The sequence below is a fragment of the Tyto alba genome, unplaced genomic scaffold (genome assembly GCF_018691265.1).
Source record: "Tyto alba isolate M040663 unplaced genomic scaffold, T.alba_DEE_v4.0 Super-Scaffold_9, whole genome shotgun sequence".
In the NCBI taxonomy this organism is placed as follows: Eukaryota; Metazoa; Chordata; class Aves; order Strigiformes; family Tytonidae; genus Tyto; species Tyto alba.
Window position 1 is genome coordinate 41488601 of NW_024881330.1, and position 144179 is coordinate 41632779.

At 42.3% G+C, this 144179-nt stretch overlaps 1 protein-coding gene and 1 long non-coding RNA gene across 2 annotated transcripts; one reads left to right on the plus strand and one right to left on the minus strand.

The window, feature by feature from the left end:
• Positions 1-57644: 57644 nt before the first annotated feature.
• Positions 57645-87502, minus strand: LOC116961936. Its single transcript, XR_004407252.2, has 5 exons — positions 87371-87502; positions 86120-86352; positions 77620-77715; positions 63174-63346; positions 57645-62421 (listed from the first exon to the last, which is right to left on the minus strand). It is a non-coding gene; the product is annotated as an uncharacterized LOC116961936 (long non-coding RNA).
• A 1235-nt stretch (positions 87503-88737) lies between these two features.
• On the plus strand, positions 88738-118395 carry BPNT2 (3'(2'), 5'-bisphosphate nucleotidase 2). Its single transcript, XM_042785962.1, has 5 exons — positions 88738-89286; positions 107748-107907; positions 108883-108978; positions 110828-110989; positions 112470-118395. Exons 1-5 carry the CDS (start codon positions 88900-88902, stop codon positions 112739-112741), a joined length of 1077 nt encoding a protein of 358 aa, XP_042641896.1. The 5' UTR covers positions 88738-88899; the 3' UTR covers positions 112742-118395.
• The last annotated feature ends 25784 nt before the right edge of the window (positions 118396-144179 follow it).

Below are 144179 nucleotides of genomic sequence, written 5' to 3' on the forward strand. Positions count from 1 at the left end.
TATGACTGTAAACACAGGAGTCTGTTTTTCACACTTTGCACAGAACAAATCATTGAAAGGCAATGAAAACAAACACTTCTAAATAACATTCTTGTTCTATATGAAAACATCTCTGTTGCAGCTATTTTGATAAATAAAACCTGCAGGAATATATTTATACTTTTTTTTTTTTTTTTTTTTTTTTTTTTTTCCAAAGAAGACAGGTTAATGTGATTTTGTCTCCAAACTCAGAAAAAGGAGACAGAGACCTCCTGTTACTTTTCACCAGCACGGTATTCAGTGTTTATTAATAAATCAAAATTAGTTACCCCATGATTTTGCCATTTCCATTATTAGAACCTCAGATGAAAGAACCCCTTGGCTCTTTCTGTAGCACCTTGTTTTCCTACAGCATTGATTAATCAAACAGCAGTGATGAAGACTGGACAAAGGATAAACCAGAATGTATGTCCTTGTCTGGGTCCATTGTTTGACCACGACATTCACATAAAAGCAGTGGCCTGCCTCATCCATGTCATACCGTTATGCTCTTCTGGGTTTTGCATCTGCTGCCCCATTTGCTCCGCCAACTATGAATAAAATTCATTTTCCATTGCAAAGTCTGAGGAGCAGACAGGGACAGTAGAGCTTTGCAATGGAAAAAGAATCTTATTCATAGCTGGTCAAGCTGTTCAAGTAAATGCCAAGTTAGCACTTGTTGATCTAACTGAAATCATCCAGCCAAAACAATTCCTGGTGTCAGCCTATATGAAACACAGGCTCTGAGAGGGCATCAGAAGACTGTCAGTCTAGGGAAGCAACAATCCTCTGATACCTGATGCATGACATCTTTTGACACAGAGGAATAATACCCACTCTGGGAAGTGACTTTATTAGAAAGTTAATAGTTTATCTCGACTTGCCTGTATAAAGAAGAGGCATTGCTGGAATGGAAAGCACTCTTCAACTTCTGTTGACTCCTCTGGAAATTTGCCCCGGTAACAACATCCAGACAACCAGATGCTTGCCATGAGCTTCCCTTTTGTAGCACAATTTCTCCTTAACAGTGCAAGTTATTGACACCCATGGAAACGATAACACACTGGTTTCAGAACTCCTCCAGGCCTATTAGTTCTCTAAAGAAGAGTGCAGGATACTAAAAGAGAGTCTCAACACTAGAATTTGGAAGTCCTGATCGAGCCTGTTTAAAGTCAATTGGAAAAAACCCAGAGACTGAAGAGGAAATGACTGGGCTATTTAATACTCTATTGTCACTGTCTAGAGTCAAGAATTTCTGTCCATCATGTGTTACCAAAATGTAAATTGCACAGCTGGAAAAATAAATGAAATCTCAAATATGTAAGCTGCCAAAAGATGCCATGAGAAAATTTAAGAAAATCTATTAACTACAGAAGTCTCAAAATCCAAAACTCTCCTCCATCTAATGAAAAAACAGTAGCAGCTCTTTCATTCCTTTTATACCGTGTGGCTTTAATAAACTCCAGGAAGCTGATAGGGAGGGGGAACTATCCACATGCACATGCATGCACACACATGCACACACAGCTTCAAGGTTATCTTGCTGTAAAATAATGAATTTCTTTAAATCCATCCCCTACAGCACGACCCAGCTACCCAGTAACAAGGCAGGGGGAGTGAATGGGTTTCCAGTACTTGACTGACTCTTAATCATATTCTGTGCACAAAATACCTTCAGAAATCTATTTACCTTGTATTATGTTCTCTGTTCAGAATGAAAAATTCATTCAGCACCAAATTAGTACCTGAGTAAATAAGAGTTACAAAAACCACTGAATACATCAGTGCAGGCATGTAAAGAGAAAACTAATCAACATATTTGAATGTTAAGACCCTTATAGGAATCTGGAACAGAAGAGCATTCATTATGTTGTTTCAGAAACACAAGTAGAACTTTACCTGTTCAGGTTACTAATGCTGAAAAAAAAAGAAAAAAAAAAAAAAAAAGCAAAAGCAAATACATTAGCTCATATCTAAGCTCTGTTTGTATGATTACAGTCTTAGTTCTTAATATGTGGCTTTTCCAGTTATATTTCAAGAACAAAAATGAACCTTCAAGCATCTGGTGGTTAACTATGGAAATCTTTCCCAAATTAAACACTAATGCTAAGATATATATATATCCCATCCGTGTAATTGTACACAGCACACCAGGTGATTTAGGAGTGCTACTTTTCTTAATATGTCTTTTCAAACTGTATTTCTTAGATATTAATGGGTAACACTACATTCCATAAAAACTCAACTTTCCTCAAGATCATCATAAATAACATCATCTTTGTTGCAAAAAGCATAACAGACCATTAATAGTGTTTTCTAATTCCTTGCTAACTGAAGTAAAATAACTGGTGTTCTACATTTATTTTACTTTTGCTCCCATTTAATTCTTTATTTTTTTTCCAAATTTTCAGTCAGATTCACATTACTTCATTTAAGATGCTAATAATAGCTCATAGACTGGAAGAAATTGGCAGTGAAGATAAAATGAAGATGTCCCATGTCAGGCATGTAAACTCATTTCTAAACAGAATACAGGTCATCTCAGACCAAGTGATAGCATATGGGTTATATCACTACCCCATCTTCACTTTTACAGAAAAATAGAAAGATATGAGCCCTACTGCCCTAACTGGAATCATTAAAAGTTACTGTGAGAATTGCACATGAATATATCCTTTAATACTGATTTTGGCCAAAAGGTATACACCGGAGCAAGCGACTCACCAAAGCCTGAACAGTGAGTAGAGTCCTGAGAGTTTGCTCTGTAAAGCCACTTCATCCCATTGTTTTTCCCAGCAGGAGCTGAGCAGAAGCAAGAGAAGACAGGTCACCTCTCGCCCCAGGGCTGCTGTTATCCCTTTTGTATATCTATCACCTGAAGGCCCCCGGGTAACCATCCTGACAGGGGCAATACTTTAAAAAGTAGTCACCACTCTGCTTAAGGGAGCTCAAAAGATCAACAGAGTCTAAGATTTGGAGGACAGAAGGGAGGACAAGGTTTTCAGGAGGGGAAGTACCTGGTGGGGCGGGGAGGAGGGCAAGGGAGCAGCTGCTGGCACAGTCCTGCGTGATGCTGGGTTGGAGGATGCTCACGGGCCAGGGAGGGATGCACATGGCACACATGCTTTACATGTTTGTATTTCCTTTCCTTTAAAGCCAGAACTCATGCAATTGGTGAGTGTCCCCCATGTTCACAGTTTATTTTCTTTAGTTTCTCTTTTTCCCCTGAGACTATAAACAGCTTATAGAAGTTTCAAAGTGAGTCAAGCAGGACTTAGATGTAGAGAATGTATCAAATTATCCAGAGTAAGAAAGAAATTACACTTTAGCTGGAGGATAAAAGTGTCATAAACAGTATGTCTGTATGTGTGTGCATGTCATTCGACTATGTGTATCTCTATTTATGTATACATGCACAACTATGTTCATTTTATAAGCCCTTCAGTAAGTCTGGGAGGTTAACAACATTTTGAACACATCACAAAAAGCTGTCCAGGAGTTGTGCATGTCATTTGTCCATCCTATTTAATGTACACTCAGTGATGCTTTCTGTGCTTATCAACGTAAAACAGTAGCATGTAAGATTGAAAAAATTGAGATTAAAGAAAAAAAAAAAAAAAAAAAAAAAGAAACAAAAAAAAAAGAAACAACCTAAACCACTGCATGATTATTTTCTGGAAGGAAGGGAGGAAAACACTGCAGGTAGTTCTTGTCTTCATGAGGGTTTGTTCAATGTCTTCAAACTGGCAGGTGGGTTAGCCTTGCTGCTGCACAGTGCAGCATGTTGCATCCCCAGACAGAAGCCACCCGAGGAAAATGTGCTGCCTTCAAGGGTCCTGGCCTCATTGCACTGCTTTGCTGCAGGACACTTGCATTATTGGTCAAGAGACATTATGGTTGTGGGTTTATGGGAGGAGGACTGTTTAGGTGGGTAGTTTAAACTGGAGTAAGGCCCTGAGAAACCTACTGCATGGGTCAATATAATCAAAGCACTTGCCTTGTTTCCCCATGGACTTGATTTTATCTTCTGCAGCCTCTAATTTCTCATGCCAAGTTCCTTACTATTCTAAGGAATTCCTGTACATAACTGATCCATCTCAAGATGTTGCTTTGTGTCACCTTCAGAAATAAAGTGCCTATACCAAGAAGGTTCACTATATAGATTTCATATTAAATCGATCATATTTAACAACCTGGGATAATCATGGCAGGTGATCTGAGATCTGTGTACAAACACTGTGTACAAGCCCAGAGTGTAGCAGCATGAGGGTGGTGGCAACAAAGTCAAAGTAAACATACAAGGTCTTGTTATTGCTCTTATCTGTGGCCACCTGCTTCTGCCCAAATGCTGCAGTTTGTTGTCCGTTATATGGTTACAGTCCAGCTCCTCAAATAGTCACTTAACACAATAGATAATGTAGGACTTCATGGAAGTGGGAAAGAAATGAGTAATTGCAGATGGGAAGGAGGTAATCTTTGACATCAAAGGCAGTATATATATACTTATACATATATATATAACTGAATCCTCTCCGTTACCATAGAAAATGCATGTTAAAGCATGTCAATTATTAGCTAAAGAAATGCAACACTTGTGCTGAAACTTTCCCTCTCCACACCATGCTTTAAAAATAAATATAACTGCACACAATACAAAGTGTTTGAAGTCATGTACAGACCACTCATTCCTAGCAAGATGAGAAATTTGACAGTCCAGGATGGCCAAGGAATCTGAAGGTTTTAAACCTTCTTACATGTTAAACATAGACATTTTTGTTAAGTTGCTGAGTGAGCTAGAAACTATTCTTGGGTTTCCTGCTTGCTGTCCTCTCTCTATGCCAAGGGGTGAGGTGGGCACTCTTCTCAGGAGGTTTTCTGCCTAGAGTCACCTCTTCCACTGCAAATTCCCACTGGAGCCTGGAGGGCTTCTTCCTCCCTGCCTTCTCTGCTGCACATCTGCCTTAAAAACCCTACGGTGGAAAAGGCAAAGTTATTCACAAAGTAAGGGTGTGTGGAGGGGTTGGTGGTGGAAGCTGGGATTTCACCCAGCCAGCTGGGTACCCTGCTGTACCCTGACAGCTCTAACTCCTTTTGGGGGAGTATTGTAAGGATGACTTCACAACACCTGCTGCTCAGTTGTGTGAGAAAGCCATAATGCGATTGTGTTGGATTCTAAAAGCCTGGTTATTTCCATAGAGTTTACATACTCCCAATGAATACATCCACTAATGGTGTTGCATCATTATTTCATACCATAATACAAAGCACAGAAGATGAAAAATTTTATTAGACAATACATCCTTTACTTCTGAATTACCTAAAAAATATAAGGAGGCTCTGGAATGTTCAGTTTTAATGAGATAATAAAAAATATTCAGGCTGTATTAGCCATTCCAATATTACAGCAATGAAAGCCTAACAACCAACACTAACTTTTATATAATGAGTCATTTAATATGCAGCCAAAATGTCTGCAGAAGACTACTTTTTAAACAGTGCAAATTTGTAGTGAACCCTTGGTGAACATTTTAACAGAACGTCAGCGCCACTCAGAAGAAACCAAAAGAATAGCGCTAATACTCACATAAAGCTCCACACCATGTTTCTGCAAATCTGTGTTTGTTATAGAAACCCTTCCACAGTTAAATATACTAACAGGCCCTTTAAATTACTGTCAACTCTACTGAAATCATAATGGGATCCTTTCTTATGAACCTCTGCTGATGAAGTAGAACAGTATAGGAGTCTCTGGACATCATGGTAATGGCATCAGCCTGTTCTGCGGGACACCTGGCTGTGTGCTTAAGTTAACAGACAACTGAACTTAAAGTAAGTACTCATGTATGTACAGCAGTGGCTTTGTGTAAATACTTGAGGCCCGGACCAGCCGTGTAACTGTGCCTGGCACAAAGGAAATCTTACGGTCCTCTTGAAGCAACCACCCATTTACAAACTGCCTCCGAGCAGTACGAGCTTGATGACCAACACTTCGGCTCTGTGGGTGCCTCTAAGAGGTGGAGAAAATGTAGTGGTTTAAGCCTTGTTTTTCTATCCCTCCATGATCTGAAACAATGGACTTTCAAAACTGTAAAATATTGCTCTGCGGAGAAAGGCTTTTGGGATCCAGGACTGAGTATAACCTGCTGTGGTCCTTGCAGTGGTATATTCTGGGGCACAGGAGGAGACGAAGATTTTTCTGTATTTGGAGGGGAAAACCTGCATCTTGTCATCTGCATCTGCACCTGCTCACAAAACTAGATTACACGACAGTAAGATAAACTCATGGACTGGGCTGCTGAGAGAAAAAGCAGTGCTGGAAAATCAAAGATAAAAGCATGGTGTTATAAGGAAATTGCTTTGAATGGCATGGCTCTGACATCTGCTGCATTTGGAGGATGAGTCTTCTTGTAGCATGGCCATACCTTGTGCGTAGGAACTGGTGTCTGCCCTTTCAAAGCTCCACAACTAGGAGCAAGGTGAGGAGGCCTGGGCTTGGTGACTGGACCTAGATTTAAAAATCTGGGGAGAGAGAGAGTCCGTAAAACAAGCTGGAGTATACAGGCTCCAGTCAGGCAGCAGTAAACCTTTTGTACTCTTAAATCCTATGTAAAACATTATTCTTTAAGGGACCTAAACACCACAGCAATCTCTGTCATGCTTTGGCATGCTCACGTGTTAACAGTGAGAACTACATTATTCCGCTCAACTACCCTTTTCACTGAAGTGCTATATAATATATTAAAAATTATAAAAAGCCTGCATCACTGTGAAGGTGGAGGAAGAGCAGATCCGTCAGTAAATGGTAAGTGTCCCAAAGAAACTCTTTTTAGTGTCTCAAGGCAGGAAAGTTTACGAGCAGGTATAGTAAAAGCTGGCAGGAGGCACTTTATTTCACGTTTCCATCTGCCAGTTGTATTTTGTGAAATGGAAGATTGTCCTTTCACCCAATAAATTCACCTTTTTTTACTGAAGAAATTTCACATTAAATACTAATAACATTGTTTCAGGGGATCAACTAAAGGACATAACAGGCAATTAAAGATCTCCAATTATATAATATTTTTCTGTGCCGACTTATTTCAACAGATTACTGAGTTTCTATTGAAATGGTATTCCAAAGGGGCTTAGCAATGTTTTAACCATATGTTCCAGGGCTACAGTCCCAGCATTGAATGCTAATAACACAGTTTGAGATGCATGCTCTCAAGTGACACAGATATCATAGTTTCAGTTTATTTTCCATGAGTTATTGAAATGAAGAATTATTTCCTGCTTTATTTTTTGAATTGACACAACCAGCAGCACTGTAATGAGTAAAATCCAGGAAATGTGCTACAGTAGATAAGAATTGAAAACAGTGTGTTGGGGATGTTACCTGCATTTACATATTTGTATCTTATTAAGTAATCAAAAGAGCCTGTCCAAGTTGTATAACTGATGCATTATAAATAAATACAAACCAAATAACTGGAAGCAAAGGCTTACATAGTAGCAACAATTCAGACCATCCCGAGAGCAATTGCCTGGGCAATTCTCCACCTTGTCTTGCAAGATTCTCACTACCCAGCTCTCTTAAGGATTATTCCAGCTCCCTAAGAAATGGTGTACAAGATCTCCTTAGGGTCAAGAAGTAAAAACAAGACGTATGAGAGCATGCACAAATTAAAAGATTAAATTTAGTCTTAGGAATCTGATTTATATACTATATGGATTTCTGAAAAGCAGGAACATGAGGAAAAACTGGTGAATAATGCCTGTTTAATAGCCAGTGTAAATTAGATCATACACAGATCTAGAGGCATTATGTAGCTATTTTAAGGTGTTCATGGTTTGAAATCACCTGTCTGTGACTTAAAAAGGGGTTCCAAAGCTAAGCATCTAAAGCAATATGTAACCATGTAAATCAGTGCCTTTTCTAGCTTAAAGCGTGTGAAGAATATGGATATATCTGTGTACACTGTACATATAGATATGCAGAGTATAAAGAGGCCAGAACAAAACCTTCCATTTTGCATTCTGATCTTCTAGGGAGGAGTGTGGAAGATGCCAAGAGGGAACATTTGTTAACCAAGTTGTCCAGTACTTGCTTGGGACTCCTATCCAACATGATGAGTGCAGCATGGAGTTTTGGATGGAGCTGGATTTGTATCAGTCTGGAGTACTCCACAGTTCTCTCCAATATGCACCACAGCTTCTGAGCTCTCTGTACTGTTAATACCTAGGCAGAATATATTAAAATATGCTTTCAGTTAAAGAAAAAAAAAAATGAAAGCAATTTTTCCTTTAAAATGGATCTAATACAAATGAATTTTGATATTACACCTGTGAACACCCTGAGCTGTCTATAGAAGTTTACACATACTTAGAGGAATATTATATTCAAGATGTCCAAATCTGCAGTCAAATTTCAAAAGACATCAAACCAGTGAAGAACCAAGTGATCAGCTTAGAACCTGAAAACAAACATGTTAAGGCAATACAGTCTTTTTCAGCAACGGCTTATTTTGTGCAACTCTTGACCAACAGTTATCTTTATTTCAGTTATTTAGTTTAGGCCAGTGCTATAGCTACACCATACAACATCCAGAAAACAAGGACAAAGGAAGTTGGTTTTTCTCTCCCGACCTATCAATGAAAACAAGATACTAGAAGTTGACATACACTGCCTCTAAAATCCTGAAAGACATGGCAACAGGGAATACAGGATTCAATTCACTAAACAGTAGTAAAATTTACTTATTAAACAAAAATAATTGACTGTAAAACACAGACTTATATACAGAAAAATGGATTTATCCAATATATATATAGTAGTTATGTTTAATTAAAAAAATAACAGTGTAGTTTTCTATATATTTAATTCCCAATACTATTAAAACCTTAATAGAAGTTGATGAATGTAATCAATAACAATTACAACTTTATCATGTCACATAAAAATTAAGCATATGAAAAGTGACTCTGTAACAGGTTAACTGTGCATAAGGTATTCTCCTCTTTGGCAAAGTTATACCATTTTTTAATATATAAGCTGTTCTTAATTCCAGATCAATGTATTTCAATGGGTGTTCCCCCCCCCCAAGAATCAGTATCTGTTACAGAAATTAACCAGTAAATATAACTACATAACAAAGTTATTTAACATACCTAACACAAGTGGCTAATAACATATTTATTTCGATGCTAATATAAATTATCATTAGAATGTGTGATGTTAGCATATGAATTAAATCACTATGCCCTGAAATGAAAGACAGAGTCAACTATTTAGGTGTAGTTTTAGGAATTTTACTTATATCTGTACTTCTCTGATAGCTTTATGGTCTTTTAGTGTATCACAATTTTTAACTGTGCCACTCATTTTCAAATTACAAAACTAAATAAGACTTTTTTTTTTTTTTTTAATGAGTATGGATACCTAAGCATCTCAAATCACAGTCTTACCCAGCTGAAATTATTTTTAACATCTGTTCCAGTCTGCAATTAAATTATGAATGTTGGTAAAACAAATCAATTCCTTAACACTCTCTGGATGTAAGTTTTCAACAGTTCTTGTAGGCCTGAAATGCAGAACCTTTTTTCTACAGCCAGTATTTTTGAAAGCAGGTTTGCTTTAAATGCTTTCTGTGTCTCAGTTTGTTTTCCTCTTTTTCTAAAAATACAATTCCCATTTTTCTCACCCCTCATTTACAAAATCTGACTCACCATCTTTGCACCAGCATGACAAAGAACTGCCAGCAGAAAACAAGGATTAAGAGCTTGGCTTTCCTCAAGTGAGCTAAAAGTGAATATTTCATTCGCTCACCCCCAAAAAACCCCAAACATTTACTATATATTTTCCAAGGACACCAGAACACTTCATCAGGTATTTTAGACAGTTATAAATATCTTGTACTTTCCAAAACCATTTATTCTCCTAAAGCCATTCTGGGCTCTTGGTTAACTTTATATTCAGATATTGTTCAAAGAACTCTTTTGATTTATTTTTGTCAAAAAAGAATAACTTATTATTAAGAATAAATGTTTGCCACAGTATCTATATTTAAGTGGAAACTGGGTTTGAGTACAAGAATCTATCCTAATACAACTCAGTGATCTGGGTTTCAGAGGATATTTTCTGAAAGTTTCTTTTGTGTTTGCATAAAGAAGCTGGGCCAAATCTACGGACCTTAGGGCTTAGAAAGGCAAAAATAAATGTGACCGGTCAAGGCAGAAAATGCCTTTCTCTGAAAATCTAGAGAACGTCTGAAGTTTGACTCATAGACCTCATAATAATGAGGTGTGTAGAAGAAATCCCAATTAAACCTCACCCTCTTTAGCACAAGGGTGACAGTACAGTTAATATTGCACACGGTCTGGTACTACTGGCAAAGACAGATGCTATGTGCAGACTGGTTAACTGGGTGAAGTCCAGATGATAGCAGTCAACCACAGCGGCTTTCCTGTAGACTGGGAAGCATCACATTATCTCACACAGTAAAACAGCCAAATTAAATGATTGTTCAGTCTCAATACACTCAAGCACTTTGCTGTTTCTTTTCAACAAGAACAAAGGAGGCCAGATTTTGGTAGATATAAAGCCAGTGATAAAAGAATGAAACTTTAAGATTTTCTCACAAAGTTCCACTTACCTGAGAGCTTTCTGTGTAAAAATAGCTATTAATATTCTACTGCAGAGAATTAGGGGTATTTGCAATCTTTGCAAATGAACTCACTTATTTTTCACAGAATAAAGAGGAATCTGAACAAATTCTCCAGTGACTTCACTGGACTTGGCTGGGAATACAGAACTTATTTTAGTGAGTATCTTTCTGGAATAGAACTAAAGATGGCCTTTGAAATTAAACTGGTGTCAAAAAGCCAATTTCAGATAGCCTGTAAGTCTTTCCTTGCAAAGTCTAGTAATTCTCCCATCACTTTTTAAAATGGCTTTTGTATGTAGATTCATTCAAACTGTCTCCTGAGCATAAGGAGAAATGTTCAATTCGTAGTACCTGGATATCCATTTCTCCATAACCCAAACTTCTGTACAACTTGAATCTGAATTACTTCTTTAAAGGGATCCCCCACGCTAGAAGAGAGATGTGCCTTGGCAGAGTTTGTAGGACAAATGAGAACTTGAACACATTGCACCAACACTATTAAGATCTTGACTTCCTAAGTGCTGAGTTTACACAAAATGATAACACTGCCACTTTATCACTTAGCAGCATCTGCAAATTTAATGTTCCACAATGCCATAAATTATGATATCTGCTACCAAAAATAATATTCACACAACCAGCCATGTGGAAGAAACATTCCTACACCACACTTCTGATAATCCAATTGTGGTTTTGAATATTTCCCAGCCTAGGAATCAAGTTTTGCTGCACAACCCTCCTTCTGTTTGGCATTATCAGCCAGTGTTATGCCAGAAGGCATTGCTGATCTACTGCGCTATTTGATTGGTGACATGTGGTGCTTCTGAGCAATCCCTTAAATTGGGCTATTGCAGGCTACCAGGGTTCTCGGAGATCTTTAATATGTGAAATTACTCCATTTCCTGACCTGTCATGGGCAGATGAACACCCAGGCTGCTGCTGCCAAGCCAGGTGAAATGTTCTCTGGATCCGCAGCTTCCCTGAGTTCCAAGATTGATAACAGAGAGACATCTCAGCAGCACAGAAAACCTGGACTTGCAGCTCAACAGCATTTTTTTTTTCATTCTCTAGGGTCAAGTTTCAACCTCAGCTGGCTCCAACTCCCAGATCTAACCCACAGTATTAGGAAACCAGCACGCTTGAAAACAGTATCAGAATAGGAACCTTGAATTTTTAACTCCTTTCCTAGCTCTCACAGATGGACACACTCCATTTGCTTACTCAGTGGGGCTTCTTAATCCAGGAAGCACTCAGTCATTTCTGCTTCACCTTCAAGATGTAGAAGCTTGGCTCAATTTGTTTGGTCTAGTTCCTTTTTTTATTTACTCTATGAGGTAACAAAGTCTCCAAGTGAGCTTCACAGCATCCCATTATTAGAGGTACATAAAAGTAATACACGCATAAACACAAATTTTTATATATCATTGAACCACAGGCAGCTTTGTAATAAGTCTTTTATTTTTTTTCAAACTAATATTACATTGTTAATGAGAAAGAAAATCACTTTCCCTCTTCCAACTTTTCTCTTTTTGCGGAATTCATATGTTAGGATGAAGTAAGAGAAACACTCCTCTAAGTAGCTAGTAGGTTGTGAGACAATAAAAAAACCTTATGAAAACATTAGCCTAAACAAATAATATTTAGAACACAATATGAAAAGATGTTTTAATTTCTTACATCCAGTGATAATATTGCCAGTCCTCATTTTTGGACAGAAAAAAAGAAACACATGACTGTTCAGGATAGAAGGAAAACAGGACTCTTCCAAAGTCAATATGCATTTCGGCCCTAGCCATATCAAATAATAGTTAGTGATTTACTGTCAGTTTGATTTATGGCATGAGCAAAGTCCTGCCAAATTACCAGTTCCTCGAACTGTAGCTTCCATTCCGCTCCTCCACGATTCAAAGGGACGTATAGCTCAAAAGAAGTGATACGGTGCCTAAAGGGACTTGGTGTAAAAGAAACCAGGAGATAGAAGAGAGCAATCTGCTGAGAAAGAAAAAAATGTAGCTTGGCAGGAAATGCCCGGAAAATGTGAAGCAAGGGAAGACTGAATCAGAGTAGAAGCCAAGGTTGTATTTATAAAATCAAGCCTAAATTACGGTATAATGTTGTGTCTTCCAAACCAAAGGAACAGCACACACAAGTAAACTTGCTCAAAATAACCCTGCTGCTCTTTTAGTGACTTCCTCTCCTGAACCACCTACTATCCTGAGCTAGCAGGTAACCTGAGGTATTAAACATACACCCATGCATTGTAATTTAGAGCTATAGTTACATTCCTTTGAAGATTTATCACTGTTTGCTGTGAAAAGGATCTTCAATTAAAATCTGTGTCAATAAGCAGAAGTCAAATGCAAGGATAAGGTCACATAGGTTGAGGAAAACATCTGTTCTATACACTTTAAAGAGCACAATGACACAATGTCTTGGAGAGGCAATTGTTCCACTTTAATTTTAGAAAATCAAAGAAGAAGTGGCAGTGACTGGAAAGACGTAGCACGATTTATAACATGGAGGCAGGAAAGAAGAAATTGTGTCTAAGGCAGCACTTAGGACAATACTTTGCCTGAAGCACATGCTTCAATTTCACAAGATTAACTGATGTGAGAAGAAGGTATTTAAAAGTAAATAAAAGTTTATGTGGTGTTCTGACTCTGAGCAGATCCAAGATGATAAACAAGGACCATATTATCAAGATTTAAATCTTGATAAATCTTGTAATCAAGATGCTGGGGGTCCTAATTATAAGTAAATGGTAGGGTCCTAATTATAAGTAATTTTAGTTCATCCTGTTGTAGCAGCCAGAAATGGATTGCAGGCAAGTCTGGTTTCTAATTGCACTAACACCTTTTTTTCATGTGAGGTGTGAGGGGCCATGTTCCTGCAAGAGTGAAGAAAGATGGTAGAAGTCATTCAGCAGAAGCAGCAAACCCTGCGGTGAAACTGCAGCAATAGCAGCCGATCAGGAACCTAAAGTCAGGAACAAAACCAAATACAGCTCTCTGTGAAAAGCTAATAGCTCAATATAGACTCACCCATGGTTTGGCTGAAGTTGAAAAGAGCTTCCCTGGTAGACAACATAAACTGGCAAAGGACCTGAGAGAAAGTGCAGCAGTATCTTCTGTCTTTCCTTGAACTCTGCATATGGGTTTCCCATTTTCTCACTGAACATATCATTTACAACCCCAACAGCTTTGTCCCTCTTACCCTACTTTTTTTTTTTTTTTTTTTGGCTAGTGAGTTGCCTGTCTCCTCTTTCAGTTTTTGTTCACTCATACCCTTCTTCCCTTCTTGCAACATAATCTGGCAATGATTTATTGCATGATCCTATTCCAAACAGGTGTCTGTTTTCTGGCTCTCCCTGCAAACTCAATTCCAGAGACCAGATGGTAATAGTTAGCTGCCTTCTGCACCTGCATGGATGAGAGCAGATCTGAAGAACCTCTTCTGTATGTTGAGTAGCTCAGAGCAATATTTAGATGACCTTGTGGTTAACACATAAATATCCAACTGTATCCAGCTTGGCAATGACACTGCAGTGATCATTAGTGGAGCTAAATTTAAGACAGAAGATGGTTTTGGGAAGCTAACATAAGGCAAGACAATTTGTTGCATCATCAGCCAAAAAAGCACCTCAGGAGCACTAGCATGAATGGACAATACCCGCCCAGGTCTTTCCTGCCACATTTCAGCAATTCTTGCAGCAATCACACAAATAAACTCATTTACTGTATTTCAGCTCACGTACAGCTGTCAGGATACAGCTAAGGGTTTGGGGAATTTTTAATTAAATAAAATAAAGCAGAGTTAGTTTTCTAAACATGCATCAGGTTCAGCTGGTTACTGGACCAACCTCATCTATAACACTCTGACAGAGGAGAAGGAAGGTGTGGGAGAGATGGTTTTGAAGCCTGAGTTTTTTGAAGGTGATAAACAGCCTGAGAACTACTGAGCTAAAAAGAGAGGGAGTGAGAGAAAAGGGAGATGAGCGTTAAAAAAAAGAGTTAAGGAACGTTTTGCAAATCCATGTAGCATAAAAGTGAGAGATAAAGTTATTGAAAGAAACAAATGATCAGCGAAGAGTAAGAAAAATGTGGAAATAATCATTAGAAAATCCAGTCCAGGGAAAAGCTGTATAATTGAGAAAAGGTTCATGTACTCAATAGCTGTTTCTAGGCATGCTTTGAGATACAAATTGAGGTAGAACTTGTGGCTCTGACTCTGGTGCAGATCAATAGCATCTTTGGACATCATGTCAGGAATTCGCCTGCAGGGCAGAAGAGTCAGCCTCATGGGTTTGGGTAAGTTCCATCTCTTACGCCAGATCAACAAGGCTCACAGAAAAAGCTCTTGCCTTCACAGGGAGACACTTTTTTCTCTATCAAGGTCTGTGCCAGCTCTTCTGTGCTGAACACAAGGTCTACAAACCCATTTAGGGGGTTAAGTTCTCAGTGGGATTCCTGCTCCTGGGTGTTTTTCACCACACTGTACAGCTTGTTGGGGGCCAGCAGCACTTTTGGGTACCTCACTGGGTCCTTGAGGTCAATGACTAGAGGCTTCAGGTACTTGTCCTGGAGGAATAATAAGACCACAGCAACATCAGCATGTCAGCAGTTCCCTGAACAGCATGAAGGACAGCTCTCCCTCTCTGGGACATTTTTTAATTAACAAGAAGAATCTAGCAGAAAAACTGTCAGATAAATAGAAATACATGATAATTCAGGTTTCTAAAACACTACAAAACACCCGTAGCTATACACTGGTAAACGTGTGCCCAGATCCATTAATACAGGGTTGAACTTTATATCTCAAAGGGCAATTCCATAAAAGCAGGCACTTTCTCTTGACCATTACACTTTAGAAATTCACTGTGAAAAGAATCACTTTTCAGATGTGTGAGACTCACATTATTCAGTAGGAGAAAATAAATCTCTTTAAGAGACCTGCTAGAGGAGAGGAATTATAACTCTTTAGAGGTATTAGTGATTTCAATATTAATAACACTATTCTGCAAATCTATTTTTCTAATCAGTTTCTGAATCTGTGATCAAAATTTTAAGTCGGGCATTTTCTTTTCACACCTCATAGTTTTCTAATTCCAGGGAGAGAAGACTGTAATAACCTTTCTTCAAACCCCTGTTAAGAATCACCTCACACACAGAAAAAAAATAAGTGTCTTGTAAAGACTGATAGGCTTAAAGAGTTTTTCCTTTATTAAAGTTGAATAATATTTAAGATTTAATTATTGACATTATTCTATATCATAGAAAAACTGAAAATGCATCACTGTAATACCATTTGGGTGGAAACAAGTAATTTAATTCAGAGTTTTCTTACACACTCTAAAGCATATGCATCTTTCCCCTTTTGTTATATGTAAAACTAAGTTATTTTTAACCTGCCTTTCACTTCATCGGCACGTCTACATTATAAGACTCCTGTGTTGTTTTTTTTTAATGCTATTTTGATGTCAGTAAGCATGGCTTAAGAGTTGATACTGCCAAAGTGTGATTTGATCTTCATGGAATGTATAAAAAATGATATTGGAAAGGGCTGGATACTAATACAAAGAGTGGGATATAAGAATCTGTACAGACTAGAAATAGAACTGGTGAATATGTTAAGTCCCAGAATCTTGGGAAAGGACTAAAGGTAAAACCATTTATTCCTTTAATGATTAAGGAATTTAAATATTTTTTCTCCTCTGCCTTGTGCTTGTGCCATCAAGAAGACTTGTGTTGTTACGCAATAAGATGGATCTGAGGATTTTTGGTTTCATGGGAAATACACAGCTATGAGAAAGATCACACATTTGGTCACAGGTTAAACCAAAAGCCTATTTTGCCAAATGCCACTTGGAAACTGTCAGCTGAAGCTTTGGGAAGGACTGGGAGGGTGAGGGAAATAGCCTCTGTCATGTGTCTTCAATACCTCAAATCAACAAGAATCTGGAAATGTCTCTGTATTTAAAAGCCACTCCCATTAATTTATCTAATTTCATGAACCTCTGAATAAATTGATATCCAGTGGACAGTTTCTTTTTGTCATGCACTGTGGGAAATATTAAATAACAGCATCATACAAGATAATACTTGCTACATATCTGAGATAGCTCCCCTTGTCTCTAGCTGTGTATTGATACGCCTTCTCTGTGTGTGACCCTTACATATAATGGCCAGTGGTAATTTTTAGCTTTGCAACATTTGTTTCAATTTTAGATTAACTCACAATATAAAGGTGTGTGTGATTGTCCCTCTTTTACAGGGTCATTCATGCAGGAGGAGAACAAACAGATCATCAATAATTAATAAAAAAACCACGTAGGGTAGAGGGGATCAAATTATAATGGAGCTTGGAAGAGTCCTTACCTTTCAGCCAGGAGCTCTTCAGAGGATTATTTCCTTCCCCTCCCTCAGCTTTATTCACTGTCTTTCCCCTCTTTCACATCATACTTGTGAAGATCCAGGACCAAGGATTCAGCATCCACAAGAAGAAGGGATAAAGCAGAAGGAGCTGTTTATTCCTCTTTGCTGGGTTTGTGTGTGTGGCAGGTTCTTTGGTAATGGGGGAGAAGGCTACAATGGTGGCCCCTGTGAGAAGCTTCTTGAATCTTCCCCAGTTCCAAGTTGAATCCACCTCTGCAGCAAGGCCCAGCCCATCAGCAACGGTGACCAGGCCTCTGTGATAAGGTATTTAAGATGGGGAACCTGGGAGGAGGACACCTTTGAAAACACTGAGGTTAGTGGAAGAAGTGAGGGGGGAAGGGGGGGCCAGAGCAGAGGCTCCCCTGCAACCCACGTTGAAAGGGCAAGCCACCATCGATGGAGGTCACTAGTAGAGCAGATGTGAAACAGCAGCCCGTGGAGGACCCCACACTGGAGCAGGTGGCTGTGCCTGAAGAAGGCCAGGAGTCTGTGAGAAGATGGCCCCGCTGTTGTAGTTTGCTGCTAGGAGGATTGCAACACATAGGAGGGACCCACACCAGAGCACCTCCAGAAGAGCTGCAGCCCATGGGAGGGACTCATGTTAGAGAAAGTTTGTGGAGGACTGTCTTCCGTGAGAGGGAGCCCACGCTGGAGCAGGGGAAGAGTGTGAGGAGCCTTCCCCCTGAAGAGGAAGGAGTGCCAAAATGACCATAATCCCATACCCTGCGCTACTAGAGGGGAGGAGGTGGAGATGCTGGGAGCAAAGCTGAGCCCAGGAAGAAGGGAGGGGTGAGGGGAAGGTGGTAATGCTTTTCACTGTCCTACTCTATTTGTTAGGTGTTGCTGTTGTTAGCATTTGATTAGATGGATGTTTCTTTCTTCTCCTAAAAAGTCTGTCCTCTATCTGTGACCTAATGGGTGAGTCATCCCTCCCTGTCCTTATCTCAGCTCAGTTGCTCTCTGGTTTCAAACCATGACATCCACCTATTTCAAACTACAGAAGAGAGGTTGGACCACAAGCCAGAGTCACATCTGCCAGAGCTATCTTTAGGCCAATACTCTGAGGAGCCAATGGATGTCAGAGTTGGTGGCACATGCCCCTCCTCCTCTCAGGCTTCTCCTGGCCACTTCACCACCCATCCCAGGTTGGATCTTACTAGCCATCCATTGCTTTTTTCACCCCACTGCTACATCCCCCTTTCTCAGCCAACAGGGTCTGTCTGTCCCTGCTTCGGGCCCCAGATATCACTGTGTTTTGGCTATGAGGAGGAAAACCATTCCTCTGAAAAAATGAGGCACTAAGGGTGGGAGAGAGCACCTACAATGCTACAGAGTGTTTGGATACAACATAGACCAAAATGTACTTTTCCCACAGTGATTTGGGGCCAGAGCTTGCTTTTGGCTGAACCAATATTGAATGAGACTAATTCAGCTTGTATCAGCGGAGCTGTTCCAGACTGACACTGGTAGGACCAGAAGCAAAATTCAAGGCCATAATGTTTACTTTTCTGGATGAAATTATTAATTATTCAGAAACAAGTCTATCATAGGCAGAGCATTTCCTTCAATTAATTCAAATTAACATTTTGTTTATAGCACAGAGTAAGCCTTTTCCTTTTCATAGTTCAAAGTGAACCCTGGGGACTCTAAATATGCCTCCTGGTGATTTAATTAAAAGATAAATATGCAATTTTTTTAAAAAGAAAAAGTAAAGAAAGAAGGAAAAGCCACAATTAAAAAGCAGTAGCTCTGAGGAAAAGGAATTCACTATATAAGAAATGAAAATAGAAATGACTAACAAAAAGCTTATGAATTAAGACACAAAAGAAATTAAAGGAAACAGCTTCTGGATGCAAGGAAGCATAAACGAGTAAAGAATGCATGGTGAATATATTGTGTTGAACACAAAGGTTACATGACCAAGTGCAGGCCAGATCCACCAGAGCTCACAGTTGGCTTTGTAGGGCAGGGAAGCAGAGCTGTAGTTGGTTATCCTGTTACCCCAAAATATGGTGGGACCTGTTGTATGTTGAAGTCCTACATCCTGGGGAACAGCAACATTTTCACAGCTTCCCGATGACACAATCCCCTCATGTCTTGTTGTTTTTTCCCCAGTCTTCAGGTCCTAAAGAATCTTTTCAGCTTTACACTGGAAGAATGATACTGGTCCAAAACGGACAGTTTTCACACCAGTGGTAGTAACAACTATAGACTCCGTCTGAGTTCAAGAGGCTATGACAGAAATACATTTTGTCTTCCTGCACATTATTTTATACTGGCTGAACTAAATAATGATTTGCAATGTAAAACTACAAATGGAAGAGAATGGATATACTGTCAGTATTAAATTGCAGTGGTGAACCTGGCATTTAAGCCCCTCTCATTGGATTAATCTCTTTAATACATTCACTAATTCTTAAGGATGGTGGGCTTCCATTCATCCTCATGTTTATTGATTAAATTCACTAGATCTAGTGCATGATATTGAGCTCTGCTGGGCATGTTCTTTTTTGAAATTAGCTTCCTTAAATACAACATGTGAGTAAAACGAAGGGATCCTATGGTTTTAGAAAGCTGAGGTATTTCTGCTCCTGTTAACTATCCACTGACAATACAGTCTGTAACAGGTTTTGAATTAGGTCATTAAGAAAGCTGATTTTCTGATCCTTTTCCACAGTAAGAAATATTTTTTATAGAAATGCAATAAAATGTATTAACAGGGAAAGCCCACCCAGCTGAACAATTCCTTCTCTAAAACATTCTTCCACAAGAGCGCTCATAGCTTCCATTAACGTCAGGGGAAGTTAAACACAAATGGAGACATACAACTGTATGGCCTGAAGAACTATAATGTGCATCTGCACCTACACATACACTTACACAAAAATATACACTGTTCACACCTCCGCCCAGGAAATGGAAATTTAGCAGAACAAGGATATTAAATTTATAACCGATCTCGTCAGGAACTCCAGACAATATATAACTCTCCAGCTCTTGAAAGAAAGGATTAGGAAACAGTTTTATAACTTGGGTGGGGAGAAACTGGTGTACTGAAATAAAGATTCTGGGCTGATGAAACAGCTCAGCATTTCTGAGTTCCTGTCTCACTGGTTATGGTGTGGTTCTTCTCATGAGTATCCCAGCTGAAGCTCAGGAAGGCATCAATAAGTCTCAAAGCCTTCCTTGGGGTTATTGCCAAGAGAAGTGGAGCGTTCTTAGATTAAAAATGAGAGAATGTGGCTGTCTCTAGTGTTCACGTCTTCAGTCTCGCTGCTGTGACTGCAGGAGCTGGGGATATGTATGGCTGTAGCTGAGAAAGTCAAAGGCTGGGGTCCATTTGGAAAAGATTGGTTTGGGCATAAGGGACCACTACAAATGCAAGTTTCAGATTTATCTGACAGAAAATTACTCCCTGAACAGCCTATAACCAAGTTTTCAAGAAAACAAAGAGATTTTTTTTTTTTTTTGAAAAAAACTATCAATTTTTTCACTGGAAATGTCACTTGGTCATCCAACAAACAAACTCTTAAAACCTGAATGTTCCAATAGAAAATGAACTCTAGTTCAAGAAAATAGCAGTTCCAGTGGTTCGAGCTCTCATTTGCCTAAATGAGTCCAAATGTTTGGCTGAAATACATTTCTCAGACATCCTTTGAGATTCTCTTGAAACATATGCTCCTTTTTCCTAAAACCAAGACAGTACTACATCAAAGAATTGTTTTTTTCTAAAACTTTGACCTATGGGAGGTAGAATAGGGTTTTAGGTACCTGAAAGAGAACTCTAATAAACCCCATCAAAATATTTTAGCTTTCCACCAGAAGGTCGGATGAACACAGCACCTTAGAACTGCTCAAAGGCTTTTGCTAACTGATAATATAAAAATCAAGAACCAGTTTGCCTACAATCATATTCAAAGGAGAAGATACACGTCAAATCCAGATAGCTGGAAAAATTCTCTAGGCTGTATAAGTGGAAGCCACAAAGCCTGAAGCAGCTTTTGATATCTTTCACCTCTATAAAATTTTCTTGTCTTCAAAATTCATAGATGCTGCAGCCTCATGGAAATATCTATTTTCAAATACATATTTACATATCTAGCCTGCCAAGGGTAATGTTAGGACTCAAAAAGAAAGCGAAAATCATCCAAGTTTGAATTCATTGCCAGTCTGTTGCAGGCGTGAAGAAGTAGATTTCTGGTTTTCGCCATTGAATGTGTGGATCTTTATCAAAAAAATGGTATTTCTCCTGAAGAATCAAGGTCTCACTAAATACCATGCTTGACTTTCTTTCACCTTCCCTCCACAGAAAAAGCTATGGGATTGGAGATAAGAAAAAGTACAAGGAATCTTCACAATATGTCAATCATTTAAACCACTTATGGTGTACTTTTGATAATAGAAATTAATGCTGCTAAAAATTGCATACACATGATGTGTGGGGATACTGTTAAGTTTTTGTTCTTGTCTGTGAAGGCAATGCAAAGTATTCAAAACGCCTGACTCCTCTCAAAATGATTCATTCTATTTAACCAAATCTGAAAGAAATTGTGTGGCAATACATGCATAACAGGTATTTGTGCATTCAGCAAAATTACATACATATACATTACCTAAACTGCAACCATGCATCAGCCAAGCAAGACTAACAATGATTAGTCATATTCTAATTTTCATCTATCTTTCCACTTAATATGGTGGAGACTTTGCTATTATCTGAAATGGAGCTAAGTCCACAACACTGCCTGCTGTGATTATTGATGGGCTGTGGCTTGACAAATTTTGAAACTGTTGGTAAGGCCCAGCGCTGCCTGAATTTTAATAACGCTCAGCTTTTCTCAGATCTTCATTAAAAAAGTATCCTTGTATGGACAGGCAACAGCAGTTCACAAGACTCTGCAAAGTCTGATTCCTGAGTCAGACACAGCCGAAGCAGTGCAGGGCAGAAATCTGCTCGGTGGAAATACCTCACTCTCCTCCAGAGAGAATGTAATTGATATCACCTCGAAGAAGACTACTTATGATTACTCTGTGAAAATCTTCATTTCAGTGCTCTGAAAACATTTTAATGCTTTCCACTACCTTCCCAGCACCCGGATGGAAAGAGAGAGAATGAAACTTTCTGCCACTTAACTGGCAACTACGTTTGCGTCCCAGCACGGTGAGACCAAGTTTCCTTGGTCTGAATAGCTGTAACATTGTCCTGATCTTTTACCCGCTTGGTGAGCTCTCTGGTAGCTTTCTGCAGAAATCCAGTTTCTCAGCCCAGGACCACCAGATTCCCAGCACCAGCGCTGACCTCCTGGACCACTCAGTAGCTTGAGCAAATCCCTTGCTGGAGCTCCCCTTCCAGTCATCTCTGCAGAGAGATATGGGGGTGAAAGCAAACTTGCTGAGTAGCTCTGCGGAAGTTTGGAAACATGTTTATTCACAGTTTCGGCAGATACTGCCGAGTAGCTCTCCTTTTGGACTCCCACAGCTCTTGAGCAACATGTTTTGTGCTGACCACATAACATGCCGCAGGCGTCTCCTTCCCCTGTGAGTTCCCCTGCAAATTCCCTTGCAAATTTCAGAATTAACTTCTTTATTTCCTGTCTCTGCGAGCAATGTCAGAGGCCACATAAACAACTTGCCGTAGGTTGGGGGGCCACAGCTTGACACAGTAAGTGCGTAGACAGCCTGCATACCTAGGTAAAAAAATAACAGATGCCTATATATGTGCCCGAACTGCATCAGCACACGGCAGATTTTCAGAGGGGAGAATTGCCCCGAGGCAATTCAGGTTACTTCTGTGCCTCAAAGTATTGTGGGAAAGTATTATTAAATCCTTCCCATGGATTTGCATTTTTTCTGAGGCCTTTCTAAGGGATGGAATATCAGACGAGTCTGGCCTGATGCAACTGTTCTTCATCCACCGCTGTCCTGCGGGCGGGGGGCATGTGGTCTCCTCTGGCTCTCCTATGGGAAAGGGCCAGATGATCATTGTAGGTCCCTTCCAACTGAAAGAGTCTAGTCTAGTCTAGTCAAAAAAATGTGCCTGGGCTGCAGACTGATGCTTCTCCCTGCCTGCGATCCCCACAGCTGATTTCCTCGCACCTCCTGACCCCCCAAACTGTCACCACACAGCGGGACACCATTAATGCCTCTTCATTTTGCTGGACAGGGAACCCATTCTCCAAGTTCACGTGTTTTCAGAACAAATTCCCTCAGTTTCAGACATCAGGTTACCTCCATCAAAAATAAAAATGTGGAGATGCAATGATCCTACATGGCATGCAGTCCCAAAATCAGATGGCAGCTTTGAGCACCCACTCGTGGCACATCAATTTCATAATATTAACCAGAACTCATAAGAATCTTTCTAAATTGTCATAATTCTCTTTTTTTTTTTTTTTTTTTTTCCCAAGGGAGTTTGAGTTACACCCCACTATAAAGCTTAGCATGTAATACTTCAAAGTATTTTATCTCCCCCGCCTTATAGGAACAAATAGAGTATGCTACATTTCCCAGCAATATAAGCTAACTCCAGCCAGCGCAATGAAGTATGTCTTTAGTAATAATAGTAATTTTCCTTTGCTCTTCATTAACAATTTGAATCCTAACCAAACCTCCAAAGAATCCAGTGGTTTGCGTAAATGGGGTAGTGATTGTGATTTGAACTCTCCTTCTACACAGCTGGAGAATATCTTCTTCTCTTTTCCTCATCCAAAAAAAGAAAAGAAAAAATCAGAAATGTCATCTCTGTTCTCCCGCTGTTTGTTTCATCAGTCATTTGCATTTGTGATAACACTAGCTGCCTTCTTCAGCAGGGTTCAAACAACACAGTGATCAGCTGATTTCATTATTTACAATAAAGTTATAAACTGCACTTTGCTCAGATGACAGGATTAGGTTGTTACAAAGCATTTATTTAGCCTTCTAACATCTATAATGCCATGATGGCATCAGACCAGCATGGATAAATCTATGTGACCCCAGTTCCTGGCACAAGAGTAAAAACTGTCAGGGAATGGAAAAAAGTGTTGCCAGAATGCTCTCCTCTCCAATAAAGAGAGCTAGTCAGCATTTTTTTTTTTTTTTTTTTTTTTGGCAAAAATGTCTGAAGAGAAAATATTCTTTTGAAAATGACTGGAGAGGAGAGGTAAGATTAATTTTTCTATAACATTTTGATCTACCACTGTTTACAAGAAAGCATTTAGTTCCTAAGTTTTCATTTGTGGTCAGCATTCTGGTTCAGAACAGTTCAAAATTAACTTGTATCTGCATAAGCTGCTGTGGTACATAATGAGGATGGTAGTCCACATCCCCTTTTTTCTCAAAAGCGCTATGCCTAGTGGAGGATACAGTCCAGATTGCTTGGTCCACAGGGGAAGGAAAGCCAAGCCAAAGCTCAAGTGCAAGTATTTAAAAAAATGAACCTAACTCAAAACAAGTGTTTAAATACAATTTTTAAATATTGTGTTGTGATCATTGCCTTTTTTGATTTTTTTTTCCTTCCAGAATTTATCATTCCACTAACATTTTTACAGAGTATTTTTGCATTTTTCACAATCTAGCATTAATAGATATGTTAAGGTATGAAGGCTTTTTGTTGTTTTATAGAAATTCTGATTTTCAGGTATACTGGAAAACCTCAGCTCCCTTACAACCACTAAAGAGGGTTATGTTTTGCTTAGGTCACAAATTGTATTCCTTCAGCAGCTGTTGAAATTAGGAGAATATCGAAGTGAGTTAAAGATATCCTCCTAAAGTAACTTTTCTGTACCGAGCAGCACTGAACAGAGTTTTAATGTTGAGTGTAATATAAAATGAAAAAAAAAAAAATTAATTCTAATGAATTTTTTTCCCAAATGAAAATATGTGCATATGATAGTGGTACATTTCTCCCAGTCTAGATGTTTTCCGAAAATAGGCAAACTATTTCTCACAGAACCTGCTTTGAATTTCAAAGACAGTGATGGAGAAGAGAGGAGAGGACTAGATACCATATGGTATTGCATAGAGCTGGTTGAACACTCTCTAAGAAAAAGAAATCTGTGTTCCAGACAATTCCTAGCCTTAACAGGTTGATTTTGCTGGTCAGGGGTTTTTCCTGAATGTGTTTTAACAATGTCACTCAGTATCCTGGTAGGTAAATAAAGCTCTAGAAACAAAATCTTAGAGTAAGATAAAGCAACATATCCAGTATCACTTGTTTGTCCCCTTAATGACAGTTTTGTACCTGAGCAAATATTTCCTCACAGCCAAATCATTTAACCCATCAGAGTTCAAATTTCCCTTGTGTCCAGAACACTTCAATTTGGCTTCAGAATAACTTGAGATAGTTACATGTGAGCTTCCAAAAATGACTATTTATTACTGTAAAACAATATTTGCATGGCATGAGGCAATTGCCTTGAATTGAACTGGATACAATTATCATATAAGGTCATTAGGAAACACAACTGCAAGTAATGATGGCAATATGAACTGAGACGATAAACTCTATGTTTGACAGCCACTGTGTTATTTTAAACATTTTCTTTTCTGCAAGATAGCAATGCCACAAGAGGATGTAAGGTCTTTTCACTGTGGTGACATTAGTGCAATATGGGAGTTCAGATTCCAGACTTCTCATCACAACCTTCCCAGAGTTATTCACAATCACGGGAAAATTCAGGACCTCTGGAGGTCATCTAGTCCAGTTTCCTCCTCAAGTAGTGTCAGTTATGAATTAAATCAGACGAGGTCACTCAGGGGTTTATCATGTTTTGTTCTACATTGATTAAATACAGTATGTGTAAACTTAAAGAAAAAAGAAACTAACCTAATTGAAAAATCAGAATCTAACAAACTAAAAAATCCCCCAAACCAGCCAATCATGCCAAAACTTTACAAGCATCAATTCATATGAAAAAGGAATATCCTTTCATGGCTGATGCCCCTGAAATAATTTTGTGGTGATGCCAGTTGTTGTTACCTTACTAGCAGCAATGGCAGGTCCATCGCTGTCTGGGGCCTGAGGTGAAAATTTTAGCTATTTTTTCTAGGCTGTCCAGGATCAACTGCAGATAAGATGCAGCTGGGTCACGTGTTTCTTGGGAAAACAGCTTGAATGAAGCTTATGAAAAGAGAATGAAAGGAGAAAATTACATCAGAAATGCAGCATTTTGAAAGCTTCTAGTAGCATCAATTTGGTGTATGGCAGTCCTGATACTATTCAAGTCCATGCTGATTAGGGATGGACCAGATTTGAAACACAGAATCCCCACCATGCCTATTTTGCAGATCATGGGGATCTGAAATATGAACCTGTGCTGATTTGGGGCTGGGGCAGTTTCTAGGAGGTACCCTTTTTCCTACTTTGGCCAGAACTGACCAGGATCTTGCAAAGTCAACAGCAGACATGTTCAATTTCTAGCACTATGATCTGAGAACTTAGGAGGCTTAGTTATGGGATATCAACAACCTAATTTAAAACCTGAGTTTCCCGTTTTAGCTCTCATTTGCCCTCATCCTTAAAGCCAAATGCCTGATCAACTCTAATCTAGATGAAAATTGTAGCTCTCTTCTAAACCTTTCAGTATCTTACCCTCGCCTGAAATACAAGCTGTAGCTTCCTAAACTTGCAACAATGCCACTGGTTAAAATGTGTGTTAGCTATTTGCCCTTCAGTCCTTCAGGATAAGCAGATCCTACAGCATTCACCCCGGGGTTTACAAACACAGCTTCCGTTTGTCTGCCCTTACTGCAGTCCTGCAGCTTTGAGCTGCTCCAGCGAGGATGCAGCGTGTGCCAGCTAACGGTTTCCCCTTTCCTCCGTTTCACTGCATGTGGTAAATATGTAAGTCTCCTTATTGAGAGTGTTGCGCTCTGTATGGTAACGGGGCACAGGAGTAAGTCACACTTCAGCCTAAAGCATTTCTTTCAGACACAATAAGGCATCTAGAAGTCAGGCTTTCAGAGCCTGGAAAAAAACATCTCTGTGGTTATCACAGTTCTCTCGCAGTAGCTACAGATGCGCAGTTAGACTTGATTGCCCACACGGCAGGCATTAAAATGCTAACCCGTGAGCAGATGCTCGCCTTGGGGAAACGGTGTGCACCACCTGACCTGGATTCCGATGGTCAGTCTGACCAGTGAGAACCACCCAGATCCTCACTGAGCCAACAGATGATGTCCCCCACACTGTCCCGCTTTCCCTTGTCCCTGGGGCAGGGGCCACCCAGACACGGGGAGCTCAGCAAAAGCTTTCGGCAGAGGTGGTAAGGTTAGCAGAGAGTGGCTCTCGGGCCATCCAGCTATGCACTTTCTGAAGCAAGCACTCCCCTGGTGAGAGGGGGGGAGAACAAGTGCCATATTTTTCTCCTCAACACATTTGTATAATAGAGGAAGAGATTTTCCTGTTAGCTCTCACTTCGTTTTCTTGACAGGCTGCAGCTGTGGTAATGAGTGGATTTCGAGGTGAAAGAGGTGCCTAAGAGCTTTTGAAAATCTCAGCGAGTGCTTATCTGCACACCCTTAAATATGTGGCCCAAGGTCATGGGGCCACCAAGCCAGCAGACTTCCTCTGGACGTCACCTCTGAACCACACTCATCAAGTGCCTTTTCGGGGGGGGGGGGGGGGGGGGGGAGGAGGTGCTACATGGATGAGTGCTATGCACTGTTAGGTTGAAACCATGGTGATCCTGGTAAAAGCTCTCTCCTACAGCAACCACCAGCTCCTCAGTTCATTTTATGTTAGAAAACACATATTCTTCTAGCTGGAGAAAATAGTTAGAAAGTAGTGTGGTAGTAGAAATGAGTAATAAATTGTGTGCGTTTGTCAAAATTGCAGCCTTCTGTTTCCTTGGAAACTGAACATTTTGCGGGTTTATAGTATTGTACCCAGCAGAGACTGGCTGAGACCTGTGTGTGCATGTACACAGCCACAAAGTCCAGGCTCTCTTGGCTGAAGGTTTCAGTGTCTATCACGTTTGATAAAACACAGCTAAAAGGATTTCTCTGACTGGGAAATTCAGTGACCATAATAGTGGGAAATCTTTTTTCAGCAAAAATAAGTGCAGCTAAGGGAAGAGAAAGGTATTTGAAATCCTGTCCACTTAGTCACCTATGAACTTTGTCTTTTATTTTATTGCAGAACGGAACTATGGTCAGAATCCAGGTTTGGTAGTTTTGTGATCCTCCTCTAACCTGCTAAAATACCAGTCAAACCTTTTCCTTTAATTTCTGGACAGAAACAAAAACTAAGACTTTGTATTTATAGCATAACCATACCGCACATAAGCAAGACAAAAAGTTATTCTAATTAAAATAATATTAAGAAACTAGCAAATCATAAAATCCTCAAAGTCAGGGACAGGACCCCAAAGGGTCACAGAAATAACATCCTGCCACCCTTTGGCTCCTCTGGGCCTTTAGACTCATAGCATTTTCCTTATAAATCCTCTTCACTTCCAGTTATCAGACAAGATGGATCTAGCCTAAGGATTAAGCATTTGCTCGGAACTACTTCTCCCTCTAAGGCCATAACACCTAAAAGCTGTCAGCAACACTTGTCACCAAATATTCACTACACTCAGAGCTAGGAATACATTCAGCTTTAACAGGGGCCAGCAGCAGTTTGGGAACATTTCTCTTGGCACAAGAGGACTTTCCCCAGCAGCTGTGCAGCCCATAGTGTCAAATAGTTTTTCCAGGCGCCATGTTAAAGTCTGAAAAATACAATTTTGTTTACCATTTTGGTCCATCACTCCACCATGCAGTGTTTCGGCCTGGTCTGCAGGAAAATTGCGAGATGGAGGTTTCAGTAAGATTAAGATTTAAAGCCTGAGGGGCAAAGCATATAGTTAGAGGATGCGACAAGGAAATCATACTCAGTAAAGAAGAAAAAGGCCAAAACAAAATTAATTTCTGTTCTCCTTTTCACTAAGATATGGACGTCCCAATCCTTAGTACATCATTTCTGGCCAAGTGGTTTGTCACTGCTCTCCCGGGGGCAGAATGGATGTCTGTTCATGATAGTCACAACAATCCGGGTGTAAAGATTTTAGGGGAAAAATAATGACAATTCTCTCAGACCCAATCCAAACATAACTGACACCTTTTACACTACATGTAGGAAACAGAAAGACTCCAGTTTCCAGCTGCAAAATTGGAGAACAGATGTTTCAGTTGCAGTGTGGACACAGGTGTGAGGACATAAAACTGGAAAACAATAAAGTTTAAAGGGAATATTTGTCCAAGTAATATCGGTGGGGGAGTGGCGGGGAGAGGGAGTTCAGTAGACAGCAGCAGATTTCTGACATCCTGGAAAATTCTTGCAAACAACACCGTGTCTATCAGGGTTTTAAAATTATTTACTATATTTTCACAACCAGCTTAACCACCATTTTGAGGGACTTCTATTATTGCTAGCTGATGCTAACTAACCCAGAAGGACTCCATGGTGTACCGAAAGCTGGGGCCAGCGGCAGCACTCTGGGGTCCCTGCACAGCTCTGCCCGTTCGGCCAGACCGGCTGATGCTCCACAAAGTCACGTTCCCCCTCCTTCTGGCCAGATGTCACCTGGGTGGCTTGTCAGGAGCTACGCGACAGGGATGGCTGGGTGACAGCTCTAACGCCTGAGAATAAGAAATCTATGAAGCTTTTCACACCCTCTCCCCTTCCACCGAAAAGCAGCCAGACCACAGCTAGGAAGAACTGTGATTTTATTTAAGGGAAAATCAATGACTTTCAGATGGGTTTCATTTCTAAGGCTGCCCTCTCAACAGAGTTAACTAGAAACATGCTTGGAAATCAAAGTGAAGAGTCTGCGTAGGTCCCTGTAATGACAGAGAAGGCGGTTGTCACCAAGCCCCAGAGGTGAAAAGTGCTCGGAGGTGCTCCTCACACAGAAGGAGAAATGATGACACTAACAGCACCCACTCAAAACCATGTACGCTGCTTTTCTAGTTCTTCTCTCACCAGCAAGCGTTGCCAGAGCAAGAGGCATTCTACCACTCACCACCGCAGCAGAGGAAGAGACTTCCCTGGGCATTTGATAGTTTCCCAAACTGGAAAAGACATGGAAAAAAACCCAAAATTCCTACAAAGTATATTTTAACCAGAGAAAGTAAATTAATCGATCAGCATCTAATGACAAGATAGATTTGCTTTTTTTCCTCCAGGACGGCATTCAAATGACTCACTGGGCCAAGTAACAAAGTTGCAGCATTGAATTTCATGATATAAAGCTTCACATTCTTCCTTCTTGTGGCTAACTAACTCTGTATGGTATTAAACTGGTTAACAGTCTCTGACAGCAATCCCTGCATTGCAAGTGGCACAGAAATGTCAATTTTAATTTAGCATTGTATATGCAATAAAAATTCAAAGCTCATGTATGGGAGAAAATTTTAGAAGAACTTTCCTGAGCAAAGATTCAGCAAAACTTGTATGTGAAGGGATAGTTTCAAGGTGTGTAATATTACCCTGAAAATCACTCTCTACTGTACATGTTTATTATATATGTATATTACATACGTTTATACATGCACACACACATATTTATTTCCAACATTAAGGTCACTATGTTACAGACATTTACACTTCCAAGGCTGATTTAATTCTCTTTCTGCTGTTTTTGTCAAGCCTCACAATATTTTTCAGAAGTTGCCAGTGCCAGCTGAACTATGCTGTTGAACCAGTTTCCAAGACAAATTCAAATGTTCATGCAGGAGAGGAAAACTGAGATTCAAAGTCAGTTCCTAAATTTCAAGATGACAGGTATTTCTTCTCATAAATAGTCTGAACATTATTGCCAGAGGAGAAAACAGAAGGGGACCTGGTAACCTATGCTAACATTTTGGACCTTCCCCTGATGGCACATTTGGCTGAGGACAATTGTCAAAATTGTCAGGTGTATTAGACAGATTTCCACTATGTAGGCAGTCTTTGTTCTAAAGCGCTGCAGGTCAAAACTCTCTTTAGTAGCTGGTTTTAAGCCAACTCAGAGTTGTACGGCAGAGCACGATTAGAAAATCTGTCTCGGCTCTCGATCTCAGGAATCCCAACCTGGGTGATCCTCAGCACCTCCAGGTGCTGGTGCTACTGTGAAATGAATCACAGAGACACTGTTCATTAATTCTTTGATGCACAGAACAGCACTTTCCCATCTGTTTAAGTGGTTTATTCATGTGCATTAGACATTTTGTCAACCAATGCAGTGAAAAACAATAATAATGAAGAGTAGGGCCTGTTGTGTGAGATGATGTGGTTTGAGACCTGTCTGCCACCACATGTTTACCTAAACTCTGGGCTGCCAGGAGCATCTTTTTCAATCACACATTTTCTACTCCTAGCATTTTATTTTCTTTTATCAGTTCTTCTAGAACAGCAAATGGGTTTTCTTCCTCTTTGTGCTGCTCCTTCTTACCTGTCGTCTCCTCCTTTCCTGGTTCACGGTCCTTCCGTGAGTGCTGACAGTAGTTCCCTTCCAATAGGGATTTTTGTCCCAACCCTTCAGCCTCCTTAGTCTTCATGGGTGCAGCAGGCAGGCTGCGCAGGATGAGGCTGAGTAGGTGCTGTAGACACTACACCCACAGCACTGGGTGGAGATCTCTTGAGATGCACGTCTTCCTTCTTTCTGTGGGCAAACAGGCAGCATCTCCAGCCCTGCTTTTAGCTTCACGAGACTGGATATCACAACTGATGTGAAGGCTTTTGTCAGTCTTGCAGATTTCTTCCCTCTCTCCTTCCAGCCATAAATCCAAGATGTCACAGTTTGGAGTATCTTTCTTTTCAGCAGTGAATTTACAAAAGCTCTTTTCTTTTTCCTGACAGCAACTCAGCCCTAAGGAAATAAAATAGTGCAAGTAGACTTTGAAAACTTATTTTCAGAGGTCCCTAAAATCATGATGTGCAGCAGATTTTTGGCATTTTTAAATTGTTCTTTGCATGCACCTGTGGTTTGCAAGTAAGATACATGTCTGCAAACTTAGCATGCACAGGTGGGAAACTCCCAAATATGAGTCTTGGGGCTACTCCAGAAGGTCCCTTTCTGAATATCCTGCTCAGCTTGGAGAGCTTCATAGCATGCCAGTAACATTAAGTAATGAAGAGCTCATTTATGCCTTGCTGAAGGCTTCTCTGCTTTACAATCTGGAGAGTGAGGCTGGCAGAATTTATTGAGTCTTTGTGTAAGTGTATTAGCCTCCTGTTTCGGCTTTTCTGTTTCGTTGCTTCTGAATGGGTACAAAAAGTCAGACTAGGAAAGTGGAAAAATAATACATCACGCACCCTCTTGCAATTTAAGTGGAGGCAGCATCTGATAATAAAGATTAGAGCTTAACGAATTGCATCTAACATGCACTCATATCTGTGCATGTCTCAGGTTAGGGCTGAGTATCAAACCAGTGACTCAAAATCATGCAAACAAACAGACCATATTTATAAATATGGTTTATAATCCCACTGTGCAAAGTGATTACTACATTACACAGATGACCAGATGCATTCATGACTGAGCATCCCAGTCTGGACAATTCACTTTGCCCACAGTGCAAACTGACAGCCTAATTCTGACCTCATGTTGGTTTATATGGATTTTTTCAGTGCATATCCTGATTCACATCAGTGACAGCAGAGCGAACCTCTAGATACACTATTTTCTTTCTAATGCTTTTAAAAGATTTGTGTAAAGTGCTTGTAGAGCAAGCAGGCAAGATTCTGCTTTGGGAATCATTAAAAACCTGCACCCCAGTTTTGTGTCTCCAGGGAGACTGTGCATGGCTCACCAAATTTACCGGGTTTTGTAACTGACCGTGGAACAGGATGAGTACAGAGTGGTCACAGGAAGAAATAACCAGCTCCCACACTTGGGTTCACTTTATCTAAAAAGGGCAGCAAGACCTAGAAGTCCTGCTTGTCAAAAGCCAAACCAGGACGTCCATTTTCCAACAGGTACTTTTCAAAATTGAGACACTTCACCGCCAAATGAATGAACCCTGCAGCAGCCTGAACTCTTTAAAATACATTAGTGGGTGCCTGGGGAGAAACATTCGTTCCCTGCCGGTATAAGCTGGTCTAACCCTAGCAAAGCAGCAAACATGAAAAATGCAAAACTTTTTTCTATTTGAAATCCCAGCCTAAGCACCAAACAAAAGCCTACTTGGAGGCAAAGCTCTGAGGGAAATGGGCTTTACCTGGACTTTAACAAAAACTCTTCCCGCCTGCAACAAAACGAACATCACAAAAATAGCAGTAATAATTTCTTTAAAGATTTTACCCTACTTGCAGACCAAGAAAGTCAGCTGGTAAAACTGATGTGCCTGAGGAGGACTCCTGCCATCATTTATATAACATTGTGCCTAAGATAACTATTAACAAAAGCAGCCATAGAGCGATTCAGGTAGTTGCATGTGGCATAATTTGGAAAGCAAAAAATGCAGCTGTCATGGCACTGCCTTTATTATTTACGCTCTATATGCTTGATTTTATTTTAGCATTGGTTTATGTTTTACAAAGCACAACTTTTATTTCACTGCTTCACGCAGGGGGAACCGTTTGCAGCAGCACAGGCCTGCCTGCCTGATATGCTTTCTCAAGGGCGTGTTTGAAACCTGACTTAAATGGGTACAAATGCGATGCTTCAACGAGACGCTGAAAAAACAACAAAAAAAAATGAAACATCTCAGGGACATTTCTCCTGAGTCCGGTCTCTCGGAGGCGAATGGCGATGAGAAACAAGTTTCTCGGTGCAGAAGCTGCTATAGAAAGGCTCAGAGGGACGATGCTTATCTGACCCCACCCCCCACCCCCCAGGCCCCATGGCCACGCAGGACCGAGCGTGGGGCCCAACGTTCCTCGGGCTCCTCCTGCCTGGTGCTACCACCCTGCAGCCCCCCCAGTCCCCCCAGCCCTGGGGGCTGCCCCCGCTCCCAGTCCTCCCCCAGCAAATACATGCACCGCACTGTATGGGGGGGGGGGGGGGGGGGGGGCAGCTCTCCTAATTAACACCAACACCCCGTGGCGGGGGGAGTTTTCTCCTGTACTGAACTCCCATCTTTTGCCCATGCTTTGTGCTTAGAGCTTTAGTAAAGGGTTAGGTAGCGAGCAAACCTGTATTTGTCACAGATTTGCACCGCGGCTGTGCTGACAAGGACTCGGGTCACCCGGCTGCTTTACAGCTGTGGAACAGCTGTATGGGCACCAACAAGGAGGGAGTGAGAAGGTGGGTAGGTGCAGGCATGGCAGGGTGTCCCCAGAGGGGCTGCGCTGGGGTGCAGGCAGAGTGGGGTGTCTGTCGTGGGTGGCGGGGCACTGACCTGCCACCCCAGGGGCTGCGGTTATTCACGGGCAGCACTTTCCTCACACAGGCACCCTCTGCTTTGTGGCCTGTGGTCTCACCAAAGCAGTTTTCTTCCTGTGCTCCTCAAGCCAAAAGGGCCTCATCCCCCCTCTCCTCCAGCAGCCTTTAAAGGTCTCCCAGTGACTTTAATGTTCTTCAAGTAGATACTTAAACGCCCTGATGAATAAGTCTGTGGTGGGTGCTGAGATGATTTGCCTGCAGAGGTGGCACACACCACAGAAAAGAGCTGTAGAACCTCTCTTTGCAAATTGCTGTTTCAATTGCATACCTCTAGTCCAACAAGATAAAATCAGGCTAAATACAATACATCTGCAAGGATAGCAAGCTTTGTCTGGGATTTTTAGGTCAGGCCAGGTTGGTTGAGTGGTGACCAGAAAAGAAGTGAAAGATTTCCAAAAGTACAGGCACAGTTATTTACAACTTAATGTCACCTTTAATTCTTTTTGACAAAGTTCTCGGAAGATTTGAATAAGGAGGTGAGGTTGAGCACCAGAAATATGAGATACATTGAATTCATCGGAGGTGAAAGATTCAAAGACAGACTTCAGGGAGGCTCACTGTCAACTCTGGGGCTTTTCTTCTCCCCACACTGCACATTTATGAAGAATAAGTAGGTAATCTGTGCAACCAGAATGAACCCTGTCCACACACTATTGAATGTACAAACCCTGGTCCTGTATTTGACAGGGGACTTGTCCTTTTAATGGTAGCTGTTGGTGAAACAGAATATTCCTCCTCCCCTCTGCAATTCTTGCCTTGTTTATATCTCTGGGCTAACTTAGCTATCAGAACACCAATACTATGTAAATAATATAAAGTTACCAGTCTGCCTGATGACACTGGGTCCACAAAGGCTAATGCTTTGACAGATCTTTATGCCTCTGGCTAATTAATCACTTGAATTCAGTGGCAGTACTCAGAGTATATGATGCCAAGCTTAAGCATAAGACTTTATTAGAGCAGGACCTTGGATGGCCAGGCATGTTATATAAATGTACTAAATAACCTTTTAGCCCCCTAAGAAAGCAGTTAATACCACTGTTTCACTGAACACGTCCTGAGTGCTTTGCAATAGAAAGATGGCAATAATATACTGGTGAAAAGGAGGAAGGCATTGACCTTAAGTGTCTGCGAGAATCTGCAGATAAGTCCATGACCTGCAGCTTCTGAAGAAAATAGTATTGCAAACACAGGGCAAAATAAGCTGAACTCTGGCATCAGCAAAACAGAGATTAAATGCTTCAAAAGACAAAAAGCCTGTGCTGGCAGCGCAAAGGGAAAAAGCTGGACAATAATCAAAATTCAGCCTGGCCAAATACAGAAAAGCATTACTGCAGTCTGCTACAACCTGTGAGAGACAAGTTTTCCAACCCCCTTTTTTAATAATTAGAGGCATTCAGGAGTCACATAACAGTTGATCAGATTTTTTTGGGGTGAGGCCAACAGAAAAATATTAACATTCACATTGTTTGCAGCTTTATTGCTAAGTGAATAGTTAATGAAATAGTAAACTTCATCTGCACATTCAAGCTGTTGTAAACCATCATGGTAACTAGGTAATACTTTCCAAATTGCTTGAACTGTGTGAGTGACTCCAAAGCAAGCTTGTGTTAAAGAGAATCACCTGGAATAATTTTTCTTCCATAGGCCTTAAATAAGTGCTAGACATTCACATCAATTCATTTGGTGACGCTCATTTAATATCTCATTCCTCCTTCATGAGCAGGGCTCCTGGCCCAAACTGTGTGCGTACCCTCCGTAAGACCAGACTTACATAACTGCAGACAAAACCCCTTCCTCATCAAAGTCATCATGGACTAAAATAAAGTTGCACACCATCAGCATAAAGTGATAAGTACTAAGAAGTGAAAGGAGACAGCTCAGAAGAGGAATAGTATTTAAAAAGGGGAGAAGACAAAAGTCATCAAATAGATGATCATGGAAAACCAGATTGAATCAGTGAGGCAAGGGACATCTTCACCGTTACGGACCGCATGGCGTCTACTGAGATGAGAGAAGAAATCACACAAGGCATCCCCTGATGGCTTTAGGCCAAGGTGCTCATGGTCCATTTTACAACGCAACACAGTTATGATGATGAAATAGATACAAATATTTCTGATCTGTTAAGTGAATTTACAATTCTAAAGATCTTTCTGTCCCTCAAATAGACATCCCTCACTCTCTCCTTCACAGTGGCTGGTTTCTTTCTCTGGACAGAACAGTTAGGAAGACAGTGTTTCTAGATATGATTTTAAGGATTACAGTAGTCTTGTTATTGTAACTACTCAAATTTAATCTCAGATATGTTTCCGTTTCATGTGATTAACAATAGCTGTTCAAACAGTACATGCTAGTATAATAACGTAATCTATGACAACAAGAAGAAAACATATTTCCAACAGAAAGAGTGAGAACTCTCTAGATGGGTCCCTAAAGCTACAGCCAGCTGAAAGCTTCCCCTGAGGGAATGTAAATAGAAATAAAATGGAGATATATTCAAGTGTCATGCTTAGCTGATGAAGTAAGCCTTGCTTTGTAGCATGATGAAGAGGTAAGTATCACATGTGAGTTACCTGGTCTGTGATTTCATATGACAAACACAGGCAATTTTCACTGGAATATACATTACCTGCCTTCTACAATGTTCCCCATAATGGGAACAGTCTTACTGGCTGTTGAAAAGAAACAGGCATTTAATACTATTTATAACTATATCTATAGGTTATTTATAACCTGCTAGGACCGTACCAGGTGTAGACTAATGCTTTCCACATCTATCTGCAGAATGCCACTCTGCTGAGTGCCACTGCGTGAGTCATTGGTCAGGCTTTTTGAAGCCAGAAGAGAGATTATCAGAAACCGACTATTCGGTGAGGATTTACTAAAAGCATAACAGTGATGAATAAATATTATTTAATGACTGTCTCATTCCTTGGCACTTTCATTCAAGTCTAGAGCTGGTCAAATAAATGTGTTAGCCCAATTGGATTGGCAGGGGGAGTGGGAGGGAAGATAAAGATCAGAACTGAATGAAGGAAAAATACAGCAGAATATCTTCTTTCCTTTTTAATTTTCTCACGGCAAAAGAACAACAACAAAACCCAATCCCAGATAAACTTTTTTTAAGTCAGCCTTCAAGGATTTTCCCAGGCAAAAGAAAAATCAAAGTTTCAGTTGTGTTACTCTCTTGTTACTCTTTCTTTTAGACATAGATCAATTTTAAATGAATACAGTGGTCTCTTGAAATGAAAATGAGAAACATTTTATCTAGAAAATGCCAGGCTAAATAGGCTGATATTTTTCATTATTAAAATGTCTAAATGAATTCTTCTGCTTTTTGGTATCTTCCCCCATTTTTTTTTTTCAACTAAAATTATTAACCCAAGTTCATAAAGAACTGATGCCTCTGATATGCACACTAGGTTTCTCCAGGACAGAAGGGGCACATGCCAGAGCCTGAGGGCCATAAATGCCCCATACCAAGGTGCTGATGCCACCCCCAGTTCATGGGGGGCTGCCCATGAGCAGCCTTGTCTGTGCACAACAAGACACTGTGACCCTCAGGCTTAGTGAGGAAAAAGACCATGAAAAGGGGAGACACAACACGGCTGCTTTTGAACTCTTTCTCTTTGCAAAGCTATCAGCAAGTGGAAGGAACATAAAATTCCCTACCTTAACTCTGACTCCAGAGTTGCCAAAATAACTTTGCTTTGGCTCATAAGCCATTGTTAGGGTCAGAATTAACAGCTCATAATTTTTTTTTTTTTTTTCGGTGTCTCCCACCCATGCCTAACCCTTCAATTCAGCTTCCACAATAGCCACAGTAGTATTTTCTCTCAGTGTTCGACCAGCAGTGCCCCTTCTCCTCACACGCTGAGGAGCCCGTAGCAGCTTGTACAGATCACACCACCTGCACTGGAGCAGATCACCCAGCCCTTCTGGGGCAACGGAATTGCCACCCACCCTCCATCTCCCACAGGATATGGAGATTCCCAGTCTGTCTTACAGAGGCAACAAAGAAAAAACCTGGGGAGAAGGGAGAGAACGCTTGCCAGAACAGACCTCTGCTACTTCTGCAGGGAACTTGAGGGACAGCACTTGCCTGATCTTTGTTAACGCACATTGGCACTAAACTCCTGAAGCTTCTTTCCCACTCTCCTCACTGCCTGAATGCAGTGTCTCAAACCCTTTCTCTTCCCATTGACTTCAGTAGGAATGGCTCCGTTTTTCAGCAGTAAAGGATGATTTCTCTGGATCTCCATGTTGTCTCATGGACCATGCACAACACTTGTGAATCTCTGCAACTCTACTTCTTCACTTTGGAAAAAAGAAGATTCAAATCATGGACTTGCACACTGACTGAGCACTGCAACTGCCTTTAATTCTGACGTCCAGTTAACACTGACAAATTAGTTGAGTTCTTGCAATTTACATGAGGCTTCATTAGAATATAGTCCAATATTCAATTAGGAACCTTTTTTAGGGGGAGGTACCATGCAAAACATTGAACACTGTGATCAATATATTAAAGACCAGGGAGCCTTTGAAGCAGAGCTGCTCTAATTAATCTACTTTATTCTGTATTTTGCTTGTCTCATAAAAATATTCTTTCCCTTCCCGTCTGTTTCCAGTATTGACAACTGATCCTGCCCCAGCACGGAGTGACTGGATAAGCTGCTCTCCTGAGACGGCACTCGGTCCTCCATTTCTGAGATACTCTAATGAATGAGCTAACTTTTGATCAGCAGCCTGCAAACAGAACCAGAACATATTTGCCTCTTTTGCAAATGCATCCTGATTATCCCAGGCTTATAGCCGTAAGCAATCCTTAGACTCATCTGTTTTCCTTAAAGCACTTATTGATGTTGTACCAGACAAGCCTTGGCCTACAGCAACATGCCAGACTGGGAATCCATTACAACACAACCACTAAATATATGCTAGAAGGAGTAGAAAATGTGCCCAGTGGCTTGGGAAAAGTAGATGTTATGTTTAATTATGTGACATAGTTGAAAAGGAAGTAGAAACAAAATCACATATGCAATTAATGAAGGGCAGGAAACTTTAATTAGATTTAAGTACATAATATTAAGAAAGTATTTTGCTCAGATGAGACAATTTGCTGAATTCAAATAACTGCTAAACCCAATCAGTCTGTCTAAATCTCACGCTTCATAATACTTAGTATCAGAGTTTAGATCATCAGAGTCAGGGTGTCTGAAGTCAGATTCAGATATCTCCAGAGTGGAGTACAAATAAATGGTTTAAACTTGCAGTCATCTGTGGTGAGGGTTATTATCCCTTGACTCTGAAGAGAAAGCAATTACCAGAAGCCCCTGGCAACTATGAAACACAGGATGGAGTTACTTTACCATTGTAGGTTTTGGGTACAATTAATATACCTACACAGCGCTACAGTAATGGGATCCCTAAGTCATGTCCTATGCTGTACTTGCAGCCCTCAAACTCTTCCTCTGCAGCCTGCAAAAGGATGCGAGTGTACGAGGGACGGAAGGAAGGGAGCACACACATCCCCAGCCCCAGAACTCTCCCAGAGCTCACATTCCCCCTCTGTTTTGGGTCCGGGAACACCACCAGCGCTCGGGTGGGTTAGGAGGCTGAGGACATGAAATGGTGGCCTGTCCAGAAATAGATCTGGGTTGTCAGTGGCTTCTGTGTATGAGGCTTAAGGGATGCTTCTCCAGGGCGTCAGTAAGCTCAGACAGTTACACTGGAATGTGGAGTAAGTGAAACTGGTACATCAGCATTTCTGCCCCACCATCACCCCAGACAGTAGCTTGTCCCAGTCGAAACACTGCAGGGGCGTATTGTGCTCAGTGTGGGCCCTAGCACACAAATGAAATGGTACTCCCCACTGAACTCCCTCGCTATTTTCCCCAAATTACCCTGTTTTCCCCTGGTCTGCACGTGCTTGAGAGCTGTGCAACTGGACACTGAGCAAAGGGGGTAAAAATGACTGTTGGATATTGCTTTGGTCACTGAATACAACCAGATTTGTCCTTCTCAGTATGAATAGGTACTCTGAGAGAAAACCAGCATGTGATTATACCATTATTTGAAGGACCATAGTCCACCCTCCCAAATGCAAGTGCAAAGCTTTGACTGTACCCAGGCAAAGTTACCTTTGACACCACATACTATCAAGTGCTTTACCTTGTAGCCCTGCCACTCATTCAATGGAGGTTTTAATGGCATCTTGTCAAACATGAAAAATTATTGGCACCTGAGGACAGATAGCTCAACAAATGTTGATGACAATAAGCAAATAAGGAGAGATGTTACTAAGAATAATACTCTGCCCTTCTCCTGTCTGGGATTTAGGGGGTCATTACGTATGTTTGCAGCCATGTACTTAATTGCATGATTTTGCTATTAATTGACAATAGTCAGTACAAGAAAAAATTAATCTGATGGATCTGTAAGATTTATGGAGACTGTAAAGCTTTAAACATGACAGAAGTCATCTTGAACTGATGCAAAATTCCCAGGACAAGAGAGCAAGACATGGTTATAGCAGAATTTTAGCTAGCTCTCGCTGTATTTTTAAAACATACACAGAAGTGAATACTGTATATTCTATGATAATAATTTACTTTTAGAGATAATTAACACTAACCAATTGGCCAGGAGCGTTGCAATGTACCAATAATGAATTATCCTTAAGCAGCACTTTACATCTAAATTATGCCAATGTGCTTTATAGGTTAAACACTTAACTGTTGTAATGTCATTGCAGTTGGAGTGATTTCAGAGGATCTACACTTGTATACATGAGTGAAGGATGCAATGATACTTTTGTTTCATGCATATTGATATTCAGCCATTGATGAACAGTTGTCTATCTAAGAACACTGTTTCATGTGACTTCAGATAATACTTGTCTGATTGAAACCTGGAGGGGAATGAGATAGGCTTGAATCATGAACTGAGAGGTTTGAGTCTGCCTGGCACCAATTAGTAGCACTATTATTCACAATCTGGAGCACATAAGACAATTATTTACCTCTTGATTTTTCCCCTATAAATCTGTCCAAGAACAGACATTTTTTTGTGTACGGACTTGTTGTTGTGTCCTTTTGACCCTTAATCATTACCGGTCCCATCACCAAACACTTCACGGTGGCAGTGAGATTGCCCTCATGTAGTTTCTTTTCATATCACTGCTCTGATATTCCTCCCACGTGTGGCAGAAATCTCAGAAGAGGGTAGGTAAGAAAAAAAAAAAAAAAAAAAAACAGCAAAAAGCCCCAGTGACTCAACCTTGTGATTAATCTTCAAGCATTTTATCTAGGCTGGGGCAGCTAGCTGGAATCAAATATTAATCACTGACATCTGTTTCTGTGATAGGTGGGCCTGCCAGAGCTCTCCAACGCTTGGATCCAGAAGGAAACTTTTCCATGTTCATGGGTGCTTGGCTCCGGTGTTTTGGTTGGGTTTATGCCACCTCTCTTTGCTCTGACACAATATTGTTGTATTTAAAATTACAAAACTCCATCTGCTGTACGGGAAACCAAATTGCAGCAAATGTCAATGTATTTCTCTTGTCCGTGCTCAGGGAGGGGACCGCCATTCAGAAAGCACTGTCAGAGACCTATAAAGATACTGACAGGCTATTTGTTTCTCTTTGGCTCCTTTCCACTAAAATGTAGTCCCAGCAGAAGGAAAGCAGTTGGTCCTGGCCCGAGCTCCATGAAGGTGAAGTTCCACACAAGTGACGCACTGGGACCGGTGTCGCCCCAGGGGCGCGTGGCCCGGCGGGTCCGTGGAGTGACTCCCGTTGCCTTTGAGAAGCTCTAGATCAGGCCCAACGGCCCTGCACAACTTTTCCAGTGACCCTGGTTTTCCACAGCACCCGGCACGGCCCCCGTGCTCCCACAGACCCACAGGTGGGCTCACAGCCTGCAGCGGGCTCCCGCAGAGCCTCGGGCAGAGCCTGGGCCACCCGCTGAAGGAAGGCATGGGACCCCCAAATGGTGGCCAGAGGAGACCAGCAGACCACTGGCAGAAAAACATAAGGCTGTTTAAGGGACGGCATCGCAAAAGGATTTGCACCTCAAGTAGCCAGTTCCTTGGCGGAATACAGATCCTACCCTGTGGTAGCGTGCATGTTTTGCTAACTCACTTCTAGTGACTGCTCGTTAATTTGCCTAAAAATTTTTCATTTTATGCACCCTCTGACTCCTCTCACTTATATACATGAGCTCCCAGGCCCCTTCTTGCAGAGACAGGCGTGACGCTGCTGCGAGCTGGGGAGGCTGGTGGCCAGGAGGAAGGTGGCCGTGACCATGGGGCAGAGCAGGACAGCCTCTCCCTGCCCCAGGCGGGCAGCGGCGCCTGGCCCAGGGGGCCGAGGGCCTGGGAGGAGGTGACACACTGGGATTACCTGGAATGTCAGCAGCATGTTGGGGCATCGGGGGAAAAAAAAATGCCTGATGTTGCAGGGGTAATATCCCCTCAACAAATCTGGTTAAAAAAAAAAAAAAAAAAAAAAAAAAACCAAAAACCTAAAAGGTTTGTTATTATAATACAGAACTACAGAAAGACCCCACAGGAGTAATTCCATCTGAAACTAAAGAAACTGTTAACTATGGCTGAGATCAGCTGGGAAAAAGACCTTAAGCAAATGTATAATGAAGAGGGAATCTGAAGCTCACAGTTTATTCTTTTGCTTTGGGGTTTCAGAAACCTACCTGACATTTGGAACATGCAAAACTTAAGAGATTTCAGATAAAACAGCAAAATACAGTCAGTGAACTTTATCCATTTGTCAAAATGTCACAGTTGATTTTTAATATAGTCCCAACACTGTATCATTTGTCTGGACCTTCCAGTGGCTTGATACCTACTCCTGATGTCTTTCTGGTGCGTATCAGGGAAGGGATGAGGAAAACTGTACTTGTGTTTCTGGGCTCACAGAGCTTTGAGTGTTGTGATCCCAAGTTAAAAATGCATTAATTGTCATCACACGACTTATCTTACTGATTTCATATAGGCTGTTCTCATATCTCACCTGTGCCTGAATGCTCTGATTTCATGTCAGAGCATGCAGCCCTTAACCTGATCAAACTCATGATAGGCGTCACCATATGAGACTCTCAGAGCCATCCTGGCAACCCAGTGGGTCACTACTTTCAAAAGTCTGCCTAAGTACCCAGCTACAAGACTATGAGATACATCTATAAAGCACTTTTTATTTTTCTAGGGCAGTAGCTTGCAAATGCCACTCAATCTGTATTGCTTTTCGTTGGTCACTGTTCCAGAATTCATTGTCAGGAGACAGTATTTGAGGGGATTCAGAGTTTTCAAAGATCTATTAAGTAACCTGGAAAAAAAAACAACAGAGCTAACTAATAAAATCATTTAAAGTAGATTCCAGAAAAAAACAAAAAAACAAAACAAAACAAAACAAAACAAAACAACAAAAACCCAACAAACTGCTCTGTTAGAAGAATAGCATCTCCAAACTGTTTTTAGACGCAGGATCCATCCTCTCTAATTAGACTGTTTGATAATTCAGAGAATAAAATTGTTTTGTGACCCTTTAAGATTAATATCTTATACACAGACAAATGAGCTATACTCTCATGTCTGCTCTCATGTCAAGCTGTCAGATAAGGTGCTAAAGTAGAAATAAAACAAATACCAGATTTCCTTTTTTGTCTGGCTTGGAGAAAAGTATACTGAGCACCCCAAATAAATCCTCATTATGTTACTTTTCTTAAAATAAGATTAGAGGGAAAATAGTTTAACACATGAAAAATTCCTCTTCCACCATAGATTAGTTGGCAGGCCCTGACAGAGAGACTGGAGACATTCCTTTTATCTGATGGAAAAAATCTTTCTTCTTGGACTGAGTTATGGCAGTTTTATTTATTAGTATTTTTGTTTTCTTTTGAAAAATACTGGTGGGTGAAGGAAGCAGGCTATCTTTGGTAGGACATTATTAACCTAGACTTTGGGAAGCTGCAATTTGCTGCTTCCCACAGGCTGGGAAAATCACTGAAATCCACACTTCCACTGAACTGATTTCCCTGAAGGAGATGAGGCATCATCTCTCCATGCCACAGTTCATGATCTGGAAAATAAGGGTCAAATATTTTGTCACTTTAAAGGAGGCATGAAAGAATGACACTAATTGACATACCCAGGTAAAATACAGATATCCATTAATGAATTATAAAAAGGATTTATGTCTCTGAATTGCATCTCTTCAGCCAAACAAGAGCGTAGCTTGTAGTAAGTAGAACATTTACCATCTTGTACTGAAAGACACTTTATCAGGTGCATGGTGAGAAACAAGGAGACAGAAACCCATGCTTGGAGGCTTAGCTTCCTTGGGACGAAAGGAGCTTGGTGCCTTTTTGTGATTTACCGGGTTAGGAGTCACTGGTCACCCTTCTGTTTGGTGTTTGCACAGTTGTCAGTGCAAGAGCTGTCCTGATCCATGTCAGGCACTCTTAGGCTTCACAGTGCCACAAACGACAGTGAACAGGCTCACAAACAATTTGGACAACCACTTACCTTCTGCAGATTCAGAGAGATCTAATTTTCAGGAATGCACACATAATATATTGCAGGGTTTAGATTTTTTTTCAAAGTGCAAGGCTAGGGAATAGCAATCCCCAGGACTTCAAAGGTGTAAGTCAAAATAAGCAAACACAGAGCAGAGGAAAGCAGCACATTTGTCAAGTGAAGTGGGATATCATGATGTAGCTGGGAAGGCATTTCTGTCAGTTGTGGCAGTTTCCTCAACACCGGTGGTGCAATTTAATTAGAAATGTCACCAGATGTAGGAGAAAACAATACTTAACATCAGTGTAAAAAATTATGAACTGAACAAAACTCTTTTGGAAAATAATGCCATCTAAAATCCAAGCAGCACAGACAGATTTTTCCATTGCCTAGCAAAGATGATTCACAGATCAAGACATAAAAATTCTCTAGTATTATAGCACAATGTCAGTTCTGACTACTATGTTGAGAAACTCTGGATAAAGAGTTTTCTTTGACCAGGCAAATCAATGTATACTTTCAGTTACAGCCTACCTTATTGGTAGATGATAGATGTTAGCACCTTCTTCCTTTGGTTTCTGCACTAACGATAAGCAATATCCCACATTATGTAGTTCTCACTACCGACACCTTCCTACCAAGAGCAAAACTGTGGTAGATCTTTCCAAAAGTTATGCCTTGTACCATCTTCATACCTTTGTCAATAGCTTTTAATCAAAACAGCCTGAGACATCCAAAAACTCAGGACACAGGGCACGTTGTCAATGCATACATACCTCGAGCAGTAACTGTGGCATTGCTCTGTCACTGCTGAGCTGACTATTAAGCATCCAGCCTGGGTGAAATCTCCAGATGTATAACGTAGTGCTCTGATGAGCTTCATGACACGAACTGTTAAATTAACACCCTATTAATGATTTAGACTGGCACTTGCACACCAAACTGAAATTGCATAGCTTATGAGGAAAACTAGATCAAGACTGATGTCTCAGATTTCTTATTTAAGGAAACCTTCCAAAAGTTTCCAGAGGATAGGTTGAAATTTTCCCTGTTTTTTCATATGAGGAAAGGCTGCAAGAGCTGGGACTCCTCAGCTCAGAGAAAAGAAGACTCAAGGGCATTTTATCAATGTGTATAAATACCCGATGGGAGCAAATGAGGATGAGGGAGCCAGACTATTCTCATTAGTGACAACTGACAGGAAAAGAGGTAATGGACACAAAATAGAACACATGATATTCCAACTGCACACAAGAAACAAATTTTTACCATAAGGATGGTCAAACACTGGCATAGGTTGCCCAAAGAAGTTGTTGAGTGTCCATCCTTGGAGGTATTCAAACCCTGATTGGACATGGTCCTGGGCAGCCTGCTCTAGGTGACCCTGCCTGAACTGGGGAGTTGAATTAGATGACCTCCAGAAGTCCCTTCCAACCCTAACCGTTCTCTGATTCTATGATTCTCTGATTCTGTTTTATTCATAAAGCATCTTAACTCAGCCCTGGTGCATACTGGAAAGGTTTCTGGGACAATGGATGATCCCAAAAACCAAAATCTATGTACTCCAGAATATCATATGGCAGCCACAGCCAGGCATCTACTAAACCTCTGAAATTTAAGAGACAAAATATAGTGCTATTGTGGACATGAAATACAAATGGTGGATTATGCAAACTGGTACTTATTGCAGGTGTTGATGGAAAGATTTTAAATTTATTCCACGGTTATGGCAGTTGATCATGGAACTCTAACTCTCGTTGGAATCTCACAGCGTATCAGGAAATTACTCTGCTTCTCAGGCCCAGAAAGAATTGTGATTGCCCATTAGAAATTATCTGACTTTCTGAAAGAGGATGTAATAGAACACTGAATGGTCAGAAGCATGACTAGGCTGCAGGTATTCTGATGGATCACCCTTCATATGCCATTCATGCTATAAGCTAAAAATTGAGACCGAAAAAAAAAAGAAAACAAGGAATTTCCTGATACCCTATTTCATCCTTCATTGCTGAAAATAACTCCATGTTTTCAGTTAAAAATTAATGAAGAAGGCTGAATATTCAACACAATTGAGGTAGCAAAGTAACATAGCCAAGGATGTGGGGCTCTGTTCCTGCAATCACTACACCTGGTAATTAGTTTTCTTCTAATAGTTTCAGTATCGCTGGTCATACTAATTATTTGCATGACTGGAAACATAAGTCAAGATACAGTCTATTAGTAAGGTGACCCTGAAGGCCCAGACTCACCAAACAGGGATGGGGACCAAGATGGAATTTGGTAAATGTGATTTGAATCTTCATTATATAATTCAATAAAATGAATCATGAATATATCTTCATGATACAGTTCACATTAAAATGTGAAACTACAGCCAATAAATGTAGGTAATTTGAAAATTTATGTCCTATCAGTCCTGATTCTAGAGTGGATAAGTCAACATCTTCTTAACATCCCTTCCACCACACCTCAAAGTCTGGATATCCCTTTTTTTCTTGTTAAAAAAAAACCATGGGTCACATCCTTGGCTGACTTCAGTAATACGATGTAGATTTACAACCACCAATTCTCTGACCCAAAAGTGCAGCTCTGGAACAGAATATACACATTTTATGAGGAAAATTAAATGGAAACAGGTTAAATTACCAAAAAAAAAAAAATTCCCACAAACAGTACTTTTTCACTTGTACTAATTCATTTATGTCAGCTGCATAAAAGATTTGCAAATGGTAAGTGCAATGTGGCATCTGGGTGGGAGCTAAACAGTGTTTTTAATAGATCTCAGAAACACATCTCTTAGAAAGCAAGACATTCAGCTCTCTTATCTTACACTGAATAATTAGCCTCAGTAGTGATGAACTGCTTCCAAATAAATATGCTTTTGATAGGAAACTATCAAATTTCAGTGGAAATCTGATCATGAGAAAATTGCTCATCGAAAGGAATGGCTCAGCGCTTGATGATTCCCTTAAAAAACAAGGATTCAAAGGATCTCATTTAATAAAGATGTTGCAACTAATGAAAGCCCCAGATATTACTTCTGCTAAGCAGTTTTGATTACTTGTGGTTTTCATCTGATTAAAATGTATTTAAATTGGCATACAGGTATTTCAATTTATCTAGAGTTAGAACTGTATTTCAGTTTATGTTTTTTGTATTTCAGTGTGGTTTTGTACTTCAGATTTGTATTTCAATTTATGCTAGACAGTAAATGACATGCCTAGGAAAAACTGAAAAATAATAATTTTTTAGTTTTGTTTTGCATGAAACATCCCTCTTTTTAACTTTTTCCCGATTAGGGAATCTATTTTCTCTCCCATCTTAATCATGGGTAGTAATGACCTTCTATGGTGGTCATAGGAAATAACGATTTTCTATTCAGGCAACTAGCAGAGGTTTCATCATTTCGCAATACACAGCAGCTACCATTGCTTTTAATAAGTAAGACTTAGGGTTAAGCACTTTTGCAGCTCTCATCATTTCCTTTAGTTGCCTAGCTGTCAAAAGAACTCTTTGGAAAGGCATGCACTTCTCAGACTGAGTGGAAAAGGAATTATTGATGAAATGTTAGGAGTATTGATGGGATGCATGAAGGCAGCTGAAAAGGAAATGTCTTTTAATGAAATAGCTGGTTTAGGATTTGAAAATGTAGGTTGTCTTAGATAGGCCATTGATCTGAGAAGATTGTTCCTACAGTGTACCACGTACTGCAGGAAAGAAATCATTTATCCATTAAGAATTTCAAATCGTCTTCTTTGGTGCCCATCTCCCTCTGCACCCCCCCCACCCCACCCCCCCCCTCAAAAAAAACCCAAACAAACAAACCACAAAACTTCCCATATCAAATAACGAGTTTAATAGGTCAAAATCCCCTGAACATTAAAAAAATAAATAAATAAATAAAAATAGGAAAAACTCCCATATATATTTCACACTTATTCTGAAAGGGAGGAGGTCACTCTTGTTGACCTCCTTCCCTTCTCACCTCCAAAAGACATCTCGTGGCACTATAAGAAACCCTGAGGCTCTTGGCCCAGGCTGCCAGGCTCTTGGTTCTGCAGCTGCCTTTTACACAGGCTGAAGGGGAGCACGTCAGACAGGAAGGAAAACAGAGAAGATTTCCCTGGAAAAATTGACTTTTTTCTGCTGAACTGATCCACAAACTGACACGATTCTACAAGATGTTTTGATTTCTTCTACTGGCTTTTCCTGACAGGAAAAAAAAAACAAAAACAAAACAAAACAAAAAAAAAAAAAAAAAAAAAAAACCAAACAAACAAAAAAAAAAACAAAAAAAACCCCAAGGAATGTTTCTTCTGAAAATTTCGATGTGACTATATTCCAGATCTTACACAACAGCATGTTTCTTGTCAAATCCTAAGAGTGAAAGAGATCTAAACAGCCTAGCAATCAATGGTTTATGTTTGGCTGATGCTAAAGTGGGTTCTGGAGATCTCTTGACAGTTTTGCTCAAAGCGTACAGTGAATTGCTATAAATATCCCGACAGAAGGCAATGCTGTTCCAGTGTGGGGACTCAAAGTAAACCCTCTGTCCTTAGAAAGCTCGCCTGTTGACCACAAGCTCCAGGGGGAACTGCCACATCACCAGCCTCTCTGCATGTGTTCTTTCTGTAGGAGGGCAGGCACTGGCCTGCAAGCACAGGTTACCTACAGATGGCATTTATCTGGAGCTGAGCAGACGAAAAGAGGTTTTATCCAGGATCTGCCACATTCACTAAATATTTCAACAAACTAGTTTTTCTTCAGGCTGCTGCCTGAAGGTACATGTATGTTGAGTTTGAGCACAGCACTGTTTGTTTGGATTCATTAAGTTCCTATTGCTCAGCTGACATTGCTATGGTTTCTTAGGTTTTTTGTTGTGGTGTTTTTTTTTTTTTTTTCTTTTGACAGAAGCAGCATGAGGAATTGCTTTTTTTTTCCCCAACTAATATACAGAAAGTCTCAAATGTTTAAATACAGGCGTGCTCCATCAAGGCTGCTTTGAGGAAATAAGCTGCTGTTTGATTTCCTGGTGGGATTAGTTCTTGTCAAATACATTTTTAATGCACTTCTGGTAACTAATGAATTATGTAGCATGACTCTTTTTTGTCTGTCAAATGAGGTTTGGAAGAAATCAGGTCAAGTCCAATGGCAAAAAATGACATAGTATTCTGAAATAAGTCCTAGTCCGAGTGAACAAATCAGTCGGATGGAAACTAATTTCTGATGAAATAAAGAAAACATTGCAAACAAGCCAGGCCTTCCTATTTTTGTGGCCACCACCAAAATATCTTCCAATAGGGCAGAGGCCAAGTACAATCTTTACAGGCCTTAAAGGAAGCTAGTGAAAGCCAGGTCTGAGGCTATCAAAAGGAGGTTATTTGTCCCTCAGTGCGTAGCAGAACTCTGGGACCCCTAGACAGGAGATGCTGAGGAGGTGAGAAGCTTATGTGAGTATAAGTTGAGCACGGACACAAACTTTGAAGAGAGACCCACTGCCAGTTACTAAATAGAAAAATCATGGGATGTTCAGGAATTTCCCTGAGCTCAAAATGCTCAGATGCTTGAAGAGTAGTAGGAGAAAAGTCATACGATTGTGTTTTGTTCCTCCTCCTCCCTGAGCACTCATTGTCATCACTGTCGGATGCAAAAAGTAACTTCGATGGCTCCCTGGTCTAAACTGTTATGGTTATTCTTGCATTCTCATCATTATTAACTGGTAAAATCCTAGAATAAAAGAAAAATTCCCAAAGTTACTTTTGTTGTTTGGTCATGTGTCCAAACCCCAAACCAACTCTTTTTTTTTTTTTAAGAAAGGGTTGATTAATATTTCTGTGGAGTAGCACCGTTAATGCAGAGGGGTACACGTTGTTCAACATGAGCTGTGGTGGTGATTTCTAACATCTCCCTCCCCTTAGGTTCTGCTTCTGTGGTGCTGACACACCAATTCGCTCCAGGATGAGTGACAGGTGCTCTGGCTAGAACTGAGATTAAATATGTGTAGTCAGGAAAGCCATTCTACTTATGTCAATTTTTCTGAGGCTTATCAGTTCCTTCTTTTCTTTTACCCTACTATAACATTTTGGCTATTGCCATTAAAAATGGAGCAGGTACATAATTTCTAATTAAATTTTGACCACCACTACATTCGTTCCATTTTAAATAATTGCTCATTTGTAATTTTTCTGATAAGAATCAAATTAACAGTTTTGAATTACCTTGAGCTAATATAATTCGCAAAGTCCTGTATACCTACATGTTCTATTTTGATTGGTATAACTAGCTTTTCTAGATCAGACTTGGAAGATTATTCATCACGTGGGTTTTACATTTAATTAAATATCAGGTTCATTGCTTTTTGACTGAAGCAATTTGAGCTCGAATATTCCCTAGGGCATTCTGAAGAATAAGGTTGTTCTCCTACCTTCCACTTCCAATATATTGATTTTTTCCAAAATTTCAGCTCCTAAGATAGCCAGAGAAGTCACACACACCTTAAAGGAAGAAAAAAGGACAAATTCTTTCAAACACAGGACTTTTTTCTTCTTCCACCAATACTACTGCTGTTCAGTTTTATTTTTACGTTTCCTGCAGAGTTGTCATTAGTCACCGACTAATGAGGAAAGCTTTAGTTAATCAAAACCTGCCTTGGCACAATGTCTGACATTTACCTGTTAATATATTATCTCCTACAGTTACTTTGCTCTTCTTCCAGTCCAGTCACGCTCATCTATTCAAACCCTCTCTCCTGACTCAGAACTGGAACATGAACTTGGTTTATCTACCTCTCAGGAAAGGGGCCTTGTCTGCAGTTTAGACCATCTAGAAGCAGGTTTCTCTTAATTTCTTCTTTTGAGGCTCTCCCCTTGGATACACTCAATTACATACTAATTGTCCCTAGAGAAAAAAATGGGGACAGGGTGACTTCTACTGGGTGAATGTGGAAAAGTCATGTTCCAGTACCTGCTCTGATGAGTATATAACTAGACATGCAAACCAGAGAAGGTTTGGTTTGTTGTTTTTTTCTTTTTTTTTTTTTTTTTGTTGTTGTTGTTGGTGTTTTTTTTTGTTGTTGTTGTTGTTTTTTTTTTTTTTTACAGGGGAAAAAGACCCTTCTGTGGCACCCCTAGGTGCAACAATTCAGCTTTTTACCTGTTTGCGTCTTACTGGAAATGTTTTTCATAACAAAAGAACTGGAAGGTACAGACACAGAATTAATAGTGTGCCTCCCAGGGCTTTTTCCAGGACGAAGTATGTTCTGAGATTGTTTATCTTTAGACAAGCCTTGTACACAAAATGTAGGGGCAGAGGTGTGGGCTAAGCCACAAGCTATCAAAGCTGGAATAGTTTACTACATGTACAGAATTTGTGAGCAGCCCATTCAGGGTCCCAGGCACATAAAGCTTTATCACCAGGCGTGAGCAGCAGCCCTTCACCACCACCAAGGACACTCACTGCCAGCACACTGTGCACGTGGAAATTGGACGGGGAACTTCATCCGTGATAAATGAGATGGGGTTTCCTCACCAGCACTACAAGCAAAGCCGTAGATGTCTTTATCAGATCTGACCTTAGTCTCTCAGAAGAGGGAATGACAATCACAAGGCATCTGGACAACAGATGTGAAATGCAATCCACCCTCGCTTACCGCGTTTGTACTGTTATAAACCAAGCAAAGCTCAGGGGCATATATCATCATTGTAAATGACTACAGAGAGTGAAGGGTAACCAGGGCTCAGGCAATCTGCCTCCAGATGGGCAAGGAGACATACACGATCACAATAATCAGATGGACGAGAAGAGGGAGGAGTGAATCTGAAAATTAATGTACAAGAAGGAAAAAATTGTTACTGTAATAAGCAGTAAATTAGTACTGTCTATTTTAGCACCTTTGGACAAACCTTGCAAAAGTGGTAATTATCTGCAGTTTGTACTCATGTGTGTTTCCTGGCTTCTTGCTTCCCCTGGTGGCATAGGAGCAAAACTCCTGTGACATGAGATTTCTTTGGGGATGCTTGGAAATTCATGCAGTGACATGGGTGGGAGGAAGAACTGCTGCCTCTCGCATGAGGGTGGTCAGGACTGAGGAGAATTTCAGCAACGCAGCATGGGGAATTGTAGCAATTTAGCAAGCTAAACTGAGCACAGAGTAAAAATTAGGACTTGAAATAGGCAGGCATTTATAACGTCACTGTGTTGGAAATCCCAGCCCTTTGTTTCTTTTGGGTAGGCACACAAGCCACAGTAAGAGAACAATACCCCATCCTTCCAGCTGCTGTCGAACCATGTATAGAGGGCTCTGCTTCAAAGAGATAACAATGGAAACAGGAGATAAATGATGGATAACAGAAAACACATCAACAAACTCCAGCTGACTCAAATTTTCCATAGAGCATTTTTTTCACACTGAAAAGTATATGGATAGACGGATTTGGAACACTGTTATTTTGAATTTTTATCAGATTGTCTTGGCCTCCCAAGAACTGAAGCAGAACTTCAAAACAAGTTAAAATGTTTCAGTTCGACATTTTTGATTTCTCTTACTTTTTTAATTCTGAAATATTTTGTTTAAAATTTCTTTTTCTGAGACATCAAGATAATTTCAGAAAACACAAGCCCCTGTTATCCCTGTCCTCCTAAAATGACCTGAAAAGCCTTTTTCAGACAGAAACTGATTTTTGTTTTGGCTTTGGTGAGAACACTTAAAAAGCCTTGGTTTCAGTTAAAAATAAATAATAAAAAAGGTAAAGTTAACTTTAAGTTAAACTATGAAACTGAAAATTCCATTGCTCATAGAGCTACAAATTAAGATTACCGTGCTTTAGTACCCCACAAATCAGCAGTAGCAGGCCATCAGTGTTGACTGCTTCGCAGGCATCACAGAAGAAATTAGCTTTCAAGAGAGCTTAGAAGCAGAGCAGAGCAGTGACTACCACGATTTTGGCATGAGAAAGCATGAAAGAACTGGATGGGCGTTTGGGCAGGATCATCAGGAAAGCAGAGAAAAGGCTGATTGTTTTCACTCCGGAGAAAGGGATTGCATCGAGCTGAACTGCCATGGACTTGCCGAATCACCCAGTGGGTAGGTACCCCAGAGTGTCCTTTTTTGCTCTGGCTCACTCATGCACAGATGAAATCTGTCGGAAAGAGCAGCAGGTCCATGGATGCTTCTCCTTGACTCGCCTCCCTTCACCTCCACCAAGAAGATGCCAGAGCTGCATCACACCCCTGAGAGCACAGGACACCCACTGTTAAAAATAATCAGCATCTACAACAGTCAAGTCAGACAGCACTGAGATAGGCGACCGCACACGTATTTTATCTTAGCATATGCTACTAGCATTTGGCAGGGGTTTCTGGGTACCACTGAACCTGGCTTTTTCAGCTCCTTCTTCCCATCCATCCTTTGGCATATTTTGTGCCTCGAAACAAAGCCCCAACAAATTCTGTTGTAAGAGGAAGGCAACATCATGGTCGGTATCCAGACACAAACGTGCACCTTCTTGTCAGGTGACAGTTGAGCACAGGGTAATGGGAAGTTACAGGAGATAAATAGATTATTGGGGCTTGTCTCTATACAGTGTCTCTGCTCCCTGTGTGTGCTGCCATTGATACTTGCCCTTCTAAGGAAGACAAGACTTTGAAAGGATTTGAAATGAATAAGTCCACAGATACTATTTAAGAAGATGAAATACACTTCTGGTAACTCTTATAATAATGTAATGTAGGTATATTTGGGAAAATACAGTCCAAGTATGACCACAGCTTTTGCATCTGTGTGATCAAGTGTGGTCACTCACAGTGGAAAAGCAGTCAAGACCTGTTGTATGACACCAGTCAGTGAAAGTCAAGCTTCATTCTTTGTACACAGTTTACTTCACAGGGCCGTGGGTGAACATCCTAGCAAATTTACCTTCTCCAGCTTCTCTGGAGACCTTCCAACTGAGGTAGGAAGGGCTGCTCTAACTTACAAAAATTGGTTTTCCTGCTGCCTGGCAGTTTATTTTGAAGCCTTTCCTAAGGAGAGCTGGGATGGGTCCATCACAAACAGCTGCTGCAGCGGAAGAGGACAGACTTAGCTCCTCTTGCTACTGTGTTCACTGCTGCCACAAGCGCAGGGGCTGATCTGGCTGCAGCCAGCGGGGTCATCTTCTCTTCAGAAGGAACAAACCACGAGGCAGAAATCAGAGAAAACAGAAGTAATGACTGAGCAATTTGTTGTGCCAGAAGAACCTGGAGCTGAGCTCCGTCACCATTGATGCTTTCACCAAATATCCTTGGAGCCTCCGACTGAAGATGTGTAAACATAGATCTTGTGAAATGTAGCATTTTTATGTTCTTCAGGAAGAGATAGTGTTGAAATTAAGAAATAGGAATTAGTGAAAGAAGGATAATTTAATCTGCCCATCATCTGGAAATGCACCATCAGTTAAATATTACTAATATTTCAGATTGTTGTCTGGGTTGAAAGACTATCATTTATGGGTTGTCATTTGTATGCTAAAAGAGTGTTTGAAGAAAATAAGACTACATATGGTAAAATAATAAGGAGGAAGGCTGGTCTTACAGGCTCTATCCTTACCTAATAGTGTTTAGGTCTGAAAAATACTGAAAATAGTATTAAAAAAAAACCCGAATCCCACCCTTTTTCTGAATTCTGTGGTCTGTGATCCTGGATCCTCAGGTGATGCAAAGGACACCGTGGAACTGGACACAGGTGTTCCTAGGATGTGGTAAGGTCCTAAAATCCTATCTGTACTGCCTGAAATTAATGCTCCCTGAGAGGGAGAGATTGTACAGCATCACACAGCTTTGTCCCAGTTAGGATCAAAAGCACTTTCATTATGGATACTTCTTCCCTTAGATAGGTAGCAGGGCATGACATACTGCCTGGAACAAATATTCTGCCCTGGACAGTCACAGTAAATGCATAGTCTATGTATTTTTAACCAACTGAAAGATGCTGAAGAATGGCCTAAGGATGGTGTTGCATTCAAGGTAATGAATTATTTTGGTTAGAGATGAATCCCCTTGTCTTCTAGCCAGTCCTCAAGGATTTGAGGGGCTAGGGGCAGCTGAACTTATCTCTTAATAGGTAGGCCAATTATTGCCAGAGAGGCCCATCCTGGACACCCCACTCTGATATTCGAGATACCCTTTGGCTAAATTAAGACGACTTAACACCAAACAATCGATTGAAAAATTTATTAACGACAGAAGCCAATTAAAACTTCTTAAAGCTAATTAAATCCTGTTAAAGCTCTGTAAACAGTTTCCAACAGTGGCTATTGAGCTCTATTATTTTAAAAAGGGCTGAACGGCCTGTAACGTAAAAGAAAAGGGGAGAAAGGTAGAAAAATAGAAGTAGAGGCGCGATGCGGGCGGGCGCCCCGGGTTTTGGCGAGGCCTCTGGTCCCGGCCCCGCTCTGCCGGCGGTGCTGGGGGGTGCGCATCGGGGTTCGGCCCGCGGGCCCCCCCACACACTGACCCACCTCCCTGCGAGGTGAGAGGGGGCAGAGCCTCCCGTGCTCGCTCACCCGCCAGGCGAGGGATAGGGCGGGTGTTCCCGGGCCCCTTGGGGGGCGTTTGGGGGCCGCTCCCCGCCTCTCCACCGCGCCGGCCGCGCCCGGGGAGCACTCACGTCTGGAGTCACCAGATTTACACACCTCTGTTTACTTCTGTGAGGCTGGGTTTTTGTTAGAGCTGTTTTAAGCCAGGTCCATGTGGTTGGTACAGCTCTGACTCCAGTGGAGACCACGACACGCTCCTGCCTATCAGTTGCTGCTCACTTTCTGCAGGGTAGAGAGGAGCCTGAAAGTTCCTGTTTTGTCATATAGTTGAATTTTTGTTGATATCCTGAAATATTATTATGAATCTCTACAAATAGGAGAGTCACTTACCGAAACCATTTCACCTGTAGTTGATACCCTGTTAATAGGCCTCTTAATCCTCTCCTGTATGAGTGTATTACAGGTACAAGCATGTGGCAGGCAAAATGTAGTTCCTGGGGTGGGGACACAGATTATGGGGAGAACAGTGTGCATGAGTGTGTGTGGGGCAAAGTGGGCAAAAGAGCTGCACTGCAGCTCAAGGAGGTGTGTACTGAAGTTAAATTCAGCTGGTAACTGAAAGGCTTGTTTGACAAGGCAGCTCGGGACGCGTTCCTTGCTTCGGGACTAATCACTGCAGAGAGTTTAGCAACGTTTGTGGCCATATCCTATGAGGTACCTATTTACAAAACTGTATAAACAGAGAATGTATGGGGCAGGATTACAGGGACCATCGCTCCTTCATTAGCACTAACACAGCACGTGTTCCCCATCCATTTGGGAAGGAGTGGCCATGATCCTCTGTGGCCTTGTTCATCCCCACTTTGTGGTCACACACCCAGTCCTGACCCCCTGGCAGAGCTTTGGGACAAATAGTCTCACAGAGCAACTGCTGGGAGAATCCAGGACCAACACCATAATCTGGATTTAGATCAGATCCTGGTCTAGTGATGTCCATGCAGTTACTTCGGACTTAATTCTGAAGGAGGAGAATTTCCAGGAGATGTGTGGTTGTGCTGCTAGCTTCAAACTGGAGGACACACAGAGCAATCTCTCGGACAGAGGTATCTCGTGTAAACACGTGGGAACCTGGAAAGGGTGTATGGAGGGTAGAGAGACGAGGAAAAGAGACAGAAGTGGCAACAAATACTGATTTATTAACAGCTGATTTACTAACCTCATTGTGCTTTTCAGTTTGCCAAGCAGGAACACATTTCTATCTTTATGCTTTCACATACAAATCTATTATTGAACAATTAATAGTTTAAAAGAGTGCCATATTAAAAATATTACACTTGTATAAAGTCTTCAAGATAACAAATCTGTTGTGTTTTGGATGTCAGAGTATGGTAGTCAGCAACTCTGCAACTGCTGCAGCTATGAATGTATGCAGTTGAAAAAATTACTGTTTTTTATTACTGTAACAGAAGAGTAGACTTATTTTAGCAGGCATACTTTTGTTTCTAATTTTCATTAGCCTGGAAAAATTATCATCAGTGTAGTAGGATTTCATGCTGTTTATTAAATGTAAATAAATTATCATGGATACAGAAAAAATCTTTTCCTCCTCCCAAACAATGCTAAAATGATGAGCAAATCTGAAATGTAAGGTAAATAAGGCCTTAACATGCAAAAACACAAACAAGGCTTCAACGTTCTGCTTCTCAGAGAATTATATTAAGGGCATTTTCTCCTCCTTGTCACAGGCAGTCCTCTATTTCTGTTGTCTTTAACCAGTGAGTCAGATTATTGAAGCCCTTCCATATGCAAGCAAATGTTTACACTTGTTGTTAATTTAAAAAGCACTTCAAACTGCTCCAAGATCCCACAGAAAAGATGAGGTTTCAAGATCCACATGTCTTCAGAGTTCAATGCATTGGAAATAAATCCTCTACCTGATGGGTGCATATCCCCTGAAACAGCTGTATGTATTTAGTTTACAGAAAAAACTTTGATTGACCCAAGTTATGGACACAATTACAAGGTAGGTAGGAGGGACCAATTCAGATAAACTACCAAATATATCATCCTCTTTGATGACCTGGTCAAGAAATGGTGTTTCAACTCTTTCAACAGCTACAGAATCAACAATACCATGACTAGAATCAATGCCAAAATGGAAAATATGTCCAGGTCCTAATCGATTTAGCTCTTGCTTTGAAGAAGGCTAACAAATAATTTTGAAAATGTGATCCAGTGCTGAAGAACTGAGGCCGCATCACACCCCGGGTAGCCCAAAATTCACAGCTCTGCTGCCCACTGGTTAAAACAGATCCGCACCTACAACGACAGTCAGAAAGAATTGGCAGGATCCTAAGGCAGGGACAGGCATGATTTTGTTCCCCTTTCTTTGGGAAATACAATGTAAAAGGAGTTGTTCATAGCACAGAAAATAGAACTCTTGGAAGTGACTACGGGATTTAAACACCTGTGATAGCCTCAGAGGACTGCAGGTTTACACAGATTTACAGAGTCCCTTTGTAGGGCTGGAGACGCAGCCCTGGGGTAGCTATCACATAGTCATTTCCAAAACCTGAGCAGCAGCATCCCCCACTGTCCCTTTCTGGTAACCCAGATTTAGAGGCAAAACATGCTCCCTCGGGCAGAGCTGCTGAGCTGCCCAGGACATGCATCCCTCTTTTTGCAAAACACCACACTGAGCGGTCTCATTGGATCCCTTTGCACTGAGCCAGCCTGGACTGCTTTGCTCTCTAGCAGGCAGTGCAGAGAAAAAATACAAAGGCACCAGGCTAGACCCCTTCTGCACAGCACCTAGATGGTTTTGTCTTTTTTTTTTTTTTTTTTTTTTAATCTTTTATTTTTCCTTCTCTCTCTCAATTATCTCAGGGGAAATATAACCCTTTCTAAGAAGTGCCAATATCTCCATGTCTAAAGCTACTTGGAAGAAATCATTGCTGTGTATTTGGGATTCAGATAATACAAGCCAGCATAAGGAGCGCCAACTGACACGAACAAAAAAAGGGGGCTTTGCCTCTTTGGTAAGGGAGCAGGTCAAAGAGCTAAAAAATGTGATTCTTGCAACCTTGTCAGGGTGCCCACTTACCTTTGTGCAAGCAGAGCTTCAACGAGTGCAGCATTAAGTCTGCAAAATTTGGAGTGGTATTTTTCTCCCGACACACATTTTCTCCCAAATGCAGGTGCATGTTTCCTATCTGGGGCCATTCTTGTGCATCACAGAAACATTCATATACTTAGTGTTCAGTGTGTTGAAAGGTGAGGAGCAGAGTTTGCTACAGACCTGGGCTTCTTGTTTTCAGCTTTCTTGGATCTGTTCAGTTGCAGACCCCTTAAAACTCTTTTTTTTTTTTTTCCCTCTTTCTCCTTTTATTGTCTGTTTGGCTTTCACTCCTCTCTTCACAGGTCTGTTTTCTCTTTCTGTTTGTTTTATGTTTCCCTGGGGAGTGCCTGCAAGCCTCTCCATGCAATAGAAATATTAGTTAGGTAAAGCCCTGATAAACTTGAATCAATTCTTCTTTTAATCAAAGCTAACTCATACTCCCTTCTTCCCTCTAACAAGCTCTCCAGTTGTTCAAAGCATAGAAGCAAATCTACCATGCTTTCTGGAGTGACTGCAGCCAAAGCTACAGGCACCTAAAATGAAAATGTAAAAGTTTACAGGTGGCAAGGGACCACCTGGAGTAGTAAGCTAATGTTTGCTAAATTTCTACCTTGGTCTTAAAAGCAAAGCACATGTATTGGTTCACATCATCCATTTTTCACACAGTCACCGGCTGCAAAATAGACTCTGTGAAGCTCCGATGCACTAGGATCTCAGCTAAATTTTTCTGAAGGAGACAGCTACTGACACAACAGCTCAGCTGAGCAATTTCTAAGGGCATCATTGCACAAAGTGCAATGGCAAACCTGCACCAGGCTTACTCTGAACTTTTGGAGAGCTGCAGACTGATGGGTGACCTTGCTTGCCCTTTCAGAGGATTTTAGTCCTCAGACAGAATGAAGTCCTTTCTTAAAAGACCTTCTCTGAAGAGAATCACCTGTTTCTCGCTTCTGAACACAATTTTCACAAGGCAGTGCAACACTCAGTTAATTGGAGGAGTCTATTCAGCCTGGAGCATGAGCTCTGATTAATGCTGGGAAAGGAGAGCAAGGAAAGGCTTGCTAACTTCTTTCTGCCAGGATTTCTTCTGCTCTCCTGAGAAATATTTCTGTGGATATCCCTTTGGCAGTGGTACCATCTTCTGGGCTGGGAGGCTCTTCTTTTGAAAGCTGTCTTTTCCTGTGTGATATCTCGTAGGTATTTCATCTGATTCAGAACACGCCTAATGCACTTGAAAAACAATCTTTCCATTTTACCTTATGATATATCATTCTGGGGGAAAAAAAAAAAAAGCCTAAAACACACAAGAGACCTCATGCCAGGAAGAGGCATTTTTGGACCCTGTTTCTGCTGGATCCTGTGACCACAGTGGAGAGAGTAATGTCTCAGCATAGGAATTTCTAGCTGAGAAAAGAAAATCCATTGCTTATGCAGAAGCGAGCACTGGCCTGATTTTCGCAGACACAGTAGTCACTGGGGCATATTTCTTTTCTATTATTGGTGAGGAGAAGACCCTATACGTTTCAGCCCCAGCTTTACATCAGAAACTACACTCACACATGAGACAGGTTGTTACACTGTTTGTGGACCTGACATACCTCTGCTGTTCCCTTTTCCACCACCGTATCTCCTCCTGCTCCATGAAGAAGTGAGAGTGGTACAACCTGAAGTGCTTCAGCTCGATGCTCCCTATTTGCTTCTCCTGCATGGCCACCTTGCTCTTTCAAATGCAGCTCCAGAAAGCAAAGCCGGTGCAGCAAAGTGACTTCTTGGAAGTGAAAAACAACTGAAGCAAAACACATCCGAAGTCCTAAATCTGTTTTCTTCACAGCCCTCGGATGTCACATCGTCTGCTATGTCTGCTGCGCTGAATGGAGAGGATCTGCAAAAGGACATCTCAGCCAGCAAGCTTCAGAAGCCAGAGCCAAGGCCCTCAGGCTCCAGCTCATCCTGAGGAGTAAACTGTTGCTGCCCTCGGAGGCAGTGGCCAAACTGAGACCACGGGACAAGCAGGGCTGAAGGAATAACACTCTATGTCCAGCCTCATCAGGAATTGTGTTAAGGTAAGAGCATTGCTCTCAAAGCATCTGTTTGATGTGAAGGGCAGATGCAGAACAAAGGTCATGATGTTAGCTTCGTGAATCCTGTCACTCTGAACGTGTGAGAAGGCTCCCACTAGAAAAACACCTCTGTCAAGTCTCGAGCCCTCAGCAACTCTCTCTATTTGCACTGGTGCCCACCAAGAACACACTAAGAAATAGGACCAGAAGCCCCAGACTGCGACAGTCCTCAGTCCATTCTCATACCTGTGGAGCTGGTGATGGGTGCTGGTGACTCCTTGACTGAGAGGACCATCTGCCTTCTCCCCAAAGATTTCCCTGCATCTCTCAATTAAAAACTCCACCAGCCCCTTCACCTGCACACATCAAACCATCGGCTTTAACTCAGGTGGCTGAAAAGAGACCAAACAGCCTTTCCCTTTCCTGACCCTTGCTTTTGTGCAGAAAGCTGCAGCTGTGGGGCTGCTCTTCCAGGAAGCTACTCCACAGTCATTCTCTCAAGAGAGGAGACAGTAAGGTATCTCTGAACAGAAAAGCTCTAATGGGCCTAGAAGGATGTAATCGGCTGGTAAATACAGCACACATTCTCAGGCACCTCCACCAGCATTTCCAAAGGGAGCAGGCTGTCCTTGTCTGGGCTCGGCAGATTTGGCCCAGTGCAGATGGCAGCACTGCTGGTAGTCATCCTGCTGGTTGCAGAATTTTGGCTGGCGTTGTGGAGCAGGGAGAGCAACTGCTTGAGAAGATGTTGGCTCCAGGCAACTCGTCGTCCACCCTGAGGGAATAGGAACATGACGTTAATAAATTAGATGTTGTCAACACATACTGCCCGAGCTCTCCTAAGGCAGGTGGAAGCCAGAAGCAGTGTTGTGTAGCTTTCCAGGTGTCCTCATTCAGCTTTCCATGCTCCTGCACTTCAGGAAGGCAGCACAGCATTGTGCAGTATACCACACCAGGTATACAGCAGAGGGATGGCCTTCGCTGAGGTACTGCCACCTCCCCTTCTGGTAAGAGTCATTTCGTGGAGCAATCTGCAGTGCTCCACGAAGCGCTCCAACTAGAGAAATGCTTCCTTGTGCCACTCTCCCCAGAATTCACCTCCAGGATGGCAGCCAGCAGGCGCGCAGGTTGGCTTCCCAGGTGGACAACCCCACTGCTGTCAAAGCCCACCCTCAGCTCCTGACAGGCTCTCCTTCTGGCCATAAGCCTGAATACCCCCTTGGTGTACGGTCCATGCTCCTGCAGGATAGCCAGCAGGTCCTGCAGGGGACACGGGAGGACAGCTGCTTGGCTGAAGATAGGCCCTGAAGCAGATGAACCTTCCTCGGTCACAAGAGCATGTGTGGACCACTCTGCTTTCACTGGGGCAGGATCGAGGGGTGGCTGCAGTTAGGTGACAGGAGATGTGAGGAGGAGCCCGCTTTGGCCCTGACTAGTGTTGGACTGGTGAACCCATGGTCCCTCTGCTGGGGACACCACCTCTCAGGAGAGGCCAGGGGATGGGACCCCCCCACCAGGTTTTCTTACCTGGAGGGGCTGGGGCAGAGTGCTCTCCTTCCTGCAGAGACCTTCCAGGGGCTGACCAAAGAGAGCCCCTCTGCAGCTGGACCCCAACTGCCCAGGCACTTCTGAGGCATCCAGGGTCCTCAACAGCACAAAGGGACAGGACAGTTGTCTTCTCCTCCTCCTGGTTCCACCTTCTGCAAAGGAAAACAGAGTAAAAATCCATGGATGACAACCACCAGGCGAGCCCTCTCAGACCCTCTCAGTGCTGTCCCTCCACTGCTGAGTGCAAAGGAGAGACATCGGTCCCCTGAGGATTCTGCTCTCTCCTGCTGAAGAGCGATGAAGACATGTGCCCAGGGGGAAGGGCAGCAGCAACCCCAGTGCAGCAGAAGTGCCTGCCTGCAAGAGGGGGAAAGGCCCTTCCTACCTGTCTTCTCAAAACTCACCTGTTGAGTGGCCAACTCTACCATCATTGCCAGATGGGACCAGTGGAGGCTTGGGACCAGCCTGCAAGAAACATGCTGAGCTAACTGAGCAGCCCTGCAGCAGAAAGGGCTACCAGCAAGCTGCATCAGCCATCTGGCAAGCTGTGAGAGGTAGGGATGACTGAGACTGGCAACCACAATGTGCCTGGAAACTTGGGATGTGCCAAGCGGGACACGACTCCCCAGCATGTCCATGTCTCTCTTGTACTGAGGCTTAACTATTGCCTAGCTTGATCCTGTTGTACCTGATCTAACTTGATCCTCTATCACTAAGAACACATCTTCTTTGCTCCAGACTTCCCTCTGGTCTCCAGGGAGTGGGACGTCTGAAGGCTGGTCTTGTGAGGATCATCGTTCCCCAAGATGACTGGCAGCATCTCGATCAGCCTGAAGTACTGGCATAGCCTCGTGAAAGCCAAGAGAGTTCTAAGTCAGAGCAAAGTAAGTTCACAAATATACGATGCGTTCTTGTGGCAATGAGGAACTGGGCATTGCAGCTGTTTGATGACATTGAATGTCATGGAAGTTTTAGAAATATAGGGGAAAAATCCTTTTTTTTTTTTTTTTTTTTTTTTTTTTTATTGTATACACAGCCCTTCCCTACAAGCTAATAAAAGGCATTCAGTCTAATTTTTCATTTGATTGTCACACCTCTCCATACTGCTGATGTTATATGTAACATCAGATCAGATGTTATGGTCACATAGATTATTAGATAGTAGATAGCACAGATTATCAGAGAGTATATAGCAGTTTATCTCCATTAATTTTGCTAATATCAGTGAAAGGAGTTTACATTTAGCACCTCAGCCAAAGGATAAAGATCAAATCTATCTATTGAACTCAGTGGGCTATTCATCAGCAGATTTAATTTACCGTGTTAAAAAAAGAAGTTACATGAGAAAGGCATATTCTATCTTGTCTACTACAATGCACGATTTAGGAGCTGAAAAAAGTAAATAACTCAACCCCTCCCCCACCCCCAAAAAATTAGAGAAAAAAAAATTCTAGAGCAATGGGGCTTTTATTTGCCAAATAAATTGCACTATATTATTCCCATTCAATAAGCCACTTTTTCTGACATTCTGCCTCTAGCCAGTACCAATATGGGGCTCTTCCAGGAAAAAATTAAACAAACCAAAAACTTGTTGTACAGCCAGTTTCCCATGCTGTGCTATGGAAGATGTAGAAATCCTCCCTAATCCAGATTTTTTCACTTACATCCAAAAACATCCAATGTTTTTTTACCTGACAATCTACAGGAGCTTATCTTCTGCACAGAAAAACCTGTGACAGCAGACTTAGTGGCTGGCAACTCTGCTTCAAAGTCAAGAAAGGCTGTGATTAATATTCCCTGTGCAGCCTTCATGAAGCTTCTTTTTGTGCACTTTTTATGGCATTCTCTCTCATTATATGCTCATATACAGCTCTTTTCACAGGGCACGAGTACACTCTGTGCCTCAGATGATCAGTGATCACTGACAGAGGAATTACTTCATGTTCTGTGCTTTCTTCATTGCTCAGCGTGCATCACACATTTATTGCATCACACCAAACCAGAAAGCATCTTCACTGCCTATCCTAGTCTGCTCTCCTCTGCACCAGATTTCTTATCTCATCCATCCTTGGACCCACCATTTAGCCTTCTCATCCTAGTCTCAGTTTTCTCAGCCAGGCTCAGCCTTATCTGGTCTCCAACTCCCATATGCCCATTCCAGGTTGATAGACATTGCTGCTGCTTCTGCAGATGGAACCTTTGTTAATGTAGCCACGCTAGCTTTAAACTAAATAACATAGGTAGCATTAAGAGTGAAACCAGCACTGACAACCTGCTAAGGCACTGAGTAAACCCTTAGTAGCCACCTTGGGCTAAACCCCATGTCACCACAGGGTTCAATGCTGATATGGCACTGCACTGTCTGCAGGCTGCTTCTCCCATTTCCAGTGCCAACTGCTCCAGTCTCACTCTCCACATTTATTTTCTCTTTCAGGGATCAAATCAGCTTCAGTCTCCTCTGCATACAGATCTGGGATTTCTTTTTCCTCAGTGTTGTCTGGATGGAAGATCCTGAGACATCCTTTTCTAGACAGCAGCAGAAATGGTAATAATATTGCTTTTCATCTCTCTGTCTCCAAAACAGCTCTGATTCCCCTTTATAGCAGGGTTTCCATTTTGACCCAAGAGCAGAAATGTTGACCTGTTCAGTCTAGGTAATATTCACACATGCTGAGCCCCAGGCTCTAGCTAAAAGTCAAAACCCAAGCTGTTGTATGACTTTGCCTTGGCAATGTGTAAGACGCCAATGCAGAAAGCAGATGCTTGCAAGAGCCCACCCATCAGAGGAGAAGACCTCTATCTCAGACTGATTCCAAACCCACAGCTCTGAGTGTTGCCCAGCTAATAAACATGTGCAGGGGCCTTCTGCAAAAATGCAGTGCAAGTGGAAAAGCCTGGTGCAAATGAACACACAATAATCAACATCACTGCAGTAAATGCTTATATTAAGGATGACATAAGCTCATTTTACGTTTGCTTGCCCAGGATTTAATGTCAAAAAAAAACCCAAAAGCAAAATGCAACATTTTCTTCAGCTTTTTCAGAAAGTTTAATTTCAGTCTCCAGCTTTTATTACTTTGCAATTAGTCATGCGTGTTGCTTTCATAAAACTATAGGGAGAAAAACTCCCTAACTAATCCCTAATTTAGTCCCTGAGAAGGAATTTGGCAACCACCTCAGATGATTAAACTGTGATTAAGTAGCTGCCTAAAACTGAGAAGCAAAATGATGCTCTGCAGCCTCTGAAGTTTTCTGGTAAAGAGCTGAGACTTGTGTTATCCCTGGTACCCAGGGAGAAAATCAATCTGCTGTGGTGGTGCACAGTGGAAATAAGACTCCGCACTTCCCTTATCTTCCTATCTTGCAAATGCGAAGTATGTCTGGCTCCTTGTTTTATTGCTTTCACTCTCACCCTGGTAAAGAGCCCTCAGGCCTTATGCCTCCTCCCTGCCATGTGTAACTGCGCAGCTGGGGCCAACACAGTTCAGGGGAAGCTCCCTCCCTGGCGGCTGCCCCAGCCTAGTCTCAGCAGAAGACTTGAAAAGTTTCCATCAATCTGTTTATCAGATTTGGGATTCAATTAGCACTTTCATTTGAAGTATCTGCTTCACTCAAAACTAGGGTTTGTTTGTTTACGTTTTTTCTTGTGGTTAGAAAAGTTTTTTGGCAGGTTTCAGCCAAGCTTTGGGGGGAAATTTTTCAGAAGCTTCTAGCCAGATATACATACATATGTCTAAACCTGCTGTCTGGATGTTTTTTTCAGGAGGAAACCAATAATGATTTCTGCATTCAGCAAGACACTGTGTGGGTTAAGAGTATGGGGCTTTCCCATCAATTTTTATTCCCACAAAATGTATTTTTCTCCACCTCTAATATGCAAGTCGATATGTTGTTAACTGTACTGAGACTGCTGTTGTTCGCTCTGATTTGTGCTTGACCTGATTTAGGCAGCTGGGCCTCCTGGTTTTCCCCTGTCAAACCCACCAGGACTCCATCAGAGACTGTTGGCTCGGGTTCCAGCTGCACGGATGAGGCGATGAGTGAGATAAGAAACTTATTCACAAGGGAAATGCAGGTTCTACCTAAAGACTAACCTACCCATACCTAATGAATTACATGATACAAAAGCTCCTTTGCCTCATGAAACCAAGTTTCTTCCTTTCCAAATTTTGTGGGTCCAGCTGACAAAACGAACCCCCACCAGACACAAAAAGAGGAGAAACGTAACTCAAGCCAGCTGTGTGCATGAAGTCATGATGTCCTGGGGAGCCTGGGAGCTATCTGCAAGGACATTTTTAGTTATGAAATAGTTAGTATTGATGTTTCATCAGCTCTGTGGTACATATTAGGAAGTTTTATCTTACTACCGAAAGTGTATTAAATGCTGTGATGTAATAGTTATTAAACAATTGCATGATGTGAGAGATTTTTTGTGAGGGGTGGATTCTGTGTATTGTGTATTGTGTCTCAGTGTTTTGTCACTGTTATATTTTTATTTTGGTGTGGGGAAGTTTTTTTTTCCCTGTTTCAGTTGGGTTTTGTCTTGTTCTGATGTTGATGTGTATATTATCTTCTGTAGTGAATGTGGATCTCATGATAGGTCTTAAATATGTGATTTGCAGAGGTGACGGGTAGAATGTCCTGGGTTTGAGTGAATGGTGGGTTTTTTTGGTAGCAGGGGAGGGGGCTATAGGGGCAGCCCCCTGTGAGAAGCTTCTCGAAGCTCCCCCAGCTCCACATCAGCTCCACTTCTGTTTGGAAAACTGAGCCCATCAGCTGCGCCTCTGCGATAACGTATTTAAGAAGGGACGTGGTGACGGGCAGTGGGACTGGTGAGGAGGAGTTGCTGCAGCTGCATGAACACCAAGGTCAGTGGAGGAACGGAGGAAGAAAGGAGGGGGGAGGTGTGCCGGAGCAGAGACCCTCCTGTATCCTGTGGGGAGACGGCAGGGCGGCCCCCCCTGCCACCCATGGAGATCTACGGTGGAGCAGACATTGATTTATGCCTGTGTTTCTCATGGTTGATCAAGGTGCTGTGCCCGAAGAAGGCCGGGGTCTTGTGGGAAAAGGCAGCCCCGCTGCTGTAATTCAGCACTGGGAGGATTGCAGCATGCGGGGGTGTCCCACGCCGGAGCAGCTCGGGAAGGGCTGCAGCCGTGGGAGGGAATCCAGTCGGAGGAAGTTAGTGACCCATGACGGAGCAGTGTGGGGAACGCTGCGGCCCATGGGAGGAACTCATGTTGGAGAAAGTTTGTGGAGGACTGTCTCCTGTGAGAGGGGGACCACGATGGAGCAGGGGGAACAAGTTCCAGCAGCTCCCCCACCGAACATGAAGGAAGTGGCAGCACTGACTGCACCCCCCATTCCCTGCCCCTGCGCCACTGGGGGAGGAGGTAGAGATATCGGGAGCAGAGCTGAGCCCGGGAAGAAGGGAGGGGTGGGGGGAAGGTGTTCTCAAGATGTGGCAATGCTTCTCACTGTCCTACTCTGTTATGTGGTGTTAGTATCTGTAATAAATGTATGTTATTTTTTTCTTCCCCTAACGAGTCTGCCTTTTGCCCTTGACCATAATGAGTGATCTGCCCCTCCCGGTCCTATCTCAAACCCCAAGCCTGGCTCATTTGCCCCTTCTCATCACTGGAAGAGAAGGGAGGAGTGAGCAGATGCGTGGTATTGGGCTACCGACCAGGCTCAAACCACGACAATGTTGTGAGAGGTTATTTGTGATCTCAAGCACAAGGTACAGAGGGAAGTATATGCTTACGCAGAAAAGGAATTCTACTAACAGCTGAATACTCAAATATCTGTTTATGATTTTCAGAGTTCTATTTGCTGACAATTAGTTTTTAATTGCTAAACATTAGCTAGCTGCTTTCACACTATGAACTCCCCCTGCAGGCAAAGAGACGTTTCACATACAATAGCACAGAAAATCTAAACACAATATATAATGCAGATGCCAATCATTTGTAGAAATCTCAGACTCAGTTTCTTTAATTCTCTTATGCATAAACTTTGCCTGTGCAGGTTGTTCCTGTCTTTCAGCAAGCAAAATGTTGATCTGAGAAGGAAGTAATAAAAGAAGATGTAATCACATTTCAATGGTCATGGAATACAAAAGATTTACATACTTCTGTAATGAGACATCAAGCCCCTGAAAATACAAATAAATAAGCTTCCTACACCATTTTTGGTGACTGTCTTTAATCTGGACAGACCTCATGAGGAAAATCCTTGTGGCCTTGGTTTCTCTGCTGAACTCAGGAATGCAGATGCTGTACTGAAGCCAGTTATAGCTGTGACTTCTTCCACAGCTACCAAACCTGCCTGGCCACTAGACAGACACAAGTCAGCAACATTTACTAGATAGCATGTAAGTGAGCGTAATTGATAGTAAAATATTCTCAGGCGTGTGTGCTAGCTCTCTCATGAAATCTTATTCCCTTATTCTCATCTGGGATGAGAATGACACTTCTTTGCTGCCATGCCTTCTGGGCCCCGGGCTGGGGGGGCAGCAAGGGACATCAGTGGGCAGGGGGAGGCAGGTCAGCTGCGAGAAAGGCAGCAAGTGGGGAGGCTGGGTCAGGGCCACAGCCAGGGTCTGTCACTCCAGCAGTGACTTCTACGGGTTTCCAGGGAGAAAGGGGCTCCAGGGTTTCCAGGCAGGTTGAATGAATCAGCCTGAGTTTAGTTCGGTTCCTTTTTGAAAACTAGCTTCAAAGAGAAGTTGTTTGGCTTGTTCTTTAGGAGTTAGATTTATAGAGAAGGGAAAGCAAGACTGGAGGAAATGGACCCCGCCATTTACATCTCTTCACTTAGCATGCTTCACCAAGCAGATGCGAGGGTTTCTGTTCTAGTTTAGACTTTGTTTCCTAAAAGCCAGCCTATGTGGACCGAGAACTTTTTGGCCAACCCCTTCATAGAAGAGGTGGTGTATTTCTACCTCAAAGGTCTGGCTGATGCAGGATCCCTCACACTTTTAATAGTTTCTGTATAATAATGTGAAAGATACCGAGGCAGTGGGCAGTTTTCCTTAGGGTTGTGGTATAATGTGAGCAGAATACATTTCAACTGGGATTAGCTATGTAAGAGCTAGCTGGCCCTCTGAGTTGCCTGTAGAGTCAACAGAGAAAACCAAGTTGCTTGAGAGAAGAATTGGCTTTATCTTATGAGCAGATAAACGCAATCCAGAGGTTTCACTCTGCTTCCACTGACTATAGATAGAGCATAATTGCTGGGAATTACAGAGGTAGGTGAGATTAATCCCACACAAGCTGTCTCAACTTAAAAAATATACATGGATTTGATGCAGGTCTCCAAAATACAAGTTGCATCATGTGGTGCCTTGAAATCAGGCTGCAGGGTGGTGAATGCAGGCATCTTACTGCATTTTTTAAAAATATACATCATGCTTCCTGGAAAACTGAGTGCAAGATCCTGGCCCATTGTAAAATGTATACACTTAACTGCCTCTGTAATTTATGAAGCTCTCAGCCCTGACTGTCTCTTGCTAGCCACAAAATGCTTTGCTTTAGGATAAAGCAAGTAAGTACCATTTGTCTCTGAAGCAGTCTTCCATTCCTACGAAGCAGTGATGGCCCCTGGAACTAGTGCTAGGCAATTTGGGAGGTGTGTGAAAGGGAGCAAAGAAAAACACTCCTTTCAGCTGCCATCAGCCACGATGCATTCAAGCAGCTCAACTCAACAGCAACTTTCAGCCCCGCTCTTCCCATCCCCCTTATAATCTCTACCAGATACCACGATGCTCTTCTGCTGGGTGCTTTTCTCATCCCCTGGCTCTCCCACTGCTATTTTCATCTGCTATTACTTAGTGGCTGTGCTGGCAAAGCCCGGTGCTGAACAACTCCCTCTTGGCAGGGGGGATCCTCCTCCCAGTGCTCTGCTTCCCAGCTGCTTTGCAATGACAAAAATTAGAGACTCGGCTGAACCACACACAAAGAATTCCAGCAGTCTGGGGGTCTTAAAGTAGAAAATATTTCAACAAGACTGTGTTGCATCTCAAAAGCATATTAAACACAAATGACCTTCCATAACATAACAGCACTGATAGTATTGCCTGAGTTGGTTTTCTCTGTCTGAGACACATCAGCATCACTTAGGATGAATGAGAAAGTTACATGACATCAAAATCACACTTTCCAAACTCAGATTCTGTTCTGACTGAAGGTGGCATAAATCTGAAGTAATTTCATTGCTATAATTATTCTAGGTTCAAGGCAGTGTAATGGGGAATAAAATATATTCCAGCAAGCACTGCTAGTCCTTACTTTAACAACACATTTTAATTTTATGGAGAATTTTAACTAATGCAATTTAAAGAGGAAGATGGAATTAGAATGTGGAAACAAGTCACTTTCAAATGAATGCATATATAATGGATCCCTGTGAAGCAGCTTGCAAGCAAGGCAACTGCTCATCCAGAACAGGGTTATTTTTTTAATTTTAGCTAATGTTAATTTAAATACCATTTTAGTGATGGTGAAAGAAATTTAACGCTTGATTCATTTTTATTGTAATTAATTATGCCAATATTTCTTAAGCTTGTTGTGTTGGATTCTGATGTCGTTTATATTTTGGTTTCCACTACCATAATTTCATTAGCCCCAAAGAAATTATTCCGGATTTCTGTCAGGATAACTTGGAACAAACATTGGCCTTGTATAAGTTTAAAAAATCATTAAAAAGTGCATAATACAATTGTTATTCACACCTCTTTTTATTCTGAAAACAGAAAAAACCCAGCAACTCTAAGGAGCTGAACAGCACGCAAAGCGTGATTTAGACATTCCTAAAGTGCAGGTCTAAATAGGTGACTTTAATGTGATTAATTTTCTCCTTTATTGGGTAAACTGTTTTGAACAGCCACCCCGAGAGAAGCCATCAGGACAAGTCCGTTTAAGAGTTCCAAGAGGCTGGGTTAAGGTTTGGCCTTCAACCTTGGAATCACATAATTCAATTGGAATCTTAAAAAACTAAAGGTTAAATCATAAACTTTTGTAAATAAGGACTGAGCACAGTGAGTGCTTTGAGATGTTCTTGATTCTGCAGCCTGCATTTACAGCTCCGAGACATAGCAGCTACTGAGCTAGGAGCCTCCTTCGCCTCAGCAAAGATGCTGAGCCGAGCCTCCGCAAGTAAGACTTGTTTTCTCAGGAGTGAATAACTCTTCTCAGGAGCAAGTCTCTCCAATAAGTCCAGATGGCAACGTTACCTAAGTAACATTCTAGAATGATGCTAAATTTGCAGGGTGCCCACAGCAAGGGATATGTAGAGAGACATCTGTGTTTCAGTGATACTCCACCAATAGTTAGAATTATCAGCAATAACAAAAGGGGAAGAATAATGTTCCCTCACGGATATAGCTTATCACATCTCTCACTGATAATATATTGCCATGCAGGCTTCACTAAATGAATATTCTAGATGCAGTCCGAACATCCCTATACCACTCACAAATTAGTGATGTCCTGTAAGGGCTCAGGAAGTGATGCATGATTAAGTCAGATGGGAGATGCAAAGAGCTCAGTTTTGATCACAAAACTCCAGGGACTGATTTCAGACCCGTGAAACACACCTGACAGAGAGGAGCACGGTGAGCACTCGGGCTGCACTGCAGGAGGAGACTTTCTCAAAGAGCCAGCAATGTCCAGCCACACTTGAACTTGCTCAGTAAAGCGTATAATACAATTTCTAAGCTCATGGTGTCCACTTTTGCAGCTTAGAGCTCTATGATTTTTCAGTGTATTGGTTAACAGCCACGTGACATTCTGGACTTGTAACCCCAAAAGGTTTTCCTGCCATATCATTTCATAATATACATATATGTATCTGTATACACACATGAAGATATTTCTTTGATTCGGAGCATATAAGGTAAGACTGAAATTATGCACTACTGTAAGGCAGGTGAAGAACTGAATAACTGAGCCACAGAAGTGGTTGTGCAGGCTCACTAAAGCAACTCAGGTAACTTAGGCAAACAGGGGAGGAGCGGTGAAGTGGCAGCTATCTGTAACAGCTCGGTGAATCCAGGAGAGGCAGGCAGCAGAAGGTGGTTTGCCCCTTGTAGGTACAACCACCAGAAACAAACATCTCACCCTCGCTAGAAAAAGAACTGTCCAAATATGACCAGCTGTTAACATACATTATTTAAAATACTCATTTCTGCAGCTGAAAGCTATACCGTGCACGCTCTAAGGCTTGCAAAGTGTGCACCTGCTAATGGGCATACCAGCAAAAATGAAGGGAAGGTTTCTGCTTCCACCAGCAGAGTTTCTCTACGCAAGAGGCAGTTCTCTGGTAGCCCCTCTGGCAGAATCCAGTTCCTTAGGGCCAGGGGAACAGGAAAGGATTAGACCTTGAGGAACGAGTTCATGCATAGCATCAGCCTGCCCTCACGTGTGAATGGCTGGGATGTTCCAGCAATCATTAGTACAGAACCACTCCAATGTATAAACTAATCTGTTCCACTTACCCGAGAGGGAGTTTTCAAAAACACTGAACTTCTGTGGGTATTTGAAGTTCAGCCCATTCCTGAAAGTAATATTAATTTTTGTCTAGCCCAGAACAGTGTCCTCATTGCACATTGCTGTTTGAAACAAGTTTAATGGTACTGTTACTACAAATAGTTTATGAAATAGTTGGCACAGGTCCCCTTTTCTTTAGGTTTGTTTTCTGGTCTGACCTCCAGTTATTCAATACAGATTTATTTCTGTGACTAGATTTCTCTAGCAATTCCATTTTCCATCAAATAGAGCTCTTAGGCACACCATTAACAACAGAGGGCTAGTTGTGTTGCATGAGGAAAGAAGTAAATTTATTGAACTATGATAACAAACAATTCAGTTTACCTCTTCAGTCATTTTAGCATCTGTCTTTACTGAATTCCCATTAATTCACAGCCTGTGATTCTTTTATTTTTGCTAATCCTTCTGCTGCTTGTGAAGGGTTTTAGCATTCACCACAGTACTGGATTGTTAACGTATCCGTCTTTTCACTGTTTTCAATCCACCTCACCTACTACATGCTTCAGAGGATATTTCCACTAACAGATCCCATTAGTACTAACTGTTGTAAATATCAAATGTTTAATGTGCACAATCAGATTTAATCATGTGTTTGCTTGAACAAGATCCATTATTGTCTTGGCTTGTATGGCAAAGAGCCAGCTCAGTAAGGTTTCTCACTTCACAGATTATTGAATCTTTTTGATGAACTGTGCTGTTTGTAGCCTAAAAACTCTAAGTTTTTAATTATTAAGAATCATGGAGAATTCTGAACGGTACAAGATAAAGGCTTTTCGGTCAGAACTTTGGACTCTGACTTGCTCCAGCATCTCTTGCCTGCCCTGTGCAGCAAGTCTAAATCCACAACGAATGGAAGCATCAATTATTGTCTGTGTAATACATACACACATACATACATACATAGAGAGAGATATCCCTGAAGCACCAGATAAACCAGTTTTGGCTTAAGCGATGTAGTGTGACAAATTTACACATGGACATTTGCTTTAAGCACCTTCTGCACAAATTCACCTCCGCTGAGCTCCATCACCAGTATGTTAAAGTGCTTGTTATGACTGCATGTAGCCCTCTGGTGACTGTGTTGATGGATGACAGCTTTCTGCTGTGGGAAGAGATCGAGTGCCTAGGGCTGATTCTTTCACCTGATAGCTCTTTTTTTTTTTTCAACCATGAAGTTTTGTTCATATGCCAGTATCTTAGCAACAGCAGACGGTCTGATTCAAGTAAGTTCACCATTTCCTCCCTGAGAAATTAATACAATGATGACATCCCAGTTTAATCTTCTATCCCACGGCCTTTTGGAGTATAGAAGATGAATTTATTTAGTGCTGTATACTACACAGCAACAGAGAAATCAGCCCAGAAAGGCTCTGAATAATGTTGCTGGGACAGGGCAAACAATCATTAAAGCAGAAATATAGCACCAGTAACACACAGCTCTTCGGCAGACTGGTAAGTTTGCTGCCTAGGGTATTTAATGTCCTAAAATTAGGGACCGAGAACAACAAGGTAACCTGCAACTTGATGAAATACAGCTCAGTATCTTAAAATGCATATGCAAGAGATTAACAGTTCCTGAAAATAATGTATTACTTAGGCTACAGTGGGAGAGAAACAAACTCTGTGTGAGATTATACCTGTACAGAAGTAGGACTGCAGTCACATTTGGCAAAGTACTATTTGAACTGTGTAGAAGACAGCATTCATATATATATATATATATATGCATATATCTGCACGTATTTCATGCTTAAGCAAAGATTAGAAACCAAGTGTAAGGCTCCATTTCCTTCTGACACTGTTGGCTTGTATCTCTTACTGTGTGGAAAGGAACTGCTAAAGTTAAATGGAAGAATAACATGACCTATTTTAACTTCTTCAGCCAATCTAAATGTTTAGCATTAAAAAAAGTGAGAGTGGTATAGCTATATAAGCTTGTCTTTATGGTTTTGCTTTAAAATGTTTTTTCCCTACCTCTTTGTCATCAGTATCCAAAAGTTCAAGATTATGCTGTAAGGTATGCATTGAAAGACAGTTCTGCAGCCCCTATTTACAGGAGCAGTCCTGGGGAAGAAAGCTGAGCAGTGTCTGTGAGCGGCACTGGTCTCATGTACACAAGATAGCAAAAAACCCCAGGTATTGATTCCAGGCTGACAGGTTCTTGTTCAAACAGGGCTATGGTATATAATGCACTTTTAGCATCTGAACAGCACTGTCAGTCTATCTCCATCTCCTCTTGTTCGGATTTTCCAGATACATCAAGAGTCTGGAGCCACATATTCAGTTGCACTCCGTTTCTAACACACCCTAACATTTTTGTGCGAGTCTCAACAACGCTGCACGTCTCTGATGTCAGTGCAAGAATCCGGCCGGTTAGAGACGTGCCGAGTCTGCGCTAAACCCACCACAGCGAACTTGTATGGGAACCTGAGCAACATCAGCCACGCGAAAACCAGTCTCTCTCCTTCTGAAACTATGATGCACGTTTCACAGCTCCCCGGCTGTTGATTTGCTTCAAAACTTAACATTTGCACACGGTGACTGAAGAGCAACCACAAGAGGCCTTCCTAGTGCACTGGCAACATTTAAAAATCGGAAATCTGAATTAAATGTGTTCTTGGTCATGAGACCACACGTTGAAGAAAGGATTAGCATGAGATGCAACGCGTTTTAAGAGGGGTGGTTGTATATAGATTTTAACTATCAGAGAAGTGTCTTGCTGTCCAGGAAACATTAACTTCCGAGAAAAAAGGAGACAAAAGGTGGGATTGAGTGGGGAGAAATCCTTACTGCATTGGATTCAATGTGCTTGAGGCCTTGGCTCTCTAAATGCCTTGGAAGACTTTCAATTCTTTCCAGAGAAACATTGTCATTAGCAGAAAATTAGCCAAATTTCATTTACAGACAGTTATTCTTAGGAGTGAAAGTCAGGCTAACATGGGGTGATTGCAGAACAACAACTAAGACAATATCAAAATAAGGGCTAAATTTAATGAGGAATAAAAAAAAAATCTCTCTTTTTTTTAAATATACTCTTAAAGCTCTTTAATTTCAAAGTACACGTATCAGTCTACAGCATTTTCTCCACCTAAACTGGAAAAATTGTTTAAGGCATCAAATTTTAGTCTATCTAAAAATATTCTTACTCCTACTGCTAATAAGAATGTTATTAATAAAAATCCATATTCCTATTCTAAAATACTTTGTGAGGATCATAACTACATGTAAAGATAAAATGCCAGACTGCAATGTTCAAATAAAATACAGTTGTTTTGGAACAATTTTTCAACTAATTTCTAAAGATACTTTGAAAAAATATCTACTTGACTGATGCAACCCCTGCACGTAGCTCTACTCTGCCTAACAGAATATTTTATTTGAATATATAAATACGCTTTTTCATGGCCATGAGAACATTGCCTCATGTCCGAGAGCACATTTTTTTCTTCTGTGGGGAGTGAAAGCCTGAGCTTGTGCTGCTCCTATCCTTAGTCTACTATTTCTAAGAATCTTCATAGAACATGTTCACATTCAGAAAACAACAAAGGCAGGCAGCCAACAGTTTGACTCTTTTTGAGGCAATGGACAGACAAACAAGAACCCCTTTGTTTACAGACATTTAATTGATGTGAAGATACCATGATAGCACAGTTTTCTTTTAGAAATGGGGGGCAAGGTACTGCTTACACCATACTAGTAAAAACCAAAAGGACACTGTTCTTAATAGATCTCCATAATTAGGCATGTATTACAATAACAATATTAGTTGAGGTAGGATGGCATTTTTGGCAGAGTGGCCGTTATGTACTTAGGAATGTTTCAGCAAAATGTTTGTCACTACATGGTATCTACAGAGACAAAAAGTTTCCCATAAATACCTGAGAACAGCATGCACTGCTACTTTACACTCCTCATCCTTCAGCTAACATCCTACTCTCTTCCCACTGCTCCTTTTCATCTGCCCAGTCTTACACCTTGAAAAGTATTAAAAGGATAAAACAGCAGTTATTCTTTCAGTTATGTCTTCCTGGGTAGTCTTTAAATCTCACCTGTAATCTCCTAATTTTCTTAATTAAAGTCATAAAACCTTATGATTTAAAGAACGTATTTTGCAAATCAAGTATTCTAATCAGGATCATATTAGAAAAATAGTCAGAGATAAACATTAATATTTCACACAGTCAGGACCAAAACTAGTATTATTAATATTATTAACAACAAGGTAAACCAGTGAGAACTTGATTAGGGGAGCTAGAAGATAAGAAACAAGATACAGGTGTGGCTGAAGAGTAAAGCCAAAAGCAACTAATTACCATGGGTTTAAGAAAGATAATTATAACTTGATTAAGCTCATGATCATTTAGTCTCACTTCTTCCTTTGTAAACATACCCTTGCAACTCTTTATAATGAGTATGAAACCCACTGTGTTATATAGAGAAGAGCAGAATGCAACTTTAACTAGAGCCTCTTTAAGCATCAACCGGATCTCGGTCACACTGATCATTTTCTATTCACATCAAAACCAACGGGCAATGACAGAGCTATGGAGACATGCTGTGTAATCAGGTCTTCTGCAGGGAATACTGACAGGTATTTCGGATATGGCACTGCAAATAAGAGTCAGTCACATATTACTCAAGCCCCATCAGCTGTTAACAGAAACAGAGTGAAATCCGAACTCAGTCGCCAGCTCTGGTTACTGAGCTGCTGGACACCGAGACCTACAGCAGCTCTTCCAGTTCGTAACTGCTGTAAGTCCTGTGGGCCATCTGCACTGGAAATCCAGGTTACTACAGAAGATCTGGGGCCGTCCCACATGGAGGTGTACTCCAAACTACAGGGAACCAGAAGAGAGACCTTTGCTAGTGCAGGCAGAATATCCACTCAACTGCTGCGCAATTCTTATAAAAGACACTTCATGTGTAACTAGCAAATGAGCAAGTAAAAGCAGAGATCTCTCACAGGCTACAGAAATCTTTATGACAAGCAAAGGCACCAGCCAGTAGCCATCACACCTATTGCTCTTGGCAAGTTAAGAATGAAACACTGGCATTTCCCTTTTGAAAAGTATGTGGTGTACAAGCGCCAGCTTATGACTTCAAACAAGTCTTCCTTTGTGTTTCTCCTGGCATTAGCCAGCATGGGAGCTGGTCCTCCAGCCAACCTCAGCAGTCATATTAAGAAGAAGTAAACTAGAGTCAGTGAAGTCGTCACGGCAGTTCCTCTCTTGCTCCTTTTCAGAGATCCCTATAGTCATTTCTGAATGTGGACTTGTGTTTGCTGCACCACAGGATTCATGCTGGCTGTCCTCCCACTGCCTGAATCCTCCTTGTGCCCAAATTCCCCTACGTGGTGAGCCAGTGCTTGCTCCGGACTCAAGCCAACTGCAATTCACACAGAGGCTGCGCGAAGACCTGAAGAGCTGGTATCTCTGCTAACCTGATACACCTAATTTGAGAGTGATGCAAGACCACTGTGGAAATGGAATTCAGGCTCAGGAAAGAATTAAATCCTTTGTCAATATTTAGAATAAACATTCTGTACAATGGGGGTAGACTTGGTCATAGAAAATGTTATTGATATAATAGAAACTGCTGTACACAAACTAAATCTCATTGGATCAGTTTAATGTAATAGTTATGTTTAAGTCAATGTTGCTTACATGAAAGTGAAAAGAACAAAATTTTCTCAAATAGTTGGCAAGTTAGTACCTGTAGAAATATCACCTCCCCCCAGATAGTCTCATAATACTCCCATTAATTTTCGCAGAACACAAGGATGGAAACTGAATAATATCGATTCATCCACTTCTCAAACAGGAAGGCAATCTTTTCCTAAAAACAAGATCCTCTCACATAAAATTTTCTTCCCAACCACCTAGATGCTACTTTCCAGTTGGCAGAACAGCAGCAGCGGCAGCAGAATAACGATAGAAGCTACAAGATGTTCAAAGGAGCCAAAGGAAATAGTGTGCATTTTTCATCGAATCTCAGTGCCAGCTGGCTGTCTATTGTCTCCAGGCACCCAGAAATTCAAGGTGAGCACAAACTTGTATACAGCAGCCAAGGGAAGCAATTTTGTGCAGGCTAGTTTAACATTCCTAGACTTTATGACCTTCTAATTAATGCCAAGACTGTCAAGTTTATTACTCAGTTAAGAACAGTCTACTGAAAAAAAAATGCAAACACCTTAGAAGTAGTAAATGGAGTATTATACTGTTATAGCTGTTATACTATTACCCCTGTCTACAGTCTCATGAAATATTGTTAGATTTTGTACTATTGGAAACTCTAGATTGTAAATTACTTAAGAAATTAATTTAATAGCTGTATACAAGATACACACTTGTCCTAAGCTTTTGACTAAGAACATATATAAAAATAAGCACCTTCTACTTAATATGTTTGCTTGATACAGTTCTGTCATGTTCGCTACTAGATGATATATTGGGTGATGAATGGTTATTGAGATCAGTGAAACTGAATAATTATCGGTAAAATCTGGGTTCCCCCAAAACAACCTAGTAAGGTCTCCATTTCGGTTTCCTCTAAATCCCAAAACTAGACTGTTGGCCAGTTACAGGTTATAGGTTATGAACGTTTGTAAGAATTAAAAGTAATACAGTATTAAAAGTTGAGAACAATTTTGAAACAACTACCATAAAATCATAAACTTTTCAACAGTGTCCTCCACATTCAAAGGTAAAGATGGTCACTTTATTTCAACATTTGTTATCCAAATAAATCCAGTAGCTCAGTATACCAGGGTAAACCTCCTTGAAAGCGGTTGTGTAAAACAAGTTTAAAAGAGAAAAAAAAAAAAAGGCCAGTGTAGAGGACCCAAAGAAATGCTCATTGCCACAGAGAGCTGCCTCAGGGAGTAACGGAGTCTGTCCAAGCTCCTGAACTTTCAAAGCAAAATTTTCCCTAAAATCTGTTACAGTACCCTTTCATAAAAACTTCCTAGGCAAAGTTTGCTGGGAGGCTTTGGGACAGTACCTTCTCCCCTTCCCTGCAGAGGAGCGTCCACAACCAGGAGGCACTCGCCACTCGGGTGTTTCTCATCAAGCCAAGCGCAAAGCAGGAGTATCCCAAAGCCAGATGTTAATTTTGAGGGCTGAGGCTAGGAGTGCTGAACTAGCCTAAACTTCAAGACTGCTGTCTTCAAATGGATTAGCAGGGGGAAGACCTGGATTTTATTACTTCCTCAGCTGTTCAAAGAGCACAGGCACCTTTATGAAGGGTATTTGCACTCTTCGCAAAGCTATTTTGGAGCTGCAATAGGATGCACAGGAGGCAGTTTCACAACACAGGACTTCAGAGACAATACTAAGGAGCCTTGAAATGGTCTTAACCCTCACTTCCTGCCCATGGCATGACATCCAACTCCTCAGGACAGAGCAACTCCAATAAGGAAAAAATCAGTTTTGCCATCCAGAAGAGCAGCGTAGCACTCAGACCCTGTGCCATGCCCAACGCTTTCTGTTTGTTTTGCCAGGTTAGTTTTCAGACAGGTGAGTTCCCTGGCCCAGCTCCCCGTGGGGCTTCACTGGCACTAGCCTGCAGGGAGGTGGTGGAAACACACAGCCGGGGGCAGATTGCTGTAGGGAGAGCAGGCAGGGTTGGGCTTGCACCAAGTTAAAGAGCTCAGGTGGGCAGCACCACACCGGGACTTAGAACTGCTTTAACTTTGGCTCAGTTCACCAGCTCAGTTTGCAGGAGAGCTCCGTGAATATCTGTGCTGGTACAACTGGGGGGAAGAAGAGTGTGGGGCCAGAAATGAGCAGTCGTGGGTGGAAACTGAGGAGCAAAAAACACCTTCAGCTGTGATTGCCACTGAACTACTGAGCAACTGATAGCATTCAGTGACATTTCTGAGGCTTTCTGCAGTGCTGGAAGCAAGAGGATATACTGTCTTGTTTTGGGTGGACAGAAAATCTGTGAGTAAACATGATAGCTCTGAGAGGTGCTTCTGTAAACCAGCACGGTGTTAAAATGAAGTTCTGCCTAGCTGAAGAGTTCTGCCACCACAATTCTTTCTGGAAGACTCTGTTAGAATCCATAAGCAATTAAACCTCTCGGGTGATACAAAATAGACTTTTAGGGAAGACTCTCCACAAAGCTGTGAAAAGCAGTATTTCACTGCCTTGTACTTATATAGTCATCTATTCCTTTATAAACTGAATGGGTATTTCACTCTAATAGATATTTCCAATTCATATGTAAATGCTGTTCTAACTTGATAGCATTTTTACTCACTTTACAGACTTGAAGATTTTGCATTTAAGACCAGAAATTACTATCAGGCCACTTAATAATATCTCTTTATCTTGGACCCCTCAACTTTACTCCATGCTAAACTAAGTAATTTATTTGATCCAAGTGTAGGTTGTGCTTGACAGCTGCCACAAACTTCCTTCATGTTCCTGAAGTGCAGTGTCCTCCCCACTGTTTTATCATCATTGCAGTGTCTCCTTACTGTCACCAGCAGATTCTTCTTCTTTTCCTGATTTTTGCAACACTCTTTCTGACTGTTCTGTACAGCTTCAAGGCACTTTGCCTGTGCTGGAGTGCTGGGCATTTCCTAAGCTGAAATGTTAGTGCACTGTGGTTCAGATTCTCCACAGCCTTGGAGTTCAGCTACCAGTGAAATCACATTTAATTCTCAAGCTGTTTACAATCCAAACAAAAGGATTTCTCTGTACAGCATCCAAAACCGACAAGCTACAAGTGCTTAAGCTTTTTGCACCAAGATCAAATATAAAAAAAATCTCCCTCCTCATATTTCCTGTGGTTGCAGTCTTCTGCATACCGTACAGCTTAGGCTGTATCTACAGAGCCTCTTTTTATGTATCACATAATTTTTACAGTTCAGCTCCCCCCTCTAATCCTCTAGGGTTTCCATAAAAATTCAGCCCTTTCCCTTCTAAACTTCTTAATTTCTTACTTATTCAGATGATATTTCCACACTTGACTTCTTAAAGACTTTTTCATTTCCTTGGAGATACAATAATTTTTTTTTTTTTTTTTTTTTTTTTTTCAGAATAGCTGCTAAGCTCTGTACCTAACCGGCCTATTAACAAATTTGTGACTCAACAAGGTTAGTAAAATTCTACCCTTTCCTCTTATCCTAAGCCAGGTTTGACTGTACCCATAAAATGATACAACGTCTTGAAGGAGCATATCAAAAATTTGCAGACAGGTAAGTGCTGATGTGATTCATAAGCACCATGTCTGTTAAAATCTGTTCCAAACATTTTTTGCAGTCCAGTTTTGTATCAGATCAAGCAGCAGGTGCCTCTATCGGAATTCCCCAGACCACCCACAGTTCCTTTCAGGCCCCTTCTCATTCCTTTCCCACTCCTCGACTCCTGAGCTCGCAGCACCTGGCTGCAGCTGCTCTTCTGTAAATGCAGACTTGGACTGTACTCCTTCTTTCTGGAGCCTCACCATAGCCAGCTCTCTCTCTCTGTCACTCTTTACATCTATCTTTTGCCTTCGATGCCCTCTCTTGGACCAGGCACCTCTTCTTTCCCTTAGGCCTTTTCCTGAATCACGGGTATTGTATTTAATAATCTTGGCATCGCCACTAAGCCAGAACCAAGCCCCAGTACAGAGCCAGACTCGCCGTAAGCAGCATTCCCTGGATGCAGTTCAGTGCACTGAGATGCTCATGGGAACGAGCGGGCAGGAGGGCAAAGCAATGTCTCCTGGCAATCGGACAGCGAGGAGCTTTGCTGCATCACTGCTGGCTGAACATCGCAGTATCGGCGCTAAGCAAACCTGGAGCAATGCAGGAGACAGGCTCTGAACAGCACATACCCAGGGACCATGAATATCCATGACAGCTCTAGTACTGGCAGTGAGACCTGCTGCAAGCTCCAGGAGCTGGATCCTATCCTGGTGAGGAATACAGACATAATTCCCACATGCACTGCAGATTAGGGCTCCTTCCCACATCTGGATTTGGATCCATTTCTTCGCCACTAAAGAAAAGGAAGCATCCATAGCCAAGGAGCACATTGCTGTGGGCAAGAAACCTTTGACAGAAGCTGGGCTACAGGTACCTAGGGACGCTTCAGTTCCTACAGGACCTCAGGACAGATCCAGATTCAACACCGGGTAAGAAATTCACCCTGTGGAACCTTTCCTAACATAGTTATTTCCCTTCTTCCCTTCTGGAGATGCAGCCAGGCCTTAGGCATTTAACCAACGCAGTGATCTAACACAACCACCACGATGCTTCACCTCTCCAGCAGTGCTCAGGCCTGTTGTTTTCACCATGCTCCGGACACATCCTGCAGCTGGTCCCATGCTTTTAACGACTGGCCCATTTAGCCTGTACCACATACGCTTTGGCATGGGTCCAACTAGTTGACATTCTGTTGCCAGCTATGAAAAACTGAGCTCTGGTGCCCTCAGAGGTAAAGGTATAGCTTGTCTGTTCCACAGGAGACCACGCCAGACAAAACTGAGCAAGAATTCACGTAGTCTGTCTCTCTCAAGTGATTTCCAAAATTGTCCCAAGAATGCATATTACTTCAGATGGTGAATCCACAGCAGTGTGAGGGCAGGGAAGACACTGCTGTAGTGCAGAGAAGAAATGGGGAAGTGGATTTTCATGCTTTTACCAGTGGTGGGCTGTTCTATGGAAGCCATGTGGTGAGTACACAATTTTTGTTCCTTACAAATAAAGTTGGTCCAGGAAGGTGAAGAGATACCAGAAGTCATCTAATCAAGGCCCTGCAGCAGCCATGGAGTCCTGCACATCTCTTACTACCTCATTGTCATCTTCTACACTATACCTGCAGCCTCTGCAGTGGGAGCTTTACATGCCTCCAATGCAAACCTCTGAGTGCTCACTTCATGCTCTGGTTGAATGGGCAGTTAAAAGCATGGTAGAAACATTACCCCACCCCTGTTTGGGATACACTCTAAAATAGAGACATTCATCAATTTTCTTTGCCCTGTTTAGTCCACCTTCATGCTTCACACATTTGGTAGTATTCTGCTTTTACGTTACATACTAATTTAAATAAAGCCCTTTAAAAATATCCTCAAGTTCAATATGTCTCTGCACAACCCTCCTGAGGCTCTCAGCCCTGCAGAGCCAGCCAGGGTATAAGAGCAAGCCAGCTACAACTGGGACTGCTGCTGAAAACAAGATTGGGTGAGGTGATGCTACAAGCAAAATTACCAGACAAGAACAGGAAATAAAAGGAGTGAAAGAAGGAAGAACCCAATTGTATAAACCCAACAACAACTATTCATAGCTCTCCACACACATACACACTGCACCAGTCAAATTCTCTATGCAAGGGAAAGCTACCCTGCACTACAAAAGACTTTATGCTCAATAGTAAGTACGGGCCTCCCTCGGGGACTGCCTTCCCAGCACTGACAGGCAAGTGAAGTGGCTGCAGCTGATGCCTGCACTTCCACATCAGGTTCCCCTTGGGTACTCTGGTCCCATCCAACAGCCATCTGCTCTTTCTTGGTCACTCAGAAGCACAGACATGGCTCATGTTTTTCATGTGCTGCAGATCAAACTCGGCTCTGACCCTGAGGGACTCCCCGTCTTTTCCACAGACACACTGCAGCTGCAGACACAAAAACCAAATGCTCGGGGAGGTTGCCCAGGGAGTGGTTTCATGAACCATCGGGGTTAGGCAGGAGTCACAGAGAAACAACCAGCAACACAGCACTTCTGTTGCTGCCGACAGACCCTGTTAACCTGCTCGCATGGCTGGAGCTATGGAAGATGCGGGCATCGCCTGATTTTCCACACGAGTCAGCACTGACGCTGGCAAAGCAGCTACAGTGATATATTACACTGTAAAGCACTGTTGAGAAAAAACTGCTAGCCTGAGCAAGGATGGGACGTCACTAGTTTATACATTCTTGCCACAAGACTCTACGAGTCAGAGTCACTCGACTCCCTGTGTTTCGGCATGCTCCCCACACAGCCACAGCACAAACAGGGGCTTTGTGTACGGGCACGGCCCCCTCCTCTCCAGCACAGGCTTCCCTGGCAATGGTCAGAGCTCACCGGTACCCACACAGCCTTCCTCACTGTGCTCCCCAGGGATCCCCACCCCGTGCTCAAGACATCTCTGTTAATGCCTTTTCCCTACCAGCAAGTGGCCACTTCATTAGTCAACCTCCCAAACTCCAAGTACAACCCTTCTGCTGACCTCACCACCCCCCTGTCTCGTGAAAGTTGCAGGGAAGAGGGCAAGCATCGCTCTCGATAAGCTCGGACAGTCAGACTGCAATATCGCATCGCCTCTCTGCCAGGCGCAGCCTCTGCGAGATAAACCTAACAGAAAGCAACACGTTTCACTCCCAGCACACTGCAACCCGTTTGAGAAGTCCTACCAAGCTCTTCCACAGCGACGGTTTCTGTGACTTTCAGCACATCAGCCTGTTGTTTGGGTCCTCAAGGTCAGGGCTGCCATCACGTAAAGCTGACTCCTAAGATGGCAGCTGCCACAGATGCAATAGGGATGTACGTAACATCAGATTTGCATCCTCAGCTTCAATCCAGGTTGGTGCATCCTTTTTTCACTCAGTGAAGGATCACTTCAGTATTAGAGATGGATGTATTTTTCCTGTCAAAAACACAAAAGTTTAAAAACGTGGTTTGATTGAAGCAAAAAAAAAAATTTTTTTTCCAAGTATATCAAATTATTGGGCCCACAATTAAAGTGTCCAAAAGAATAATTTCCTATTTTCAAAAGGAACATTTCCAGTAGATTTTTACCACACCCCTCATGTAAAGGGATAAATCTCCTTTTGCTAAGAATGGAGACAACTTTTTGGTTTTTTTTCCAAGTTTATTTAATTTTTTGCCTACATCATGGTCTCTGGAAACCCATCTTACAGGTTGAAGCCATAAAGGAAAGCTTGCCTCTACTCCCTTTTGCCACTTTGCAAAGATCTCTGCCGTGTCCTGGAGTCCAGCTGAAGTCAACAGCACCCTGGATAAACCCGAGGAACTCAATCTAGGGATCTTGGGAAAACAGCATGGGAGATGCCAGACTGTGATCTTTAAAAATTATATTGGTCTTTACAGAATAAGATTGTTACAGATGCCAGCATATTGTCTATTGGCTATGTGACTGCATTCAGTAACAAATACTGTTTATTCTGAAACCTGGCACAGATGGTACATACAGTATCACTGAAATAGAGAGCCCTCTGTGTGCTGTCCTCTTCACAGTTTACGTTACTGTTAATATTTACTATCTATATTTGCCGCAGGAATAGAAACGTTAGCAAGAAATAAATCCATCATTTTACTATGCCTCTGTAAGGTCTTTGCAAACTTCAGTGGGACAAAAAGCCAAGTATTTTACTTTCTTTTCATTAAGAAAGAAACCAGTTCAGAAAGTTGTAGGTTTTATTCCGAGTTTCCTCCACCAGTAGTTTAAAACTCCTGTTTACTGAACACACAAAAACTGTTACTGATAGCAACAGGCAGCACAGCTGTTGATTACTTTGCCCAGTACTTTTTAAAAAAGGGCACATTACAAGCACACCTAGTTGTTAGTCTTGCATTCACTGCTCATTACAGACACAAGTTTACTCTGTCCAACATCAACCCTGTGTTGCTGCATAGCTTCTTACCATTAATTATTACTATATGAAATGCTGAATCATGAAATCCATATTAAGGAAGTGATCAGTGTATGCTTTCAAGACCCTTTTCTGCCAGAGAAGCAACCGCATAGAAAAAAACCTTGTACCTTAAAAAGAATGGGAAGCTGTAAAATGTGGGCATTCCAATTGTTACCTAATAGCATATAAAGTTAAATCCCAGCATAGCTAAGAGTAAAATCCAATTCTTTTGAATCCCATTTCAAGTGGAATGCTATCTCTTCCTACCGTCCCTTCTTTCATTTTCAGACCCTGTATAGACACGTACGCTTCAGAGAGGGTGTGATCCTGCAGGACGCTTGGTACGTCAGCATGTAATTGAAGATGCCATTAAAATGGAAATACAGAGATGATATGACAACTTCAATTTGCAAAGCCAATCTTAATTTGGGTCTTTCCTTGTTTTCACTTTGATCACACAAGTTTAACACTTAAAAAACACAAAACAAAACAAAAACGACAAAAAAAAACAAACCACAAGATCCCAGGAAAAGTTATACTGCATGATCCCTAGTAATTATTTCTTCCCAGAGTCACTATCAAGGTCTGTTTTTATACCCTGCATATCAACAGACAAGAATATTGCTTGAGTAAAAAAACATGTAAATAATTAAAACAATGTTGAATTGTTTCTGATATAACTTACTCAAAACTACTAGAAAGAATTAGGAAAAAAACAGAACAACAAAAAAAAATCAGTCTCTTCCTGGCTGCCACCCTAGATACCACCCCAGTCAAACATGCAGTTTCACACTCCCCCAGACCAACTGAAGTGCAAAGGAAAAGTATTAATTGAGACAGGTAGGCCTTTAGCACATCACTTGGCTGAGAAAACAGTCAGATTTGCTTCATTTTACTGAATGACAGGAATGATTAACTTCAAGCCCCTTTCCTGCAGCACGCGAGTCCCAAAGCTCCCTAAGCAGTATGCGATAAAAAAAAAAAAAAAAAAAAAAGAGATGGTGCTCAGCGCTGCTGCTCTGAACAGTTAACACCAAGTCTTCAGAAACTGAGCTGCGATTTCTGCAAACATTTCCAACAGAAAACTCCATTCCCAGCCGGGCGGCCGCGCTGCCAGGGACAGGCAGCTCCATCGGCCCCTGCGCCTTGAGGAAGATGATGAATCAAAAAAAAAAAAAAAAAAAAGACAAAAAAAAAAAAAAACCACACAAAAACAAACAAACAAAAAACAACCGAAACCCACCCCCGACCAGGCATTTGGGGAGGGCCAGCAGGTGAAGCACCGTGCCTGCCCGCCGCGGGGAGCGGGGGGACACGCCAAGCCCGTACCGGGGGGGGGGGGGGGGGGGGCGGGACATGCTCAGTGCGAGCGGCGGGCCCCGCCTCCGCCTGACCCGGATACAGACGGCGCTGCCTCCCCGCCGGCCCACGGGGGAACGTGGAGCGGGGCCGGCCCCGCCGCCGCAGAGGGAGCGGAGCGCCCCGGCCGCGCCATGGGGCTGTGGTGAGCGCCCGGTGCCGCCGCCCGCCCCGCCGCCATGGCCCCCATGGGGATCCGCCTCTCGCCGCTCGGCATGGCCGTGTTCTGCCTGCTGGGGCTGGGCGTCCTCTACCACCTCTACTCCGGCTTTCTGGCCGGCCGCTTCGCCTTCTTCATGCTGAGCGAGCCGGCGGCCGGCGGGGCCGAGACCCCCCGCGGCTCCGCGCCCGCCGGCGCCGTGGACCTGCGGGAGCTGCTGGCCGTGTCCGTCCTGGCCGCCGTCAGGGGCGGGGAGGAGGTGAAGCGGGTCCGTGAGGGCAACGTCCTCAACGCCAAGGCGAAGGGGAAGACGCGGGAGGGGGCCGAGGAGCAGCTGACGAGCGGCGACCTCCTCTCCAACCGCAGGATGTTCTACCTGCTGAAGGGCGCCTTCCCCGACGTGCAGGTGGGGGCCGGGATCGGGATCCCCCCCCTGAGGCGGGGGGCCGGGATCGGGGTCCCCCCCCTGAGGCGGGGGGCCGGGATCGGGATCTCCCCCCTGAGGCGGGGGGCCGGGATCGGGGTCCCTCCCCTGAGGCGGGGGCCCGGGATCGGGGTCCCTCCCCTGAGGCGGGGGGCCGGGATCGGGGTCCCTCCCCTGAGGCGGGGGGCCGGGATCGGGATCCCCCCCCTGAGGCGGGGGGCCGGGGCCGGGATCCCTCCCCTGAGGCGGGGGGCCGGGGCCAGGATCGGGATCTCCCCCCCGAGGCGGGGGGCCGGGATCTCGCCCCGGAGCTCCAGCGCTCGGCTGCCGGTGTGACCGGCCCCGGCGGGGGAACCGCCGCGGGGGCTCGGCCGGTCGCGGGGCGATACGCGCCGCCTCGCCGTTTTGTAACCGCCGACGGGAAACGCCGCCCTTCCTTACTTTCCGTTTTTTCCTTCCCCTCTCGCGGATTCTGTGGCAGTGCCGCCTCGTACTTGTTGCCGTGGGTGTGGGGTTGCAGGAGGGGAAGGAGTCGGATCGTGTACCGGCGAGCAGTGGGGGGTGAAACCATATGCGTGAAATAATACGGGCACGGGGAGGGGGGAAAAAACACCAAGTCTGACCGTTGTGGATTACATGCTCCCTGGTTAAGGATAAAAGTAATTTTATAGCACTAATTCTGCATATGTTTATGGTGCTCTGAGTAGCAATGCTGTTATTTTTGTAATTATCCTTCCTGCCACTTGTTCTTACTGCCTTAAGTTATAGGGACAGCCTGAGAACGCGGAGAAGGTATTGAGAAATTGAGGTTTAGGAACGTAGTGTTACAATATCTGAGTTTTTTACCTGCCGTGACTTTGGGACAGCAGATAAGTTAACAGCTGTGTCGCGCTCAGCATCACTGCCGATGTGGGTGGCCAAAATGAATTTACTTTTCTTTCAGAGGTCTACACCCTTCCCTGCTCTCATTTACTTCCAAAATCTAGGTCTAACACTTCAGGTTGCACCCAAACCAGAACTATAAGGCTTTTGGGGTTTTGTTGGTTTTGTTTCCACTTTTGCTTTAGTAAATGGGAACTTCAGTCTCTTGATGTTAATATTCCTTAGCTTTTTACAGTCATCTGAAGCGGATAGAAAACCCTAAGTTTTGATTTCAAAGGGTGGTGACTGTATGCTTTTCCTGGACAGGTTGAGGAAAAAGAGTAGTGTAGTTAAGTTTATTTACTATTCAGTGAGTTTTCAGTGGCATTTTTGGAAGTTCCTCGAGGCGGTGTGTAGTTTTGGGGGGTTTGTTTTTGTCTGTCTGTGGGGTTTTTTTAATGTTGTAGAGAACCCATTGAATATGAAATCTAAAGGGAACTCCGTAGTCTTCAATATTTGAAATAAACTGGATACGTGATTAATCCTCTACAGAAAGATTCTGAAGGTTATGTTCTGAAAATTGCTGGATTGTCTGTCAATGGCAAGCCCCTTCGCAGGTCCTACGCTAAAGGAAGAAGTATTGGCCCCTGTTCTCTTCTGCTATTCAGTGTCCTCACGGAGCTTGGTATTACAGCCTACCTATATCACTACTGCCTGAAACTTGTACACTTACTCCCATTTCACAGATGGAGGGACTTGGTTAGTTTAGATATAAGAGTTCTCAGTGTTTTTAGGGGAGGCTGGGGGTTCGGTTTGGGCTCAGAGAGCTCAGTGAACTGTGTTGCCTGCTCTGTGTCTGGTCACATGCGTAAACTCTGCTCTGGTGCCTGGGATGCGTAGCAGTGGCAGTATGGCTTGTGCATCTTCCTCTCACAGGGTCTTAACTTTGAACATCTGCTTTTAAAGAACGTAGGTACTCCTTTTTATTTTCCTTACAGTTGACTTGTGCTGCTGGTCTTTAAAAATAGATAGTACTTTCCAAAGTGCAGATGTGTTCTCAAACACAGTGTGAAGACAAAAAAGTGTGTGTACATCTATGGAACTGGAAAAACTCAGGCATATATGTGTTTCTCAGTCTCTCTTTTTCTCTTAGATTGACTGAGCTTGAGCATTGAAGGTGACTAGGAAGAGTTTGTTTGACATCTTTCAGCTGATCTAGAATAATTCAATCTGACAGATCAGCTCTGGGGTATTTAGTATTCTGAGTACATAAACTGGATAATAACAGCTTATCACATGCGGCCTTAAAAAAGTATCCAATAAGCTGTATGTACTGGTAAGACATGCTGCCTCTTAAAGTTTATACTATGATGAAGATGTATTCATAAACTTTTGTCCCAACCAAAATAAAAACTTTGTTTTACCATATACATGTGGCACTATATGCTTCTCAGTTGTGAAGACAAGGTCTCATCTCAATATGCAAATCCTTCATGTTTGCCTTCAAGCACAACAGATCTAAAACTGCTACAGTTTCATAGAACAGACCTGCTCCAGTTTTGGTGTGAATATGAGGATTATAGAAGATTTCCTGAGACACCTTTCGTGTGTGGCAGTATAAAACTGTCTTGTAAGAAGCATTGTGCTTTATACCTGTAGCCTTAGCTCTGTGTACAGAGTGATGCTCCAGAATAAAAAACCATGCTGAAGTTAAAAAAAACCACCTCATCTTGCTAGAGAAGATGCTGCTAACAAAAGCTGTCAAAGAAGAACTGAAAGAATTTCAAGAGCACACTTAGGCAAAATGGTGATTTATTCTCATTGTGGAGCCCTTGAGCCTAACCAGGGGTACCTCAGCATTTAAATTGGTGACAAATACTGCAGCCAGGAAAAAAGACAAACCCGCACAAAACCTGGGTGCCAAAATTTGCCTATAATGCAAAGGAAATGATCCCCTAAGAATAGCTGTGGTTTTCCAATGTTTAAAAATAACCAGGGGGAGAAGTCATTTGACTGAAATAAGCTTAAGTCGGTGAGCAGCCTTGGATTCCCTGTATTGTGCTGCTGGACATAAGGGAAAGCATGCACACAGTCTATCTGAAGCGGATCTTTTATGGTGTGATTATTAAGAGAAGGTGGAAGAGTTAGGTTTATCACTTGTGGAAGCTGAAATAAATCTGGAAAGAGTCTTACAATCCTGACAGTTGTGATTTATAAAAAAAACCTTCAAAATCTGAACAGAGGAAGAGAGGGAAAAAAAAAAAAAAAGACGACACAGAAGATGTTTTCCTCTGTTCGTTTAAGGAAAGGTGTTCTTGCTACAGAGGAAGAGGAACTCCACGGCTTACATCGCGTGTTCTGTTTGATATAAATAGATGCATTTACATCAGTTCAGGACAGCTCACAGCTGGATTAGGTAAGACTGAAGAGGAGCAGATCAATTCTGTTTTATCACTGTGTAGCAGATGGAGTGATGTTGAGTATTGGTATATCCCTCAGAAATAGGTGTGAGAAGGATAAGGGAGAAAGGGAGCAGGTCAGTTACTTCTAACGGGGGTATTTACCCAGTGTTGTCTGATTGCACTCAACATCCAGCAGTGAATATCTGCATGCATCTTTTATGAGGTATGTTTATTCAGTTGATTTAAAAATACATTTAATGCTGGAATATATGAAGTGTTTTCTCTTGATAAAGTCCTCAACTGCAGTTACAGGCTTGAGGTGTTTACTGCTTGTGCACTGCTAGTATGTTGTCCTCATTTATTTGTTTGTCATGCTGAGAACAAGTTAAAGCTCTGATCCAGCTATAATTATCCCCTCTGCTCCTTTTAATTTTAATCTTATTTATCTTTTCTGGGTTACTTTACTGCTTTCCTGGTTGGTTCTCTGTGCAGCCCCATTTATTCCTTGTGCTTGCACAGTGGTGTGATAAGGAGGACTGGGATGGAAGTCAGGTGAGGGGATTAAGGAGATGTTTGAGCCAGCCCAGCAGCTGTGGGGAGAGGCAGTGTTTTCAAATCCAGTTAGTGACTGGCCAGAAGACCTTCTCTGTTTGAAGAGGCGATCTCACGATACCAGGGTTTTAGCAGCATTACCTGGTAAAAGAGCTTCTCTCACAGCACCACACATCAGGGTCTTCCATTTTTCTAATGCTTCTTGTCCAAGGGCAGTGTCAGGAGCTTGATATCCCAATGTATCCAACATAATAATCTAAAATAAAGGTTATTTAGGAATATCATGGTTCACATGGCCCTACCAACAGCATGCATCAGCACATCTTGAAGGAGCAGTCCTACTTGCTCACAAAGGCAGGAGTGATTGGCAGAGGAAAATGTGTTCCTTAAACTAGCACTTTGGCCACACTCTCTATGTCCTCTGTCTGTGATAAAGCCATTTTTAAAGTGATCCACACAATTCTGGTATTTTACTTCTGCACTATACTAGCATTATTTTCACATGGTGCAGACTTAAGTCTTATTTACCAGAAGGAATTCTGCCCTATACTCTCATTTTCAACTGTTTGGGCTTATTTTTGACCAGTGCATTGATTTATGTTCTATAGTTGCACCAGCTATATGTCCCAGTCTTTCTCTTCAGGTATCTCTTTATCAATCTGTTGTGGTTTAACCCCAGCCAGCAACTAAGCACCACCTAGTTGCTCTTCCCTCAGTGAGTTGCAAGAGAGAATTGGAAGAATAAAAGTGAGAAACTTGTGGGTTGGGATCAAGAGAGTTTAAGAGGCAAAGCAAAGTCCGTGTGCACAAGGCAAGCCCAAGCAGGCTTCCCTCCCCACTCCCCAGGGGCAGGCCGGGGCTCAGCCATCCCCAGGACAGCCGGGCTCCCTCACACCTAACGGTGACTTGGGCAGGGAAACGCCAGCGCTCCCAGTGTCCCCCCTTCCTCCTCCTTCCCCCAGCGTTACACGCTGAGCAGGACGCCCTGTGGGGTGGGATGTCCCTGGGGTCAGTTGGGCTCAGCTGTCCCAGCCGTGTCCCCTCCCAGCTCCTTGTGCCCCCCCAGCCCACTCGCTGGTGGGGCGGCGGGAGGAGCAGAAAAGGCCTTGGCTCTGGGTGAGCTCTGCTGGGCTGCGCCGAAAACAGCCCGGGGTTACCAACGCTGTTTTCAGCACAAATCCAGAACATAGCCCCGCAGTAGCTACTGGGAAGAAAATCAACTCTACCCCAGCCAAAACCAGGACACGGTCTTGCCACTGCCCTGAATCCTAATGATCTTTTATCTCTTTCCGAGTTAAGACCGATGATAAATACCTCATTTCAAGTTTGTGCATGATAATCCTGGAATCAGGCATCAGTGTTTGAAATGGAAATTTAAGAACATGGCAATTTTACTTTTAATGAGATTTTCTTCTAAGTTAACACCACTGTTTGAAGATTAATGTCTCGAAGCACTCCTTTTTTATCAAGCTACTTGAAGTACTTTCTAGATTTAAACCTGCTGTTTACAGGTTTCTGACCACAGTGCCAACAATCATACTTAGAAAAGTGGAATTTCATCAGAGATGGCAAGCTGTTCATCTGATACTGATTCGGTGTGAAAGATAGGTATGTTAAAGAAGAAGGTTTAAAAAACAAAATTAAACTTCAGAAGGATTCCAGTGCTCTGTTGAATAAGTTCAGTAATTTCTTTGTCTCTTCATGTTGCAAGAATGGCATCCTCAGGTTTTAGGGTTTTTAACAAAATGAACGTTCTTCTGGCCTGGACAATCTTAGCAACTGCCAACAGGTTTCTAAGTAAAGCCAGAAGTGTGAATGTTAATAGGAAAACTCAGTAATAGGTGTTGCCTGGAGGTGCATCTCTTAACATGGGTTTTAACTGGTAATAGATGACTTATGCTGGCTCTCTACATAAAATGAAATTAAAGGCTGTGACTTTATGGTAGTGATTTCTGTGATTACCTTTGCAGGTGTAATTACTAGTAGTTCATTTGGTTTGTGTGTGTACCAGGGGTGTTTAATCTGTCAGCCGATCATCTGGAGATTTTAATTTCTTAATAGTATAGCCGCTCACAAACAGCAAAAGCTTTCTCGGTGTTCTTTATTGTATCGATAGACTTATAATCTGACCTTATTTGGATGTTTTTTTAAATGAAAAGTAGTGTTACAACTCTCGTGACAAGCAAGTCATCCCTTTATCTTTGCTAGACTTGCATCTGTGTGGAACTAGAACAGAGAATTTTGCCATCTACCGAAACAACTCATGTGAGCTAATGAGTGAGTGGCTTTATTACTTTTACTGGGTTTAAATTCTAGTTGTTTCTACAGATTACCGGTGGAAACTGTGAATTCTGTGATCCATACCAGTTCCCTCTGTTGCATTTTTGTTGTCTTCACCAACTTCTATTCATCATAAGTCAGTAGAAGCAGAGTTGTCATCTGATACGTCTTTACCATTTATGAAAATCTGGTGGTTTCACTCTGTTTCTTGCTGGTTTAATGACCAAAGCCTGGTATTGAGTTTTGATAAGCACTAATTGAGCTTTTTGACATTTAGGCTTGTCCATATTCTTCTTTGCCCATCCTGTCATCTTGTTCCTGCATGAAGTGACTACTTGTCATTAAAATAAATGAAGATGTAGTTGATGATAGAGGAAGACCTCTGTCTGTCTGGACTTCTGTGCCTTGAAAAATGCATGCCTCCTTTATATGTGTTGTGGCATTATTATAGAAGTATTTGTTGTTTACATTTCAACTGAATGACAACTTGAGACCAGCAGGTTTTATACCTTCTATTAATTTATATATTGGCATATTTTTATACCTTACACATTTATATACAAATATACTTTATATTTTTATTAAACTTTATTACCTTTTAACAAGCTCTCTAAGTCTTCTCTACCCTCTCATAACAAGATCTACCCTGCTAAAACTCTTTGTAATGTGAACCCTAGCAAGAGGAACTTTTTTTAAAGTCAAGAAGAAGGTCACCTGTAAAAGCTCATTTTTTTTCTCTAATATGTTGTGGTAACCTAAGGAGGAAAAGAACCCTTTGAAAAGGAAGCAGCTGGTTTTAAAAATGTCAGTGTATGGAATAAAGCTAGATTTTTTTTTTTTTTTTTTTTTTTTTTTGCTATGCTGGCAAAGCTACACTTCAAATTGGTTAAAGCTTAAAGGTGTTTTAAACTTAAAGTAAGTGATATTTTGATTTCTGAGTTTGCATTCTTTTAGGTGTCAAGTAACATAAGCTTTCAGGAAGCAGCTTTCATTCGTAGTGGAAATTGCTACTCGCTGCCCGTAAATTCAAAAGTTGGAAGGGAGGGCTCATGAGTGGTCCTGGCTGCAGGTGAGCTAAGTCTTGGTGTGAATGCAAGTCCTTCCTTTTGTAGCAGGTTCCGGAGCCCTGTTTCATAACCAGGATAAGTTAGGTACCCTCCTCGGTTACTAGAAATACACTGCTTTGACTGCTTCTTGCTCTCCTGGAGGGTGCTGTCTTGTGCATATTTATATGTCCTGACTCATCGAGTGGGTATTTACGTTCAGAGGTTTTGGCATCTGGTTCCTTCACAAAATTTGTGTGTGTGCAGATGCTGTGGGAAGATGAGACCGCTTTCTCCTCTGATAGATTTGAGGGAAAAACCAGAGAGAAGCTGAGGCAGTGGAGGTGAAACAGACTGACTTGTAGGGTGGTGGGCCTAAGGGCACGTTGCTCTTCGAAGCAGCGTGACAGCAGTGGTTGGAAGGGCGCGGTGTGAGGCTTGGCCCGTAAACGGGAAAAACCCAAAGGCTGCTAGCTCAACTGCTCTCCCATGAGTTGTGACAACTCTGGAGCTCAGTAAAATGTTATCAAATAACAGTAAATCAAGTACAGTCCTGTGCGGCCACCTAGCAGGTCAGTACACCTTTCACGGTACATAGTTGTGGGCGTCCTCTTACTGGCTGCTCTGGACATGAGTCCAGAGGGTGCCTGTAGTGATAAAATATTCCACTGTCCATAGGGGATGTCTCAATTAGCCAGTAAGAAGGTATCGGAATCATTATTGGTTTATTGTTTGTAAATATCTGCAATTACTTATTTACTTCTGTCCCTCCACTCCTTCCCTCAGTCTTCTGTCACATGAGTACAAATGGCAAAGTCAAGTTTGAATCTTGGCTATGCATAATGCTTATGGTGTGTAATCACTGGTGAAGTGGCTGTGTATGTCATGCAGAGTTAGTGCCCCAACAAAACAGAAGAACAAAGTCAAACATCTATTAATGTTTTACTAACATTCCCCTGTGCATGCTATTTTGTCTGGGCCTCCAGGCTTTTCATTTTCATGGTCCCTTTCAAATCAATAGACTTACCCATTGAATCACAGAATCGTGGCATAATTTGAGTTGGAAGGGACCTTTAAAGGTCATCCATCTAGTGCAATCGCCCTGCAATGCACAGGGACATCTTCAACTAGATCAGGCTTGTCAGAGCCCCGTCCAACCTGGCCTCGAATGTTTCCAGGGAAGGGGCATCTACCACCTCTCTGGGCAACCTGTGCCAGTCTCTGTTCTTGAAATGTAATACATGGAATACTCTTATATTCAGACTAGTGAATATTATCTCTTGTTGTTACCTAAACTGTTTTGTTTTTACCTTGAGTAGCTTAATTAGTATTTTGTCTTTATAATACAGATGGGATAGTATTCGTGGTGTTCTTGTTTTGTTTTCTATTCTAATAAAACAGCACTGAGATTTGGATTTGAGAGGACTTAATTATCAGATGGGGATATTGACACTCTCAGGAATAGAGCGCTGTGCTACCTCATATTTTTTCAAGATACTGGATTACTTGCATATTAAAATACAAAATGAGTATCGGGATAATTAAGGATGTGGGGAAAGAGGGGGAGTAATAAATAAAATTCACATACCACAAAGCACTTCCTAAGAAAAGCACTGCATTTTCATGTACTGATGTTTACTTAAAAAAAAAAAAAAAAATCATGTATTTGAACAGAAGCTTCTATTTAATTTTTTAACATATTTTTTTCAGTTTAATTTATCTTTAATGGGTGAATTCAAAGGCAAAGCTACAGCTGTGTCCTACTCTTTCAAACCAGGAAAAAGCCTGAGTTTGTTCACCTCACCACGAACAGCTAGCTAGTATTTCAGGTAGGTTTGTTAGGTGATGAGCTGCCACATGGACATTGTGAAGTGCTGGTAGGGAGTAGCCTAATGCAGGACAGAGAGCCTCTGTGAGGTTCCCTCAAGTCTTTACGTGGTTGGAACTGTTGGCTGTTTGTTCAGAGTACTGCATTTGTCCATGTCCTGGGTTGAGTGAGTGGTGGAGTTTTTTGGTAGCAGGGGAGGGGGCTATCGGGGCGGCCCCCTGTGAGAAGCTTCTCGAAGCTCCCCCAGCTCCACGTCAACTCCACTTCTGTTTGGGAAATTGAGCCCATCAGCTGCGCCTCTGCGATAACGTATTTAAGAAGGGACATGGTGACGGGCAGTGGGACTTGTGAGGAGGAGTTGCTGCAGCTGTGTGAACACCAAGGTCAGTGGAGGAACGGAGGAAGAAAGGAGGGGGGAGGTGTGCCGGAGCAGAGACCCCCCTGTATCCTGTGGTGAGACGGCAGGGCAGCCCCCCCTGCCACCCATGAAGATCTGCAGTGGAGCAGACATTGATTTGTGGCCTGTTGTTTCTGCTCGGTTGATCGAGGTGCTGTGCCCGAAGAAGGCCGGGGTCTCATGGGAAAAGGCAGCCCCGCTGCTGTAATTCAGCACTGGGAGGATTGCAGCATGCGGGGGAGTCCCACGCCGGAGCAGCTCGGGAAGGGCTGCAGCCGTGGGAGGGAATCCAGTCGGAGGAAGTTAGTGACCCATGACGGAGCAGTGTGGGGAACGCTGCGGCCCATGGGAGGAACTCATGTTGGAGAAAGTTTGTGGAGGACTGTCTGCTGTGAGAGGGGGACCACGATGGAGCAGGGGGAACAAGTTCCAGACACTCCCCTCACCGAAGATGAAGGAAGTGGCAGCACTGACTGCACCCCCCATTCCCTGCCCCTGCGCCACTGGGGGAGGAGGTAGAGATATCGGGAGCAGAGCTGAGCCCGGGAAGAAGGGAGGGGTGGGGGGAAGGTGTTCTCAAGATGTGGCAATGCTTCTCACTGTCCTACTGTTATGTGTTGTTAGTGTCTGTAATAAATGTATGTTCTTTTTTTTCCTTCCCCTAACGAGTCTGCCTTTTGCTCGTGATCATAAAAGGGGGATTTTTCCCCATCCCAGTCCTATCTCAAACCCCAAGCCTGGCTCTCTGTCCCTTCTCATTGCCGGAGGGGAAGGGAGAGAGAGCTGCTGCATGGTGGTTGGCTGCCAATCAGGCCTAAACCACGACAATCCACACGGGTTTGTAGTATACTCCTGTGTTGCTTCCTGCATTCTTGAGCAGATCTGTATCCCAATCACCAATATACCTGAGGAGAATGTTTTCTGTCCGAGGGGTTTCTAAAGGCTGGGAACACCTGGGTGCTCCCGTGAGCAGCGTCCCTCATCCATTATGGAATTCCTGCACCTCACAGACTCGTTTTGAGGAAGCTCTGTGCTGACGAGATGCACCCAGACTGCCTCAATTATGAAATAATTTTATTTATTTATTTATTTATTTATTACCTTTCAGCAGTAGTGTGTTCACCACTTTACATATATTTTATGAAATCTCTGTGTTTGATGCAGTTGTTCTTTGTGAGGAGGCATTGCCCTTCAGGCATAACTGGGGAAGATTGCTGAAATGTAGTTAAGCTCAGTGTCGATGGGCAGTTCACAAAACTGCTTGAGATGGGCTTTTACATCTTACAGCTATTAGGTAGGTAACCCCAAATTGCTATTTATTTCTGTCTTCTGCTTGCTGTCTCAAGTTCTTGCATGATGGGTTGCTATCTAAATCTCACTCTTAAGAGCAGGTAAAGTTATGCACATGATAGGAAGCATGTAAACTTCATAATTATTTACACTAACATAGCAGTTTAATTGACTTGGAGCATCTTGCTGGATCAAGCTCTGTTGTCTGAAACATTTGGCATTGTGATTGTCTTCCTACCATAGCTACTTTTAATTTCTGAGTGGAGACTTGGGATTGCATTCAAATATGTATCTATATTGCTTCAGAAAAGCTTGCAGTGTAAGGTCATGGCCTCCGCAGGCTTCCAGCAAATGAGAATGACAAGCAGGAAGGGAACATCGTATTAACACAAAGGCATGTTTTCTGGGCATATTCTCATGCATTAAAAAAAAAAAAAAAAAAAAAAAAAAAAAAGAGAAGGAAGTTCCCAGTGTTATGGGTTGGTGATCTTCTCTCAGGCAACTATGTCTTGCAAAAACTTACAATGTAGCCTCCTAACAATAAATAAATTTAATAACTGTGTGGTGGAATAGCTATGAATTTCTACTTGTGGAGCATTCAGCCAAGGCTACAGAGTAAAAGGTCATATGAATGAAAGAACTAGTGACCCAGTTAATATTTTCTCCAGATGGCTTTGCAACCTCATTGCCTTTTTTTCTTTTTTTCTTTTTTTCTTTTTCTTTTTTTCATTTACCTTCCTCCATTTACCCTTTTTCCTTCCCTCTCCTTCCCTCTCCTTCCCTCTCCTTCCCTCTCCTTCCCTCTCCTTCCCTCTCCTTCCCTCTCCTTCCCTCTCCTTCCCTCTCCTTCCCTCTCCTTCCCTCTCCTTCCCTCTCCTTCCCTCTCCTTCCCTCTCCTTCCCTCTCCTTCCCTCTCCTTCCCTCTCCTTCCCTCTCCTTCCCTCTCCTTCCCTCTCCTTCCCTCTCCTTCCCTCTCCTTCCCTCTCCTTCCCTCTCCTTCCCTCTCCTTCCCTCTCCTTCCCTCTCCTTCCCTCTCCTTCCCTCTCCTTCCCTCTCCTTCCCTCTCCTTCCCTCTCCTTCCCTCTCCTTCCCTCTCCTTCCCTCTCCTTCCCTCTCCTTCCCTCTCCTTCCCTCTCCTTCCCTCTCCTTCCCTCTCCTTCCCTCTCCTTCCCTCTCCTTCCCTCTCCTTCCCTCTCCTTCCCTCTCCTTCCCTCTCCTTCCCTCTCCTTCCCTCTCCTTCCCTCTCCTTCCCTCTCCTTCCCTCTCCTTCCCTCTCCTTCCCTCTCCTTCCCTCTCCTTCCCTCTCCTTCCCTCTCCTTCCCTCTCCTTCCCTCTCCTTCCCTCTCCTTCCCTCTCCTTCCCTCTCCTTCCCTCTCCTTCCCTCTCCTTCCCTCTCCTTCCCTCTCCTTCCCTCTCCTTCCCTCTCCTTCCCTCTCCTTCCCTCTCCTTCCCTCTCCTTCCCTCTCCTTCCCTCTCCTTCCCTCTCCTTCCCTCTCCTTCCCTCTCCTTCCCTCTCCTTCCCTCTCCTTCCCTCTCCTTCCCTCTCCTTCCCTCTCCTTCCCTCTCCTTCCCTCTCCTTCCCTCTCCTTCCCTCTCCTTCCCTCTCCTTCCCTCTCCTTCCCTCTCCTTCCCTCTCCTTCCCTCTCCTTCCCTCTCCTTCCCTCTCCTTCCCTCTCCTTCCCTCTCCTTCCCTCTCCTTCCCTCTCCTTCCCTCTCCTTCCCTCTCCTTCCCTCTCCTTCCCTCTCCTTCCCTCTCCTTCCCTCTCCTTCCCTCTCCTTCCCTCTCCTTCCCTCTCCTTCCCTCTCCTTCCCTCTCCTTCCCTCTCCTTCCCTCTCCTTCCCTCTCCTTCCCTCTCCTTCCCTCTCCTTCCCTCTCCTTCCCTCTCCTTCCCTCTCCTTCCCTCTCCTTCCCTCTCCTTCCCTCTCCTTCCCTCTCCTTCCCTCTCCTTCCCTCTCCTTCCCTCTCCTTCCCTCTCCTTCCCTCTCCTTCCCTCTCCTTCCCTCTCCTTCCCTCTCCTTCCCTCTCCTTCCCTCTCCTTCCCTCTCCTTCCCTCTCCTTCCCTCTCCTTCCCTCTCCTTCCCTCTCCTTCCCTCTCCTTCCCTCTCCTTCCCTCTCCTTCCCTCTCCTTCCCTCTCCTTCCCTCTCCTTCCCTCTCCTTCCCTCTCCTTCCCTCTCCTTCCCTCTCCTTCCCTCTCCTTCCCTCTCCTTCCCTCTCCTTCCCTCTCCTTCCCTCTCCTTCCCTCTCCTTCCCTCTCCTTCCCTCTCCTTCCCTCTCCTTCCCTCTCCTTCCCTCTCCTTCCCTCTCCTTCCCTCTCCTTCCCTCTCCTTCCCTCTCCTTCCCTCTCCTTCCCTCTCCTTCCCTCTCCTTCCCTCTCCTTCCCTCTCCTTCCCTCTCCTTCCCTCTCCTTCCCTCTCCTTCCCTCTCCTTCCCTCTCCTTCCCTCTCCTTCCCTCTCCTTCCCTCTCCTTCCCTCTCCTTCCCTCTCCTTCCCTCTCCTTCCCTCTCCTTCCCTCTCCTTCCCTCTCCTTCCCTCTCCTTCCCTCTCCTTCCCTCTCCTTCCCTCTCCTTCCCTCTCCTTCCCTCTCCTTCCCTCTCCTTCCCTCTCCCATTATAAATGCTGCAGCATCATGGCCACTGCTACAAAATTTGAACTAGTAGGAGGTCCTTCTCTGAAAACAGTACCTTTCAGATAGTTTCAGTCTTATAATTTTAGTGTATTGTAACAACAGGTTTAACAAGATATTAATCCTTTTGAGGATTGGTTCCAACCCTTTAACTTTTTGGAGGCCTCTTCCTTCTGTTGAGGAAATGTTTTTTTATGGTGGTGCGTAATATGCTGTAGTAGGAACTTAAACTGCCCAGGGGCTGTGTTGAGGCTGCCAAGTCTGTGGAACTAGTCATCTTGACTTTGCAAGACTGTTTTCCCTAGGGGCAAACATAGTTGTCAGGTTTATTGTACAGTGACAGATGTTTAATTTGTAAATGTCACGGCAACTTCAAGGACTTTATGTTTGGCATACAATGCTTCAAATACTGGTTTTACATGAGAAGACAGCTATAATGTATGGCCGGAGTTGCTGCAGTTCTGTTAGCTTTCTTTTTTTGAATTCTCTTGGGGAAGGTGGACCATGACCTTTTGCTAATAATCTGTTACAGTTGAGGTGTATGATGTCTTTTCCTGTCATGATGTGAATTATGTAAAAATCCTGGTAATACATTAACTCTGTAATATTCAAACATAGTCTAATTGTTTCTTTATTTTCATTGTCTTTCAATGTCACTTGCCTACAACATCTGTAACAACCAGTTGTTTTAGTCAGAAGGGATTTGTCTGCCCTAGCAGTCAGATATCTGACTGCTGAGCTAGCAGTCTTGACTCTATCTGTAGTAAGTAAAGGGAAATCGGTAGGTCTAGGTTGTAGACACATTGCATCCCATGTGCATCTACTACTTTTGCCTTGACTGGACATCAGAGCTAGCCAGTTTGGCATCCCTTTGGAACTGTATTAGAGGAAGCCACCTTTAAAGTTAGCAAAACTAAAAAAACTTGTGTTCCTAATATTCTGAAATGTCCTAAAAGTCCAGATTGGTATACACTCAACTTCAGACATATAACCTGCACATCTAAGCCATAAGCATCATTGTCTTACTGAGTCATCAGCGGAGTGTTGCGTTTCTGAAGGGTTCACACAGGCTGAAACTCGAAAGGCACAGTAGTAATGATTTTCTTTTTATTGGCAGGAGAAGGAGCATAGAAATACTGTCATAGAATGGTCTGGGTTGAAAAAGACCTTAAAGATCATCTAGTCCCAACCCCCCTGCCATGGGCAGGGCCCCCTTCCCCCAGCTCAGGGTGCTCCCAGCCCCGTCCAACCTGGCCTTGAACCCTTCCAGGGAGGGGGCAGCCACAGCTGCTCTGGGCACCCTGGGCCAGCGCCTCACCACCAACACAGGGAAGAATTTATTTATTATATCTAATCTAAATCTACACTCTTTCAGTTTGAAATCATTACCCCTCATCTTATCACTACACTCCCAGATGAAAAGAGTCCCTCCCCATCTTCCCTGTAGGCCCCCATTAAGTACTGGAAGGCCACTATAAGGTCTCCTCGGAGCCTTCTCTTCTCCAGGCTGAACAACCCCAACTCTCTCAGCCTGTTCTCGTAAGGGAGCTGCTCCAGCCCCCCAAGCATCTTCATGGCCTCCTCTGGACCTGCTCAAGCAGGTCCATGCCCTTATTGTGGAGGCCTCAGAGCTATACACGATACTACAGGTGGGGTCTCACAAGAGCAGAGGGGAAGAATCACCTCCCTTGACCTGCCGGCCACACTCCTCTCCATGCAGCCCAGGATACGGTTGGGTTTCTGGACTGCGAGCATACATTGCTGGCTCATAGTCAGTTTTCCATCCACTACTACTCCCAAGCCTTTCTCTGCAGCACTGTTGTCAATCCACACATCACCCAGCCTGTATTTGTGTTTGGGATTGCCCCGACCCATGTGCAGGACCTTGTACTTGGCCCTGTTGAACTTCGTGATGTCCACCCGAGCCCACCTCTCAAGCTTGTCAAGGTCCCTCTGGATGGCATCCCTGCCCTCCTGTGTGTCAACTGCACCACACAGCTTGGTGTTGTCAGCAGACTTGCTGGGAGCGCACTCAATCCCATGTCTGTGTCACCAACAAAGATGTTAAACAGCGCTGGTCCCAACACCGACCCCTGAGGAACACCACTCATCACCTCCCTCCACTTGGACCTCAAACCATTGACCACGACTCCTTGAGTGTGACCATCCATCCATCCAATCCCTTATCCACCGAGTGGTCCATTCACCAAACTCATGTCTCTCCAATTTAGAGACAAGGATGTCGTGTGGGACAGTGTCAGATTCTTTGCACAAGTCCAGGTAGGTGACATCAGTTCCTCTTCTCTTATCCACCAATGCTGTAACCCCACTGTAGGAGGCCACCAAATTCATCAGGCCGTATTTGCTCTTAGTGAAGCCATGTTGGCTGTCACCGGTCATCTCCATATTTTTCATGTGCCCTGGCATAGTTTCCAGGAAGATCCACTCCATGATCTTGCTGGGCACAGAGGTGAGACTGACTGGCTTATAGTTGCCCAGATCTTTTTTATTTCTCTTCTTAAAAAAACGGAGGTTATGTTTCCCCTTTTCCAGTCAGTGATAACTTCACTGGACTGTCACAACTTTTCAAATAGGATGGGTAGTGTCTTAGCCACTTCATCTGCCAGTTCCCTCAGGACCTGCAGATACATATCATCAGGTCCCATGGACTTGTGCACCTTCAGGTTCCTTAGATGGTCTCAAACCTGATCTTCTCCTACAGTGGGTGGTTCTTCCTTCTCCCAGTCTCCACCTTGACCTTCTGCATCTTGGGCAGCGTGACTGGAGCCCTTGCTGGTGAAGACTGAGGCAAAGAAGTCATTGAGTACCTCAGCCTTCTCCATATCTCAAGTGACCAAGTCTTCCTTTTCTTTCCAGGGAGAGTCCTTATTTTTCCTAGTCTTCCTTTTATCACTGATGTACCTGTAGAAGCTTTTTTGTGCTGCCCTTCACGTCCCTGGCCAGATTTAATTCTATTGGGGCTATAGCTTTCGTAACTTGATCCCCAGCCGCTCAGACAATTTCTCTGTATTCTTCCCAGGCTACCTGTCCTTGTTTCCATGCTCTGTAGGCTTCCTTATTATCTTTGAGATTGTCCAGGAGCTCCTTGTTCATCCATGCAGGCCTCCTGGCAGTCTTACCTGACTTCCTCTTTGTTGGGATGCATTGCTCCTCAGCTTGGAGGAGGTGATCCTTAAATATTAACCAGATTTCTTGGGCCCTTCTTCCCTCCAGGGCTTTATCCCATGGTAGTCTGCCAAGCAGATCTCTGAAGAGGCCAAAGTCTGCTCTCATGAAGTCTGGGGTAGTGAGCTTGCTGTGTGCCCTCCTCGCCGCTCTAAGGATCTTGAACTCCACCATTTCACGGTCACTGCAACCAAGGCTGCCCTTGAGCTTCACATTCCCCACCAACCTCTCCTTGTTGGTGAGAACAAGGTCCAGCATAGCACCTCTCCTTGTTGGCTCCTCTATCACTCGGAGAAGGAAATTATCATCAACGCATTCCAAGATCTTCCTGGAATGTTTATGCCCTGTTGTGTGGTCCCTCTAACAGATATTGGGGTGGTTGAAGTCCCCCATGAGGACCAGGGCTTGTGAATGTGAGGCTGCTCCTATCTGTCTATAGAGTGCCTCAGCCGATCAGTCTTCTTGGCTGGGTGGCCTGTAGCAGACCTCCCCTGTAACGTTCTCCTGTCCCTGCCCTCCCTTGAATCCTCACCCATCCCCAGGCAGAGCTCCCTGTACTCCAGCTGGTCATTGACACACAGGGCAACACCCCCTCCCCATCTCCCCCATCTGTCCTTCCGAGAGAGCCTGTGTCCTTCCATTCCAACCTTCCAGTGGGATCCATCCCACCATGTCTTCATGATACCGATAAGACCATAGCCTGCAGGCGTGTGCGCATCTCTAACTCCTCTTGTTTATTCCCCATGCTATGTGAGTTTTCACAGGGGCATTTAAGTTGGTCCCCAGTGAAGCTGACTTGCTGGAATTCCTTTGTGTTGCTCTTCAGGTGCTCTCCTGTTGATGTGTGTGACCTCTCTAGTCTCCTAATGTAACTGAGGTGCTAAAAGTAAATGGGCTGAGTTTGTCCGAATTCCTGTTAGCGCTACTTACGTCCAGTTGCATTACAGGTCTCCTATAAATGATGTCTGCAGTGGTAGTAAGCTGGTATGGATGGGTTAAGACAGATTGATCCATATTTTCCCAGTAGTTCTTCCCGCCAGGTTATGTGATGCTTAGTAACATGAGAGATCATTACGTGCAGTGTTTGGTGATAACTACATCTCTTGTGATCCAAAAATATCTTGCTACTGCAGTCACAATGGCATTGTACTGGGTTCTGCAGAACGTTCTTCCATTCAACAGATTGGGACTGTGTGCTCCACAACTGGACCAAACGCTCTTCAGCATACTGAAATGCCCTCTGGTCCAGAATAAAATTAATTAAGCTAAGCAGAAAGTGAGAGTAAGCTTAAATGTGACCTTTGACTGCTGTGCATAAATGTTCTTTGTGGGTTTTCTTAAGGTCCTTACCTCAACCTACCCTAAAGACAGATAGGGAATGTTATTAACTTGCTTATAAAATAGCATTAATCTGACAGTTGTGTAATGGTTGCATCCAATCGAGCTTCTTAAATTGCTAGTTGTAGCAGTGCCAGAAGCAGGAATATATACTAGGATTCCTACTCCCCCAGGTCATACCACAGTCTGCACAATATTTGTTGATAAAATACCTGTACATCTCAGTCTGCATCTACTGATCTATATAAATGGAATATTAGACCCCTACTATATCTGTATACCACATGATTCTCCAAAGTCAAATGTTTTGCTTGTAGTCTTTGAAGCACCTACATTTAACTTTTGATTTAAAAGAAAAACCCTGCAATTCCTACTGTGAGAACATTCAGTAGGAAGAACTGTAGCCAAAGAAACAACGTCTGCCTGTAGTGAGGTTCACAGTAAAATTCCGGATTGAGGTTTTCCATTGCTTGTCACATGGCAGTAATAGTTTATGAGTTGCTGAAGAATGACTAATTCATGCACTTTTAGCTGGAGGTGAAGCGGGAAAGAGAAGATGTGAACAAACCTGTAATTTTCCCAAGTACCATGGTTACCGTATCTCATAAGTTAATGCAACTACTTTTCTTGTCTTATCATAGATAAACTCTGAAGAGCGTGTTGATACAGCTGATCAGGAGACAGTCTCTTGGGATCACAGCATTCCTGAAGACATAAAACAAAAAATACAGCCTAAAGAGGTTCCAGCAGAAAGTGTTACTGTCTGGATCGATCCGTTAGATGCTACACAAGAATACACAGGTAGCTGATTCTTGTTGACAAATCATGTGTATAATTCTGATGTCTGCCTTTTATACTGGAGACAAAATAGTAAGTATTTAAAATGGCATCTCTTGTTAACGTGTGTTATGTCAAAGCTAGTGTGATTTAATTGAACAAATTGCATAATGAAATATCTGTAGTTATCAAAGCACAGTATTTGCTTTTATATATTCCAACTCTGAAATTACTTTGGTATTCCTTACTGCTAAGTAATTGCTAAAATAAATGGTATCTGCCATTTATGTATTCTGCTGGAATTACACATTTCTTTGTTTCAGTTATTACTGTGGTAACACTAAATATCTCAGAATGTTTTTTGTTTAAATGGAATAATAAGTAAATATTCTATTTAACTTGATATTAAAAGATTGTTATAGTTTTTCAAAAAAGCATGCATAATTTAATCTTCCTCTTTTTCAAATGTTTTAAGATGTCACATAAGCAGTTCGAGGCAATCCAACTAAAATTCTTGCTTTTAAGTACTGTAGAACAAACAGAAAAATTGGGATGTGGTTTTTTTGGTTTGTTTTTTTTTTTTTTTTTTTTTGTGAATATTCCATTAATACAGTCACCTTCTCCGGTGAATGTTCTTTGGTATTTGAATTATCAGCTTTGAACTAGTAGAGGATAGGAGGTGGGACAGAGAAGGGAGGATATAGGCACACAGACTTCCATGGAAATACATGCTGCATAAGACACGGCTGTTGGCATTAGGTCTGGTAGGAGTATAGATTACATCTACTGAAGAGGGAAAATTGTTAGAAAACTGAAAAGTCTTTAAGGTCGGTGGAAAACTGCAAGGTTATTTGAAGATACAACAAAGCTACGTAATTGTAAGAGGCAGAACATAGACTAGGCTGCAAAGGACAACATTTCTGTAATGTCAGGTCTGCTTTCTTTTTGTGTTCTTGGTATCTGGCTGTCAACTTGCTCATTTTCTCATTTTGCCCACAGAGGATCTTCGGCAGTACGTCACGACAATGGTTTGTGTGGCTGTAAATGGTAAACCAGTAATAGGAGTGATACACAAGCCATTCTCAGCATATACAGGTACCTTTATGCCTTCACATATTTCCAGCATCTTCAGTCATAATGTTAATTAAAATTTGATGTTTGAGACAACATCTGTAGGTATAAATGAGAAAATAGTACCTGGGGCAAAAGAGCGCTGCTGCAGACCTCAGTTAGAGCAGCAGATGTGTTCTGTGCTATAAAACCACAAAGGAAAATGCTGCCCTTGTTTAACATAAAAATGCTGCATTTAAAACTAACTGAAAATATGTTTAAGAATTAAGATCCCTTTGATCAGAGTGCTTATAGCAAACCAAAGAAAGTGAGACCTACACATACTGACCAGTCTTACGCGTGACCAGGTTGTTAGTACTTTGCTCATTTAGCAGAACACCTCGGGTCCGTGATATTATACCCAGGAGCTGGTGCTTATTCAGTGTGAATAGCAAAGATCGATTAAAGATTTTAATGGCAACTGTTTGTATGTAACAGGCAAGTCTGCCCAGCATAACCTTAATGGTTATCTGACATGCTTTTAATGCCACAACCCTGAACTAATGAATTCTTCAGTATTAATGATATATCAGTGAGGATGGCTGCGGGTTTGGCAATATGTGTGCACTTCTGAAAGCTTCAAAGTAGTTTTAGTATTCATGTTTTCCATATTATATATTTGAAACAAGAATTTCTGTTCTCACTTTACCTTAGGCAATACTGACCTCTAGAGTTGTGAAGTTGTGCAGTAGCTCTGGCACAGAAACTAATACTGAATACATGTATTTTTTATTTGTTCTCTTTTTTTTTTTCCACTGAATGTTCAATATTTTTTGTTAAATGTTTTCCTTTCTTTAAATATGAACTTAATTTCCAGTCATTTCAGTATATGCTATATTCCAATATGCTTTAAGAGTATTGGGGGTTTTTGGAACATTTTTTTCTAAGTTTCAACATCTATTTGAAGAAACGTTTTTTTAGCACTGTAATTTTGAGAATTTATTTCCTTTAATAATAGCAAAGTGTGAAATGTTCAGACATGGCATCAGATGACGTGATGAATTCTGTCATTCTATGTGAAGAGTATTCATTGCACAAGCTAGAAAGACCAGTATGGTGTGAGTAGATTGTTCCTAATATTGCCATACAAATACAAAGCAATAAAGGGCAGTCGGCATTGTTATTACACATAACTTGGTCTGTTGCCATACAGTCTGGCCCTCTACTGAGGTGAAATTGCTGGTTAGTATGCTAAATAAATGTCAAATTAATGGTTAAGGGATGCCACCTACTAAGCTTGACTTCAAACCTCATGATGAAACAAGTGTAAAATTGTGTATTCTAAATCCAGTCCTTCAAAACACACCATCAAATGTTTTCCTTAATATTAATATCCTGAGCTATTTCCTTCCTTAATATTGCTATCCTTCTGAACAAAATGACTCATTAACATCTTTTGCTATCTGCTTTGAAGGGTAGTGGGGTTTTCTGTTCTTACAAGAAGATTGTTTGAGAAAATACTGGGTCTATTTCTGACACAGAGCCACCCTTTTAATTTTGGTGGCTTTCCAATTGCCAGTTCTAAGTATTACTACTTGGGATTTTTCCCTCTTACTCTGTTTTTGGAAGTATCACACAGGAATAGTCAGGCATGGGATAATGCTGTATGCACAAACGTGTGGGGGGGTAAGGAGCACTGTTTATCTTCTGCTTGTGTGCACACGTGGGCATGCACCCCTTCCTTCTGTCAGCCCTAACTTTCTCTTCTGCAGGAGGGAGGGAAATTAAGTCAGAGGCATTAATTCCATTTTCTCAGATAAGTATCCGTTTTCTCTTTACATGTAACAAAGATTGTCTTTGGTAAATCACAGCAGAATTTGTGTTTCTTTTGTAGCCTGGGCAATGGTGGATGGCGGGTCAAACGTAAAAGCTCGTTCTTCCTACAATGAGAAAACTCCAAGGATTATTGTATCCCGCTCCCACGCAGGAAAAGTTGAACAGGTTGCACGGCAGACATTTGGAAATAAGACTGTGATAATCCCCGCTGGTGGAGCAGGTCTGATTCCTTAAACATCCTATCCATTTTATTGCTTCCAAATGATTTAACGGGATAGCTGTTCTAAGACAAAAGGATATAACTGTGGCATCTCCTCTTTTTCTGCTTACATTTTGTTCTTCACATCCCTAAAAGCAAGCACTTCACAATAGGGACACTGTTTTTCCTGTGTATAGAAACCTACATATAAACTTGGTTCAGGCTATTCACAAGTATTCACCACTGCGTTAGTGAATCTAAGCGTGGCCCAGCAAAGTCCTTGCAGTCCTTTCATTGAACGCACTGGTGTGCATTCACTGAAGGCACCCGTGCCTCTGTGGAGAAAAACAGGTGGTGTGACCACATACAGAATCATGGAAGAGAATCTGTTGCTTGGTAGTTCACTAGTAGTACGTTGAATTAAACGATTTTTAAAGAAAAAGACATTAAAGTTTGGTGCTATTTCTTGTATTTATGTCCAGGGAAAACTAGTGTCACTAAAGTCCATTTTTATCTGCCTCATATTCAGTCCAAAGAGGTTTTAGCTTACTTTTTGTAACCTTAAACAATATCCTTGTGCATGTTATTTTCAGAATACAAATACATAAGACACTAGTGTAACTGTTTTAAAGTGTCAGAAAAACCATGCAAAATTTTAATTTTATGGAAATGTGTCTTTCTGTGTCTTTAATATGGAAAGCTAGCGCACCCTTACAAATTGTTTAGTCAAGAAGTTCTTGCATATGTTCTTGAAAATTAATCTAAATGAGTTTTCTTATGATAAAGGAAGTGAAAGTGTAACTGATTATTAGCAGATCTTCAGGGCTTGACTCTGTATAAGAAGATAAAGAAAGGAGCAGTTTAATGGAACAAGGATATTGGTTGAACAGTTGAAAAATCGAAAAAATTCCATAAAAGAAAGAATACTATTTTGAGCAATGACTTTGTACTGCATAATGCATGATAAAGGAGAATGCCCTGGGCTGAGTTGCTTTATTAAAGGGCGGTATATGCATCTTCCTTCTCTTCTAATAAAAAGTCAGGAAGAAAAAGGTAGACTTCAGCATGATACAGAGGTTGAGAAATAAGTGAGTGAACGTAAGAGCAAAACTATATTCAAGTTTCTGGTCTTGTTCTTTTAATGTGTCTGTAGATAAGTCTGTGCAGCATATTGGTAAAGGCGGTCTAAAAATAATGTGTCTCAAATTCCAAAGTCTTTAATTGGGGTGCAGTGGAAAAATCTTGGTGGTGGGGGTGATCCTTTTTCAGATTTTCTCTACAGGTCGGAGGACAAAGTTTATTGGTGTTTCCTCCATTATATTGGATAGCATGATATAATTAATGACTTCACTTTCCTAAATCTTACATGTACATATTATTAACACTTAATAGCAGATTTATCCTTTGTGATGAACAGGAAAACTTGGTTTAAGGGGTTTCTTTTTTTTTTTTGTTGTTGTTTGTTTGTTTGTTTGTTTTTACTTCTACCCATTTCTTCTAGGTTATAAAGTGCTAGCCCTCCTTGACGTGGCTGAAAAGAATCAAGAAGAAGCTGACGTGTATATCCATGTCACGTACATTAAGAAGTGGGACATATGTGCTGGAAATGCAGTGTTGAGAGCATTGGGTGGCCATATGACTACCCTGACTGGTGAAGAAATTAGTTACACTGGCTCAGATGGCAATGAGGGAGGACTTATAGCCAGTATCAACATGAACCATAAAGCACTAATTGAAAAACTTCCAGATCTGGAAAAAACATCACATAAATAAACTTGACTGATGGAAAAGTACAAGTTGTGCTTTTGTAGCCTCCAAATGCTCTGTCTGAAGAAGCAGGTGTGGAAACCTGCTGGGAAAGATGCACAGCAAAGCAGAGGAGTTTGGTGTGGGTTTGGGGACTATATCGTGCATTGGGTTTCTTCAGTGGTGGTATTTAAAAGAGAATAAAATAATAATAATCATAAGTAGGAAGGGGACTGACTGCCTCATGCCTCAGTTTCCACATTTTTTTTTTTCAGACTGTTTTCATGCAGTTCTTATATTCAAGGTGCATATACATTATATATTGGTGAACGTAGGTAAACTAAAGAAAAATGCAAATTTATTCATAAAATAACCTAAGTAGTTCTCACAGGAGTTTCTTGGAACCTTTTACATCTTGTTACTGTAGTTGTAGCAACTCCATAATGAATATGTAGGAAAAGTTGATTTGTATAGGTATCTGATAATTCTGTGAACGATTTAGCAGGAACCATGACCCTGTGTTCTGTATCCCCTGAACAGAAAGCACAAGAAGGTTGACACAAATTTATGTGCAGCAGCAGTTTATCTCTGACAGTGTGGTGCTCCTTCTGCTTTTTAAGAGGAAAAAAAGAAATGTTCTGTACTATTTTGACTTTTTTCCTGAAGATGTAAACCAGTTTAGTTCAGATGGGTTGTGAATATCAGTGTTTTATTAATCAGTGTAATTATTTCCATATACCTTTTTAAAAGAAGGCAACATTTCCTTGTATAGTTTTTAACAGTTACTACTTGTTCTTGATTTCTGCGTACAGTGTTGAAGATGCATGCTAGATTTTTCTCTAATGTAGGACTTGTTCATCATTTGGTGTTTGTGCCTAGAGAAGCAGCCTCTTCCTTCAGTACCTGGTTTTTTTTTTGAAGATTATTTTTTTTTTTTTCCCCTTGCATAGAGTGATATGAAATGAATCTGACAGAAACAGTGAGTTGATTGTTGTTTCCATTTACAACGTGAGATACAAATCAGCAGTTTTTCTACAACCCCAGGAATAACTTTCTGTCTTTTTAGGTTAAGGAGTGCTGTTTTGCGCAGGAAGCCCTTGAGCCATCCCAAACAGTTTGCAGTTGCTTGGTTTCTGGAAATTTACATAGAGAGAGACCCTTTGAACTTGAATCTGTTTGAGCAAGTTTGAAGAACGTGTGGCACTTGAAGTACAGCAGGGTCTGCAAAACTTGACCCAAAAAGTGTTCTTTGTCAATCCAATATGCACAGAACAGAACATGAGCCCTTTGATACCAAATGACAATTTGTTGCACCTCTAAAGTATGTGGACTTCTAGCTGTAAAAGTGTACCCATCTGTATTGTTTTTCTCTGCATCCCTCTGAAAGGTTTCAGAAGGTTAAAATACGTCTGTTATTTAAATTGTCAGTAGATAAGCCTCCCACCTCTCCTCAAGAAACCTAAATTCTTAGTTAATACAGATGTTTTCCCAGTATAAGCTTAAACTGTTTAAACCAAATTCTTAATTACTTTCATTTCAACTTCTTTCATCATACTGCTGTTCTGATTAAAAAGAGGTTTTTCTCCTTATGTCAGTAGCGGAACATGTCTAGATACCTCTTCTAACTTTTAGCTAAAGTTCACATTTCCAAAAGACCTTCTGAGATGTTGCATAACTACAGGTACAGACTTATTTTGTAAACTTACTGGCAAAGTAGACTGAGTCTTAGTACTACTAGCCTTCTGGTACGGGTAGTCTTCTTAGAGAACTGTTTTTCCAAAATTGACATTATTGCTGCTGTTTGAAAATAGCTTTTACACATGTAGATAATACACAAAGCAACTTAACTTCTAATTTTTAAACTTAATAAACTACTATATACTATGACAAGTAAGTGAATCTGCCCTTTTTAAAAAGGGTTGGATCTGTTTTGAAAAACTTGTTGAGCTGCCAGACCTCAGTGAAGAATAAAAATCCAGATATTTATCAAAGCTTTAGTAATATTTTACAAGAAGACTGAACGTTTTTTTTTCTTTCAGGCTGATTTAAATGACTTAAAGCCTAATTAAAAAAAGCAGCTCTTCTGTTTATTAGTTAAAGAACATGGATTGTAATTTAAATATGAGGAATTGCCATAGTTAACCTAGCATAAAAACCTGATTGTGTCACAGAGGTTGAATGCACAGTATTTAAATAGGTAATCGAGACAAAGTCTGTGACAGGCTGTGGTTTTAGAGTCAGGCTGAAATCACATATAAACTTACCTTGTGCAAATGTGACTGCTTTTATTTTGGGTACGATTCTATTACTTCCTTGCATAAGCTGTGATCAGACTTAGCTTCTATATGAGAAATGAAAAGTAAGGTAATGTTGCATATTGTACAAGGGCTTACTTGCATCTTAGTTGAAGGTGTAGAGCAGTAAACGAAAGTATTTGCCTGAGTTATTTTTCCTTAGGAAGATAAGATACAAAGAAGAACTTCAGCTCTCCTTTTCTTCCTTCCATATTCTGGCTAAAATACCTTCCATTAGGAAGACATAAGCTTTATTGCAGTGAATCAGTGTTTAGTACCTTTCACAGTGGGCCCTGTTGGCCCAATCTCACTTCGTGTGAAAATGAAGAAAAGGTGGGGGTGAGGTGCTCATTTAATTACTTCTGGTAGAGCCTAAGCTCATACACCTTTCCCACAGCTAAGGCCTAAGGTTGTGCTTGGGGTCCCCCAGTCGAGTTTAAAGAGGAGCTGCTTTGATATTAGAATAGGTAAGCACCTGGTGAATATCAATTTCTGATGACATTTTACAATAAATACAACTCTTATGCAGACCAGCAAGTATTTGAAAGTGCTTGCATAGTGCATGCGTGCCAGTGCACTTCGACATTTGTTTGTATAGTGTTAACACTCATTATATCCTGGTTTTTTGACTACGTTTACATTCCATTCTAAAACATTTTGCTAATCTGGCTTAAATATTTGGTCTCAGTTGTGTGGATGTGACTTAAGCTTATGCCCAGAGTGGTACGAAATCATACTGTACCCATGTCTCATTCCTGGGCTAGAACATTGTTCTTCACATTCTAGCCTTTTCCATTTAAAACTGTCCTACTATTTTTAGGGATGCTACTTAAAACAATCGCATGGTGTAGGTGAGACTTACAAAAGTATGTATTTTCTAAAAATTTTAATTAAAAAAATTTATTGTATCATTTTAGCTGTGAACAAGGGAATTAAGAGAATGTATTGTTTTAACATTGGTTTTCCAATGGTGGATTTTTTTGAGTGACTAGTATGATTAAGCTAATTGCAAACAAAATTCTAAAGCCGTATGTATTTTATCTTTTTCATTCTGCTGAAACAAGTGGATGGTAGCATAGATGATACCTTGTAATGTACCAGGAGTACCTAACTTTCATTCCTTGAATGAATGTTTTCTAAATAAATGGATGCAGAAATAAAAGGCTTGAATATTGTATTTAACTGGTTTCAAGCTTAACCTATGTGCCAGATTTCTGCAGATGGACTTATAAAAGAGCTGTTTGTTCTGATCTACAGAACACAATAATAATGAAACTATTTAGCAGAGATGGCTTATTTGGATAGTGAATTAACCATATAGGTGAAGCTGCAAAGTCATCTAGTGATGATGATTCATATATTTGCTTTTACTTCATGGTCATTAGAGCGGACAGATTTTTCTAATTGGCTTCAGGTGCGAAAAGAGATATTTTCTTCTAAAATGGCCAGTGGTTGGAGGTCAGAGGCATGGAGGGGAGTGAGCACTGGAGTTCATCTCTGCTTTTTTTGTTTGTAAGCAAATGTACCCCAACATCTTTGTAGCATCCTCTTAATTGTTGGAGCTGTACAACAGTGGTGCAATACTGTATACTCCTGGTTTAATAGTGCAAAACCAAAGGAGTCTGCGTCCCCCAAGGACAGTGCAGTGAGAAGTGACTGTTGTGCTGGGCCTTGTCTGTGTTATGCCAGCCGTGGCTGGCTGCTTCGTTGTCTCGTGTGTGTTGCTCCAGTTGCAGTTTCTCTGATGGCAAAACTGCTTTTGTAGGCCACTGTCTCCCCAGTTACAGCCAACCCCTTTGCGGATCTGTTTTCTGAGGTAAACTAGAGGAGCAGAGAGGAAAGCAGATGGCTGTGCTGGAGAAATTGTAACAGAGATCACTTATTTCTATGTCTTAATTTAAATTACATTGATAGTTTCATATTTCTTGTCCTTCAGGGGTTAGGTAACCATACAGTTAAGATTTAGTGGACCACAGATAAATGCCTGCATGATTTTAAGACCGAGCAGCATGAGGGTGGGGAAGGCTGTCTCTAATGAAGGAGAATCTGGATGAATGGCTTCATGTCAGGTCTTTCACACTGAGCCTGTTTTCCGTGCTTTGTTGTAGAGATTTAGGCCCTTTCACACAAACAGTTACAGATTTGACTTTGCCAAAATATCATTTGTGGTCTATGTTCTGACTTGGTATCCTCAATGATAAAACTGCACTAGATCCACTTCACTGTAACGTAACTCACTGAGACAAGACTCTGGTAACCAAGGACTCAAAGGTTACTTGACTTTTGAACCCCACCGTCTGTAAATGAAGTGCTAGCATCTGCTGCAGGTGTCTTCCCACCCCACAAACAGGTAGTGCCATGCAAGGGTTGTTTCAAGAAGCTGTTGAAGCCTTATACTTCATGATTTTGAGAGATGCCACAGCAGCTCTTTCAGCCTTTCTGAGAGAGGTTAAGAGGCGCTCATCCAATTTCCTTCTGAGGCTCCCTCTGGAACTGGCAATTAGCATCCACTTTTCCCTTTGTTGTTTCTCATTTCTCTGTTCCTTCCTGATCCTTACTCCTTTCTTAATCCATGTGAACAAGAAAAATGAGAGCTCGGAGGTGGAAACAGTTGCAGAACAAGAGAGACACAGCCTCAAACTATCCAGTTTATCCTCAGACTGTTGATGTTTGGGACCAAGGTCTAAGGTGCTGATCCTACCAAAAGTGTGATAGATGCCAACAAAATAAAGGCATCTTGAAGAGTGGTTTGTGTGATTGGTGGTACTGGACGTGCAGAAAAGATGCAAATGGACTAAGGAGAAGTTAAACTCTCTTAAAAAGGAGGAGAAAAAAAACAGCTTTTCAGTGTAATGTTATAAGCATTTGGCATTTCTGTTCCACTGGGTGCAGAGCTTCGTTGCTTATGAAAGAGGCTCCACTGGCCCTCTCTGAAAGGCCTGATTTTGCTGAAGTCAGTAGCAGCATTCCCACGGAATTCAATGTGAGCAGAAGCAAGCCAGATAAAACAGAAACAGTAAATTAAGCTAAGTTCTGAAAAGCTCAGCTTCTGCCAATAGAGAAAACAACCTAGGTTGTGTTAAACTCGCCTCTGGCAGCTTCAGTCTACATTGCTAGAGAGTTTGGAAACATCACCCCAGTGGCTTGAGGTTATAAATCTTTCAGATTTTTTTTTTTTTTTATGGTCTACAGCTGATAGAGCCTACTTTCAGATAATACTGTTTTCAACCCCAGTTGTTCCTTATCTGTAATTCACATTTCTTTTTTCTGCCCAAAGGACCAGCAACACTCCAGCAATTTTCCTGTTGACCCACCAAATTGTATTCGCATTTTCCAGTTGTGTGCCAAATTGAAATAAGAATTCTATAAATAAACTCTCTGAAAATAGAGGTCTGTGAGGGTGTTTTCCTTTATCTTGTCTCTCTGATGGGCATTTATCGTTTCTTTGTGCACCAGGTATTTTTTTTCTTTTACTGGTAATGCATGTCAGGCTGCTTCAGCCATGCTATGTCCATCATTTCTGCCTGAGGGATTATCTTTATTAACAGGTCCACACAAGTTCATGATAAATATAATCCAAGATCTCCACTGGGTTTGTTTTCATATGTGTGTTCTATTGTGAAAGTTGGTGGAATTGTGTGATGGGAAATGAGTACTTAGAAATCCCCCATGTAATATTGTTCCTTGGATCTGAAGAAGTCTTACTTCCAACATCATCTCCAGGGCTCTTCCTAATTATTTACTTCATTCTACTTGAGTCTTTTGTCTCCATGAGAATAGGAGTAGTAGAGTAGTAACTGTACTGTTACTAGCCCTTTTCCTGATAGTGTGCCACTCTTCATCAGTGAAACCATGGAGTAAGTTGAAAGATACTTTAATGTTTCACGTCAACGTGGCATTTTGGGCTGGTTTTGGGTGCAGTTTCAAATATGGTTGTTGTCACCCCTACCAATATGTGCAAGACTGGATGTACAGTGAAGTTGTGTATCATCTTGGCCTTGGTGTGTTTTGCTGATTCTCATCTTTCCCCAGGTATGAACCGAAATGGCCAGGCAGCCTCCGTGCCAGCATGAGCCAGTCAGTATTCACAAAAGCCACACTTTAGTGTGCCTAAAATTGTGCTCTGGCACTGACTGCACATACTACTAAACACTTTCAGACTCCAAAACGGGGTGGCTGAGTGTGAACTGCTCGTTGAGAAGTGTCCCAGGATTGTGTAGAGTACTGAGCTGTGCCTGGGAGATTGGGATGGAGCTGGTTTGCTTAGGCCAAAAACGTGCTGAGGATCATGCCGTAGTCCTGGCTGGCGAGCTGTGGAGTCCAGGAGCATTCTGGACTGTGTAATTGATTTGCATGGACGTAGGCAATGCATGCCACAGGACCTGTGCATGGGTGTTTTGAAACCCCTTGTTGATCATATGTGAACTAACTGGATAATCAGTGTGGAGTATTTGGCAGTAATGTGGCGAGGAGTGTCTGTTGTGATGCCCTGAAGAGCATTTTGGGGAAGAAACAACCCAGAGGAGCAGGGATTCTGCCCGTCTTACAAAGTTGGTTGTATGTGTGAGGAAATGGGTGTTTGCATTTATCAATGACATTGATGTTTTCCCAACTGCCTTTGATGACACCGTGCAGCAGCCCGGACAGCCCAAGTGGCAGGCTTCTCCAGGGAAAGCAGAGCGTGTGTCTAGTTGCTGTTTCATGTGACTAATTACCTGATTCCTGCGGCCAGTTTGGGAGCTTCTGCTGCAACGACAATGCTGGCTTTTCAAGCACACTGGTTAGGAAAAGAGCGGGATTGCACTTTGCTGCGGGCTGTGTTAAGGCACGCAAAGGGCAAAAGCACAAGTATGGTGACACTTGGACAACAAAGGAAACAGCAGAAGTTTGGTAAATATGTTAACGGTAGCTGGCTTGTTAAAAACAATTGTATCCTTTGGGAGGCCTGAAGGGATTGAATTGTACGGAGGCTAATGTCAGCTCTATGCTGTCAGCCATTTACATGAGGCTCTCAAGCTGGCGTTTCTCCCGCCTGAGCTATCACTGCAGCATGACAGAAGAGGTGGGTCGCTAGCAGTGCTTCTGCCAGGCTCTGAGTGCTGTCGTGTTGTACTGGTATCGCAACCTAAGGCTTGATCCGTGCTTGGATCTGGGGAAGGCACCCACGGGCCCCCAACGCTGGTGCCAGGGACAGCCCCTCCAGCCTCATCCCTGACCAGGGCTCAGCTTTGCCTGAGACGCAGAAGCTGCCCCGGGGCCAGCGTTTTTGCAGATTTGCTTATTCAGGGCCGTGTGATAGGTAACAGGCCTAAAACTAAACAGTCTGTAGTGGCATCCTGCTCCCCAACAACATCAACCCAATTTATGGCTCCCTTTTGACTGTTGGATCGCAGCTCCTCACATAGATTGTGTTCTATACCTTCTTGTCTTTTTTTTGTTCTTTCAGGTGGTCACATCCATATGCTACTCATAAATGCAAGCTAAAAATCATTAAAAATACCGAAGTTCAGTTTAAGTTGTGCAAACCTAAGAGGCGTTTGCACGTTTCTTTATTTGTACAAGAGTAAGACTGTCCTGAGTAGGCTCCTTCTCATCTGTTGGCACACAGACATCCTGCACGCTGGTCTAATGTCTGAGGGCTTTTCAGTCATGGTCTCCAGCTCCAAATGCCAGTTGACTTTTGGTGCTACAATAATTAAACTGTTTGTCAGGATTACACTGCACAGCTCTGTTTTAACTTGGTCTGGACTCTCACGCACTTGCTTAAAAGGCATTCTAGGAGTTTCTGTGAGTGAAAGGAAAATTTCTCATCCCCAGGGGAAGGGCTGGACTCCCACAGCCAAGGATGGAAGTTTGACGAGGTGCCACGGGTGACCAGGTTTGAGCAGGGCACGGGAGCGGTGAAAGCACAGTCAGGCAGCCAGGAAAGGGCTGTAGGAGTGACTTACAGTCAGGTCAGACGAGCTGGAGGGGGTGCCTAGACTTGATAACCCTTTACTCGTCACACATCTTTAAGTAAAATGACTCCAAATGACAGTAATTCTTCCAAATTAAGTGGTATGAACTAAATGAAAAGAAGAACAAGCATTGTGCTGATCTGTAGTAATTCAGTTAGCGCAATGGCCTGACATGAAACTACATAGATTTGACTTTTACATTTTAAAACTACACATTTTTCTTCCAAAGGGATATACTCACTGTAGAGTGAAGAATGCATCAAATTTGCAATCCTCCCACCTGAACCCCACCCGGGCTGGGAGGGTCTGGTGTCTTTGTATTTGCAAAAAGCAAGTAAGGGTGCACGCTCTATTTCTGCAAGGGGATAGTGTTCAACTGAAGTAAAGGGGATCAAATACATATGAATTCTGTACTAGGAGAAAGGCAAGTGTTTTAACCTGCTTCCCATCATTTTCTGAAATCTTAGTATCTGAATCTGTTGGAAATTTTTGCATCAACAGCAAAGATTTTCAATTATTTTAGCAAAAGAATGTAATGTTTTCTACAGGACTGGACGGACACAGATTACAGGAATAGTTGTATGCAGATTTAACAATGGCTTTTGGAATCTAAATTGCATTCCATTCTAATAGATTTAGAGCAAGAAAACTCTGTATACCAGAATAACTTTTAGCACTGACACTTGGAGCTCTAATACTAAAGGACTTAAGGGGGAAAAAAAAAAAAAAAAAAAAAAAAGCAGAGGCCAGTAGAGGGCTCTGTCTTTTCATGAATGCCCAGAGGAGCCAGAAAGATTTTGGGCCCTATGAATTTACATGCCTGTTTCATTTTTTACCAAGGAAAGTTTTTAACTGTTTTTTCTCAGTTGTTTCACATGTTTTCAGTTAAGAGAGTACTCACAGAGTTCTAGAGTCTGATCCAGGGTGCTGCGCTGAAATGTTCATGTGCAATTTGACAGCTTGTTGTTAAAGCTAATGCATGCTTTGTCAAGTACTTTTATTTAATATGGCAGAAAAAATGCACAGTTTTGTACAGTGGGTTTAAGCTACCAGCATTATACTTTCTGTTAAGTAGCTCTTTTCAGGCTCCTGAAAATTTATCCCATGAATTCACAGACATCCATAACTAGAGCTTGAAAGTCACGGTGTGAAGTCCCCATGAAGGTGCCTGTGTGCATGCTCATTTCCTAGAAGTTTTGCGTCTGTAAATCATGAGAATAAGGTCAATTGTGACAACTGTACATCCAAGCTTTGTGTGCTGTTAAGTACATACCCACTCCATCTGCCACTTCAAGCTAATTGCTCATGTCTGATACTGTTGGAGGAGTGACTCCTCCACTTCCATCAGCTCAACAACTTCCTCATTTCAGTCTCTTGGAAATAATACTTTTATTCTCACCCACAATAAGCATGACTTGATGACCCCTTGTAAGCCTCCCTTCCCCCCTCCCCCCCCTTTTTTTTTTTTTCTTAAAATCTAGGTGTTCCCCCACCAAACTTATCAGGTTGGTTTAACAACTAAAAAAGCCCATTCTGTTGCTTAAGCAACTGAAACACCCCATCTTACTACAATTAAAATACCAAGACTTGGTTCTCTAGTAAGTCTAAATTGCTGTCTATTCTGATATCATTTGAACTTCCTTCCAGCTAGCAAAGAATAGATTTCTGGTTTGTCCTTTCTAGCACGAGAGCTATCATACCCATTTTTATCTGGAAATGTTGTCTTGCAGTGGCGTGTTGGCACCTCTTGAAGCAGCTCCATCGTACCTCTCTAGGCTCTTCCTGGCCACTGTGCCAGCAAGAACAGAGAGCGCGCTGATATTTTTATCATCCACTTGCTACTGAAATTGTTTAGAGTTTTTTCCTTTTTTTTTTTTTTTTCCCTCACTGGCATTTTTTTATACTTTGTGGTCATTTCTCACATACAGGAAAAAAAAAAAAAGTCATTTTCAGCCCTTTACAGGAAGCTTGCAGTGCTTTTCTGCACAGCTGTCTTCCAGTATTATATTAACAACGTAAAAATGTAATATTATTGCTTTCTCTGCATTGCCTATTATTTGCACCACGTGGACGTCTAGTGACTGTCACCTTCCTGCCTGTGGAACAGAGGAAAAGAAGAGGTCCATGTCCCCCACGCTCCAGCTGCACGGACAAAACAAGTATGTGCTGCTCTCCGCCTCTAGACTCTTGCTTAGTCAAACCTGAGGCAAGACAAAAGAGAAGAGTTTTGAAGAACATCTGTTTGCTACAACTCAGACTTCAGTCTTCAGCTGCAGGGCTTGTTGCTCCCGTGGTGAAAGCTAATGTAGATGGGTCTTTGCCTGCCAGAGGTACAGTACAGATACCAGACAGTCTAACAACAACAACAAAAAAAAAAAGAGCTGGAGAAAAATAGGCATCCTGATTTTAAAGAGAGAGCTGGCAGTGAGGAAAATAGATTGGGACTTTTATGGGTTTACATTTGTGTCCAAATACGAGTTGTCATTTGTGTGTGCAAGTAATTCCTTCTATATAGAGTTGCATATTTAAACACAGTGCTTAAAAATATAAAAACTAAGTTCCTTAAATACTTATGGAAATGAAAGAGACTTAAAAAAAGAAAGGTAGTGTTATGTTAAAAAAAAAAAAAAAAAAAAAAAAAAAAAGCAAGCATTTTCTGTTTGGACAGCCATCCTCAGTATAAATTGAAATGTTTTGAATCACTGAATCTTTCTTGGTCCGTGTTCATCACAGGCACTTTCTGCAATGCTGACTGTCTGAATCAGGACTAGGCTGAGTTTTGCTGTGCGTCTGTCTTCTGACTCTGGGGGTGGCAGATCGTCATCCTACACACTGATTGGGGTCATCAGAGAAAAATCCTTACTGAGTAACACCCTCTGGATTTCTGTTTCCACACGTAACACTTTCCCCTGCAGAAATTGCATTAGGTCAAACAAAATCCTGTGGAAATAATCTCCCCAGTGAGGAGCCTGTAAGGACGATGACTGTTGCTGCCTCCAGTTTGGCACCATTTCTGCTGGGAAGAGAGGAGCAATTTTCCTCAGGCCACATCTGCTGAGTCACTTGAAAGAGGAAAATAAGAACAGTTACTACCCATTTTTGAAACCCCACATCTGAGATTCAGCCTTCTTATTAAAATTTCAGTTGAGGGGGAATAAGTACATGAATAATTCCTAAATTGTATCACCCTGAGCACCTGTGGGAATGTAATTTGAATTTCTGTGGCTTGAGTCACACATCCAGGAGACTGGGAGGAGGAAGAGAGGGGCATAGGAGGATCTAATTGGAAATGAAGTTGAGATTACTTTAGATCGTAGGATCATAGAGTAGTTTGGGTGGGAAGGAACCTTAAAGGTCATCTAGTCCAAATATCTGCAATGTGTGGGCACATCTTCAATGATACCAGGTTGCTTAGAGCCCCATCCGGCCTGACCTTGGATGTTTCCAGGGATGGGGCATCTACCACCTCTCTGGGCAACCCATTCCGGTGTTTCACCACCCTCATTGTGAGAAAGTTCTTCCTTATGTGTAGTCTGAATCTACCTATTTCTAGTTTAAAACCATTACCCCCCCTGTCCTATCGCTTCAGGCCTTACTGAAAAGTCTGTCTCCATCTTTCTTACAAGCCCCATTTAAGTACTGAAAGGCCGCAATAAGGTCTCCCCAGAGCCTTCTCTACTCCAGGCTGAACAGCCCCAACTCTCTCAGTCTTTCTTCATAGGAGAGGTGCTCCAGCCTCCCGATCATCATCATGGCCCTCCTCTGGACCCACTCCAACAGGTCCCTATCTTTCCTGTGCTGAGGACACCAGAGCTGGACCCAGCACTGCAGGGGGGTCTCACCAGAGCAGAGCAGAGGGGCAGAATCCCCTCCCTCAACCTGCTGGCCACACTTCTCTTGATGCTGCCCAGGATACGGTTGGCTTTATGAGCTGCCAGCACACATTGTCAGCTCACGTCCAGTTTTTCATCCATCATTACCCAAAGTCCCTCTCCACAGGGCTGCTCTCCATCCCTTCATTCCCCAGCCTGTACTGATACCAGGGGTTGCCCCGACCCACGTGCAGGACCTTGCACTTGGCCTTGCTCAACCTCATGAGGTTCACATGGGCCCACTTCTTCAGCTTGTCCAGGTCCCTCTGATGGCATCCCATCCCTCGGGCATGTCATCTGCACCACTCAGCTTGGTGTCATCTGCAAACTTGCTGAGGGATCTCACTGTCTGTCATTGATTAAGTTATTAAACAGTACTGGTCCCAATATGGACCCCTAAGGGACACCACTTGTCACCAATCTCCAGCTGGACATTGAGGCACTGATCACTACCCTCTAGATGCAACCATCCTACCAGTTCCTCATCCACCAAACAGTCCACCTATCAAACCCACATCACTCCATTTAGAGAGAACGATGTTGTGGGGGGACAGTGTCAGAGGCCTGACAGAAGTCTGGATATATGACATTTGTAGCTCTTGTCCAGTGATGTAGTCACTTCATCGTAGATGACTGAGATCAAATATTTAGACTGAAAATTTCTTATCAAAATGAGATGTAAAATCATGGTGATGACATAGTCACAGCCAAGAAAATTTCTATTACTGGTATTTTCTAAAACTTACTTTTAAGCCAAAATAGAAAAATGGCATACCTGAGCTACTTAGGTGTGCTGGGTTTCTGTGAGTGGTGGGGTTTTTGGTAGCAGAGGAGGGGGATACACTGATGACCTCCTGTGAGAAGCTTCTCAAAGCTCCCCCAGCTCCAAGTCAGACCTACCTCTGCACCAAGGCTGAGCTAATCAGCTGCGCCTCTGCGATAACGTATTTAAGAAGGGGAACCTGAGAGGTGGAGTGGGAGTTATCAGTAGTTGCGACATCTACTTGAACATGGAGGTCAGTGGAAGAACGGCAGAGGAAAGTGGGGGAGGTGTGGCAGTGAAGACCCCTATATCCTGTGGTAAGACAGCAGGGACTGTCCCCCCCTGCCACCCATGGAGGTCTGTGGTGGAGCAAAGGCCAACCTGCAGTCTGTGGAAGACCCAACATTGCAGCAGGTGATTATACCCAAAGGAGGCCAGGACTCTGTGGGGAGAAGCAGCCCCCACTGTTGTAGCTTGGCACTGGGAGGATTGCGGCATGCAGGGGTGTCCCACACTGGAGCAGCTCCCATGTGAGTCCTTCCCACTGGCTGCAGTTCCTCATGAACTGCTCCAGCATGGGTCCCTCCCATGCGTTGCAATCCTCCTAGTGACAAACCGCTCCAGCATGGGCTTCCCTCAGAATCCTGGCCTTCTTCACGTGCAGCCACCTGCTCCCGTGTGGGGGGCCTCAATGGGCTGCAGGTGGGCGTCTGCTCCACTGTGAACCTCCATGGGTGACAGGGGGGTGGCCTGCCCTCTCACCAGGGGTTGCAGGGGAGTCTCTGATCTGGCACACCTCCCTCCTCCTCCTCCTTTCTTCCAGTGGCCTCAGTGTTTGTGTGGATATCTCCCTCACAACTCCTCCTCCTCCCACATTCTCCCTCTTAAATATGTTATCACAGAGGCGCAGCCACCGTTGCTGATTGGCTTGCCTCTGGCCGGAGGTGGGCCTGACTTGGAGCTGGGAGAGCTCTGAGAAGCTTCTCACAGGGGCCACTGCTGTAGCCCCCTCCCCTGCCACCAAAACCCTGCCGCACAGACAAACCCAGCGCACTTGGTTACTGAGTGGATGGAACATCTCAAGTCCGAGGCACTTGAGATGGAGGATTACATCAATTTCCCAGTGCCTCAGTACAGCCATTTTCCCCTAACATTTTTGAGCACTAGCCAAAAGGCATAACCATATTACATTAAGCAGAAATTCAGGTCGTCCTCTGTGTAAAGGACATGAGGTGGGCTCAGAACCTCTTTCCTCCTTGTACTCCTAACTGGAAACCCTTGCTCGTTTATGCAGGTGACAGTAGTTTTGTCTCAGGAGTTTTTCATGTCTTGAAGACTCTCCAGAGTGTTTTATGGTGGGGACTGGGATAAATCTAGACTGTGATATTCACCTGATTGTTACAGTTGAGGGATTTGTGAGTCATTAATGATAACTGCAAATAATTGAGCCCTTTGAAAATTCTTCCAGGGTGTATTCCCACAGAAGTCCCTCAAAAGAAAATGCAGGAAGGGAATTTAAAGGAAAACTAAATAATGAGGTTCCATTTTTTGTCTCAGAGATGTGACTGTGTTATTGGCAAGAGTACTTTTTTGAGTTTCCTTTCTTTGTGTGGATGGTAGAATAGGTATATTTCTAAGCATTTTCATCAATAAACCTGTTAGACATCTGAAACTTCAGAGGCAATGTTGATTTTCTATTTTGTCTTAGATTCCTTGGGGACTCCAAATACTTTGCACATAAAAAGGAAAGAGAACAAGTCTGTTGAGCAATTTCTGATGGTGAAACTAGATTTGAAGAAAAAATCTGTTTTCAATTTCTCTCTTGTTGTGAGGCATTAAGTGATTTATATCTGATCTAAAAATCAAAAGCTTTCCAAATTGCCACTTCCTTTCTTTTCTTCTGAGTTTATGATACATGCATGCATTCTAGTCAGCAGAATGTTGTGCTAGGAAAGGATTAACTGGGAAAGAATTGGACTGATGTTAGGTGAACTTGAACAGTCTCAGCTCCTTCCTCCTGTGCTATAGACAGTAGCTGTGGAGGCAGGAGTGCATTTATCTAGAAGTACTGAATGTTCTCCACTTTGCACTGAAAGGTCTAAATTGCAGGGAATTAGCAGCTGTTCCTGTTTGCAGATATATGCCTGGAGTCTGGGACTGACCTGGCTTGTGTGCTCAGAGAGCAATTGGTTCTCCCTCGCCTGCATTTTGATTTAGAAAATTTCAAATTACATTTAGAAAATTCCTTTTAGACTATAATGGCAACTTTAAAAATTAGTATGAATTTATACCTGTGTTGATCTTATTAAGCTCATTGTTGTGCCCTGTCAATGAGGTTAAACTTTACCTACATTTTCACTGTTGCATTCACTCTTTTGAGGAGTGCTAAGGTATCACACAGTCACTCAGTAAGTGCTAAAGAGAAGTGTTAAAAAATTATGTTCCGATGTTTTTCTTTTTTTCTTGTGAGATGAAGGAACGATCCTTTTTATAGAGAAGTAAGCTTGTGGTGGACACCATAATATGAACCAGTAATGCTGTCTCATTTCAAATAAGGCAAAACACATGCCAGGTGTATCCTGGCCAGTAGATCAAGGGAAATTATTACCATCCTTTGTGACAGTGAGACCATACCCAAACACTTTGCCTAGGGTCGATCCCCCACCTTCCTGCAAGGGCGTGCGGAGAAACTGGAGAGTCTCCAGTTTTTAGCAGGAGATTGCTAAGAAGGTTGAGGTCCTGGAACACACAATGTACCAGGCAAGTCTGGGGGGGGAAGTGGACTGATTTAGCATGGAGAAGAGAAGGCTGGGGGGCAATTTAATAGCAGCTTGAAGCGTAGCTCTAGAGGTATCAGGGTCACACTCTTCTCGGTAGTGGCAGATGGTGTTTGCAGAAACTTCTTCGCTATGAGGTTAGTCTGTGCTGGGAGAGGTTGTGGAGTCTCCACACTGTGAATTTTTTCAAGATCTGTCTAGACAAAGCCACAAACAACCAGATCTAGAGCTGGTGACATCTGTGCTTGATCAGCACCCTAGGAGGTTGGACAATTGACCTTTAGAAATCCTTTCCTTCCAACATTTCTTGAGCACAGGTCTCACTGCCTTCTTTAAAGCCAGGAGTGTTCAGCATTTCTGCAAATAATGAGTCAGATCAGCAGAGGATGACTGTGAAAGTAGACACCTGCAGCTTAATGCAAAGCAAAAAGAGGTCTGAATTAGTTCACAGAAGGCCTGAATTTCAGGATTTTTTTAGTGATTTTTCATTGGGTTACTATTTGCCTTGTTCATTGTTTGGTTGGGTTTTGTTGTTGTTTTTTTTTAATGCAAATTCCTCTAGTTATTTAAACAGTGACTATACTTGTGCGGTATACATGAACAGGGTCTTTTACAGAAATAGGCCCTTTACTGACAGTCTCTGTATAACTGAGTTACCTCCATAAACGGTAGCTAAGCCAAGACAAGCAGAGCAAACGAATTAGTGAGAAAGGAGAACAAGCAAAACTGGAACTACTTCCAAATTTAGCTGTTCCTTAGCAGAAAATAATAGAATTTAATAGACCTTTGTGTGCTATGCAGAGTATATGTCCCCAGCAGAATAGCTCCAGTTGTTCAGGCTTAAGAAGGAAAATGTGGTTTGTCCCTGCAGTTGAGAGGCTGTAAGGCTAACATTCACTGGGGTATTTGCTGTGTTTATTCTTTCTCCATTTCTGTGAGGCAGATGTAACAGAGAAAACCTCCAGGAAAATGCCCTCAGAAATACCCCCAAAGGCTTCAGGGCAACTCCCAACCACTTAGGGGAAAGCATGGCTTCAGACTCCTCCTTTTCCCTTCACTTGTTACATCCCCTTCCCACCACCCCTTACGTTGACCCTGGCACCAGGCAGTGCTCTGCTGTGGATTCCGCTGTTACTGCCAGAGCAGAACAAACCCATCTGACCCCATCTGCTGCTGCCGCTGCCCTTCTCTGCCTCCTGCCTGCCTCGAGCACTCGCTTGACCCCGTGCAGAGCTGTTTAAGCTCTCTAAGGCACACAACAACTCACCTGACAAAAATTAGGGGAATGTTTCTGGTCGGGGCCAGGCAGTCACTTGGAAGGAGGCTGCAGGAGGCAGCAACGAAATTGCTCTTGCTTGCCATGAAACTGCCTGCGTGACTCTGACCCGCTGTTGCTTTCTGCTCATAGCTCCTGAAATGCAATTGTATGATCATATTCTTTTTCTGTTGTGAGTGTATAGCTCTCCTGGCACCTATGTTATGTCAGTCTTGGAAAATGTTTCACCATCATATTGCTTGACAGAAGAGTTCAATATACTAACAATTAGGAAACGACCATAGATCATCTTTATAGCTTCATAGTCTCTTAAAAAGACTTATGGAAGATGCTTGTGCGAGGATGCCTCTGCCAACCCTCAAACAATGCTGCACTTGAACAATCCCAGGCTGTCTGGCTGCTCCTTGAAGATGTTGTTCTGTTGTTCCATGTTTTAGATTGTGATCTGGCAGCATCGGTGTCCAAAGGATCAGAGAAAGATGCTTGGACTGCCTGACTCTCAGCTTCAGGTGTAACATTGATATGATCATGGGTGCTGGGGAAAGGTTAAGTTCTGACTTTCACGGATAAATCAAAACATGAATGCAATGGGTTGCAGTTCTAGAGATTCAAATTCCTGCCTGTACTTTGCCTGTGACTTTGGGCAAGTTTGCTACCCAGTATTACTGGTAGCAGTTTCCTGTACACATCTCCCAACTCTGCCAGAATTGGGGTGCCCACATTTTGTCAGAATACTTTCTACATTTTACTATTATTGATGTGTTCAAATCCTTATCCCTCTGTCCTGTGACAGTCAATTTTAACTACTAGTTTTAAATCCATTCATATGCTCTCAGTGTGCAGAGTACCCTCCCGACCAACTCCTTATATACAGATCAGTCCAAAAAGGAACTTTACCATAGCACAGCTAGCCAGGAATCTCCAAAAGTGACCACCTTTCAGGTAAGAAATCATTAAAATAGAGTAATTCTGATGTCCCAGATGTGTTGATTTCTGATTAGAATATACAAAGATGTCCACTGTTTTTTCCCAACCTCATTTCCTAGCACACAGTGTTAAAAATCAAACCTTCTCTCCTCCTCTTTTGCACCAGTTAATGATTTCTTTAGCCAGAAAGGGCAGTTGCCTCTCCTGCTGCAATGGCAGTGCAAAGCTCTGACCAGCCCGTTCTGGGTCCTCAGGATATTGTTCCACCATTTCAGGATCAGTAACTGTGCCATGTTCTTCTCCATCTGCCTCAGATCTGTGCCCACACTGGGGCGTAAGCAGGAAAGGAAAATTGTGAGCAACAACAGCTGGAACAGCACATCTCATTTTGTAAATACTGTCTAGTGCAGATAAGACAAAAAAAACCCAAACAAACGCAAAAATGGAAGATGCAGAAGGGTAAGACATTAAGAAATAGTCTATAAAGCAACAAAACCATTCTGTAAATCACTGTAATAAAGGCAATAAAATTTCAGAGATTCACTGGTCAATAGTTTTAAAACTGATGCAGCTCCATTTTTAATTATGTACTTAGTTGCATTACTAAAAATATCAATAAATTTCCTGAGATACAGTAATAGTTAACTTTTACGATATGGTCATATGCATTGTCTGGAGATATAAAATACTTTCAGATTAATAAGAGAAATTTGATATAATAAATTATAGAGAATCTGTGTGTGTCTCCCCCCCCAAAAAAGTAAAAAAGAACTGCAATCAGAGTGGGAAAAGAGCAATGAAGTTAAAATACTATATTTACATTTACAATAAATAAATAGAAGCTATACAAATGCATTGCTGAATTGCGTAAAATTTAAAAATATCTTCTAGCAACAACATAAAATAAGCGAACAGTGATTGCCAATGCGTGTGCTTGGAGTCGTGTTTAATTAAAGTATTTTTAGTCATCAGGTTTTATTCTGCCTTCTGTCTGTGAGTTACTGGGATTCTCCCTACAGAGAAGAGTTAGTTGTTTGAATGATTTAACAGGGACTCTGCCTCTGGAAAACATTGACTTGTAATCCTGGGATCTGGTTTCCTTATACAAAAAGGAAATTGCACACCTCGATGGCTGTGGGGTTGCCTTCTTTTTTTTTTTTTTTAACCTATAGGTTTGACACGGAACTGGGCCAAGGAGTGTGTCTACTGCACCCAGCGGCACCAGGGCAGAGAGCCCCAAGCGGCTGTCCCACCATGCCAGTCCAGATATCCCACCAGACTGGTCCAGATATCCCACCAGACTGGTCCAGGTATCCCACCAGACTGGTCCAGGTATCCCACCAGACTGGTGCAGATATCCCACCAGACTGGTGCAGGTGTCCCACCAGACTGGTGCAGATATCCCACCAGACTGGTCCAGGTGTCCCACCAGACTGGTCCAGGTGTCCCACCAGACTGGTCCAGGTATCCCACCAGACTGGTCCAGGTGTCCCACCAGACTGGTCCAGGTGTCCCACCAGACTGGTCCAGGTATCCCACCAGACTGGTCCAGCTGTCCCACCAGACTGGTCCAGATGTCCCACCAGACTGGACCAGATGTCCCACCAGACTGGTCCAGGTGTCCCACCAGACTGGTCCAGATATTCCACCAGACTGGTGCAGATATCCCACCAGACTGGTCCAGGTGTCCCACCAGACTGGTCCAGGTGTCCCACCAGACTGGTGCAGATATCCCACCAGACTGGTCCAGGTATCCCACCAGACTGGTCCAGCTGTCCCACCAGACTGGTCCAGATATCCCACCAGACTGGTCCAGGTGTCCCACCAGACTGGTCCAGGTGTCCCACCAGACTGGTCCAGGTATCCCACCAGACTGGTCCAGCTGTCCCACCAGACTGGTCCAGATGTCCCACCAGACTGGACCAGATGTCCCACCAGACTGGTCCAGGTGTCCCACCAGACTGGTCCAGATATCCCACCAGACTGGTCCAGGTGTCCCACCAGACTGCTCCAGGTGTCCCACCAGACTGGTCCAGGTGTCCCACCAGACTGGTCCAGGTATCCCACCAGACTGGTCCAGCTGTCCCACCAGACTGGTCCAGATATCCCACCAGACTGGTCCAGGAATCCCACCAGACTGGTCCAGGTATCCCACCAGACTGGTCCGGGTGTCCCACCAGACTGGTCCATCTGTCCCACCACGCTGGCACAACAACATGCCGCGGTGGGACGTGACACGGATGCACTCGCCTGGGCTCTGCAGCAGCAGCACGCAGATAGGGCAGTGCCCGCATCAACACGCCCCGCAATGGCAGTGATGCCCCTTCCAGACCCATGTGTGCCTGGGCACAAGGTGGGGGGTGCTGAAGCCCCCCACCTGCAGTGCAAACCCTCCTCCTCACTGTTCTTCCTTTTCCACACAGCCACGAGCCTGGCGTCTGGAAGTACAGCAATAGGAAGATTTTTAAAAGCCTGCCTTGAAGTGTAATATATGGTAACAGAAATAGTTTTGAAACAGGTGGAAGATGGTAATGAAATTAATTACTGTAATGAAATTATAAATACCATCAAAACTGTTCTTGATAATCATTCCTAATTTATTTATTTTCTCATTAAAATAAAAAATAAGCAGAAGTGCAAACCTCATCCATGCCTTGCTATATGACTCATGAGCTATCAAACTCAGCCACAGAGGGGAAGTAGAGTAACATCATAAATCCATGGTGGTGCAAGCAACAGCTTCTGCTTTCTGATGGAGTTAAATCCTTGTCAGTAAAAGCTAAAATTGTGAACATTTTTCTGCACCAACCTTTATTTTATTTAGAGAAAGAAAACATTTGCTTTTCTGTATTGGAAACCTTAACTTGTGCAGTATTTCTTTCCTTAGTGTTTGTTATGGATGAGGGCAAACTACCTGGAAACAGGGTGCCCACAGGTTGGTTTTCCTTTTGGACAGTAGTGTACTGCTTGGCTTTGGATGAGCTATCCTAGCCTTCTGCTGGGATGTCAGGATTATGATATAAAATGAAGAACATTATTTTAGACAGTGGAAGGCTGCAAAGTGATTGATTGGAACTGTTGTGTCTTTTGTGAAGAAGAAGAGACTACAAATGCATATACGGCAAGAGAAATGAATAGTAGAGATAAAATTCGCGTAAATTATTTCAATCAGTCTCTGCTACAAAGAGGCTTAATTTGGAACCTAGGTCCTACTAACGCCATCAGATTTACTGACGCCATCAGATTAATATTCTTCTTATTTTAGAATTGCAAGTGTATCGACACAGAAATCTAATAATAGCCCCACTGACTCTGTAGGCACTGTAGTGTGCTCTCAGATAAACGTAACAAAATCAGTGCTGCAGCCCAAAGAAAATCTCATGTGGAAAACTGTCCCCAGTGAAGCGAGTGGGAAGGATTGTTTTTTGTTTTTTTGCACAGATGTTAACATGGCAGGACACTGTCCTCTGATTCAGGCATGGTGCTTAGGGGTTTGATAATAGGCAGCAAAAGCTTTCTTTGAAACTTCTGGTTTATAATTTGCTGTCTGGTGAAGGCTAATGTGAAAAGCCCAAATGTTGATCTGGGTAAGGAATTAATTGCTTTCTTGCTTCTTCCTGGATCATAACAAATTGTGGAGAGCTTTGAGAGCCCAAGGAGCAAGAAATTAATCTTAAAAGAAAGAAAGGAGTTAGAACACAACATCTGCAATAGTGAACTGGCAGACAGACTGTGCTCCAGCCCTTGAGCCACTTGGGGCTTTACCACTCATGTTCCTGGTTTGAGCTGGATTCTCCTCCCTGCCAGGATACAGGACAGGATCTGGTGGTAGATCTGAGCACCTGGTTAGGATTGAGGTCTTCCATCTCAGATGCAAGAAGCATCATCTGTTTCTATATTCTCCACAGCATCTTAAGAGTGATTTGTCACTGTAGCATTCAGTGAAAACCTATGGTCATCTTAGCTGCTGACCTGTAAGCCTCAGGGATATGAAGTCAACCTTTTTTTGCTCCCGTTAGCTGGCTCTCTTTCCACTGCTGCAATGAGGACATTTAGCCCATGTTCACCCCTCTCTCAAGGGTATTTCCCAGGATGATGTGTGTTTCTTCAGCAGGCTGCACTATAGCACTGATGTTGTGGCTCCCTTTGGGTGCGGAAATTGGTTCCCTACCACAACACAAAGCTGGACAATGAAAGAGCTTTCCCAGCAGGATCAGATGCTCATCACCGTTTCCTTGCATGGGAAGAGCACTGGGGCCTGCGCCACTCGCGCCACCAGTGTGCATACCCACACCTGCACTCTGCAAGCCCAGCCTGCCTCTGCTGGCTCTCCCGTTGCTTCCAGGAATTTCTGGGTGTACATTTCATCCCCCATGTAACCTTGTCAGTGAACCAGACTGAACTGTCTTCACAGCTCGCCTGCTAGCTGACAGCTGCACGTTGCCCATTTCCCCCTATCTCAGAAAAAAAAAAAAAAAATGTAGAATAAGGACTGCCTGATAGAAGAGAAAGGGGAAAAACTTTCATTGTCCATATTCTTCACAGAAGACTCACGGGAACCTTTGTGCCAGGAGATATGCCCTATTCAGCCAGAGAAACTTATGTTCAGTTTATTTACTGTCCTGGAGGAGATGGATTAATACAAGGAATCACCACCCCAAAGTTTCTTTTCCTTTGCTAGGAAACAGAAGAAAACTCCTGAAAATGCAGATATTTACTGTTAGAAAGGCTCCCAGAGGCACACCTGGAGTTTTAATACCAGAAATGTTAAATCCTTTCATAATGACTGTTTGTAACTGAAAGGCAGCCACAGGCTTCTGTAGTGATCAACATCCACTTTCCTCAATAATTAGAAACCTAACTGTAGTAGTATACCACACGCATGGTCCACCTAGAAGCTAAACTGTGACTATTAGTTCCCTGCTTTGGCACTACTCTCAAGTGACAGGGGAAGCATTATAAGATTCCTCTAATTCTCCATGACTTTGTTGTCTGATGTATAACCTGCAGAAAACCTGGAAGTTGCTTTATAATCACAAGACCAGAGGCCAGTCTTCCAGAAAAAGAAAGTCCTGTCTCACTGACATCCTTCAACCTGTTCTGGCTCTAACCTCTTTCATTATGATTTTCATTCAACCAGTGCCCACTGTGTGTGTGTGAGGGTGGGCAGCTTAATGGCCCAGGCAGGGATAGTAGCCCCCTTTTTACGTTCATTTCTTTCTGTCATAATATTCAAGATGCCGTGAGTGCTCCCCTTGGACGTCTTTCCCCTCTCCTCTCTTTCTGTGGAGTCAGAGATATATCAGTGGGTTTGGAATTAACATGTTGCATTTGGGGTGTCTTCCTCTTTCCTGCTGCTTGACCAACCTCTCATCTTTTTCTTCAATTAGGAAAGATTGCTCTGTCGATGCAATTGTCCACTCAGCTGGAGTGAGGCCAATCTCTCATCACTTCAGCTCTCCTTGATTGCTTCCTGCCCAAACTAACACAGAAGTTTGTACAAGAATTGCAAAATCCCACAAACCTTCAGAAAGAGAAACTCAGTTTTGATTTTTAATGAGAGAATTGTTACAGTGAATATTATTTTAACAGAAGAATTGAGTCATGGTGTGGTAAAGTTTTTGCTTGTTTTGTGGGGTCTTTTTGGGGTGGTGGTGGTGGTGTTTGTTTTAAAAAGAGAGCTTTTATTCAAGGGTCCTAACCGCTTTATTATATAAACATGTATAAACATACAATGTAAAATCAACTCTTTGTACACTACTGGAAATCCCGTGCACTTCCTAAAGTAAAATTGCTACAAAGACAGGAGTTTTACATAACAAATAACATATATAAATGTTTATTAAATATTTCATTAAAATGTTAAAATGCAGATGATAATACTTGTTCTGACGCTTCTTAGCTTCCTTATGATTCTAATTCAAAGGAGGAAAAGCCAGGTATTCCTGTGTGTCACAGTTACTGAGTTTCTGTTTCTCTTCCTCATCACCCATTTCTGGCAGAACAGGCGATGGAGCATCCAGTTCTGAGGTGGATCTGTTCCTCGTCAGGGGTGACAAGTGTGCCTTACAACAGAGAAATGCAGAAATGCCATACCATGTGAGACTGTGGGATCCCAGCTGGAAAACAAAATCACCCACATCTAATCTACCTGCCATAAATTATATTATTACCCTACTTCAAGTTAGACACATCAGAAAAGGGACTTCACTGTTGCTACGAGGCGAAAGAATGGCTCTGGGGCTGAAAAAAATCATGATGTTTTATATGTGTTTACTGCATAAAAGTATTACTAATTTGTATGTCTGTTTGTTTCACTATTACCTGTCACCTTTGCCTAGAGGCTGGATTAATGCAGTGATTTTAAACTGATAACTTTGTGTGTATGGTTAGTCAAGATGTCAAAATATTTGGAAGCTTGCTGCTGTGGACCTGCTCGTGTTACACCTCGTAGCACCTTAGCCCTGGAGCACTTCAGCCCTTACTTTTCATTTTTGAAACAATTTCAAAAGTCTGAGCAATAATCAGCAGTTTCTGCTCCTTTATTAGCAGAGGGTTTGGTCCAGTGTTAAGCAAAACCTGTCTAGTAATCGCACTATTTCCCAGAAGGGTCAGCATGCTGTCTATCCGTAAGAATAACCCTTTCCTCTTTTCCATATTTACAGAGGAAAACCCTTGCATTCAGAAAGGGAAAACAGTGCAGTGAATTGTCCAGTTTAGGATACATAACTGAGAGCACTCCTGAGAACTACTTCTCTTGATACGCTGTAAGCTCCCCACAGCCCTTTCTTAAGCAGTGTTATAAGCAGCCAACGGGGTTTGACAAAACACACTTTTATCTGCCCACTGTGCCAGATATGCTATTTCACAGATAGCATTTCAGCTGATAATGATCGTTTCTCTGCCACTTGAAGTCACCAATGAGCAACAGCACTAGGAGAACAAAAAGGATAGTCTCAATAAAATACTTAGATATTTTTATTTTTTGGAAAAACAGTACAAGATTATCTCTGTAATTTTCATTGTCATTATAAATTTTCAATGAGAACTGGTGCTGTTTATTTTTCAGACCTTGGCTGTCACCTTTTGCTTGATTGTGAGGATTTTGGCACCAGTTCAAAGTCCATGAGTGACAAAACTTTTACCAGAGCAGCCCCAGAGTTGTGCAACTCCCTGTTCCTTACAGTTTAGCTTATCTTTTCTCCATTCTGTCCTTGTTTTAATGAACATTTTCATTTCTGAAGTGTTTCTATTTTTCATTTGCACATTTTTCTGTATTTTGGGGTATTTTTAAAAAATGAAAAAGTATGGATTTTTATGTGTGGCATTCAACATTATTGAAGAAAATAGGTTTCTTATACTCTTGGAGGGAAGTAACTTATGAACAGAAAAGTAATTAGAGGTAGTCAAGGAGGACAGGTAACATGCCAGTAAAGTTTCTCTAATTAGGCTAACCAGCAAGTGGCGCAAAAGATCAAATGGATTAATCCGGTAAAGAACAGGCCAAGAAAAATTGCTGCCAATGTAATGCCCCTTGTAGATGCAATCAGCATGAAGGGCTCTGTGCTGGGGGCTCACCAGCAGAACTGCCCCACAGCATGAGGGAAGAGCAAGTTTTTTCCTGCTGACCTCTAAGGGTGTGGGGCCCCTGTCCAGTTGTGTAGGATTTCTAAGAAAATGGGAGAAACTCCTCTCCTTACCCCTCCTGCAAAGGTTTAGCTGAGGCTGATTTTTAAAGGGACTTTCCCCTAGTGACTTCTAGGTGAATAGATGCTTCTTCTGGGGTGGAAATCCCAGCTTTCCTGGGGACGCTGTTGCTTTATAAATTACGACAGGCAGAACCTGAACACTTGTGAGGAGGGACACTAGGTGGGGTAGATAATGCTGCATGTTGGAACACACACCTACAGACAAAGTAACACCCCTCTTCCTCTGTCTCAGGCTGATGAAAGCTAGCAAAATAGCCTATGGCAACCTTCAATCCCCAGATATAAAGCATCAGTTCAGTGATTTTAAAATAAATACCAAAAGCACACAAAAGCAAAACTACCCCTGAAAAAACACCCCTTTAGCCTTTACCAGATCAGATACTATTACAGTGCCCAGTCCAAAATGAATCCCAACGTGCAGTTAAACCCATGTCAAGTCACTTAAAAATTTAATTAAAGACAATGTGCATGAGTCAGAACATTATTGTTATTAATATTGGTATTTTATTATTGTTATTTTTCTCTCAGGCAGCAACAGGATTTGAGAAATATTTCAAACAGACGTTTGAAATCCTGTTCTTTAAACATTCACCAGTATTGTCATTTGCCTGGGAGCATCAATGCCAAAAAAGTTTCCATGGGAACAGTATGTGATTCTGTCATGCCTTTAACCTCTCTAATCCCAGGGGTGGAAGACTGAACCAGAGTCCTGAACTCTGGCAATTACACTTTTACTAATGGTTTTCAGTCCAGAGGGGAACATACTCAACACGGGGAAAAAGGTGATTCAGCTATATTAGTAATATAAGGTCTACCTTGAAGCGTCATTAAGAGTACCACCCTCTTCTACCAAAAATAGTCAAGTAGCCACATTACTCAGATTAAGAAGCCACTTAAAAAAAAAAAAATAAAAAAATCCCCTAGAACAAAGAACAAACCTGGCTTGTGTTCCTAACCTAAGTCACTGCAATTACTCTTCATCTTGACTAATTACTGATTAATTACACTCATTTAACATTAAGAAAGAATATTTGCATCCCCTTATTTCTTCTGTTTTGTTTAGATCTAGAGCTTTAAACAAAGTTTCTGTTTAAATCCACAGTACTTTGAATATTTATTACTGGAACTATATCCAACTCAATAAATGCTCTTGGCCTAATTCTGCTATTTAGAAAGCGTGTGTGAAACCTGAAAGTAGAAAAAAACTCAGTTTGAATCTGAAAGACTCAGTATCAAACTCTATGTCTGATACAAGAGGCATAATATTTTTGGTTTTAATAGCTATAAGGAGATTTAATGTATTATTAAATCTCAGTCACTGCAATCATCTCTCATATTTTCTATAGAAATCTTGAAAGAAAACGTGATAACAAATGGATAAAGGACAGAATTTCATCCTTAATTTGTAAATGTCTTGACTCTAACACACATGTGCAAAGTAAAAACTTCACTAGGAGGAAGAAAGCCATTGCAGTGTTTTGAAAAAACTCTGGTAAAAAGCCATGTCACTGTATGACATAATTAAAAAATTTTGTGTCAGTTGCAAAGCCAAAATGAACATTTGGAAATCTGACTCTTTCAGTTTTGGTAGCACTTGCAAATCGTATTCTGTGCTCTCTGGTTAATTTTGGAAGGTCCGGATTGCTTATTATTTTCTTTCCTATGAAAGGATGATGAATACATATCATCTGAGCTGGAAGGAGCTAATCATGCTATATTTAGTTAGTCCTGGATGAAAGAATGGCTCTGAAGTGTAGAAAGATAAAGATCCCAAAACAGTAAAAAAAAAAAGAAAAAAAAAAAGAAAACAAGAATTTTCAAGTGGACCACAGTGGTTTTTTTGTTCTTTCTATGTCTCTAGTCAGTTGTCAGGTTAATATTTTTTGTAATTTAAATATAACAGCAAATGTTCAGTCTTTCTGCTCTCTTACACTTTTCCACAGATTATTCTATAGAACTGATATTATTTTGTACCCAATTATTCCCAGCCAACTTGCAGGAAAGTGCACCGGCAGGAAATGTATATTAAGACATGCCAGGAAAAGAATTACTGGGGCCCAGGCACAAAAGGTGTCGCAGAACATGGAGACTGCAGACAAAGTAGTTTGAGCACAAAAGATGACATGAATGAAGTAGGCCAAAGCAGGTCACTTTTAGCTGAAGAAATGCAGAATAATTTATGACTCAGGCTCAATCAGGTCTAGTAGAGGCTTTAAGAATAATCAGATCTGAATTAATTCTTGACTCATAGATGGTCCAAGTAACTGCTTGGACATAAAGGTTAAGATTAGGCCAATAGTGTTTTTCCCGCATTACCTTTAGCTGTATTACAATCCTGCCCTGCTTTCCTGGGGGAAATTGTTCAGCTTGTTAGAATATTGATGTGCCCTGGGGCATGGGCACCTGCTAGGGAACACTGATTTTGTGGAAAGCATCCCCAGTTCTGTCAGAGCTTAAGAACTACTATCAACAAGGCCTGTGTGTGTGTGTGTGTATACGTATACACACACACACACACAAACATATAATCATGAACATGAAGATATACAAATTAGGAACGTAAATGTAGGATGTTCCTATTTATGGATCTCTCTGATAGAAATACGTGATTGTATGCCTCATGGCAGATGTGCAGTGAGTCCAGGGCATCTGCATGTGTTTGGCTCATCACACATGAGCTGCACAAATTATTTAAACATACACAGAATGCACGGGACCTAGTGGGCATACACTGGGGATATTGCTCTTGATTGTCAGGGACTCTGCCCCAGTGATACTGCAGGATGTCCAAGGATCCTAAATAAATTGTTGAAGTTCCCATTCCATCCAGGCAAAATTTTCAGATGAAAAAAATTTGACTCTAGCCAAGGAAATCTCACCCAGGTGGTGACCTTACTACGTTTTAGCTGCCATCATGTTATGCTACGGTGCAGAAAGGTCACTCCCGACCTCCTGGTCACCTGTCACATTTTTGGTATGTCAGGATGTCCTCCCATAGCTTCACAACACCCATGTTCTGGGCAGAGCTGGAGCTATTTTGCATCCCACCAGCTTAGATATCAGAGCTATTGCAGCACTGAGTTTCCTGACAGCTACAGCCCTCTCTGAATCTTACCAAAGTAACTGCTCCGTTGTATTCTGTAGGGATCTTGGAGGCTGTGGGTGTTCCTACAGACACATGTCTCATAACATTTATTAGAAGAAGTAGCATAGTACTCATTATTTGTGAACTGGAAAATAAACTCTGCTCTCTCCTATTATTTCATGCAGCAGATATTGAAATACCACAATCAGAAAGAAGAAAAGCTAAAATCTAAAAACTGTGTTCCTTTTCTTGGTCTTATTTTGCACTAAGTGAACGCATATCATTTGGAGACAGAATACATGAGTTTTCTTGGAGTGCTGATGATTATATTTCCTACAAAAGTCTCCAGTACAGAAAATCAAGAGCAGAAGCAAATAAATACCAATGCAATACACAATAGCTCCTTTTATGATCAAAGAATAAAGTGAAGGCAAAACTTTGCCCAAGAGCAGTAATCATTATGATACCCACTGAATAGCAAGTTTGCTAGGACTGAATTCTAAAACTCTTGGAAAGTTACCACATTCATTCACATATTACACACCTCAGGTAAACTGCTTTTGTCCTGTTTTGTTTTGCTTCTTCCATGCTTTAGAATTAATTCTGAAAATTAAAGAGATTTCAGCCTGCTGTAATAACTAACAGTACTGACGTGTTTTAATGTCTTGTCTTATCTGGCCCTCTAAGTATGTATCTTTGCACAAGCAATCTTAAAATATGATTAGTTAAGAACAACAAACTTATTAGTCTCTATTAAGGACATTATGTGTTTTCATTCCTTGTCACTGATTTTATTAAATCTTTGTGGAGAAGCATTAGCAGTAGTGAGCCCTCTGAAATAAAACAGCCTGGAAAAGTGGTTCTCATGTTGTCCTGCATTTATACCATCTTTGTAATGGGAAAATCGTAGTAAGAGGAAAAATCTGGGAGGCTAGGGGAGGACAAGTGGATCTGTTTGGTGTCAGGCTTATTATTGCAGTAAAAACCTGCCACTGAAATCAGTGACTCTCTGGGTGGACTGATTTGCAGGCCCATTTTGATCTCCAATATAAGCATTATTGGAAAGAAATATTTGCAGGACTGAGGGTGGTCAAGCATAAGGGAACATTCAAACATTGTATTAGGCTTGCCAAAATTATGCCGGCAATCACTCTGACCAATACCAGGACAGATAAAATAAATTTTTAATCCCCGTTTCCTTCTTCTTTTCCCAAATGAATTTGGCAATAAATTGGCTCATCTCAGGAATGGACTTTGTGCATTCAAACCTGGAGAAGTGGCCACTTTAATTTCACAGTGGCAGTCAAGTGCCTGTCTCGACAGCAGGAGCTGGCAATTTTTCTCAAAATTGTGGGAGTATTTTGAAAACAAGCTTTATCCCTTCTTTTTGAGAAACAGCTGTCAAAATGCGATGGAACGTTTATGAACATTATTTTAAACTTTAAGTAGGTTTATTAAATTATTTCAATTCAGAGTAGATTTTCCCGTGTTCTGTGTATGGAAGTTGACAGTTTCTGTCTTCTATGTTTGTAGCTTGTATGCAAATTAAGTGATATGAATACTCTGTACTACACTGCAAATTGCAATCATTTCTGTGTGAACATGGGGATATGTTTTCAAAGAAATGGGCATGAGATTGACACGAGGAATAGAAGTGAATAAAGCTTTTGAGCTCAACCTTGACATTCAAAGCCACTTACTTTACTCTTCATTGCTCTGTTGCAGAAATATGGAACACAAATATAACACAGGAAAAATATGGTAAGAAGTGAGGTTTGCTGTACTTTGAAAGTATCCGTCAAGGGATGAGAATAAATGAGAAACGTCTTTCTCTGTTGTTGATCTGTTTTTTCATTTGAGTCAAGAGACTGGTGTATCTTCAGAGAAGCAGGACACAATACAAATTCCAATAGGTGACTTCTAAATAATTACAATATCGTATTATAGTTAGTAGCTTCAAAAGGCTACTCATATCTGAGTTCAAAATGGGTTCCTGCATCCCAGTTGCACTCTCTGCAGACCTCTATCTGCATAGACATTTGCTTCTCATGAAAAATGTATGATCTGTATTGTGAGAATAAATGAGGAGAAACACTGAAGTTCCATTTTCAGCTAATTGCTGTCTGTCAGACAGCACACTATTTCAGCTCTCAATTGTCCTTTGGTCTCCGATTCATGTTTTTTCAAACCTCCTGAGTTCCAGTATGCAGATTCAGTCTATCTCAGATGAGCTGCACTATGGGTCTTGACTGAAAAAGTTTTGCTGAAATCAACAGGACTTTGTGACACTAAGGAAGCAGTACTGAGTAATGTCATTGTAGCTTCCTGAATATAATGTGGATTAAATTGGACCAAGTGGTAGGGTAATTTATTCAACCTGCCCATGCAGCCCCTCTCTGGGAGATGCCACCTTGACACTCTCATGGCTCAACAGGAGGTCTGGCAGCTCCAGAGTTTTCCAGTGCCACAGTCAGTGAAGCAAAACAAGCCAAAATCATTGTTAGTTTACTTTAGACAGTCTCTTACAGGAACAGATATATGGTGTAATCAGCCATCCCAGAGGAGAAGTAGAAATCATGGAGATGAAGCACTTCAGACTTCCAGCTTCCACATGTGAGCCTGTGTCCACAGGTGCTGTTAGGAGACAAGTTTGCAGCAAGGACTTCAGAATTGTGCGCAAAAAACCCTAATGTCTCACTGCAAGGTAAGTTTCTATTCAATTTGCTCATTTTATTCTTTTGAACTTGAATAAAACACGGCATTCTATTCAGCTCAGAATTCTGTTTTATTAAATTTCTCTTTATT

Coding starts and splice junctions, on each gene's coding strand:
- BPNT2 (XM_042785962.1), top strand. CDS start 88,900: ATGGCCCCCATGGGGATCCGCCTCTCGCCGCTCGGCATGGCCGTGTTC. Junction 107,908..108,882: donor TGCTACACAAGAATACACAG/GTAGCTGATTCT, acceptor TTTTGCCCACAG/AGGATCTTCGGCAGTACGTC. Junction 108,979..110,827: donor GCCATTCTCAGCATATACAG/GTACCTTTATGC, acceptor TTTCTTTTGTAG/CCTGGGCAATGGTGGATGGC.